This window comes from Lissotriton vulgaris, chromosome 11 (assembly GCF_964263255.1).
Source record: "Lissotriton vulgaris chromosome 11, aLisVul1.2, whole genome shotgun sequence".
Classification (NCBI taxonomy): Eukaryota; Metazoa; Chordata; class Amphibia; order Caudata; family Salamandridae; genus Lissotriton; species Lissotriton vulgaris.
The window spans coordinates 12,630,553-12,774,731 of record NC_141699.1 but is presented as its reverse complement, the minus strand read 5'-3'; the positions used below and the strand labels follow the sequence as shown (position 1 = coordinate 12,774,731).

At 48.6% G+C, this 144,179-nt stretch overlaps 1 non-coding gene across 1 annotated transcript; it reads right to left on the bottom strand.

Moving 5' to 3' along the window:
- Positions 1-81,832: 81,832 nt before the first annotated feature.
- Positions 81,833-81,939, bottom strand: LOC147678895 (U6 spliceosomal RNA). Its single transcript, XR_015302161.1, has one exon. It is a non-coding gene; the product is annotated as a U6 spliceosomal RNA (small nuclear RNA).
- Positions 81,940-144,179: the final 62,240 nt, after the last annotated feature.

Here is a 144,179-nt window from a genome sequence, read left to right as displayed (position 1 = left end):
ATTCCTCTTGAAGCAAGGTTCATTCAAAGTGTTGTAATGTCAGATAATGCAGAAGGAGCAGTCAGTCAGAAGGCATGGCCTGATGGTGCAAACAAGTTTCATGCTTGGCAGTCTTTCTTCTCCCAGTTTCAAGCAGCAGAGATGAGAGGCTCTGCCCCTCTCAGATACTTATCCAGTGTTCCCTGAGGTATAATAGAAGGGCACTCCTGTCCAATGAGGTGCAGGACGATATCCCAGAGCATGACCATTTCCTCCAATGTGTGGCACAATGGTCTACCAGAAAGCAATATTTCTCCAAAATTCAATATGGCTGAAGTCTCAGTAGAGAGGCAAGAGCTGGCGAAACCCACCTCCAGTATTGCTCATCTCCATAGACCCCCCTCCCCTGGTAGCTGCACTTCATTCCTTAAGCCATCTGGATGGGTTCAGAGGGGGTGGCCTTAGATGGACCTGACTTTCTCTTCCTGTCCTCCTGGCCCTTTGAAGCTCATGGTTTACAACCCCTCCTCCTTGCTCTGGCATTCCTATGCAGCAGAACCCTCTCCTCCCAGAATGGCTCTTCACCCCAGGTGCCACTTATCACTGCATCAAGTTAGCATGGCTTCTCCACTTAACTCTGACCAATCAGAACAGATCACTGGAAGGGTGAGAAAGTCTTATAAATTCTTGTCTGTACCTTTTAGGATATGTTCAACAATAGCATATTGTTGGATTTATCAATACCATTCTACTAAGTCCTTGAATTATATTTTGTCTATATTCCGTAGCGGGAGTCATTAATAAACACCTTCTTGCCATGTTAACCTATGTGGGGGTCTACAATGGGGGAAATGAACTGGGCAATTTCTCCAACACCAGGACTTATAAAACCTATTTTATGAGGGCCCTACCTATATCTACAGGATCCACCACCATCCCTGGAACACTTAGGGGAGACTTTAGGGGTTCTGAATATGTAAACACGTTCCAGATCCTCACTCCACAGTGCTCCTAGCACACAAGCCTATTTTGGTAAGCACTTTACTACAATTTGGGCAGTGAAATGTGCAATTTCACTATCACAAGGGCATATACCTATTTTATAAGAGTCCTACCTATAAGTACCTGCTCCCCCACCCCCACCCCCACCCCTGGGACACCTCGAGGAGACCCTGGGGGTGCCTAATATGCCAAAATATTGTAGTTTATTATTTTTTAAGTGTTCCACTCACCAAAGACAAGTTTGGGCATGTTAGGAATGGGATTTCTGGTTGGCTAGGGCGTGTACCTAAGCCAGGCAGAAACCACCACTCTAGTCAGGGCAAGGGAGTTACACGCCAAAGACAACCCCTGCTCACCCCATTGGTAGCTTGGCACAAGCAGTCAGGCTTATCCCGGAGACAATGTGTAAAGCGTTTGCGCAACACACACACTCAGCAGCGACACACTAGGCACACCACAAAAGAAACTCCAAACAAGGTTATATAAAAAATAGCCTGTGTATTACTCATAAACACATTCAAACACAATCACATATATACACTTAGCCACCTGGCACTAGGTGGTACTTTACAGAGGATTATATACAGGACAGGGCCAATCAGGCCACTGTCAGAACCATAAGAACAGGCAGGTAATAAAACAACCAGTGACTACTGGTAAAATACTGTACTTAGCGGAAACCTATTATGCATAAACACATTAGGCATAAATCACATTTAGAAGCGTACCTTAGTAACGCTCCCTAGGTGCATACATCACCACAGGCATAAACCACATTATGAATGTCTGACATAATATCGACAGACAGAATATCTACATACAAAAATATCGACACAAAAATATCGAAATCAAAAATATCGGAGTCATATCTTCATAAAGGTAAGTACAAAAATATTGAACAATTAATATCGTAGTACAAAAATATAGAAATTAAAAATATCGTTTTTTAAATGTATTAATAATAATGTAAAAATAATTTTAAAATACATATAATTTTACAAATATTAAATAAAAATATTAAAACATAATTAAAAAATTAAAACTAATACATATACATTTAAAATAAATTAAAAACTTAATAATTTAATGTAACTTTATTTTTTTTTATTTCATTTAATTGATTTAATTTACATTTATTTTATTTTTACCCTGTACGACTGTACCCCAAAAACCCAAAACTGACCCTGAACCCTAAAAATACCCCTTTACCCAAAAACCCAAAACTGACCCTGAACCCTAAAAATACCCCTTTACCCAAAAACTGAAAACTGACCCTGAACCCTAAAAATTCCCCTTTACCCAAAAACCCAAAACTGACCCTGGACCCTAAAAATACCCCTTTACCCAAAAACTGAAAACTGACCCTGAACCCTAAAAATACCCCTTTACCCAAAAACTGAAAACTGACCCTGAACCCAAAAAATACCCCTTTACCCAAAAACTGAAAACTGACCCTGAACCCTAAAAATACCCCTTTACCCAAAAACTGAAAACTGACCCTGAACCCTAAAAATACCCCTTTACCCAAAAACTGAAAACTGACCCTGAACCCTAAAAATACTCCTTTACCCAAAATTAATTAATATTATTTAATTACCAATTAATTATTAATTAACAATAACAATAAAGTTAATATATTAGCACATTAGCTGTAATTAATTAAATTTAATAATTAATATTATTTTTCCCAATTAATTAATTAACAATAACAAAAAATTATATATATATAAAAAATCACTCTAATTAATATAATTAACTAATTAATATTAATTAATTACCAATTAATTATTAATTAAAAATATGTACAAAATTATATTAATTAATTAACTAATTAATAATAATTAATTACCAATTAATTATTAATTAAAAATATTTACAAACATATATTAATTAATTAATTATTATTAAATTACTTCCCACCCTATTCCCCTATAAACCCACAACCCGCTCTGATACTAAAACGCAAAATGTAAACAAATTTACAAATTTTCAAACATACATTACAAAACATGTTTAACAAACATATAAACAACATAATAAAATACATAACACTAAATTTTTTTTCGATATTAGTAAAATTCGATATTAGTAACATACATACCTTAAAAAAACGATATTCTGTCTGTCGATATTTTGGACATCGATATTCTGTACTGTCGAAATTAAAACATCGATATTATTGTATATCGATATTTTAATTTCGATATTTTGTCTGCCTACCCCACATTATGTATCATCTTAGGGCCTTACGCCCTAGCAGCACCTCAGGTGCCCACAGGCCAACAGGCCTTCCTTGGGGGCCCGTCTGGGACTTACCCGTCATTCCCTATGGCCAAACAGTCAGGGCTCTAAGCTACCACTCCAGCAGGGTGCAGGCCCAACAGGCCGGCACCAGAAATGGGAGGCGAGGATGTACACCACCCTTGTCTTTCCTGAGAGGCCAAATAATGCCCCCTCAGTGTTGCAGCTGCCCGCGATTTGGCGGTGCAGCTGTACTCCCCAAAAATCAGCCCCAACAGTGCCTGGGGAACACCCCTCACTGGGGCACCTCTCATGACGAGGCCTCCACCGGCCTGTACTCCAATGGGGCGAGGATGCAAAAGAGGTGCCCCTGTCATTGCAGCTACCCTGGAACTGGCGGGGTAGCTTTAAGAATGCAAGAGAAATTGGCACGAACAGTGCCCAGCTTCCTTCTCACTCACTGGCTCCAAGTCCTTCTGGCACCCGGGATGCGGCAGGACTGCAGCAGGGAGCCTACTTGACTCCGTACCTCATTAGGCACTTACCCAAGCGGGCTAGGCTCCCGTCTGGATCTCTGGCTCGGCGGCGTCCCACCGTCAGGTGTGGGCCACGCCCACAACCAGGCTTTCTCCTGCCTGCCCTCCGGCCGCGTTGTGCACGATTGGCTTCTCCCGCCTACCCCGTCTACTATTAGGCACTTGCCAGACTTCTGCCCACGTCGTTGCTCGGGCAACCGCCGACCGGGATTCCCTGCCGCTTGGCTCTTCCTTGGGAAGCACGAAGCGAGCCTCCTCCCAGGCACTACACACGGGGCTCTCTTCTCCACACAGGAGTCCCGCCCTTGCCCGTCGCACTTAGGAATGTTGAGCCCACTTATAGGGCTCAACGGTAAAGAAGTGAAAGTGCTTTAGCACGCGCTCTTTGCCAATCACTCCCCTCAAGTCTGGGCAGTGCCCTCCTCGCGCCCAGTGCGCTCTTTAGGGCACTTAGACCAAAGTCATTGGGGTAGAGCTGGGCACAGACAGGCCAGCACGTAGGGACCCCAGGAAGCAGCAGCTGGGTCCCACAGCGGTTCCTCCTGTCACCCAGCAGTCCTTCGCCCCACAGCAGGTACAAGTAAGCACCCCTTCATGAGATCACAGCCCCAGTACGTATACCCCATATGTCTTTGTTCTCTCCACCTGGCACAGGCCTAGGTCCAGTCCGAACTAGTTGTGGGGGGCACGCCAACCTTTGTTTACAGGGCACAAACACCCTCATTGTCAGAGTAGGTCCTGGCCCTAGACACACCACAGGGGGGCAGAGCCAGCATTGTGCAAGGTAGGCACATACCGATTTAGGGTCAGGGGTTACTCCTCCCACTACTCCAAATGCTGATCTGCCTATTCAGCCTAGCCCTGACTCACCCAGCCCCTCTGGAGCCACACACCTCACCTACCCCTGTCACTCCAGAGCCAGACATGCAATACGCATCAGGCAAGCACAAAGACACATAGCACACAGAAAGGCCAACTTCTAAAAGTGGCATTTCTAAAATAGCGATAAGAAATCTGCGTACACCATTTATTATTACTATTCCAAACATACCAAACTTGACCACGCTGCTCCTCTCATATCAGACATTACCTCTGAAACACTTATCAAGGAATCCCCAATGCATTTCTATGAGAGGGCAGCCTCACAATAGTGAGAAACCAGCATGGCTGTTTGTCACTACCAGGACATGTCACACAGTTAAGGTACATGCCCTACCTTTTACCTACAATGCATCCTGCCCATATGGATAGCTAGGGCCTATCTTAGGGGTGACTAATATGTAGTAAAAGTAGAGTCACAGATGTGGCAACTACTTTATGTGCCACGTCACAGCGGCAGTAACACTGCGCGCACAGGCCCTGCAAGGTAGAGGCCTGAGAGAGGTTTTAAAGGCTACTTTGGTGGGTGGCGCAATCAGCGCTGCAAGCCCCCAGTAGCATTTAATGTACTGGCCCTGGGTATCTGAGATACCACGTTACAAGGGACTGACAGGTAAATTAAATATGCCAAACAGGTGTAGACCAATCGTACCATGTTTACCACAGAGAGTACACACACTTTTCTCTGGACAGCAGTGCTAAAGTGCCCAGAGTCTTAAAACCACCAACACCAGGTCAGAAAAAAGACTAGGAGGAAGGCAAAAAGTTCAGGGATGACCCTGCAAAAAGGGCCAAGTCCAACAGGGCACAATTTACATGCGAAAAAGAGTCCTGCAACACAGGGCTGCTTTTAAACGGACCTCGGGCCTCAGCAGTGCACCCATGCACGTGCAGAAAGGGCTGCTGGCCTCTAAACTGCTGTGTCCTTTTATATACTAGGGACTTAAAGGTAGTTTTGATCCCTCTGCCCTATTATTTTCTAGAGCCCTATGGTGTAGGTGAGAGGGCACGTGCCGCTGTTGTGATGACGTGGGCAAAAGTTTTAAATCCCAACAAGTCCACTTTCTGAACTCTACTTGTAGAACATTTCTACTTTCACCCACGCTGTGTTCTGAGTGCTCGGCGCCGGCGGTGCTTGAAAGCTAAAATAAGGCCCTTTTAGGACCCTGTGTAATTTGGTGACAATCAACAAGGAGGCGCCGTCGCATTTGTTGACAGGCCGTCAAGTCAACGCCACATCCATAATTCACAACCTGGGAATTTAATTTCTGCAGCGGCTTCGGATCCGGTCCTTAAATATTCAGCTGAAAGTGTTTTGCTGTCGCCAGCAAGAGAGTAAAGTGGCATGTGTCTGTCCACCCCCACCCCCCCCCCCCCTACCCTCGCCACCTCCCCCCCGGCTTCTGCTCGGACGGCAGGACACCCACGCGCCCCGGGGGCCCCGGCCCCTCAGATGCCCCAGCCACATGGAGATGGGAAAGGCCAGGCCTGTCAATCAACCCAGATTATGTGCCGTGGATTTTTGCTCGCCCCTCGCTCCACCCACCCACCCAGGAGCATCGGTGGAGATGTTATGAGCCACACTAAATTATTTATTTTCATTTTCACACCAAAAGCGAAAAGGCAAACAAGCTCCTTTAACAAGCCAGTCACAGGAGACATGTTCAAAAACAAGAGTTTTATTTATTTATTTATTTAATGCGATTTTCTATTACCCGAAGGTGTCAGAGCGCTTTACAAAAGAAATAGTTGCGATACATAAAGACTCAGGATTACACGAGTTAGGAGAGCTGGTTTACAGGCTGCCCATGCTGTGTGCCCTGTACGGATGGGCTACTTTACTGGCTGCTCCTCGCTGTGTGTGCTGTAAAGGGCTGGCGTACAGGCAACTCCTGGCTGTGAACCTGTACAGAAGGGCTGGTGTACAGGCTGCTGGCTGTGTGAACCTGTACAGAAGGGTTGGTGTACAGGCTGCTGGCTGTGTGAACCTGTACCTAAGGGCTGGTGTACAGGCAACTCCTGGCTGTGTGCCCTGTATAGAAGGGCTGGTTCATAGCCCTTGGCTATAGGCGCTGTACGGAAGAGCTGGTTTACAGGCTGCTCCTGGCTGTGTGCCCTGTACAGAAAGGCTGGTTCATAGCCCTTGGCTGTGGGCGCTGTACGGAAGAGCTGGTTTACAGGCTGCTCCTGGCTGTGTGCCCTGTATAGAAGGGCTGGTTCATAGCCCTTGGCTATAGGCGCTGTACGGAAGGGCTGGTGTACAGGCAACTCCTGGCTGTGTGCCCTGTATAGAAGGGCTGGTTCATAGCCCTTGGCTGTGGGCGCTGTACGGAAGAGCTGGTTTACAGGCTGCTCCTGGCTGTGTGCCCTGTACAGAAAGGCTGGTTTTCAGGCTACCCCTGGCTGTGTGCCCTGTATAGAAGGGCTGGTTCATAGCCCTTGGCTATAGGCGCTGTACGGAAGAGCTGGTTTACAGGCTGCACCTGGCTGTGTGCCATGTAACGAAGGGCTTCTGTGCATGTTGCTCCTGGCTGTGTGCCCTATACGGAAGGGCTTGTGTACAGGCTGCTCCTGGCTGTGTAGGTTGTACAGAAGAGCTGTGTAAAGGCTACCCCTGGGTTTGTGCGCTATACAGAAGGGCTGGTGTACAGGCTGCTCCTGGCTGTGTGCACTGTACAGAAGGGCTGGTGTACAGGCTGCTCCTGGCCGTGTGCGCTGTACAGATGGGCTGGTGTACAGGCTGCCCCTGGGTCTGTGCGCTATACAGAAGGGCTGGTGTACAGGCTGCTCCTGGCTATGTGCGCTGTAAAGATGGGCTGCTCTACAGGCTGCTCCTGGCTGTGTGCGCTGTACAGATGGGCTGGTGTACAGGCTGCTCCTGGCTGTGTGCGCTGTACAGAAGGGCTGCTCTACAGGCTGCACCTGGCTGCGTGCCCTGTACAGAAGGGCTGCTCTACAGGCTGCACCTGGCTGTGTGCCCTGTACAGAAGGGCTGGTGTACAGGCTGCTCCTGGCTGTGTGCGCTGTACAGAAGGGCTGGTGTACAGGCTGCTCCTGGCTGTGTGCGCTGTACAGATGGGCTGGTGTACAGGCTGCTCCTGGCTGTGTGCGCTGTACAGAAGGGCTGCTCTACAGGCTGCACCTGGCTGTGTGCCCTGTACAGAAGGGCTGCTCTACAGGCTGCACCTGGCTGTGTGCCCTGTACAGAAGGGCTGGTGTACAGGCTGCTCCTGGCTGTGTGCGCTGTACAGAAGGGCTGCTCTACAGGCTGCACCTGGCTGCGTGCCCTGTACAGAAGGGCTGCTCTACAGGCTGCACCTGGCTGTGTGCCCTGTACAGAAGGGCTGGTGTACAGGCTGCTCCTGGCTGTGTGCGCTGTACAGAAGGGCTGGTGTACAGGCTGCTCCTGGCTGTGTGCGCTGTACAGATGGGCTGGTGTACAGGCTGCTCCTGGCTGTGTGCGCTGTACAGAAGGGCTGCTCTACAGGCTGCACCTGGCTGTGTGCCCTGTACAGAAGGGCTGCTCTACAGGCTGCACCTGGCTGTGTGCCCTGTACAGAAGGGCTGGTGTACAGGCTGCTCCTGGCTGTGTGCGCTGTACAGATGGGCTGGTGTACAGGCTGCTCCTGGCTGTGTGCGCTGTACAGAAGGGCTGCTCTACAGGCTGCACCTGGCTGTGTGCCCTGTACAGAAGGGTTGGTGTACAGGCTGCTCCTGGCTGTGTGCGCTGTACAGAAGGGCTGCTCTACAGGCTGCTCCTGGCTGTGTGCCCTGAAAGGGCTGGTGTACAGGCTGGTCCTGGCTGTGTGCACTGTACAGAAGGGCTGCTCTACAGGCTGCTCCTGGCTGTGTGCGCTGTACAGATGGGCTGGTGTACAGGCTGCTCCTGGCTGTGTGCGCTGTACAGATGGGCTGCTCTACAGGCTGCTCCTGGCCGTGTGCGCTGTACAGATGGGCTGGTGTACAGGCTGCTCCTGGCTGTGTGCGCTGTACAGAAGGGCTGCTCTTTAGGCTGCTCCTGGCTGTGTGCGCTGTACAGATGGGCTGGTGTACAGGCTGCTCCTGGTTGTGTGCTCTGTACAGAAGGGCTGGTGTACAGGCTGCTCCTGGCTGTGTGCGCTGAACAGAAGGGTTGGTGTACAGGCTGCTGGATGTGTGAACCTGTACAGAAGGGCTGGTGTACAGGCTGCTGGATGTGTGCCCTGTACAGAAGGGCTAGTGTACAGGCTGCTCCTGGCTGTGTGCCCTGTACAGAAGGGCTGGTGTACAGGCTGCTCCTGGCTGTGTGCGCTGTACAGATGGGCTGGTGTACAGGCTGCTCCTGGCTGTGTGCGCTGTACAGAAGGGCTGCTCTACAGGCTGCTCCTGGCTGTGTGCCCTGTACAGAAGGGCTGGTGTACAGGCTGGTCCTGGCTGTGTGTGCTGTACAGAAGGGCTGCTCTACAGGCTGCTCCTGGCTGTGTGCGCTGTACAGATGGGCTGGTGTACAGGCTGCTCCTGGCTGTGTGCGCTGTACAGATGGGCTGCTCTACAGGCTGCTCCTGGCCGTGTGCGCTGTACAGATGGGCTGGTGTACAGGCTGCTCCTGGCTGTGTGCGCTGTACAGAAGGGCTGCTCTTTAGGCTTCTCCTGGCTGTGTGCGCTGTACAGATGGGCTGGTGTACAGGCTGCTCCTGGTTGTGTGCTCTGTACAGAAGGGCTGGTGTACAGGCTGCTCCTGGCTGTGTGCGCTGAACAGAAGGGTTGGTGTACAGGCTGCTGGATGTGTGAACCTGTACAGAAGGGCTGGTGTACAGGCTGCTGGATGTGAGCCCTGTACAGAAGGGCTAGTGTACAGGCTGCTCCTGGCTGTGTGCCCTGTACAGAAGGGCTGGTGTACAGGCTGCTCCTGGCTGTGTGCGCTGTACAGATGGGCTGGTGTACAGGCTGCTCCTGGCTGTGTGCGCTGTACAGAAGGGCTGCTCTACAGGCTGCTCCTGGCTGTGTGCCCTGTACAGAAGGGCTGGTGTACAGGCTGGTCCTGGCTGTGTGCGCTGTACAGAAGGGCTGCTTTACAGGCTGCTCCTGGTTGTGTGCTCTGTACAGAAGGGCTGGTGTACAGGCTGCTCCTGGCTGTGTGCGCTGTACAGAAGGGCTGCTCTTTAGGCTGCTCCTGGCTGTGTGCGCTGTACAGATGGGCTGGTGTACAGGCTGCTCCTGGTTGTGTGCTCTGTACAGAAGGGCTGGTGTACAGGCTGCTCCTGGCTGTGTGCGCTGAACAGAAGGGTTGGTGTACAGGCTGCTGGATGTGTGAACCTGTACAGAAGGGCTGGTGTACAGGCAACTCCTGGCTGTGTGCCCTGTATAGAAGGGCTGGTTCATAGCCCTTGGCTGTGGGCGCTGTACGGAAGTGGTTTACAGGCTGCTCCTGGCTGTGTGTCCTGTACAGAAAGGCTGGTTTTCAGGCTACCCCTGGCTGTGTGCCATGTAACGAAGGGCTTCTGTGCATGTTGCTCCTGGCTGTGTGCGCTGTACGGAAGGGCTTGCTTACACGCTGCTCCTGGCTGTGTACGTTGTACAGAAGAGCTGTGTAAAGGCTGCCCCTGGGTTTGTGCGCTATACAGATGGGCTGGTGTACAGGCTGCTCCTGGCTGTGTGCGCTGTACAGAAGGGCTGCTCTACAGGCTGCTCCTGGCTGTGTGCGCTGTACAGATGGGCTGGTGTACAGGCTGCTCCTGGCTGTGTGTGCTGTACAGAAGGGCTGCTCTACAGGCTGCTCCTGGCCGTGTGCGCTGTACAGATGGGCTGGTGTACAGGCTGCTCCTGGCTGTGTGCGCTGTACAGAAGGGCTGCTCCTGGCTGTGTGCGCTGTACAGATGGGCTGGTGTACAGGCTGCTCCTGGCTGTGTGCGCTGTACAGAAGGGCTGCTCCTTAGGCTGCTCCTGGCTGTGTGCGCTGTACAGATGGGCTGGTGTACAGGCTGCTCCTGGTTGTGTGCTCTGTACAGAAGGGCTGGTGTACAGGCTGCTCCTGGCTGTGTGCGCTGAACAGAAGGGCTGGTGTACAGGCTGCTCCTGGCTGCGTGCCCTGTACAGAAGGGCTGGTGTACAGGCTGCTCCTGGCTGTGTGCGCTGTACAGAAGGGATGGTGTACAGGCTGCTCCTGCCTGTGTGCTCTGTACAGAAGGGCTGCTTTACAGGCTGCTCCTGGTTGTGTGCTCTGTACAGAAGGGCTGGTGTACAGGCTGCTCCTGGCTGTGTGCGCTGTACAGAAGGGCTGGTGTACAAGCTGCTCCTGGTTGTGTGCGCTGTACAGAAGGGCTGGTGTACAGGCTGCTCCTGGCTGTGTGCGCTGTACAGAAGGGCTGCTTTACAGGCTGCCCCTGGTTCTGTGAGCTGAACAGACAGGTTTGACTTCATTGGTGAACCTTCCCATGGGCTCTCTGCAGTGAGTTCCTTCGCCTGCACCCTACTGGTAACTTCAAAAGGCCCAGTTGTGTCCTCTGTAGTCTGTGTTCCAGCTCAGCATCCATCTTGTAACAATCTTCCAGAAAGGGCCTGTCTGTACTTCCGGTTCCATCCAGGCCTTTTAATGTCTCCTGCGTTTTGCATCTTCGTAAAGATGCTCCTGCAGCTGCCAGTTCTGGCCCATTAAACATCTGGCCCTAAAGGCCAATATAAATGCAAATACTGCTGTTCACGCCTCCTCAACGCCTCTCGCTTATTGGAAAACACTCACATATTTATTACCCATGATTGTCACCCGCAGACGCTAAATCCTGCAGCCTTCTAAAGTAATCCACTCCAGGCTCCAGGCTCCACTCCAGGCTCCAGGCTCCACTCCAGGCTCCAGGCTCCACTCCAGGCTCCAGGCTCCACTCCAGGCTCCAGGCTCCACTCCAGGCTCCAGGCTCCACTCCAGGGCTTTCATTTGTTTTTTTCTCTCCAGAAATCACTCTTTTTTTGTTAAAACTCGTGGGCCTGTTGGTGACGGTATTACTGTATATGGCGCATCCCAAGACCCCCCTTTAAACACCCTTATGATATTTACGTTGAAATGATGAGCCTTTTATGGTGAACATTGCGATTATATTTTGAAACTGATATTCTCATAAATAAGGGCCAGATGTAGGTGGCCAAATATTGAGCGGTAACGCAGAAATTCGCAGAATTTCTGCGTTATCGACCGGTATTTGGCTGAGAGCAATGTAGGTGAGTTGAAACCTACTTGCAAAATAAGGAATCGCAAAATTGCGATTCCTTAAATTCAATTTAAGTAGCACTAAAAAAGGTGCACTTCAGCCTTAAGGAATCGCAAATTACCACCAACTTCAAGTTGGTGGTAAGTAGCGATTTCCTTTAAAAAAGCACTTTTTTACTGTATGTGCGCCATATGTGCATACATGCACATTTGAGGGGTGCAACAGGGTGTCTTGGACACCCTGGCACCCTTGAAATAGCTGCCGCTATTTGCGATTCTTTAATCCCGAATAGGCCGTTGGCCGCCACGGACCTGCCCTCTGCGCTAAACCGCCGCACCACGGCGGAACTGCCGCCATGGTTAAGTGGTTAAGGAATATTAAGGAATCGCTAATATTTTAGTGATTCCTACCTACATTCAATTTAGCGAGTCTTTAATAGCAATTCTGTAGAAATCGCTATTAAGGACACGCTAAATTGAGTTTACCTACATCTTGCCCTCAAAACGCAAACTACTCACCCTTACGGGTCTCAAGGCACGCGGGGGCCGTCGTGGAAATTAAGTGAGCGATTGCCCAGAGTCACATGATGCTGAGCTGATCTGACACTGGAGCCGGGGATCGAACCGTGAGCCCTGTGCTCCGAAGTCAGCTGCCCTGGCCGCTGCGCCACACCTCTCCACACCACTCCATATTCTCTAGTTTTAATTATCCGCTCAGAGAGTGGGGCACAATGGTTTCAAACTACTCAAAAAAGCCTCCTTGCTCATTTCAGATGACACAGACCACCCACTTCTGAGGAAATGTCCAAATAATACTACTTTTGGAGCCCCTCTATTAAATGTGTCAAGTCAAGTCAAGTCAGAAATTTATATAGCGCGCTACATACCCAGAGGGTCTCAAGGCGCTTGAGGAGGGGAAGGGAGTTACTTGTCAAATATCCAGGTTTTAAGTTGCTTTCTGAATGCTAGGTGGTTCTGTGTGAGACGTACGTGTGTGGGGAGAGAGTTCCAGGTTTTAGCTGCGAGGTAGGAGAAGGATCTGCCTCGCATGGTGGATTTATTGATGCGAGGAATGGTAGCAAGGGCTTGGTTGGAAGATCGAAGCTGGCGAGGGGGGGTGTAGAAGGAAAGTCGTGTGTTGAGGCATTCGGGTCAAAGTTCGTAGAGTGCTTTGTGTGCGTGGGTTAGGAGTCGGAAAGTAATCCTCTTATTGACGGGGAGCCAGTGGAGGTTTTTCAGGTGGCTAGAGATATGGTCTTTGCGTGGGATGTCTAGTATGAGTCTGGCTGATGCGTTCTGGATGCGTTGGAGCTTTTTCTGGAGTTTTGCGGTGATACCGGCGTATAGGGTGTTTCCGTAGTCCAGGCGACTTGTAACCAGTGCATGGGTGACTGTCATTCTGGTTTCGGTGGGGATCCAGCGAAATGTTTTTTTGAGCATGCGGAGGATGTTGAAGCATGAAGATGAGACTGCGTTGACTTGTCTGTTCATCGAGAGAGAGGAGTCCAGGATGACGCCCAGGTTTCGTGCGTGGTCCGTCGGGATGGGTGCTTTTCCAAGGGCCTCCGGCCACCAAGAGTCGTCCCAAGCGGAGGGGGAGGTGCCTAAGATAAGGACTTCTGTTTTGTCTGAGTTCAGTTTTAGACGGCTGTGCTTCATCCACTCTGCTACTTCTTTCATGCCTTCATGTAGGTTGGTTTTGGCGGTGTTGGGGTCTTTGGTGAGTGATAGGATCAGTTGGGTGTCGTCTGCATAGGAAATGATGTTGAGGTTGTGTTGGCGAGCAATTGTTGCGAGGGGGCTCATGTATACGTTGAAGAGGGTGGGGCTGAGTGAGGAACCTTGGGGTACGCCGCAGATGACTTCAGTGGCCTCGGACTTGAATGGTGGGAGGCGGACTCTCTGGGTTCTTCCGGTGAGGAATGAGGTGATCCATTCCAGTGCTTTTCCTTGGATCCCGATGTTGTTGAGGCGCTGTAGGAGAGTGACTGTGTCGAAGGCTGCGGAGAGGTCGAGGAGGATGAGGGCGACTGTGTCTCCGTTGTCTAGTAGAGTTCGAATGTCGTCTGTTGCTGCGATGAGAGCGGTCTCCGTGCTGTGTTTGGCTCGGAAGCCGGATTGTGAGGAGTCGAGGGATTTGTTGGTTTCGAGGAATGCGGCTAGCTGGTTGTTGACCGCTTTTTCGATGACTTTGGCAGGGAATGGAAGGAGTGAGATAGGGCGGTAGTTTTTGAGTTCGGTGGGGTCAGCTGTGGGTTTCTTCAGGAGGGCACTGAGTTCGGCATGTTTCCAGCTTTCCGGGAAGGTTGCGGAGTTGAGGGAGCAGTTGATGACGTCTCGGAGGTGTGGTGCTATGATGGAGTCTGCTTTGTTGAAAATGTGGTGAGGACATGGGTCTGTGGGGGATCCTGAGTGGGTGGAGTTCATCAGGCGGATGGTGTCCTCGGTGGAGATTGGGTTCCAGTTGTTAAGGATGTTCGAGGAGGGTGCAGGTACGGCAGAAGATTGGGTGGGATAGTTTCCGGGTTGGATGTCGAAGCTGTTGTGGATGTCTGCAATTTTGTTGTGGAAGAATGAGGCTAGGGAGTCGCAGAGGGCTTGCGAGGGGGTGATGTCGTTGGAGTTGGCTGAGGGGTTGGTGAATTCTTTGACGATGTTGAATAGTTCCTTGCTGTTGTGGGCGTTGTTGTCTAGTCGGTCTTTGAATGCGGCTTTCTTGGCAGTCCGGATCAGTTGGTGGTGTATGCGGGTGGCGTTTTTGAAGGCGTCCCTGGTGCTGGTGTTTGGGTCTTTTTTCCAGGCCTTCTCCAGGGAGCGGCACAGTTTCTTCGATTTCTTAAGATCATCATTGAACCAGGAGGCGTTTTTGCTGCCAAGTTTGATTTGACGTTTTTTCGGCGGTGCTAGGATGTCGGCGCTGTTGGATAGCCATTGGGTGAGGTTAAATGCTGCTTGGTCGGGGTTTGAGGAGTGGGTAGGTGGGTTTTGAAGAAGCGAAGAGGAGATCTGGTTGATGGTGATTTTGTTCCAGTTTCTTCGTAGAGTAGGTTGAGGTCGGTTGTGAGTGGTGGTTTTATTGTAGAAAAAGTGTACGCAGCTGTGATCCGTCCACTGGAGGGTAGTGGTGTGACTGAAGGAGACATGTTTGCTGGAGGTGAAGATGGGGTCGAGTGTGTGACCTGCGATGTGGGTGGGCGTAGAGGCAAGTTGTTTGAGTCCCAGGTTCGCGAGGTTGTCCCGAAGGGAGGTGGTGTTGCTGTCGTTGCTCTTTTCCAGGTGAAAGTTGAGGTCTCCCAGTAGGATGTATTCCTCGGAGGGGAGGGCGTGTGGGGTGATGAAGTCGGTGATAACGTCGCAGAATTTAGCACGGGGTCCTGGAGGCCTGTAGAGGAGAGTGCCTCTGAGTATGGTCTTGGGGTCGGTGTGGATCTGGAAGTGAAGGTGTTCGGCGCTAGCTAGGTTTACGTCTGAGCTGGTTGAGATGCGGATGGAGTTCTTGTGGACGATAGCGATGCCTCCTCCTGTTTGGTCGATGCGATCCTTACGGATGATCTTGTATCCTTCCGGGATGGCAATGGTGATGTCAGGGGCTGATGAGGCGTTCATCCATGTTTCTGTCAGGAAGGCGACGTCGGGAGAGATGGTGTCTAGTAGATTCCAAAGTTCGATGGCGTGTCTGTGGACTGAGCGGGTGTTGAGCAGGATGCATTTTAGGTGGTTGGTGTCGGGTCTCTGCTTGGTGTCGGTGGATGAGGAGTTGGTTTTGGTGCCGTCGAATTTGCAGGAGTAGCATGAGAAGGGTCCATGGGTGTGTCCAGGAGCGGCTTGGACGCAGTTGGGGGAGCGGCCGGGGTTAAGGGCTAGGAGGGTAGAGGCATTGTAAGTAATGCGGGAGGGCTGGGCATTGCGAGGACCAGGGGCGCTGGCGCTGGGCGCGGTCCAGGCGCGGACGGGCGTAGACGGGCTTACCTTTGGCGCACCTTCGGCGTGGCCGTAGCGCGTGGACGCTGCGCGTGGGGGCATTGGCCATAAATGGATGGTGGAGGGGGCGGAGCGTGGGAGGGGCAGCAGCTGGGAGGCGGTAGCAGGGAGGAGGGGCGGGCCAGGGAACAAGCCTGGTCGCTAGCCGGAGCTATATTCAACAGCAACAAAAAATGGAGTCTAAAGTCTTGCACCACGCGGTCAGCTTTGCCTCCGGCCCCTTCGTGGGTCTTTTGACCGACCCTGGGGGACAGATTTACTCAGATTATGCATCATGGTTGTACCTCTGTTGTGACCCAGCGCCAACGCAAAACCCATGTTTGGATTTACCAAGCCACGAAAATGAAGATTTGCGTAGCATTGTAAGGGATTTCATCCCAAAATTCAGCACGTTAGCGTGCATCAGGCGAAACGTGTCCAGAGCATGTGCATTCCCATGCATTCACCCATGTCTTTTGATGCAAACCCGTATCTACTAACATCTCTAACCATGGGTGGGTGCGCCTACCCGAGGCTGGTGTAACAAGGAGAAGGGTCTTTATTTCTCCTGGTTACCTCCTCTTTGCGTGTGCGCTGCGTGTCCATCTCAGAGCACAAGGATGCAGATGCAGGGCACCCTGCAGATGTTTCCCATGAGGTTGGAACCTAGCTTCGGACCTGAGGAGAAGGCTGACGCTGCGGCCCACACTTGGAAGAGAAGCTGTGCTGCCAGCGTGGGGAGTAGTTGCCCCCACAGAGAGAGTCAGAGGTAAGGCCCTGCTGACTGAGGCATGTAAGGAGGACCCCAAGCAGACAGTCTGCTAGGAAGCCACAGAGACCTGCAGGTTATCAACTTGGACTGAACCAGAGAAGCAGAAACACCTCTTGCATTGCACAAGAGTCGAGGACGTGCTGGAAACGCTCAAGGAAAGTGTGTGCTGGTGAGCATGCCCTGTGCCCCCAACACACCATTACACCTCTGCACTCTACGCCAATGCACTCCATCCCACTCTACACCTCTGCACTCTACGACCCTCTACAACGCAACTCTGCACTCTACGATCCTCTACTCTGCAAAACTGCACTCTACACCTCTGCACTCTATGCCACTACACTCTACACCTCTGCACTCTATGCCACTACACTCTACACCTCTGCTTTCTATGCCACTGCACTCTACACCTCTGCACTCTATGCCACTGTACTCCACACCTCTGCACTCTATGCCACTACACTCTACACCTCTGCTTTCTATGCCACTGCACTCTACACCTCTGCACTCTGTGACCCTCTACAACGCAACTCTGCACTCTACACCTCTGCACTCTATGACCCTCTACAATGCAACACTGCACTCTACAACCCTCTACAACGCAACACTGCACTCAACACTTCTGCACTCTACGATCCTCTACAACGCAACTCTGCACTCTACGACCCTCTACAACGCAACACTGCACTCAACACCTCTGCACTCTACAACCATCTACAACGCAACTCTGCACTCTACGACCCTCTACAACGCAACACTGGTATCTACACCTCTGCACTCTACGACCCTCTACTATGCAACACTGCACTCTACACCTCTGCACTCTACGACCCTCTACAACGCAACTCTGCACTCTACGACCCTCTACAACGCAACACTGCACTCTACACCTCTGCACTCGACGACCCTCTACTCTGCAACACTGCACTCTACACCTCTGCACTCTACGACCCTCTACTCTGCAACACTGCACTCTACACCTCTGCACTCTACGACCCTCTACTCTGCAACACTGCACTCTACACCTCTGCACTCTACGACCCTCTACTCTGCAACACTGCACTCTACACCTCTGCACTCTACGACCTTCTACTCTGCAACACTGCACTCTACACCTCTGCACTCTACGACCCTCTTCTCTGCAACACTGCACTCTACACCTCTGCACTCTACGACCCTCTACTCTGCAACACTGCACTCTACGACCATCTACTCTGCAACACTGCACTCTACACCTCTGCACTCTATGACCCTCTACTCTGCAACACTGCACTCTACACCTCTGCACTCTACGACCCTCTACTCTGCAACACTGCACTCTACACCTCTGCACTCTACGACCCTCTACTCTGCAACACTGCACTCTACACCTCTGCACTCTACGACCCTCTACTCTGCAACACTGCACTCTACACCTCTGCACTCTACGACCCTCTACTCTGCAACAGTGCACTCTACACCTCTGCACTCTACGACCTTCTACTCTGCAACACTGCACTCTACACCTCTGCACTCTACGACCCTCTACTCTGCAACACTGCACTCTACGACCATCTACTCTGCAACACTGCACTCTACACCTCTGCACTCTATGACCCTCTACTCTGCAACACTGCACTCTACACCTCTGCACTCTACGACCCTCTACTCTGCAACACTGCACTCTACACCTCTGCACTCTACGACCCTCTACTCTGCAACACTGCACTCTACACCTCTGCACTCTACGACCCTCTACTCTGCAACACTGCACTCTACACCTCTGCACTCTACGACCCTCTACTCTGCAACAGTGCACTCTACACCTCTGCACTCTACGACCTTCTACTCTGCAACACTGCACTCTACACCTCTGCACTCTACGACCCTCTACTCTGCAACACTGCACTCTACACCTCTGCACTCTACGACCCTCTACTCAGCAAAACACTGCACTATACACCTCTGCACTCTACGACCCTCTACTCTGCAATAGTGCACTCTACACCTCTGCACTCTACGACCTTCTACTCTGCAACACTGCACTCTACACCTCTGCACTCTACGACCCTCTACTCTGCAACACTGCACTCTACACCTCTGCACTCTACGACCCTCTACTCCGCAACACTGCACTCTACACCTCTGCACTCTACGACCCTCTACTCTGCAACACTGAACTCTACACCTCTGCACTCTATGCCACTGCACTCTACACCTCTGCACTCTATGCCACTGCACTCTATGCCACTGCGCTCTACACCTCTGCACTCTATGCCACTGCACTCTACACCTCTGTACTCTACGACCCTCTACAACGCAACTCTGCACTCTACAACCCTCTACTCTGCAACACTGCACTCTACACCTCTGCACTCTACTCATTCCTGACTTACACCCTCAAGGTGACCACCTAAGCTCATGACTCAATGGTGGACAGGGCGTGTGAACTGAAGGAGGGCACTACAATGCCCTTTGACCTAGTGACATGATTATAGACATGTCCTTCCAGGGCTACGTGGAGCGCGAGGGTTTCTCCCCCCTCGTCTAGGGCTGTCAGGAGGCCCGTCATTGTGGTGGGGTGATTGTGCTGAACCTCAAAGCGTAGGAACCATCCTGCGGCGATGACAGTTCTGGAGTTATCTCCCAACGCGAAACAAGGGCAGCAGCCAACATGGTGGGGGTCACGTGTCGGCTGGATCATCCTGGTCCCGGGATCCTGGACCGAAGGTGACCAGAGCGAGTCAGATGACAGATGCAGGCCCCTTAGAGTTGGAAAACAATTGCGTGCTCCGGACTCAGGTCCCTGGCCCAATGAACTAACCGTGGATCCGGTTGGAGCCGGCAATGGTCCTTGAGCTGGGTCTGGTCACGGCCTTCACCGTCACCGCATTCTGGCCATTCTGGCACTGTCCAGCTTCCTTTTGGCCAACCAGTGACTCCTTCCAGTCCAGTTTGAGTTAAGTTCCAAGTTCACTTTTAAGACTTCGCCGGAAAGTCGGCATTTGAGGGGTGTTGCTGGTGGGTTGATGTGTTTCACTTGAAACTCTTTATTCCTAAAACGGGAGCCTCCCAGAAGTCACTGTGGAACTTCTGGTACTTTTGCATATTTGATGCATTGCAGTCCTCTAAGTTTGTGCTTGAATATCTTGAGCCTGGTATTATTTTTGAATATGTTATGCATTACGGCACCTGGAGCATCTGCGTGTGTGGGCTTCACTTTTGGGGAGTGGCACTTGGCACTGGCTCCACATTCGTACTTCAGACCCACTGAGCTACCTTCTTTGGACCCAGAACTGTGGAGAAACTAGAGCAAAGGCACGACAAAGGGAACTGTGCGCCCATGCCCCTACCTGCAGCCATGTGGGCTCACTCAGTGTTTCACCCATGGATGCCGCAATCTGTAGGACCCCTGGTGCGCGCCACAGATCTGTGATGTTCATCAGCTGAGCACAATGTTATGTGGGCCCAGGGAGTGCACTGAAAGTGCTCCCCCCAACAATAGCCAAGAGGGGCTACTGCCCCCGTGCCAGGCTGTGGGTGAATGCTGGTTGGTTTCGACAGGCCTTGGTTCATTGGCACAGACCTGTTTCCTGATCCGCTGGAAGGGAGGGACCCTGCCAGCTTCTCACCTGTAATCCCGCACAACTGCAGCCCTTATTTCCTCTCGTGGTGTGTGGAGTATTGGATGACACAAGAGCATGTTACGCGTGCGGTTTATGAAGTGGAGGCTGCGTGTAAGGTGAATCGTGTCCTATGCACTATCCAGTCCATCAAGCCTGCACAGCACGGTGGCTCTTCCCCAGGTCATCTCTGCCCTTCCTCTGCTTCTCATCGTCTTGAGAAACCTGTCCCTAAACTCTGTAAGAGTCTATTTAGCTGAGGCAATGTATATTTCTGCTCCCTGCCAGACAGATTCTTCCTGTCATAGAACTCGATTTTCATCTCACCACTTCCTGTTTTGTGCTGAGAGTCGCCTAGCAACCTATGACCTTGGCTGACAGCATCTGGTTTCAGTTGTTGAATGGTGTAGAGTGCAGCGGCATAGAGTGTAGTGGCGTAGAGTGCAGTGGCGTAGAATGCAGTGGCGTTGACTGTTGTAGAGGATACTGTCAGAGTGCAGTGTTGCAGAGTAGAGTGTCGTAGGGTGCAATGGTGTAGATTAGACTGGCGTAGTGTGCAGTGCTGTACACTGCAGTGGCATAGAGTGATGTAGAGTAAAGTAGAGTTGCTTAGAGAGCAGTGGCATAGTGTACAGTGATGCAGAGTAGAATAGAGTGGCGTAGAGTGCAGTGAAATAAGATACAATGGTGTAGAGTGCAGTGGCATAGAGTGCAGTAGTGCAGAATGCAATGGCATAGAGTAGTATACTATAGGGTATAATGGCATATAGTGCAGTGGAGCAGAGTAGTTGGTGTAGAGTGCATTGGTTTTGGGTAAAGTTGTGTGGAGTGCATGGGCGTAGAGTGCAGTGGTTCAGAGTAGAGTGGCATAGAGTGCAGTGGCATAAAGTAGAGGGGTGCAGAACAGAGTAGAGTGGAGTTGCACGGCGCAGCATGGAGTTCAGTGGGGTAGAGTGCAGTGGCGTAGAGTAGATTGTTTCAGAGTTGAGTGAATTGGCGTAGAGTGGGACAGGGGTGAGTGCAGTAGTGCAGAGTAGAGTGGCATAGAGTGTAGTGGTGCAGAGTAAATGAGTGGCATAGAGTGGATTGACTAAGAGTGCAGTCGCATAGAGAGCGGTGGTGTAGAGTGGAGTGATGCAGAGTACAGTGTAGTGGTGAAGAGTGTATTGGCATGGAGTGCAGTATAGTGACATAGAGTTCAGTGGTTCAGAGAAGAGTGACACAGAATAGAGTGGCACGGAGTTCATTGGTGTAGAGTAACGAATATTTGACGTTACAATACAATTACAAAGCATGCCTTTACAGCACGGTTTTTACATTGCAACTACCATTACAACGCATGCCATTACAACACATTTTTAGTAACTACCATTACAACACATTCCATTACAATGCATTCCATTACAACGCATACTATTACAACGCATACCATTACAACGCTGATACTTTTGGGCAACAGTAGGGTAAGTGTTGAATAATGTTGGGGTAACAATTACTAAGTGGTGAATAGCATAGGGGTAAAAATTATTATTCCCACTCCAGTGAGTGCAACAGTAGGGAAAGTGTTGGATAGTGTAGGGGTAAAAAATTACTATTCCCATCTACCCCAAAACCCATTCCCCCCCTAATACTAAAAAAATCTCCATTACATTATAATGCGTTGTAATGGCATCCGTTGTAATGGTATGCGCTGTAATGGCATGTGTTGTAGTGACATGCGCTGTAATGGCATGCATTGTGATGGCATGCGATGTAAAGGCAGTTTGTTGTAACAGTTGGGTTGTAAAGGTAGGTCGTTGCAATGACTGCATTGTAATGGATGTTTCCCAGAGTAGCTAGAGTGCATTGGTGTAGAGTGCAGTGGCATCGAGTAGAGCAGTGTGGAGTAGAGTGGAGTAGAGAGCAATGGCACAGAGTGCAGTGGTTCAGAGTAGAATAGAGTAGCATAGAGTAGTGTGTTGCAGAGTAGAGTATAGTGGCTTAGAGTGCAGTGGCTTAGAGTGCAGTGGCATATAATGTATTGGTTTTGAGTAAAGTGGCATAGAGTGCATTAGCGTAGAGTGCATTGGTGTAGAGTGCAGTGGTGCAGAGTAGATTGGTGCAGAGTAGAGTAGCGCAGAGTAGAGTGGCGCAGAGTAGATTGGTGCAGAGTAGAGCGGTGCAGAGTATAGTTGAGTGGAGCAGCGAAGGGAAGAGTGAAATGGCATAGCATAGAGTGGACTGGTATAGAGTGGAGTAGAGCGGGTTAGACTACAGTGGCACATAGTAGATTGTTTCAGAGTAGAGGGAAAAGGCGTAGAGTGGAGTGGTGCAGGTTAGAGTGGAGATGCCGAGCAATGCAGAGTGCAGTGGCATAGAGTAGAGTGGCATAGAACGCAGTTGCGTGCAGTAGAGTGTCGTAGAGTGCAGTCGCATAGAGTGCATTGACGATGTGTGGAGTAGAGTAGAGTGGTATAGAGAGCAGTTGCATAGAGTACAGCGGTGTAGAGTAGAATAGAGTGGCGTAAAGTGCAGTGGTGCAGAGTAGATCGGCATAGAGAGCAGTGGCGTAGAGTTCATTGGTTTTGAGTAAAGTGGTGTTCAGTGCAATGGCGTATAGTGCTGTAGTGTGGTATAAAGTGGTGCAAAGTAGAGCAGAGTGGTATAAAGTGAAGTGGTGCAGAATAGATTGCAGTGGTGTGGAGTGCAGTGTCATACAGTAGAGTAGCATAGAGTAGAGTGCCACAGGGTGGAGTAGAGTGTTGTAGAGTGCAGTGGTGCAGTGTAGAGTGGTGCAGAGTGGTGGAGTGGAGTGGAGTGTTGTGGAGTGGAGTAGCATAGATTGCAGAGGTGTAGACTGCAGCAGTATAGTGTAGAGTGGCATAGCGTGGCATGGAGTAGAGTGGCATACAGAGTGCATGGTGCAGAGTGCAGTGGCGTAGAGTAGATTGTTTTGGAGTAGAGTGAAATGGCATTGAGTGGAGTGGTGCTGGGTAGAGTGCAGTGGCATAGGCTAGAGTGGTGTAGAGTGCAGTGGTGCAGAATAGATTAGAGTGATGTAGAGTGGATTGGAATAGAGTGCACTGCCTAGAGTAGAATGGTACAGAGTATAGTGCATTGGCATACAGTGCAGTGCTGCAGGGTGGAGTGGCACAGAGTGAAGTGGTGCAGAGTTTATTGGAGTGGCTTGCTCTTGAGTGTTGTAGAGTGCAGTGGCAAAGAGCACAGTGGTACAGAGCAGAGTAGAGTAGCATAAAGTGAAGTGGGGTAGAGTGGGGTAGCGTAGAGTGCCATGGTGCAGGGTAGACTGCAGTGGCATGGAGTGGTGCAGAGTACAGTGGAATGGCATAAAGTTGAATATGCATAGTTTGATAGCCCACTGCCATTACAGACAACACATCTTCAATTTAAATGACCATTACATTTGCCCATACAGTTTTACTGATAAAAGTATACAGCACACAAAAGATACTGTCTGGAAATGTCATCACTTAGAGTATTGATTTGTTTGATTGTGAATTATTTGTTTCCATCACACTACAGAATTACCAAAAATGTGCTTCATTTATGCGTTCTTAATTCTGTTATATTCCTAAATATCTGCACAGTTCATTTACAGACATTAAAAAATGTGTGCTAGAAAGAAAAACATCCCACAGCCTTCCTCCAGTACACCCCTAATAGCCATCATGATTGTCACATAAATCCTCTCACTTTTAAATCAGAGAAAGAAAGGTAAACACCAAGCTCTCTTGGAAGGCAGAGCCAGACAGTTTACCTCTGTGTTTGAATGCACAGCAAATGTGACAAGATAAGAACAAGATTGAAAGGCCTGTTTACAGCAATGGAACACTGGTGGAAGGATACAGTAAACTGTGGATGCTCTATGGCTATATAAAACGCATTGTCATTTACAATGCCAATAGCTTAAACTCATGTAAATGCGAGACCTATTGCATTGCAAATGCTTGTTTACTTCTGTACCTGTGTCTGATTCAAGACATTAGGGACCACGGGTAGTAAATACAGATACACTATATGGGCAACCAGCTGCTAGCCCTGGCTAACCCTTGTGGACGTCCATAGTCTGTTCACTACCACGGTGGCTGTCTATGCTACAAAACTCCTACATTCAGTGATTTTCAGAGCCAATATCGATCAGTGTTTTCTCCACCAGCCACCATCCTTGTCCAAGTCTCAGTATTTACTTTATTAAGTGCGTGGTCACTTTATTAAGTGCGTGGTCTCACATGTGTGAAAGTGCTCCTTCCCATACTCTTTTTTTTTTTTGTCTCACCTTTTACTTCAATGTTTACCTGTGGTTAAGGCTTTGTGTCCCTCTCGGGCTCTCATGCAGCTGCATGCACGCCCCCAGCAGCGCAGCATGACTCAGCACAGAATTACCAGCAATGCTGATCTTTTCATCAATTTTTCCCACTTCAATGTTCTCGCTCAGTCACAAGGTGGATACGGGCGGCACTTCCCCAAAAGTGGGTGCGCGCGGATAGGCGGGAGGGGAGCGGCTCTGCTAATCTCGCGCACTCCCGAGATGTTCAACGGAGCACAGTTCACAATAACACAAGCCCGGGCCCCGTTTCTGGTAACTAACCCATTCCTGGTGATTACTCACAAGTTCTGCTGACCAGTGCTAAAGTGCATGTACTCACTCCTTAAAACATGACAACATTGACCTATCCCCAATTACCATATTTAATTTCCTTATAAGTCCCTTGTAAAGTTGTACTACATGTACCCAGGGCCTGTAAATGTAATGCTACTAGTGGGCCTGCAGCACTTATTGTGTCACCCACTTAAGTAGTGCTTGAAACATTTCTCAGGCCGGTATTACAGCCTGTGTGTGCAGTTTCTTTTTAAAATTCTTTTTATTAAGCCAAAACAAGCTTCAGATACAAGAATCGCACATGATATAAAGACCATGCATATACAAGACATGACACCCTAAGACCATATATGATACAAACATCATAGCTGTGTGTGCAGTTTTAAACTGCCAATTTGACTTGGCAAAACTAAAGCTTTTGCCAGGACTAAACCTTACTTTTTAACACATATAAGTTACTCCTAGGGTAGGCCCAAACAGCCCACATGGCATGGGGTAATGTAGTTAGAAAGTAGGATAGGTACTTTCAGGTTTTGCATATCATGATAGTGAAAAACTCCTAAATATGTTTTTCACTATTGCAAGGCTTACCTCTCCCATAGGGTAACATTTGAGCTACCTTATTACATTTAATAAGGTGATCTTCCAAATGGAAATAGGTAAACAGATTATGTTTGGTGCCCTTGGAATTGTAATGAAAAATCCTCTTTTTGTGGTAAAGTCGGATTTTCAATTACAATTTTGAAAATGCCACTTTTAGAAAATTTTAATTTTCCTGCCTTAGCCATTTAGTGCCTGCAGCTGGTCCCTGGGTCACAACACTAGGTAGGTGGTAGTCAGTCTTTGTTTATTTCTACTAGACAGTCACACACAATAGAGAGCTTAGGTGTGCCAGGATGGGCCATTATTGTAAGGATGGGATGGCGGATTTAGGAACAGCCATCCTTACACCTGAATAGGCTGTGTCCTGTTCTCACACTAAGGACTGCATACCCCCTGTAGTTAGTCTGGAAACAGGGGAAGGGAGGTAGGAAACCTGAGCACTTCAAAGGGAATCTTCTAGAAGTTTCTCCCACTTCAGTGAAGGCACCAGGTATAAATATTGGACCTCAGACACCAACTCTTCAAGTACACTTCTGGACCTCTGGAAGACTCTGCCAGGAAGGACTGCCACTCTGCTGGACTGCTGCCCGCTGTGCTGACCAGCTGCCCTCTTGCCTGGGTAAGAAGAACTGGATATGCAAGCTGCACCCAGGACCACCTGAGTGATTATAAGGGCTAGTCTCTTGTAATCAGCACCTAAACTCTGCAACTGTAAGTTCTACCCTGCCAAGTGGTGCCACCCCAGTCCCGGACCCTTGGAAGTGGGCCTGACGGTGTTCAATGCAACATCACATAATAAAATGATGAACAGAGTGTTGAACATTTTCAAACACTCACCCCCATTCACAGATCTGGCTTTAATCCATTGTTGTTTTGTGCTCCCCGTCACCTCAGTTTGGACCCAGCCATATGCAAATCAGTCTTGACCCTGCTCCCAATGGAAGCAGTCCAGCCGGAACTGCCAAGCCTGGTCCTAACTGGATGGTAAACAAGCATCCTGGGACTGGTTTTGGGGTATCGCACCTCATCAGCCAGGCTAGCTTGAATCCAGTTGTGCAGCGAGCAGGGGACCCACGTCTGGGCATACCCTTACCCACTTAGGGCCACATAACAACATCACAGAATAATGGTCTTCTGCCTGTCCATCTGTGGAACCAACATCTCCTCTGCTGCACTGCACAGCCTTGGGCAGAACTGACACATTGCCTCTGCTATTTGGACTTTCTCGGCACCAGGGCTTTGCATCAGGGCCCGCAGCCTCATTGGAACCGCTGCTGCGTGGCACATCTTCGACATAGGCTCTCGCATCACAAACCCCTAATCAACGGCAGCCTCAACGATGAGGGAGGACTTCGCATCGCACTGCAAGCCCCACAGCCTCTTCTAAACTAGTCGGTGCGTGACGCATCCTCCACCCAGGACATCACATCGCAAGCCCCCTCGTCAATGACCTCCTAGACAAAGATGCAGAACCACTCATAGCAGCCTTGCGGCACTCGGGAACTGATGCTGCTTGACAATTCTCCAACCCGGACCACGCATTGCCTCTGCTGCACTACACATCCTTGACACGAGACTCTGCATCTTTTTTCGCAACCAGGATTATACTAATGTGTTCAGCGGCCCAAAGTGGGTTCCTGTAGCCGGACCATGCTCTATCGCGGTTGGCCTGAACTTGTGTCTTTGTCCCGGTCCAGCGTACAGGGATGACCCCAGTTGAAGCTTTGTGCGTTTTGGCGCTATTTTTTCTTTAAAACTGCATATTTCTGGTTCTACTGATTGGACTTTTGTGGTTTCGGTCATGTTTTAATTAATAACATCTACATTAATGTTCTAATCTGATATTGGATTTTTCTTTTTTCATGCTTTCACTACATTACTATTTGAATTGTTCCACAAATACTCAACACATTTCTTATAAATTAATCCTGACTGCTCTGTGCCAAGCTACCAGATACTTTAGCACAGGTTAATTTAGGGTTTGCTTGTGACTGCACAGTGGCAAGAACTGGGGTTCCTGCTTAAGTAGGGTTTCACCTCCACTCCCCCCTCAACAAGTCACACAATTTCTTACACTGAAGGACAGCTCATTCTGGGGGATTTTAGCCTCAATTCACCCTAACACACAAGGTCAAGACCCTTGCCAAAAACAGTCTTTTGTTTTCCCTCTGAAGCCAGGAGCCGATGTCCACCTCAATACACACCATGGTCTGATCAACCTCAAGTAGGAGTGAAACACTTACTTCTCGCGAAGTCAAGCCCCCCCCAAAGCTAGTATGTGCTGCTCCCTTGTGGCCTCTAGATGAGTCAACATAGTACAACATAGATTTACAACATAGTACTTAGGACTGTTTCTGCCATACACACCGGTAAGTGTTATGAATGGCTCATTATTGGTAGCCATTAGGACTCATCACGAGTTTCCTTTCCTCCTGCTTGGGCTTCTCTTTGTACAGAACATCCTATGTGTGGCAGCAAGGGAATATTAATAAACCTCCAGGCCATATCTTGTCCTTCGTGAATGCCATCCGGTCACTAATTGGAAGACGAGACCAAAGCCACAGTTGTGTTGCTATTCTTTGTTCTGAAATCAAAGTTATTACCCATTTTAAGGTCTGGCACACTTATTGCTACCAATTCTTTAAAACATAATTAGAGTGGGCTTTTGCTGAACCCCAGATAAGTATTGCAAGTCCTTCTCTCTCACCTTATGCTATTGGGAGTGTGGTGTATGATGTTGCCTCCTATGGAGTACCTCCATTGCAATGCATGAAGAACTATTTTACATCTCAAAAGTACACCGGATCGTCACATATTAACTTATGTATCTCAGACGTGAATTTTAAGCACAAAGAATTATGTTCTCTTTTTTTCGCGTAGCTGCTTTTTTCTTTTTTTAATGAGGATATGTGGGTTGCCCCTTTCCAGGTGGGAATAGTCTGAGCCCAAAATGACTGCGCCAAAGTCTTGCGAGATGGTCACTAAAGCCTCGCTGTTGTGAGACCTTAGAGGCATCTATCTTGAGGTCAGAGCATCCTTAACAGGCAATCCCAGTTCAACCATTGCCTTGATGCAGCTCTCAGCTGCTGCCAGGGCTGTCCCTGGTTCCATCCACTGCAGCCAACAGCTGCTCATAACATGAGCATGTCAGGGCACCTCCTCTCCACTGCAGCCTGGGGTCAGCACCAAGTGAGCGCACCTGGCTGCTCCTCTCTCCAACCTTCTGGGCACTGTTCACACAGTGAACACCCCCAGCGCCTCCTTTTCCACTGCTGCTGGAGCTCTGCTCATAAAATGAAAACATCTGGGTGCTCCTTCCACGCAGCTGCTGGAATACTGCTCATACAATTTATTTTATTTTGTTTTATTTAATGCGATTTTCTATAGCGCGAACATTACCCAAAGGTGTCAGAGCGCTTTACAAAAGAACGAGTTGCGATACATAAGGAATTAGGATGACATGAGTTACATAAAAGATACAAAAAGAAAAAAATTGCAAATGTACAAGTTGTAGAGTCACACAGGTAAGAGATACAAATAGAAAAAATTGCAAATGTACAAGTTGTAAAGTCACTCAAGGAAGAGATACAAATGGATAAACTCTAAGAATCACATAGGGATGGTAGTGAGTACAAAGGTCTACTACATATACTAGTGGTTAGAGTTATCTCTATATACATATATATACAAATTGTAGATTTTCTCAGTATTCCATTTTACCAGGGTTAAGGGGGTACAAGGCGCTGTCCAGGGTCACGCGTTGTTCAGTAAGTCCATTTGCGCCAGAAAGACCGTCAAGATGGAGGATCTAGGTTAAAGACCACTACGACAACACTACAAAATGGTGGTGTTGCTGTTTGGTGAGAAACCAATCGGAAAAGCTGTATGAGTCCACGTGGGGATGTGAGGGGAAGGCAGAAGTGCGGCCCCCTTCTCTCTCCAGGGCCCCCTTAATGATTCCAGGGGTCCCTCTCACCTCAGTCTGTCGTCTCCCGGTGTCCGTGCTGTCTGCTGGCCTCTGCGCCCCCGCAACGCCCTCGGAAGAGGCTCCAGCGATTACTCGGGAAGGAGGCAAGCCACCGCTCCCAGACCCCGACTGTGGCACTCTGATCTCCGTGTCTGCTGCCAGGCACCAACGCAGCCAGGCTCTCACCAGCTGCCGCTGGTCCCAGCGCCGGAGGCGTCGCCTGCCCCTCGGCCAGCGGAGCCACACTTCTTGGCAACCCGAGTCGCTCGCAGCCCTCAGCACCCAGGTGCGCCTTCCTCAGGTTCTTCACCGCTCCCATGGTTTCAATGATGGCGCTCTGCTTAGGGGTGGCCGAACCACAGTCTGTGGTGCTCGCTGGGCCCTGTTTCATCTCCTCCGGCCACTGGGGTCGCCTTCGGGCACCGCTGCAGTCTGGTCTCTGCGCCCCATCCGTAGCCACTAGGCCCAGCGCCGGGCGCTCTGGCTCACTTCTCGGCCGGCATGCTCCTGAGGTACTGGGTTTTTCAGAACCGGTACTAATCCGGTAACCCAGCGGTGTCAGGGCAACACCCAAAGACCCCGGATTCCCCTGTCTTGGCAAACAGAGACACGGGATACTTCTTGATGACGTCAAAGACCAAAGTTTATTGGTTGCAACCAGGGACAGAGATCTACGAAGTACACACGGGTAGTTCGTCAGAGACTGCACACTTAGATAAACGGAGCTTGGTCTTTTATGCCGAAAATCATGCCTCAGGCAGCATTACAATTTACATTTGGTACATACAAACTGACCAATAGCAACGTAGCATTTCAAAAGTAGCAAATGACGACAGTCAAAGACAATCCCATTTTCCGTTGTCCAGCCCACCAAAAAACGATCGCCCACATGCTTGGTTTCCTGTTCGATCAGGCCGGACAAACCCATCATAAACCCTTCAACCCAGATCGATGATCAAGTCGTAAAGGAAAAGGCAGAAACAGATGGAAAGGAGATAGAGGAGTGAGAACGGTGTACCATAAACTCGGACACGTCCTGCCCTTTGATCTTTACCAGGCCAGCTGCTGAACAAGGAACTGGCTCAGCGGGATTCGCCCCAGGCGAGGAGTCAGTTCGGCCAGGTCAACCAGAAGTCAGCTAAGGCGTACGTGTCTCAAGAACTTTCTCGGCTGCAGTCATCGGGCCTATGTTAGGGCAACCACACAAAATGGCTGCCACATACAAAATGAAACCCGGAGGTTCAGACTAAATCCTCGAATACAGAGTGTTCTCCTATATCGGTTCATACGAAAACACTCAGACACTTTACACTCGCCATTTGCGGTCTGTTGAGACCAAAATCGTCCATTTCCGACGATCTTTATAAATCGGGTTCGGAACTATCGAACCCAATTCGGGACCACGGAACCAAAGACCCTCCTTTTGCCCTATCATAGGCAATAAACCCAGACCCATTTTAATCTGAATCCGGATCTATATTCATCAGGTCATCGATATGCTGCTGTAGCATCATCCTATTACTATGTATCTCTCTCCGGACAGGTTTCCGTACACACAAAGTAGCACAAAGGCCACAAATAGCCGGAGCACACTGTACACAGAGACAGAACATAAACAGGATTGCTAAGACCATCCCAATGACCATCATAATCTTCCAACCCCAAGTGGATATCAATCCCCATAACCATCCCATCAAAGACCAATCTCCTTTGTCCAGATGGACAGAATCGGAGATTTTGTGCAATTTGGAAATGGCCTGGAAGACCGATGGAGCGTTGTCTGGAATGAAAACACAGCAGCTTGATTGAATCAATCTACATACTCCACCTCGATCTGCTAGAATAACGTCTAGGGCAACTCTATTCTGAAGTGTCATAAGTCTACCGACTGGAGCTCAGCAGTCAAGTTACCAAGGGCACCGGCAGTCTCAACTATGGTGGATTCAACCACTCTCGTAAGCTGACGAATATTCCTACTGTTAGCCATAGGTCCCCAAAACGGCAGAAAATCCTTAACGAAATCTCCCAATTCTTGTCCTGCAGTGTCTTCTTGGCTAAAGACACCTCTAGCAACTCTCGTCTTGTGGTAATCTGCCGCAGCTGTAAAAGTGGGGGGTAACAGAAAGGAAACAAAACATGTGCCCGAGAAGTCGGGGGGCAACCATGTATACGCTTTGTCATAGCAAACAAAGTAGGTACCCTTAGCAGCTAAGAACGTTGGGGAAGACTGAGACGGAAACACATAGGTCTCAGCGCAAACACTCTTCCCTAACTGAGCCTTCGGATTCTTACCGTTGCCCTGCAGACAATAGTAGCCTTTATGGGGCACTATCCAGATCGCTAGAGGACTTTTCGCTCGCTGGTTAATAATCAGACTAACTCCATATCCAGTGACGTTCCAACCACTATATGGTTGCCTCTCATCTTTCGGAATAGTCTCGACTGCATTAGTCCCTTTAATCATGTCGACTATGCCTCTAGCTAGAGGACTATTCTTTGGATTGTCTTTAGGTGAACGTAGGGGGTGGACACTGTGGGCATAGATGAACATGGTTCTGTAAGCTCGAATCGAACCATTTAGACTGAAGGGCAAAACTAAATATGGAATACCTTTATCGGTTGTATGAGGCATCAAACCACAAATTCAGCAGTTCGGGGTATTAATCACTGATGCTGGTGCAAAAGCTGTATGAAAGAATTATTAGAAAATTCCAAACGTCTGGCTACCTCATATTCGGGCAAAGGATGAAAAGAATGAGAAGAAATAGTAGGTGAAGGTGTAGGTTGCACAGTGGAATTAGACGTCATTTTAAAAACAAATGCTACATAACCAGCTATGAATATTACGAAACTCAACAGCAAAAACAAACATGGTATCAAAAAGCATTTCTTCGACATTATCTTGCATATACGTTTTCTAAAAGTCAGTGTCTGTACAGGTCTCTCCAACTCAAAGAAATCCATCCTAAACTAAATGTGCTGCCCGCGGTGGTTGGTTGATTCTGCTTGAGAGTGCCTCTGCTGCACCCAGGAAGGCTGCCTCGGGCCAACAGAACCCTCGACCTAGTGTCTCAGGCTTACACTCCCAAGACTGGTAGCAACCGCGACCCTAGCAGCAAGAACCGGATGGCAGTTCAAGAAAAACAAAAACGAGTAGATCCTTGGTGGAGAGTTAACCTGCAAACAGTAAAAAAATCAACTTTATTAATATTTTTATTTGTCCTTAATTCTCGATCTCAGATTGTATTTGTTCTTTCCAGGTAGTTCTTGATCAGCGAACAAAAGATGAGGCTCGGTAGTGTCCAATCGCTCTGCAGGAGATATTGATGCTTGTAAAATTTCATCGCTCTCCTTTTCTGAACTAGTTCCAATCAAACGGGCATCGCTGAACGGCAAGAATTGCGGCACTGCTTCTGTCTCAGAATCCGCAAGACCTTCCTGGACCCACTTGTCATAGGGCAAAGGCAAAGGTGCCTTTTTGGTGTGCGAGCCATGGATCCAGTTGCGTTTTCCACGCACTCGCACCGCAGATCTTGTAGACAACAGGACCTGATAGGACCCAGTCCAGCGGGGCTGCTCGTTCTTCGTACGCTGGAAGTTCCTGACAAACACCCATGCACTGGGCTCAATAGCATGCCCTGGATCCTCTGTAGCTTGAGGAAGACTATCGTGTACCTTTTGGCGTAAAACACTCATTTTAGTTGTCAATTTACGCAAATAGTCAAGCAAAACAGGGTATTCGAGGTCACTAAACCTCGTTGGACTTGGTACGCCCCAAATATTCGCCGGGCGACCAAACGCAACCTCGTATGGACTCAAACCCATTCTTGAATGTACAGTCATTCGGGTGGACAAAAGTGCTAATGGCAAGGCATCTGGCCATTGCAAACCAGTGCTTTCTTGACTTTTGGCCAACTTCAACTTAAGGGTGCCATTATAGCACTCGACTAAACCAGCTGATTGGGGATGATTTGCAGCGTGGAATTTCTGCCTAATCCCGAGACCCTCACACACTCTCTTCATAACCTGACCCACAAATTCACTTCCGTTATCACTCCAGATGATTCTCTGCATTTCAAATCTCGGGAAAAACTCTTTTATCAAAACCTTCGCTGTGGACAAAGCAGTATTGTCCTTGAGGGGGTAAGCTTCTACCCATCTAGAAAAAGAGCAAACAACCACTAACACATACTTCAAGTTGTTGCATCTTTCCATATGGATAAAATCTAGCTGCAAAGCCTCGAACGGATACACGTAGGAGGAGCAAAATGACCAGCTGGTGTTGGAGTTCCCTTACCAGGATTATGCATCAAACACACCATACAGTTCTTGACCAAATTCTCTGCACATCTGGGGATCCCTACATTCTGCCAAACCGGAGCCAACAACTTGCAAATCCCTTTCACACTAATGTGTGCCATTCCATGTGCCATTGTAACAACTGGAAGCACATACGCGTTAGGCAACAACCATCTGTGATGTTCGGACAAATCAGTCCAACAACCATTCGAATCCAATCTACCCTTACTCTCTCTCCATTCATCCAACTCTTTCTCTGTAGCCTCACTCTGAATAACTTTCACGCTCTCAATGGTGCCTTCACACATACTCTTCTCTGGAACCCATCTCGCCGAACCCGCAACATACATTCGACTCATCACGTTCCTAGCAGTTTCTTTCGCAACTTCATCCGCAAACGCATTACCACGGCCAACGTCATCCGTAACCTTTTTATGGGCACTGCATTTCACGATCGCAATTTGCAAAGGTAACGTAAGAGATTCAAGGAGTTCATTCACCAGTTGTCCATGCTGGATCTTCGTCCCATGCGATGTCAAAAACCCACGTTCATGCCACAATCGTCCAAAGCTATGAGCCACACCAAACGCATACTGACTATCCGTGTACACATTTACTCGTTTCCCTTTCGCCAACACACATGCTCTCGTAAGTGCAATCAATTCAGCCGCTTGTGAGGAATTATGTGGGATACGTGCAGCTTCAACGACCGTGTGCAAAGTCGTCACAGCGTATGCTGCAGTTGTATCGCCATTCGGTAATTTGAAACACAAACCATCAACCCACAAAGCATCATCACAGTCAGAAAGAGGAGTATCCCTCAAATCTATTCTCCCTTTGGTCTCTTCTTCGGTTCTTAGAAAACAATTGTGTTGCTCTTTGCTATCATCGTCTGTCTCAAGCGAAATCGGCAACAATGTAGCCGGGTTTAAAGTATTGCACCTCTTGATGTGCACATGGCTCGCTAACAACGTAAGTTCATACCCTGACAACCGAGCACTAGTTAAGTGCTGTGTCTTCGTACGATTCAACAAGGTATCCACTGCATGTGGAACCATGACCACTAACGTATTGTCCATAACCAAACCCGCAGATTGTCGAATCGAAACAGCCGCTGCCACTGTAGCTCTCAAGCAACTCCGCAACGCTCTAGCTACAGGATCTAAAGTCGACGAAAAGTACGCACATGGGCGTTGCTTCCCGCCAAACTGCTGAGTCAAAACCGATAATGCACATCCCTCTCTCTCATGGACATACAATGTGAAAGGCTTACTGTAGTCGGGAGTACCCAACACAGGAGCCGAACACAACGCATTGCGTAACTCAGAGAAACTCTTTTGACATTCATCAGTCCAAGGAATCGGATTTGGAGTATCCTTAACCGTAAGAGCTAGCAAAGGCTTCGCTAGAAGAGAAAAATTTGGGATCCACTGTCTACAGTACGACGTAATGCCCAAAAACGCACGTACTTCTCTCTGTGTCGTAGGGACACTCATTCTCGCGATAGTCTGAATTCTTTCCGGGGTCAGTTTCCTTCCCTCCTTCGATATGAGGTGACCTAGGTAGATAACTTCTTGGCGACAGAATTGTAATTTCGAGAGAGAAACTTTATGATGGCAATCAGATAAATGAGACAACAAGGACACAGTGGCATCCTTACATATGTCTTCGGTATCAGCAGCGACCAACAAATCGTCAACATACTGAATAAGGGCTGCACCTTCAGGAAAAGCTAACAAGTCAAGTTGCGTCTTCAAAGCTTGACTGTAAATCGATGGACTCTCGCAATAGCCTTGAGGAGCGCGTTTAAAGCGGAAGCTTCGTCCTCCTAAAGAGAATCCGAAGATATCTCTACTCTCTATGGCAATCGGAATGCTGAAGAAAGCATTCTTCAAGTCGATCACCGAAAACCAAGTGGCAGAAGCTGGAATCAATGTCAATAATGCAGTAATATCGGGTACAACAGGGAATTGCAGAACAACAATTTTGTTCACTTCACGAAGGTCGATAACAAACCTATATACAGGAGGCTGTGAAGAATCAGTTCTTTTCAGGACAGGCAAAACAGGACTATTACACACATTACCTCGTGTCTCTTCAATAACGCCCTTGTCAATCAGATCATAAATGATCGCCAAAAGCGCTCGTTCACCATCACTTGAAATACGATATTGTGGAATGCGCGGTAACTGAGCATTCGCCTTCAATGTCACAACATATGGGGGAATGTCTAACAGGCCCACATCATTTGGACCCGTAGCCCACAATGAATCTGGTAGCGAAGACAATTCAGGTGGGAGACAATCTTTTGAGATATATATTGGAGAGATCACATTCTCACCCAAAGTAAGATGTACTCCTGACGGAGAACAGTACAGAGTCGCATACAATCTCTTCAACAAGTCTAAACCTAGCAAGTTCTCATTACAACCTGTAGTCAAAAGAAGGGGTGCTTCAAACCTACGAGGACCAACAGAAAGAGGCAATGGAACGGAAATCGGATTCATAAGGGGGGCGCCAGAAAAACCTATAGAAACATTATTAAAGCCAGACAAAGGTGCGCCAGGGAGTTTAGAATGCATAATAGAACTCTTCGTAGCACCAGTGTCTAGCAGAAAAGGCTCTGACACACCCGATGCAATCACTTCCACGTAGGGTCCACTCTGATCTACCAGAACTGAAACAACTCCCTATCTTTGTCTATGGCTGTCCTAACAGTCATTACCTTGCTCTTCATCGCCTTCAACATAGTAATCATCCACGTAGTACTGTGTAGACCTACCAGACGAATTCTGCTGTTGGTCAAAACTGTTCATTGAATTCTGCGGAGGCAAAGGGCGCGCGTTCTGTCCGCGACCTCTACCTCTAGGCGCTTGTTGAGCACCTCTACCCCTAACACCAGGAGCACTATTTGCACGTTGCAACAGAACCGGACAACTGTTTTTGTAATGGCCCTCTTCTCTACAATACGCACACTGATTAGGCCCATACTGAATACGCTGTTGAGGAGTCTCGTCTCTTTGCGAGTTCCTCGAATACTGTTGAGGCTGCTGATAATCGCGCTGATTATTAACACGGGGTGGATAAGCTTGTTGTAGAAGAACTTTAGTCTTCAATTCCTTAGTCTGCTTATCCGCTTTCTCTAACTCATCCTTGCACCTATTCTCGTAGTACTGAGCCGTAGCAAGAACCTGCGCCGAAGTAGAAACGGGCCAAGCACTCTCGGAATCCTTCAACTTGGTACACAACTCAGGAAGAAGATTGTGCACAAATTTATCAACGAATAAACTCTGGCCACCCTCGGTAGCCATATCCTGACCACTATGATCAACAAATGTTTCTTCAAAACGCGAGAAAAAGTCCGAAACAGACTCATCTTTCTTCTGCTTACACGCAGACAATTTGTCCCAATTAACACGGACTTCAGGCATCAAAGTCTTCATGAAAGTAATAATTCTACCAGGAAGTTCAGTAATAACATTTTCAGGCTTAGCACCTCCAACTTGTCTATCATTTGCCGCAACAAGATTCACCTACGAATCACCCAATTCATTATCATGATCTGTATGTCGAATGACATTCCAGATGGACTGTGGAACAACGTTCCCAAACAGCATGTCTATATCCGCCAAATTCATAACGCACAAACTCACAGTTTGCGTAAGTTCCTTATAATATCCCGCCGGATTCTTCCGCGGATCTGGTAAAGTCTGCTTAAGCGCTAGAACTTCTGCACGCTTCCATGGAACATGAACCCACACTCGCTGAAAGTGCGCTAAAACAGGTGGATGAGCATTTGCATCAGCAGGTCTCCATACTGGAGGAACCTCTCGCATTGGATATTGACGCGCATGTCTCCTAACTGACGAATCTGGCTCAAATAGCCGTTCAGTAGGAACATCACTTCGAAGCGACAGTAACGTCGACACCGCTTTCTCAATGTCATGTAAACTCACAATTGTCCCTTTAGCAAACTCGGAACGTAATCGAAACAATTCTTCAGGAGCTTTACGCACTTCGTCCGTCCATTGTTCATGGAGGAACGCACACATAAGTTCAAAAACATAACGCTGCTTTGGTGCTTCCCATTGCCGGAAAACATCCATAATACCCTCTAGATCATACTGGGACTTATACGTCACCCATCTACGTGCCATATGATCCAAAACCACTCGCTCATCTGTATCGGGCAATTGGCTACGCAGCTGTCTACGCTCGCTCACAGGAGACATACCCAATTGTCCCAACCAAGGAGTTAGAAAATTAGAAAAGGCAGCAGTCATCCGCTGTCTAGGAGAAGGAGTAGTCGGAAGGACAAGAGGAGACGAAGCAGTAGCAGAAGAATCCATAGTCGGAACAGGCATAGAAACAGTAGTAGCAGGAAAAGGCAAAGTTGGCAACCCCTGAGGAGGCAGCGCATAAAGAACAATAGCCAACGAAGGAGCTGGCTGTGGAGGAATTACAGGAGGCAATGCAACCAGCACTTGCACGGCCACGACCGGTGGCGGTGGTGCCGTAGCATTCTGCACATAAGGTGGTGGTGAATTTAACAAATGCAACATTAAAGGGTCTTTCACAAGATCCTTCTCGTCTTTCTGTTCTTTAGACGGCAAGACTGGGTAGCATCTGTCTACCGCTAACTTCCTCACTCTAAGCATCTGCTCACTTTCCTGCTCTTCTTCATTATCTCTGTATGCAATGGCAGCTTGCACCATAGACATACCCTTCTTATTTTTCTTAGCTAACTTTATTTCTTTCTGTTTGGCTTCTTTGCGCCATATGCGGAAAGAGTCAAACATCGCCGGCAGTGGCTTTCTTCTTGAACAACTTCACTTCAAGGTTATCCAAGACTTCTGTCTCAAAACTACCATAACGGGGCCACTGTAGGACACTGTCATTCTTCGTGTATCTAACCCAAATCTCATTATAGCTAATAGGACCCACGCCATGCTTCACATATAGGTTGTAGGTAGGAGTTCCAATCGGAGGAACCGGACACGAATCCTCTAACCAGGAATCCTTCAAAGTACCACAACTAAACAAATTCCTAAGACTGCTAAAACCAGGCATCTTGCTCACTAGTCTAGCTTCAAACAACAAGAGGAATCTAAATCGATAATCTCGTGAATACACGAATCCCTTGGCTTTGGGGCCTGCAGGTACCAAATCAAAGCTATCCACTAAAGGATACAAAACAAACTAAGGACTAGGAGACGCTCGGTTTATACTTAACTGAGTTGTCGATGGCGTCACAAGAAGACCCGTCAATCGTCTTGCTCTACAAACGTATAAGGCTCCAAAACTGGGCGACAGTCAGGGCAGCAGTCCTTCGTAGCCGTCGGAAAGCGGGAAACCTTGCAGCAAAGACTTTCGGACCACGACGACATACAGGGGTCGATGAAGTGGCTGGCCTTCCTCCAGAATTTTCTCACGAAGCTTCTCACGAACCTCTGGCTTGGACCGGTACCGCTGAAGTCACCCAACGTTGGGCGCCAATTGAGGTACTGGGTTTTTCAGAACCGGTACTAATCTGGTAACCCAGCGGTGTCAGGGCAACACCCAAAGACCCCGGATTCCCCTGTCTTGGCAAACAGAGACATGGGATACTTCTTGATGACGTCAAAGACCAAAGTTTATTGGTTGCAACCAGGGACAGAGATCTACGAAGTACACACGGGTAGTTCGTCAGAGACTGCACACTTAGATAAACGGAGCTCGGTCTTTTATGCCGAAAATCATGCCTCAGGCAGCATTACAATTTACATTTGGTACATACAAACTGACCAATAGCAACATAGCATTTCAAAAGTAGCAAATGACGACAGTCAAAGACAATCCCATTTTCCGTTGTCCAGCCCACCAAAAAACGATCGCCCACATGCTTGGTTTCCTGTTCGATCAGGCCGGACAAACCCATCATAAACCCTTCAACCCAGATCGATGATCAAGTCGTAAAGGAAAAGGCAGAAACAGATGGAAAGGAGATAGAGGAGTGGGAACGGTGTACCATAAACTCGGACACGTCCTGCCCTTTGATCTTTATCAGGCCAGCTGCTGAACAAGGAACTGGCTCAGCGGGATTCGCCCCAGCCGAGGAGTCAGTTCGGCCAGGTCAACCAGAAGTCAGCTAAGGCGTACGTGTCTCAAGAACTTTCTCGGCTGCAGTCATCGGGCCTATGTTAGGGCAACCACACAAAATGGCTGCCACATACAAAATGGAACCCGGAGGTTCAGACTAAATCCTCGAATACAGAGTGTTCTCCTATATCGGTTCATACGAAAACACTCAGACACGTTACACTCGCCATTTGCGGTCTGTCGAGTCCAAAATCATCCATTTCCGACGATCTTTATAAATCGGGTTCGGAACTATCGAAACCAATTCGGGACCACGGAACCACACTCTGTCGTCTTGGACTGCAGCCCGGTCCCTCCCACCACCGTCAGTCGGCAGTCCGGCATCACCCTGCCTGCTACTGCTTCGCTAACGTCGGGAGAAGGGCCTCCGCAACCACACTCAGCACGTCCCTGTGGCCGAACAGCCCCGGCTGACTTTTTGCCGCCAGTCACTCCCTTAGAGCACCTCCATTTGGGTCAGCCCGGGCCAAAGCTTGAACCAGGGCGACCCCGAAGTGTCCACAGCTCCAAATGAGGGCACCCAGTATCCTGATGGCTAGGATAATTTAGGATATTTGGGTGGCCGCTGCGGAGCTCTCTTAGAGCTCTGCGGTGTTGCTATGCTCGCTGTGCTCAGCTGCTCCTTCCCCACTGCCGCTAGTGTGCTGCTCATACAGTGAGCCCCCACCAGCTGCCCCTCCTCACTGCTGCTAATGTGCTGCTCATACAGTATATATTCCCAACGCTCCTTACCCACTGCCTCTAGTGCGCTGCTCATACAGTGAATACACCTAACTGCTCCTTCCACACTGCTGCCGAGGTGCTGTTCATACAGTGAATACACCCAACTGCTCCTTCCCCACTGCTGCTGGAGCGCTGCTCATACAGTGAATATACCCAACTGCTCCTTCCCCACTGCTGCTGGATTGCTGCTCATACAGTGATCGTGCCGACTGCTCCTTCCCCACTGCTGCTGGATTGCTGCTCATACAGTGAATACACCCAACTGCTCCTTCCCCACTGCTGCTGGATTGCTGCTCATACAGTGATCGTACCCAACTGCTCCTTCCCCACTGCTGCTGGAGCACTGCTCATACAGTGATCGTGCCGACTGCTCCTTCCCCACTGCTCCTGGAGTGCTGCTCATACAGTGAATATACCCAACTGCTCCTTCCCCACTGCTGCTGGAGCACTGCTCATACAGTGATCGTGCCGACTGCTCCTTCCCCACTGCTCCTGGAGTGCTGCTCATACAGTGATCGTGCCGACTGCTCCTTCCCCACTGCTGCTGGGGTGCTGCTCATACAGTGAATATACTCAACTGCTCCTTCCCCACTGCTGCTGTGGTGCTGCTCATACAGTGATCGTGCCGACTGCTCCTTCCCTACTGCTCCTGGAGTGCTGCTCATACAGTGATCGTACCCAACTGCTCCTTCCCCACTGCTCCTGGAGTGCTGCTCATACAGTGAATATACCCAACTGCTCCTTCCCCACTGCTGCTGGATTGCTGCTCATACAGTGATCGTGCCCAACTGCTCCTTCCCCACTGCTGCTGGATTGCTGCTCACACAGTGAATATGCGGAACTGCTCCTTCCCCACTGCTGCTGGGGTGCTGCTCATACAGTGAATATGGCCATCTGCTCCTTAACTTCATACTAATTTACTAAGATTGAATAATCTTTTTCCTCAGTAAATATTCCTCTATTGGGTTTGACTGAGCTCCTGCATCTAGTGACTCATATCGATCATTTCACACATCCTTGCCTATATTCCATGGCACATTAATGGACACACCTCCTGGTCATTTCCATTTAAACAACTGTATGGTGCCACCGGTTTCATACATGAGAGGCATAACATTACAAGTTCGATTTTTTAGACACTGAGCCCAGCTGGAGCCTTCGCTTGGCGGTAGTGCTCATTGGCGCGCATGCTCAGGGAACAGTGTTCTGCCCCTTGATCATGCGTGCGCCGCCACTGTGTGTCTCCCATTCGAGAATTACACACTGGCTGCTATGTGCGCTCCTTCGCGCAGTATTAATTGCATTCTGGCAGTAATCTCCATTTTTCACCCACACCATCTTGGGGGGTTAGCCGTGTAATGTTCCTTTGGCGGCAACAGAGACGACACGGGTTCGGACATGATGCCTAGACCCGTAGGGTAACTGTGCATGCGCGTAGGAACAGTGTGTTCTAGCGCTACTAATTACACGGAGTTGACGCCTTTCACAACCAATTAAATGAACTTGTTTATTAAGGCAATGGACGGTACTAGGAGTCCCTCCCCTTCCGCTCGGTGTCAAATGGAGGTACCGACGGACAGGTGAGTTGCCTATCAGGCTCTCTGCAACCATCGTTCTTTGACATTGCAAAGATTGGCTAAGAAGGAGTTTAGAGTGCCCTTTAACCATCCACATTATGTAGCCCTCTCTGGACTGTGTTAAAGTTAAGATATTTAGGGGCCCATAAAAATCTTGTAGCTTCCTAAGGTTCTATGAGAACTTTGTAGTGGGTAGTTCTGAGGCATGGCGGATGGGTTCTCTATTACACGTTTGTTGGGTTCAGTGTGTAAAATAATTGGTTTGGACACAGTGGATCTCAGTACTTACTGTGCCCTCTTTTTACACCACAGAGCGGGGCCTCATACTCCCGAGCGGTTGCCGGGTGAGGTGAGGTCTTCATCCACATAATGCTGGGTGAGTATCACCGCGAAGAAATGCTTCCTGGTGATTAAGCTAATATGCTTTCCTTATAATGCATAATGTAAAATATTTATGCAGGTGTTTGTCCATGTGCTTTTTCTGTGTATTTAAGCGAATGTGTGTGTGTAATCCAATGTTGTTGACAAAGAAAAACATTCACATGTTTTCTGTTGTTTTGTCAGGAAGAAGACATGTCTCTTTCCTTCCAGTGGACTCACATTCTTTCAAGTTCCTGGTAGCTATGTAACTTTCTTGTAGTACATATTGGTATTTTCCACTTGACACAAAAAAACTTTTTCATAGTTGCAGTAGCCATTCTTATTTAAAGGTCCTGAAGAAAGCCAGGGTAATTCCCTACTTGGCTGAAACATGTCGACCGATCTGCATAATCGCCATAGGGTAGTCCCACTGCTCGGCGAGTTTTTAATCTTGACACATAGACTTCTATTTTGAACCTATGTCTGAGTCTGAGTAGTCAATTTTAGTATCACTATCACTGAAGCACTGCACTGCATTTCTGCATTGAGTCTCATGGCTTAAGTACTGACATTTACTCCTACACCGTCATAACTTAGTCGGATGTGGTGCTTGAATGCTTTACTAAACCCCCACATGACGTATTCTCCAGCAAATGGCTGGTCTGATGGGGTTTTGTTTTAAGCCTGTGTACCTCAATGACATTTGTGCATACATACATTCTACTTTTTCACAGTCCTCCACATAGCTCAACACCATTCCCTTGACTTGGTCTGCTCTTATGTGTTTTTGAGAAATATATTCCCAACGCTCCTTACCCACTGCCTCTAGTGCGCTACTCATACAGTGAATACACCCAACTGCTCCTTCCACACTGCTGCCGAGGTGCTGTTCATACAGTGAATACACCCAACTGCTCCTTCCCCACTGCTGCTGGAGCGCTGCTCATACAGTGAATATACCCAACTGCCCCTTCCCCACTGCTGCTGGAGCACTGCTCATACAGTGAATATACCCAACTGCTCCTTCCCCACTGCTGCTGGATTGCTGCTCATACAGTGATCGTGCCGACTGCTCCTTCCCCACTGCTGCTGGATTGCTGCTCATACAGTGATCGTACCCAACTGCTCCTTCCCCACTGCTGCTGGAGCACTGCTCATACAGTGATCGTGCCGACTGCTCCTTCCCCACTGCTCCTGGAGTGCTGCTCATACAGTGAATATACCCAACTGCTCCTTCCCCACTGCTGCTGGAGCACTGCTCATACAGTGATCGTGCCGACTGCTCCTTCCCCACTGCTCCTGGAGTGCTGCTCATACAGTGATCGTGCCGACTGCTCCTTCCCCACTGCTGCTGGGGTGCTGCTCATACAGTGATCGTGCCGACTGCTCCTTCCCCACTGCTCCTGGAGTGCTGCTCATACAGTGATCGTACCCAACTGCTCCTTCCCCACTGCTCCTGGAGTGCTGCTCATACAGTGAATATACCCAACTGCTCCTTCCCCACTGCTGCTGGATTGCTGCTCATACAGTGATCGTGCCCAACTGCTCCTTCCCCACTGCTTCTGGATTGCTGCTCATACAGTGAATATGCCCAACTGCTCCTTCCCCACTGCTGCTGGATTGCTGCTCATACAGTGAATATGCCCAACTGCTCCTTCCCCACTGCTGCTGGGGTGCTGCTCATACAGTGAATATGGCCATCTGCTCCTTCCCCACTGCTGCTGGATTGCTGCTCATACAGTGATCGTACCCGACTGCTCCTTCTCCACTGCTGCTGGAGCGCTGCTCATACAGTGATCATGCCCAACTGCTCCTTCCCCACTGCTGCTGGATTGCTGCTCATACAGTGAATATGTGCAACTGCTCCTTCCCCACTGCTGCTAGGGTGCTGCTCATACAGTGATCGTGCCCAACTGCCCCTTCCCCACTGCTGCTGGAGCGCTGCTCATACAGTGAATATACCCAACTGCTCCTTCCCCACTGCTGCTGGATTGCTGCTCATACAGTGAATGCACCCAACTGCTCCTTCCCCACTGCTGCTGGATTGCTGCTCATACAGTGATCGTACCCAACTGCTCCTTCCCCAGTGCTGCTGGAGCACTGCTCATACAGTGATCGTGCCGACTGCTCCTTCCCCACTGCTCCTGGAGTGCTGCTCATACAGTGAATATACCCAACTGCTCCTTCTCCACTGCTGCTGGAGCACTGCTCATACAGTGATCGTGCCGACTGCTCCTGGAGTGCTGCTCATACAGTGATCGTGCCGACTGCTCCTTCCCCACTGCTCCTGGAGTGCTGCTCATACAGTGATCGTACCCAACTGCTCCTTCCCCAATGCTCCTGGAGTGCTGCTCATACAGTGAATATACCCAACTGCTCCTTCCCCACTGTTGCTGGATTGCTGCTCATACAGTGATCGTGCCCAACTGCTCCTTCCCCACTGCCTCTGGATTGCTGCTCATACAGTGAATATGCCCAATTGCTCCTTCCCCACTGCTGCTGGATTGCTGCTCATACAGTGAATATGCGCAACTGCTCCTTCCCCACTGCTGCTGGGGTGCTGCTCATACAGTGAATATGGCCATCTGCTCCTTCCCCACTGCTGCTGGATTGCTGCTCATACAGTGATCGTACCCGACTGCTCCTTCTCCACTGCTGCTGGAGCGCTGCTCATACAGTGACCGTGCCCAACTGCTCCTTCCCCACTGCTGCTGGATTGCTGCTCATACAGTGAATATGCACAACTGCTCCTTCCCCACTGCTGCTGGGGTGCTGCTCATACAGTGATCGTGCCCAACTGCTCCTTCCCCACTGCTTCTGGAGTGCTGCTCATACAGTGAATATGGCCAACTGCTCCTTCCCCACTGCTGCTGGAGCGCGGCTCATACAGTGATCGTGCCCAACTGCCCCTTCCCCACTGCTGCTGGAGCGCTGCTCATACAGTGAATATGCCCAACGGCTCCTTCCCCACTGCTGCTGGGGTGCTGCTCATACAGTGAATATGCGCAACTGCTCCATCCCCACTGCTGCTAGAGCGCTGCTCATACAGTGATCGTGCCCAACTGCTCCTTCCCCACTGCTGCTGGGGTGCTGCTCATACAGTGAATATGGCCAACTGCTACATCCCCACTGCTTCTGGATTGCTGCTCATACAGTGAATATGCACAACTGCTCCTTCCCCACTGCTGCTGGGGTGCTGCTCATACAGTGATCGTGCCCAACTGCTCCTTCCCCACTGCTTCTGGAGCGCTGCTCATACAGTGAATATGGCCAACTGCTCCTTCCCCACTGCTGCTGGAGCGCGGCTCATACAGTGATCGTGCCCAACTGCCCCTTCCCCACTGCTGCTGGAGCGCTGCTCATACAGTGAATATGCCCAACTGCTCCTTCCCCACTGCTGCTGGGGTGCTGCTCATACAGTGAATATGCCCAACGGCTCCTTCCCCACTGCTGCTGGGGTGCTGCTCATACAGTGAATATGCGCAACTGCTCCATCCCCACTGCTGCTAGAGCGCTGCTCATACAGTGATCGTGCCCAACTGCTCCTTCCCCACTGCTGCTGGATTGCTGCTCATACAGTGATCGTGCCCAACTGCCCCTTCCCCACTGCTGCTGGATTGCTGCTCATACAGTGAATATGAGCAACTGCTCCTTCCCCACTGCTGCTGGGGTGCTGCTCATACAGTGAATATGCCCAACTGCTCCTTCCCCACTGCTGCTGGGGTGCTGCTCATACAGTAAATATGCGCAACTGCTCCATCCCCACTGCTGCTGGAGCGCTGCTCATACAGTGAATATGGCCAACTGCTCCTTCCCCACTGCTCCTGGAGTGCTGCTCATACAGTGAATATGCACAACTGCTCCTTCCCCACTGCTGCTGGGGTGCTGCTCATACAGTGATCGTGCCCAACTGCTCCTTCCCCACTGCTTCTGGAGCGCTGCTCATACAGTGATCGTGCCCAACTGCTCCTTCCCCACTGCTGCTGGATTGCTGCTCATACAGTGAATATGCACAACTGCTCCTTCCCCACTGCTGCTGGGGTGCTGCTCATACAGTGATCGTGCCCAACTGCTCCTTCCCCACTGCTTCTGGAGCGCTGCTCATACAGTGAATATGGCCAACTGCTCCTTCCCCACTGCTGCTGGAGCGCGGCTCATACAGTGATCGTGCCCAACTGCCCCTTCCCCACTGCTGCTGGAGCGCTGCTTATACAGTGAATATGCCCAACTGCTCCCTCCCCACTGCTGCTGGGGTGCTGCTCATACAGTGAATATGCCCAACGGCTCCTTCCCCACTGCTGCTGGGGTGCTGCTCATACAGTGAATATGCGCAACTGCTCCATCCCCACTGCTGCTAGAGCGCTGCTCATACAGTGATCGTGCCCAACTGCTCCTTCCCCACTGCTGCTGGGGTGCTGCTCATACAGTGAATATGGCCAACTGCTACATCCCCACTGCTTCTGGATTGCTGCTCATACAGTGAATATGCACAACTGCTCCTTCCCCACTGCTGCTGGGGTGCTGCTCATACAGTGATCGTGCCCAACTGCTCCTTCCCCACTGCTTCTGGAGCGCTGCTCATACAGTGAATATGGCCAACTGCTCCTTCCCCACTGCTGCTGGAGCGCGGCTCATACAGTGATCGTGCCCAACTGCCCCTTCCCCACTGCTGCTGGAGCGCTGCTCATACAGTGAATATGCCCAACTGCTCCTTCCCCACTGCTGCTGGGGTGCTGCTCATACAGTGAATATGCCCAACGGCTCCTTCCCCACTGCTGCTGGGGTGCTGCTCATACAGTGAATATGCGCAACTGCTCCATCCCCACTGCTGCTAGAGCGCTGCTCATACAGTGATCGTGCCCAACTGCTCCTTCCCCACTGCTGCTGGATTGCTGCTCATACAGTGATCGTGCCCAACTGCCCCTTCCCCACTGCTGCTGGATTGCTGCTCATACAGTGAATATGAGCAACTGCTCCTTCCCCACTGCTGCTGGGGTGCTGCTCATACAGTGAATATGCCCAACTGCTCCTTCCCCACTGCTGCTGGGGTGCTGCTCATACAGTAAATATGCGCAACTGCTCCATCCCCACTGCTGCTGGAGCGCTGCTCATACAGTGAATATGGCCAACTGCTCCTTCCCCACTGCTCCTGGAGTGCTGCTCATACAGTGAAAGTTCCCAGATGCTTTTTCCTACTGCCGCTGTTAGCTGCTCATACAGTGAAAGCGCCGGCTGCTCCTTCCCTACTGCCGCTGTGAGCTGCTCATACAGTGAAAGCACCGGCTGCTCCTCCCCTACTGCCGCTGTGATCTGCTCATACAGTGAAAGCGCTGGCTGCTCCTTCCCTACTGCCGCTGAGAGCAGCTCATAGAGTGAAAGCGCCGGCTGCTCCTTCCCTACTGCCGCTGAGAGCTGCTCATACAGTGAAAGCGCCGGCTGCTCCTTCCCTTCTGCCGCTGGGAGCTGCTCATACAGTGAAAGCGCCGGCTGCTCCTTCCCTACTGCCTCTGAGAGCAGCTCATACAGTGAAAGCGCCGGCTGCTCCTTCCCTACTGCCGCTGTGAGCAGCTCATACAGTGAAAGCGCTGGCTGATCCTTCTCTACTGCCGCTGTGAGCAGCTCATACAGTGAAAGCACCGGCTGCTTCTTTCCTACTGCCGCTGTGAGCAGCTCATACAGTGAAAGCGCCGGCTGCTCCTTCCCTTCTGCCGCTGGGAGCTGCTCATACAGTGAAAGCGCCGGCTGCTCCTTCCCTACTGCCGCTGAGAGCAGCTCATAGAGTGAAAGCGCCGGCTGCTCCTTCCCTACTGCCGCTGAGAGCTGCTCATACAGTGAAAGCGCCGGCTGCTCCTTCCCTTCTGCCGCTGGGAGCTGCTCATACAGTGAAAGCGCCGGCTGCTCCTTCTCTACTACCGCTGTGAGCTGCTGATACAGTGAAAGCGCCGGCTGCTCCTTCCCTACTGCCGCTGAGAGCAGCTCATACAGTGAAAGCGCCGGCTGCTCCTTCCCTACTGCCGCTGTGAGCTGCTCATACAGTGAAAGCGCCGGCTGCTCCTTCCCTACTGCCGCTGTGAGCTGCTCATACAGTGAAAGTGCCGGCTGCTCCTTCCCTGCTGCCGCTGAGAGCAGCTCATACAGTGAAAGCGCCGGCTGCTCCTTCCCTACTGCCGCTGTGAGCTGCTCATACAGTGAAAGCGCCGGCTGCTCCTTCCCTACTGCCACTGTGAGCTGCTCATACAGTGAAAGCGGTGGCTTCTCCTTCCCTACTGCCTCTGAGAGCAGCTCATACAGTGAAAGCGCCGGCTGCTCCTTCCCTGCTGCCGCTGAGAGCAGCTCATACAGTGAAAGCGCCGGCTGCTCCTTCCCTGCTGCCGCTGAGAGCTGCTCATACAGTGAAAGTGCCGGCTGCTCCTTCCCTACTGCCGCTGTGAGCTGCTCATACAGTGAAAGCGCCGGCTGCTCCTTTCCTACTGCCGCTGTGAGCTGCTCATACAGTGAAAGCGCCGGCTGCTCCTTCCCTACTGCCGCTGTGAGCAGCTCATACAGTGAAAGCGCCGGCTGCTCCTCCCCTACTGCCGCTGAGAGCAGGTCATAGAGTGAAAGCGCCGGCTGCTCCTTCCCTACTGCCGCTGAGAGCTGCTCATACAGTGAAAGCGCCGGCTGCTCCTTCCCTTCTGCCGCTGGGAGCTGCTCATACAGTGAAAGCGCCGGCTGCTCCTTCTCTACTACCGCTGTGAGCTGCTCATACAGTGAAAGCGCCGGCTGCTCCTTCCCTACTGCCGCTGAGAGCAGCTCATACAGTGAAAGCGCCGGCTGCTCCTTCCCTACTGCCGCTGTGAGCTGCTCATACAGTGAAAGCGCCGGCTGCTCCTTCCCTACTGCCGCTGTGAGCTGCTCATACAGTGAAAGTGCCGGCTGCTCCTTCCCTGCTGCCGCTGAGAGCAGCTCATACAGTGAAAGCGCCGGCTGCTCCTTCCCTACTGCCGCTGTGAGCTGCTCATACAGTGAAAGCGCCGGCTGCTCCTTCTCTACTGCCGCTGTGAGCTGCTCATACAGTGAAAGCGCCGGCTGCTCCTTCCCTACTGCCGCTGTGAGCTGCTCATACAGTGAAAGCGGTGGCTTCTCATTCCCTACTGCCTCTGAGAGCAGCTCATACAGTGAAAGCGCCGGCTGCTCCTTCCCTGCTGCCGCTGAGAGCAGCTCATACAGTGAAAGCGCCGGCTGCTCCTTCCCTACTGCCGCTGAGAGCAGCTCATACAGTGAAAGCGCCGGCTGCTCCTTCCCTGCTGCCGCTGAGAGCTGCTCATACAGTGAAAGCGCCGGCTGCTCCTTCCCTGCTGCCGCTGGGAGCAGCTCATACAGTGAAAGCGCCGGCTGCTCCTTCCCTACTGCCGCTGAGAGCAGCTCATACAGTGAAAGCACCGGCTGCTCCTTCCCTGCTGCCGCTGAGAGCTGCTCATACAGTGAAAGTGCCGGCTGCTCCTTCCCTACTGCCGCTGTGAGCTGCTCATACAGTGAAAGCGCCGGCTGCTCCTTCCCTACTGCCGCTGAGAGCAGCTCATACAGTGAAAGCGCCGGCTGCTCCTTCCCTGCTGCCGCTGAGAGCAGCTCATAGAGTGAAGGCGCCGGCTGCTTCTTCCCTACTGCCGCTGTGAGCTGCTCATACAGTGAAAGCGCCGGCTGCTCCTTCCCTACTGCCGCTGAGAGCAGCTCATAGAGTGAAGGCGCCGGCTGCTTCTTCCCTACTGCCGCTGAGAGCAGCTCATACAGTGAAAGCGCCAGCTGCTCCTTCCCTACTGCCGCTGTGAGCTGCTCATACAGTGAAAGCGGTGGCTGCTCCTTCCCTACTGCCGCTGAGCTGCTTTTACAGAGTCATCCCGCCAGGTGGCTTCTCTTGACTGACTCCGCTCTACCTTTCTAAGGCACACAGACAGGAATGAAAGCTGGAAGCTGTGCTTTTAATTGTAGCAGGTAAAGAATACTGGATTGCTCATTATAAGAAGCCTGTTTCTATAAGTTTACACACTCTTGTCACACCTAAATTACATTTTTTGCTCCTTGCCAGGAGATTAACTAAATAAAGGAGAGCAGCTGTATTTACATTGCTTGCATTTCAGAACTGAGTCTGTTGCAAGCGGTAAAACAAGATGTGTCTGATTAAGAAAGAGAGACTGGGTAGCCCTCTTGAAATGTAATCCTTTATCACTTCTCTTCAGTCTGGAAGCCTAGACCAAAATTTGCATATATTTCACATCTGGTTTGCATTACTTTTTTAACGCAGATCTACACAAAATACAACTTGGTATAAACAAGCTAGTGGAAATGGTGATTTACATTGGTTTGTAACCAAAAGTAACGCAAACCTGTGCAATGCGCCGCTTGCGTTAGTTGTGTCAAGGGTGCATTCCGTGGATGGTGCATGGGTGTTCCTGTGTATCCTCCTATGGATATTGATGCAAATCCATGTCTACAAAGAATTGAAGACTTGGATTTGGGTCAAAATCCTGCTCCTCCCTGAAGCTGGTGTAGTGAGGAGAAATATTTTTATTTACCCTCGCTTGTATCTCTTTGCATGCAAAGAGAAAATTTCCTTGGATAATAATTTTTCTGCAGGAAGATGCCCCTTCCTGCACAAAAACTATGAAGCCCACAATGCAAACACTGATGCACCAAGGCACAAGGGTACCTGCATTAGTACACAGATGCTGAAAGTGTGCCAGCATAAAGAGAGAGAGAGAGAAAGAGAGAGAGTGAGTGAGAGAGAGAGAGAGAGTGATAGAGAGAGGGAGAGAGAGGAGAAAGAGAGATAGAGAGACATAGAGAGCGAGAGAGACAGAGTAATAGAGAGATAGAGAGAAGGAGAAAGAGAGAGAGAGAGAGAGAGAGAGAAGAACTGTACCATATCTTTTTAGTTATGGCACCGTTTTCCTCTCTCCAGTTCATGCAATGAGCGCAATAACTTTATTTGCTGCCCTGTGCTATGTCAACGCTTTGTAAATATGAGTCTCAGTGAGTAAGATGGTGTTTGGAGAAAATATCGGATTAAAAAATATTGTGCTACAAAAATATTGTATCAAGAATATCGACACCTCTAATATACCATCCACAGCAATGTCATAGGTAAGAATATTGTTTTAAGTGTTGTTTTTAATATTGTTGTAAAAAATATGAATTTAGAAAGTATTATATGTAATTTCATTTGTAAGTGTTATCATGTATGTAACTTATTGTTGTGTGTTTGATATGTTTTTTATTTGTGTTTCTAGGAAAATAATTTATTAATTCTGAAATTGTTACATTTTTTATTTTTAGTTGTTTTAGGTCTACAAATTATGAATGTATCTTTTGTTTAGCAGTGCGATTTGTTGGGTTGCTAGGGGATAAAGGTCAGGGGATTATTCAACAGTGGACAATTGAATTTAAATTTAATGTTCATTATTTTTATTGATATGCAAATTAGTATATACATTTGTAAAAATGTCTTGTTACATTAATCCTTTTTATAATAATAGTGTATGCACATTTTGAACATATGTTAATAATATCAAATAAAAAATATTCAATTTTAAATTTGAAAATAAATAATACATTTAGAACACATTTATAAAAATAAATAAAATAACAAAATAATGTGAAATAAATTAATTAAAAAATATCTTTTTTACATTTAAAAAAACGTACATTTTATTGAAATTAAAATTTTTAAATTTTTTTATGTTGAAAATTATAATGTAATTAAAAACATTTTGATACAAATGTAGTTTTTTATCTTTAAATTTCTTTGAAACATTTTTGAATTGCAGTTTAAATTGCATATGAAGAGGAGGAGCTACGCGAGCACCGAAGATGGCCGCATAGGCCAGTAGCTCCGTGGTGCTCACGCCTCACCCCCAACTATCCTGTAACTATCCTGAGGGGCAGAGAGGAGCACCGGCTAGCGGAAGGGAAGAGGTGCGGGTCCGTTCCGCTCCGGTCCCACTGCAAGGTCCGGGGACGTGACGGCGCGTCTTAGAAGTCTAGGCCTCCGTGAGAGCAGAAGCCGGGGGCTCGCGTGATCTGCAAGGCCGGCCCGAGTTCAACAACACCCGGGGTGGAGGCCAGCAATTGCCAGTCGCGTCCGGATCATTGAGATGCCACACGCGACCCCGGTGACATCGTGGGGGTACATCGCGGACGGTGCGGTGGAGCAACCTTCCCCCGACCCGTAATAGACTTTGCAGCGGATTTTGGAGCCCGGGTGGCGCCCGGTCCGAGTTGCCGATTGGGGGCCATATTGAGGGCCTGAGTGGGGCTCTGGAGGAGTGGCGCAGTGTAGCGCACGCCCGACTGACGGCAGCGGCTGTCCTTTTTCGGTGTGGCGGTGCGGTGAGGGCCTAACTGCATATTGGAGCGGCCGGCCAAGAGTGATGGATCTGGCCCCGGGGCGGAGGTGACCTGCGGAGCCGAGGGAGTGTGGCATCTGAAGGGAGGACCCAGAGGCAAGGGCTCGTGACTGGAGCCGGCCCTGAAGCCCGAGGCCCTGGTCAAAATTGCCAGGGCCCCATTTCTGAGGTGTGAGCGGGGGGGCCCCTGAGTGAACTCTGCCCCAACTTCTGGTGAACGGACAGTCTGATTCAGCTCTTGTGGGGAGACACCTTGGAAGGGCCCCCGGTCATGTGGGCCTGAGCCGTGCACGGTGGGTCTCGAGGATACACAGGGCCCAATTCATACAGACCAGATCGGTTGGGGCCTAGGCGTACCCTGTTTGCTACAGTTGTGACTACGGTGGTGGTCGGCGCAGATTGGTCCATCTGCAGAATTACGATGGCGACTAAGCCAGAGGGGGAGAAGCCGCCGTCCAGAATAACCAAAGGATCTTGCTACGTCCAGTCTAATAAGCTGCACCGGTATACACAGCCCAAAGGCTCGCCTACCGGGTCGGGGAGAACGCAGGAAGGAGCTGGAGAATCCACAGGCCTTGCTTCGGAGCCCACTTTGCAAGATGTGATGGCCGCCATTGAAGGGGTTAAGACTTCCCTCGGGCAGAAGATGGAGTCGCTGGACCACAAGTTGGACACTATGGCCATTGAGGTTAACCTAATTCGAGCGGACCTCACCAAAACAAGTGAGAAAGTGAAGTTGTTGGATATCAAAACGGCAAGCCTGACGGATGACGTGGCACAGCTGCAGCAGGAGGTTCGGAATTTAAAAGCCACCGGAGACCTGATGAGTCGCAAGCTGGATGAGTATGAAGGAAGAGTCCGGAGGAATAATGTGCGCATCATTGGTGTCCATGAGAAAGTGGAAGGGGCTGCACCGGATCTCTTTGTGGAAGATATTATCCTCAACCACCTAAAACCAAAAGGATTGGGGAACCTCTTCACAATAGAACGGACACACAGGATCACGGGCGGGAGACCAAAGCCGGGGGCCCCACCTCGTCCGATGATCACGAGGGTGCTCAACTTTAGGGATAGAGACGCTATCCTGCAGGCCTCCAGATCAGGCGGCCCCCTGCAGTACGAGAATTCCACCCTCTCCTTCTTTCCTGACTTCACCCAAACTGTTCAGAGGCAACTGCAGAGTTTCTTTGGTGTTAAGAAGAGACTCAGAGACGGGGGCTTGAAATATGCCATGTTATTTCCGGCTAAGCTGCGAGTGGAAGTGGAGGGCAAGGTCTGTTTTTTTGACAATCCCAAAATAGCATCTGACTGGCTGGATCGGCTTCCCCCTCGGGGGGAGCCCAGGAGGCAGAGTGGCGAGGATGGCGATGGTTCTCAGGACCAGTAGTGATGAGTACTGCTGTTGCTGGTGCTTGTGGGTTGTGGGGGGGGGGGAGGGCGCACTGTGAGATATTTCTTGGGGGGGCTCCTCGAGACTGTGGGTCATAATTGGCGCAGAATCTGTTTTTCTTGGGGCAGGGGCGGGGATGCGCGGCACTGACATCCTCCTCGAATCTACCTTTAGATTGTTCGTTTAGTTAGAGCATAGGGCGACAGGCACACTGCAAATTGGGCATTGGTGATTGCCGCGCGCATGGGTGCAGGGTGGAGGGAGGAGGGATGGGAAAGTTGTTGTATATTTGTTGTTTGCTTTTTCATTTTTTTGCGTCAGGTGATAATAATGTAGCCCAATGCCTTTCGCGTGGGACAGATGGTACAGGTTAGTCGAGGATCGGGGATGAAAGTGCTGAGTTGGAATGTGAATGGTTTGGGCGACAAGATCAAGAGAGGGATGGTTAGCCAGCTTATTAGGAGACACTCCCCAGATGTGGTATTGCTGCAGGAGATGCACCTGGTCGGTAATAGATGCATGGCCCTCCATAAAGAGGGGTATAAATTGGTGGCGCATGCTGGGTTCACCACCGGTTCCAGGGGGGTTGGGATTTTGGTTAAGAATTCCTTTCCAATGTCCGTGCAGGCTACGTGGCTGGATCAGAGGGGCAGGTATGTGGGAGTGTCGGGCCGTTGGGGGGTAAGACAGTCACCTTTCTATCTATATATGTATTGTATTGTATTGTAAAGGCTCTTCTATAGCGCATGGTGGAGAAGTGTGGCTCAGGGGTTAGAGGCGGCAGACCCGGAAGCTGAGATCAGCCCTGGACCAGGGTTCAATTCCCCGCCTCGGCGGGTCTTGGGCTAAAAAATTCCACGGACTCGATAATTCTCGCTCCGGTGCTTTCTCGACTCACGGGTTCACACTCTGCGACTCTCGGCAATAGCTTGCTTAATCTCCACAACGGCCCCTCGCGGCGGGATGCCTGGCTTTCACCTTGTGGATACCCTGCCGGGGTTATCTCACAGGGGAATACCAGGACGGGTTCCCTAAGCAAGCTCCGGGAAACCCACTGCGGGTAGCTGTGCGCTATATAAGCTCAAATACATACATACATACATACATGGCTACTCTGGAGCATCCCAGCGCTTAGGACTGACCAAAGGGAAGTGGATTGCAGAGAATGCGGAGGCCCAGACTCTAGATCCTTGGAAACAGAACAGTTTTCAGCTTCTTTCGAAATGCAAGTAAGTTAGGCTCTTGTCAGAGGGATGGAGGAAGGGCATTCCATGACTTAGCCGCATTATACGAAAAAAGACGGCCCCCTCAGCGGGCCCTATTAATCCTGGGAGTTGCTAAAAGATTTTGCTGATTGGATCGAAGGTTCCTAGATGGTTTATAAGGCCTAATCATGTCATCCAGGATGGGGGGACCTCTCCCATAGAGTGTTTTGTGGACCGTACAGAGGGTCTTGAAGTGAACCCGCTCCCTTATCGGAAGCCAATGCAGAGCACTCAACACAGGTCTAGCTGAGGAGCGATAGCAGAGCACCCGTAAGTAGCCTCGCTGCAGAGTTCTGGGTAACCTGAAGTTGCCGAATAACCGAGGCAGGGGCTCCTAGATAAAGCGTGTTCCCATAGTCCAGCCTAGATAGAATGAGGGACTGGACTATGGTTTTCTTGGCTTTTTCAGGTAGCTGAGGAAGGATTTTGCGGATTGTCTTCAACAACCCAAAGCAAGTAGCTACTGTCTTCCTTGCCTGGGTTTTGAATGACAACTCCGCATCCAGCCAAAATCCGAGGCTCTTAATCTCGGTCTTTGGAGTGGGCCCATGCCCCATGCAGGAAGGCCAGAGTGTCAGGTTGTTAAATGTGGCTCGTTTACCCAATAGCATCAGCTCAGTTTTTCCCCCATTCAACTTAAGGTGGGATAGGTCCATCCATTTTGCAACTGCTTCCAGGCAGTTGCAAAGGTTGGTCGGAAGGGGCTCTACCTGATTCAAAGAGACAACTTGCTGGGTGTCATCAGCGTAGCTTACTAATTGGATTCCAAAGGGGGCCACTACTTCCGCCAAAGGCGCCATGTACACATTGAACAGTGTGGGGCTGAGGGAGGAGCCCTGTGGCACCCCACACTGTAGTGGTACTGGAAGGGAACAACTGTTCTCCGAAAAAACCTTAAAAAATCTGTCTCTAAGAAAAGACTCGAGCCACATAAGGGCCTTGCCCGTGACCCCGATCTTTCCAAGGCGGGATAGGAGGACACGGTGGTCAAAGGTGGCACTGAGGTCCAGAAGGATAATGGCCGCGCTGCCACCAGCGTCGAGAATCCTCCTGGAGTCCTCGACCACCCTCAACAGTGCTGTCTCGGTTCCCTGCCCTCTCCGGAACCCTGTTTGAGTTGGGTGGAGCAAGTTGTGGGTATATAAAAAAGACACCAGCTGTTTGTTCACCCAATTTTCGGTCAGCTTACTGATGCCAGGGAGAAGGGAAATGGGGCGATAGTTAGAAAAATCGTCAGGGTCAAGGTTTTTTTTTTAACAAAGCCCTGACCATAGCCAACTTCCAATCTCGTGGCACAGTGCCTTACTCAATAGAAGTGTTGACTAAGTTGATGATGGGCGTACTAATGTGGGGCAAAGCCGAGGTCAAGATGGTCATTGGGGCAGGATCGAGCGGAGAACCACTCTTTATGGAATTGATGAGAGGCGGTAGAAGTTCTACACTGAGGGGATAGAAGATAGAAAGCTAAGGCAAGATAGAGTCAGTGCCACCTACCAGAGGGAAAGTTAGTTCAACCATAGGTAGGGGGGGAGGGAGAGAAGGATAATTTGAATTTTGGTGGCAAAAAAATTTGCTAAATCGTCACAGCGAACACCAGATTCATCAGAAGATGATGGCGGGTCCGGGGCTTTCAGCAGAGATTAGACTATCTTAAACATCTCTCTCGGGGCGTTTGCGGAAGCCTCAATTTTTCCTGCATAAAAAGTGGATTTGGCCATGTTAAGGGCAGATTTCTATTTTTTATGGTGGATCTGTATTTATTTTTCTTCTCCTCATCAAAATGTTTCCGCCACTGCCTCTCCTCCCGTTTACATTCCTGTTTAAGGGACCTTAGGTCCGAATTAAACCAGGGTTGTTTAGTAGGGCCTTTCTTGTTTGTAATAAGTTTTTTTGGGAGCACAGTATCCAACAACTGTTCAATCCATTGATTGAAGTCTTTGTTTGCCCTGTCTATGTCCTGATTACCCAGAGGCTCGCTCTTCTTCAATATTTCTAGCCATTCATTTAGCTCTAGTTTCGTCCAGCGCCTGCCTAAGGCTTTGTGAGAAGGTATAGTTGGACTGGGTCTGTGTGCCTTCCATATGAAAGGAATAACCATATGGTCCCGCCAAGGAATCGAATATGGCTCAGCTGAAGTTAACTACGCAATGTTTGAAAATATGGGATCTAGAAGGTTCCCTTTGGAGTGAGTGGGATGTGAGACTATTAAACTCAATTCACAGGAGGCTAAATCCTTAGTCAGTTCCATTGCGGTGAGATCTGAGAAATTATTAAAATGGAGATTCAGGTCTCCCAGCACTATAAAATTAGAAACCGTACAAGCTGAATCTAGAATAGTTTCAATTAGTCCTTCCTGAAATTGTCCTATCGGGCCAGGAGGATGATAGATCAAAAGACCTGAAAATGACAGTTCTGGAGATAATGTGATAGAAAACTGCGCACTCTCACAATCTGGAATAGAGCTACCAGTCATACGGCAAATTAAATGATAAAGAATGGCGATCCCTCCTCCAATGGCGATCCCTCCTCCAACCTTGGACACTCTGTCCCTATGTTGGATCAGGTATCCAGGCGGGAGAGCCTGGACGATATCTGGGCCAGAATTGGATCCAAGCTACGTTCCTGTTATAAAAAGAATGGCAAGGTCCAGGTCTTGAATTAAAAGGGAGATTTCTATGGCATGTTTCGGTAATGAACGGCAGTTCATCAATGCCATTTTCATATCTACCTCTATTTTCCTTTTGTTTTCGACCACCTCCGTCACCCTAAAAGGACAATGCTGACATGAAAAGCGGTGGAGTGCAAGGTCCACAGAATAGCTGCATGAGGATAGGGTTACCCCCTTTAGGGCAAGGAGTGTCGAGCGGGAGTATGTTTGTCGGGGGGCAATTGGTGGGACAGAGGTCCTGGTCCCTGGGCCCAACTGTGCGTGAACGGGCGCAAACGGGCTTACCTCTGGCGCACCTCCGGCGAGCCATCGGTGCGCCCACTGCGCGCCGTCGCTGCGCGCCAGCATGGCCAATTAAATATATAGGAGGTGGAAACCCGGCCCAAAGACTAGAGTGCCTCCCAGCCTATGGCGACCATTGTTGTAAGGCCTGCCTCACCAGCCAAGATGGAGCTGCTGTGTGGGGGGAGTGAGTGTTCCAGCTCAAGCGGCGGGTGCCCAGATCAAATTTTAAAGTGCAGGTAAGTGGAGGATGTGAGCCTAGTAAAAAACGGCGATTTCAAAATATGCAGCGATTTTTTTTTTTTTAAATGATCAAAGTCACAGATTAATGCTGCCTGCGTCCTTGTAATGAATTCCAGCAGGATAAGCAAAGGCTCCCGCTCAGCGCGTTACACAGAGGTCGTAATCACCTCTGGAGTCCTTGTACCACCGGACCTTCAGTCCGATACCTTTCGAGACTTGAGCTCTATTTTTCTTACATTGCCCTTTGTCAGTTTAGTCTTGGGGGGCGACTTTAATCCTGTACTGGATGGAGAGGTCGACCGTAGCCCGCCACGAGTGCTTAGGCAATCACAGAGGTGGCTCTCAGAATTCCTGGAGATGCTGGGGTTGGTCGATAGCTGGCGAGTGCGTAACCCAGCGCAGACACATTTCACTCACATATCTGCAGCGCACAGTAGCTTGTCCAGGTTGGATTACATATTGCTGCCGGCGGTGATGGCTACCATGATCCAGGTTGTGAGATATCTTGGTAGGGGTATTTCTGATCATTCTCCACTGTGGCTACAGCTTACGCTCAGACGATCGGCGGTCGGTAGGATAGCTCCTATTAGCGCCTGCTAGTTAAAGGACACGGCCATTAAAAAAGAGGTACTCCGGATGTCGGAACGTTACTTCCTGGAAAATGTGGGGACGGATGATTCTGCGCAGTCCCTCTGGGAAGCTTACAAAACGGTAGCAAGAGGTGAGGTCCTGTCTCTGGTAGCGGGGAAGAAGAAGAAAAGACAGGCAAAGATACACCAGAAAGAGGCAGAGGTCATACGTTTGGAAGAGAGAGTTGCTAGGTCACACACACCGGCTGACCTCCACCTACTGAGACTCCGGCAGGAGGAATGCAAAGGCCTAGCGAGAGATAAAGCGATCACCCAAAACAATGCTGTGCAGAGCCGCATATATGAACATGGTGATAAAGCCGGTAAATTGATCACGTGGCTCGAGCATGGGGAATGGGCATCTAGGCTGGTCCCTGAATTAGAAGTATCTGAGTCACACAGAATTACAGATCCACAGGCTGTGGCCGACACATTTTTGGAGTACTACCAAAAGGTTTATACCGCCGGTTGTGGGTTTACCGAGGCTGAAAATGGCAAAATGATCAGAGACATTATTCTGCCGGGATTGTTGGAGGAAGATAGGCGCTACCTGGACTCTCCTTTCTCCGATGATGAAGTTGCGCAGGCTATAAGGCAGATAAAATCCGGTAAGGCGACTGGCCCTAATGGGAAACCGATTGAATTGTACAAATTAAATGCCAACAGGCTCGCCCCGCATGTCCGAGCCATGTTCTTGGAGAGTAATGAGGAGGGTCAGCTTCCATATGACCAGCGAGTGGCTAATATAGTGGTCATACATAAAGTGGGTAAGCCCAAGGCACAATGTTCCTCATATAGGCCTATTTCTCTTCTTAATGCAGAGCCCAAAATTCTGGCGAAACTGCTCCCCACTCGACTTTGGTCCATCCGGATCAATCCAGCTTCATGCCGCATCGCAACACGGCACTGAACTTGCGTACGTTGCATAGTGTCCTTGGGTGCTCTTTGAGGATACATGAACCAACAGTCTTGGTGTCCCTAGAAGCCACTATGGTGTTTGATAGGGTTGAATGGAAATATCTGTTTGCTGTGTTGGCGAAGCTGGGTTTCGGAAGTGAGTTTATGGGATGGGTGCGACTACTGTACGCAAACCCCCTGGCCAGAGTGGTCGTCAATAACTGTAAGTCAAAGGATTTTCCGTTAGAGAGGGGCACGAGACAGGGATGCCCGCTCTCCCCACTGCTCTTTGCGCTCGCTATGGAGCCATTGGCGGCTTGGGTTAGATGGGATAGATCGATAGGGGACTTGAGATGGGCACCTGACTGGGAAGATAAGATCTCCCTATATGCAGATGATGTTTTGCTTTACCTCAATGACCCCAGAGCTTCCTTGAGTAATTTTCTGGATGTGCTAGCCATTTTTGGTAGGTACTATGGTTTGGCGATAAACTGGTATAAGTCGGTGCTCTTTGTCCTTGTGGGTGACCCGCCGGAGGTCCCGCAATCGTGCCCAATTCAGATTGAGACAGTAGGATTTAAGTATTTAGGTATATACATAACGCTTGATTCACAGTTACGATATGCTAATAATTTGGCTTCCCCATTGAATAGATGTAAGAAAGATGTGGAGCGCTGGAAAGCTCTTCCACTGTCCTTGCTGGGAAGGGCCACTCTCTTCAAGATGATGGCCTTGCCCCGGTTCTTATATGCCCTACAGAATTCGATGGACCCGGTGCCGGCCTCCTATTTCAGGGAAGTTGAGACTCTCCAGAGGCAGCTTTTGTGGGATGGTAAACCCCGAATAGCGTTTATTAAATTAACTCTCCTTTGGTATGATGGCGGATCGGACTCCCAGATTTAAGGAAGTACTATTGGGCTTCACAATTGGCTGCGGTGAATCACATCGTCTATGGACCCCCGGGTGATCCGGGTTATGCCATGGACCGGGGGCTGGCTCCGGGTGGAATGATGGCTAGAGCTCGGTATGCCAAACCGGGGAAGTTTGCACTGTTTGGCCCAACCACGCATGCGATACAGGTGGATATCTAGGTTAGGAAGGCAAACTGACATTGGCCACTCCCCTCTTGAATTCGGAGAAGCTGGGGAGCCTGTGGAAAACTAAAGGGTTTGATAACTGGGATCTTATTGGAATCACCCAGATAAAGGATGTCTGGGGAAGGGACACAGTGCATACATTTGAGTCGCTCAAACAACTGTATAGTCTACACGATAATGAACACTATCGATATCGGCAGGTGAGACATGCCCTCACCACCCACGTACCCACTCCGGTGTTCCCGGAGGCGTCGCCTCTTGAAGACCGGGTGCTGGATGGGCACATCCCCGAGAAAACTATTTCTTTGATATATAGGAAGCTGGTTAACACTATGGAGTGCCCGCTGGGGCGAATTAGAGCCCAGTGGAGTGCAGATGGTTTGGAATTGGACGATGAAGACTGGGTTGAGGCAGCTTCCTCCCCGAAGGTAGTGGCGATTCAGATGAGGCCCCGACTTGTGCAACTGAAGATACTACATAGGTCCTATATAACTGGGCCGCGATTGGTACGAATGGGACAAGGGGGGAGTGGAGAGTGTAGAAGAGAGTGTGGAGAACCTGGCACCTTAATGCATATTCTTTGGGAATGTGTGGTAATACAGACATTTTGGGCGAAGATCCATAATGAACTAAAAGAAGTTTTGGGGGAGGAGATATGACCAGAAGCCCGAAGGTGTCTGTTGAACGTGTGGGAACCTACAGATCTGAATGTGTATCGGAAGCAATGGGTGATGCTGGCGTATATGGTGGCTAAACAAAATATTGCTCAGCTCTGGGGTGCAAGTCAGCCGCCCGAGTCTCTAGGTGGGCTGAGGATCTAGACTGGTGCATGTTCAGAGAGAAATCAGTGTATGTAGCCAGGAGTTGCCCGGAGAAATGGGGGATGTGGACTAGTCATTGAGGAAAGATTTGTGAACCACCGGCGCCACAACCAGATTTGGAAGCACAGGAATCCCTATGATCCAAGTATGAAACATTGTCACATGTGATCCTGTACCTGTCCATAATGACCCACGTGCTGAAAATGTATGATATCACCTGATGCTTTGCTCACGTTTATTTTCCTTTTTTTAATGTAATTGTCTTTGCTTTTTCGCGAATAAAAAGAGTTTTGAATTTTAAAAAAAATGCATAAGAAAATATACATAACTATTAACTATGATGTATAAATGTATATTTTGTTGTATATTTCTATTTATTGGCTTAATGGAAAAAAAATTAAAAAATCAATATTCAGATTTTTATTTTATTGAATATTTGAGTAAATTCTGTTCTTGGGAATATATTTTCTAACATTTACTAAATGTAATTCTTTTTAATGTGTTATATAAAAAAGTATATTTTTTAACTTTTGAGTTGCGCTCCTCGTGAGACTGGGATCCTGTGCTTGCTGTTTCCAACCTGGCAACGCAGCTTGGGTTGGAGACAGCTTCAGAGTACATGTTGGTTTGGCTGTCCCGAGACGGCCGACCAGACGCACATGCACCCTGATACCAGTGCTCTGTCCACCACCACCCCCTCCGCGATGGCCCCCAATCAGGCCCCACCCCCAAGAGTCGGCCATTGAAAGAAAAATAAAACGATAATAAACACTTTTATTATCATTTTATTTTTGAAGATTTGAGGCTCGTGGGGTGGGGGAGGGATGACGCTCCTCATCCATAGCGTAGGATCCACCGTTGTACTCAGGGGTAGTATTGCAAGAATGGTTGTGTGTGTTTTAATGTAGACAAGTGCTTGAGTGGATATTGGGGGGCTGCGCACAAAAAAGATCATTGAACTTGATGGTATGTGTATAACCTCCACCAACTCATACAGATAGGAATAGCATGATCCCAGACCATCCTGTGGAGTTTCTCAGGGCTCCATCCTCTCCCCATCAGCTGCAACAATCTATCTGTAACCCTTAGGAGCCATACTCACCAACAACATCAAGCTCCACCAATATGCCACTGAAACCCAACTTTATAATCCTGCAGTGTGCGGTGTCCTTGTGCCTCTATTCTTGCATGACTGGGTTGCTTTATCAGTATGGCATCGCAGTTCGTGGGACGGTTCCTGTTTTCTTGTTCCATCCGTTATGATGGGGTCCATTTAAAGTAGGTCCCGAGACTGAGTAAGATACATCTGGTCCCTGGAGGGGCTTCTGCCTGTAACCCGATACATGGACTAACATATAGAAACCTACATCTGCGTCCTGTGCAGATGGTGACTTGGATTCCAACACTGGAATATTCACTACGCAATTATAGATAGGTAAGTGGCTCCGGGCCAATAATGGCTTACATAGATCTTCTGCTCCAACAACCAATTTTTGCCCCTCTGTTTCTCATTTCTTACTTTTGAATGCTCTTCCCTCAGTTGGTGAAATGTTCTACTAGATGATAGCCCTCCTGCCTAGGACATGCCAGTTGGTAAATACCCTTTCAGTCATTATTGGCCTGCAGCTCAGGCCTACAACTCAAGTTTGCGGCCTTGAACAACTGAAAAAGCCCTGGTGGCAGGCTTCAAAGCTATTTAATTGTATTGGTGACTCTAATTGTGCCTAAAACTAATCTAGACATGGATGTCAACTACCTACCAAAAGCCAACTTTTCAAAGAGTTCCTCTGGTTCATCAACAATCCTGGAAATGCGCAAGTTACGCTCCAACCCTATATGTCACTGTTTTTACTGAGATTTCACTCTTATGAACTCATGTGTTCATCTATTAATGTTTTGTAATATATATCGTGAAGAAAGTAAAGGAGGCCCCCTTATCTGTCAATTCTGGGACAGGGGAGGAAAGTTGAAAAACAGGGAAGTCCCACTGGTAACCCTCAAAGGTGGTTAGAGTTGTATGGTAGGTGCCCAGAATCTTGCTTTTTTACCAATACCAATCGCACAATAATGTACGTCCTGCGCAACTTATTCAATTTAACATTAGCCAACTATTTTGTTGAAGAACTATCAGATATCATTAATACCTATAAGGCTCACACATTACCAATCTTTAGTCAGAATTAGAAAAAACAGGAAAATTGTTTTTAGAAAAATATAACATTTGTATGTTTATTTCAGAATCACAAGTAAATCATAACGATCACAATTAATTAAAAAAATCGTACAGTAACATGATTAAAAACATTCAGAATCATTGGTGTAGGCAATAAACAAACAATTTATACATTATCAAGTTAAAATGTTCACAAGAACAGGGGTCGACGCGGCGTTTCGGTTTTGGAGAAACAATTAAAACCTTCTTCAGGACCAAGTTCTAAAAGGAAACACACAATTACTTTTTTGTGTTTACAGATCGTTTTTTTTAAACAAACACATAACCCTAAAATAATTCCTGTTGTCTAAAGATACAAAACATACTACGGCTGTTTAGCAGTTGGCACTAGTCAAAATCCAGTTGTTGGTAATGTTATTGGTATTGTCAAAACATGCTACTTTCTGTAGTGGTCACCATTGGTAAATACCAGTATCTAATTTACAAAAAGATGATGATACACTCTTATCACCTAGTAGATGGTTAATAATGGCATTAATTACCTTAGTTGTAAAACTCCAGTTGTTGGTAATGTTATTGGTATTGTCAAAACATGCTAGTTTCTGTAATGGTCACCATTGGTAAATACCAGTATCTGATTTACAAAGAGATGATGATACACTATTCTCACCTAGTAGGTGGTTAGAAATGGCGTTAATTACCTTAGTTGTAAAACTGTCATCCAGATAAATCATGGAGGACTAGCCGCCCGAATGTAATTTCCGGGTCTTAGCTGTGCTGCATATTTCCAGGGATATAGATATATCTTGGGCAGTTATAGTGCCTGTGGGTGAATAACAATAGGGCCCACGTCAATGTCTTATCTTACTTGATTTACAGAACGTTTAACAAGTGGTGGAACAATGAATTTGTGTATAATGCAAATACCTTATGCTTTCATTAGACGGATTCACGCTCTGGTAGTAGGAGCCACCGTTATGGGACTTCTGTTAAGCTGTAGATAAGTGGAGATAAATTACTATATTGTTTTTCAAGGGGTGATTCCCAAAGATCCTAGGGGACTCTTCCATACGCACTTACCCAGATTTTTGATCACTGGCCACTCAATATAACACGACCTTTTTCAATTGGCTTGTGTTGAAGGCTGCTTTCATATATTGGCAGGATACTCCTGGCACTGTAGATAGAGAGGGGGGGAATTTGTGGTAAGGATGCTCCCATTACCTAAATTGTTCTATTTTGCCCTCGTCTGTCATACAGTTATAGTACTAATGCTGTGTATGCATTATGACAGTGCGTTGTTAACGGATATTGGTACGAATGGGACAAGGGGGGAGTGGAGAGTGTAGAAGAGAGTGTGGAGAACCTGGCACCTTAATGCATATTCTTTGGGAATGTGTGGTAATACAGACATTTTGGGCGAAGATCCATAATGAACTAAAAGAAGTTTTGGGGGAGGAGATATGACCAGAAGCCCGAAGGTGTCTGTTGAACGTGTGGGAACCTACAGATCTGAATGTGTATCGGAAGCAATGGGTGATGCTGGCGTATATGGTTGCTAAACAAAATATTGCTCAGCTCTGGGGTGCAAGTCAGCCGCCCGAGTCTCTTGGTGGGCTGAGGATCTAGACTGGTGCATGTTCAGAGAGAAATCAGTGTATGTAGCCAGGAGTTGCCCGGAGAAATGGGGGATGTGGACTAGTCATTGAGGAAAGATTTGTGAACCACCGCCGCCACAACCAGATTTGGAAGCACAGGAATCCCTATGATCCAAGTACGAAACATTATCACATGTGATTCTGTACCTGTCCACAATGACCCACGTGATGAAAATGTATGATATCACCTGATGCTTTTCTCACGTTTATTTTCCTTTTTTTAATGTAATTGTCTTTGCTTTTTCGTTAATAAAAAGAGTTTTGAATAAAAAAAAAATGCATATGAAAATATACATAACTATTAACTATGATGTATAAATGTATATTTTGTTGTATATTTCTATTTATTGGCTCAATGAAAAAAAAAATCAATATTCAGATTTTTATTTTATTGAATATTTGAGTAAATTCTGTTCTTGGGAATATATTTTCTAACATTTACTAAATGTAATTCTTTTTAATGTGTTATATAAAAAAGTATATTTTTTAACTTTTGAGTTGCGCTCCTCGTGAGACTGGGAGCCTGTGCTTGCTGTTTCCAACCTGGCAACGCAGCTCGGGTTGGAGACAGCTTCAGAGTACATGTTGGTTTGGCTGTCCCGAGACGGCCGACCAGACGCACATGCACCCTGATACCAGTGCTCTGTCCACCACCACCCCCTCCGCGATGGCCAGCGATCAGGCCCCACCCCCAAGAGTCGGCCATTGAAAGAAAAACAAAACAATAATAAACACTTTTATTATCGTTTTATTTTTGAAGATTTGAGGCTCGTGGGGTGGGGGAGGGATGACGCTCCTCATCCATAGCGTAGGATCCACCGTTGTACTCAGGGGTGGTATTGCAAGAAGAATGGTTGTGTGTGCTTTAATGTAGACACATGCTTGAGTGGATGCTGGGGGGCTGCACACAAAAGAGATCATTGAACCTGATGGTATGTGTATAACCTCCACCAACTCATACAGATAGGCATCGCATGATCCCAGAGCGTTCTGTGGTGTTCCTCAGGGCACTATCCTCTCCCCATCAGCTGCAACAATCTATCTGTAACCCTTAGGAGCCATACTCACCAACAACATCAAGCTCCACCAATATGCCACCAAAACCCAACTTTATAATCCTGCAGTGTGCGGTGTCCTTGTGCCTCTATTCTTGCATGACTGGGTTGCTTTATCAGTGTGGCATCGCAGTGCGTGGGACGGTTCCTGTTTTCTTGTTCCATCCGTTATGATTGGGTCCATTTAAAGTAGGCCCGAGACTGAGTAAGATACAACTGGTCCCTGGAGGGGTTTCTGCCTGTAACCCAATACATGGACTAACATATAGAAACCTACATCTGCGTCCTGTGCAGATGGTGACTTGGATTACAACACTGGAATATTCAGAAAGCAATTATAGATAGGTAAGTGGCTCCGGGCCAATAATGGCTTGCATATATCTTCTGCTCCAACAACCAATTTTTGCCCCTCTGTTTCTCATTTCTTACTTTTGAATGCTCTTCCCTCAGTTGGTGAAATGTTCTACTAGATGATAGCCCTCCTGCCTAGGACATGCCAGTTGGTAAATACCCTTTCAGTCATTATTGGCCTGCAGCTCAGGCCTACAACTCAAGTTTGCGGCCTTGAACAACTGAAAAAGCCCTGGTGGCAGGCTTCAAAGCTATTTAATTGCATTGTTCACTCTAATTGTGCCTAAAACTAATCTAGACATGGATGTCAACTACCTACAAGAAGCCAACTTAGCAAAGATTTCCTCTGGTTCATCAACCATCCTGGAAATGCGCAAGTTAAGCTCCACCCCTATATTTCACTGTTTTTACTGAGATTTCACTCTTATGAACTCATGTGTTCATCTATTAATGTTCTGCAATATATCTACTGTGTGTCTTAACCGTATTATTGTACAGTGAAGTACTAAACATTCTGCTGGAGTATATTCACAGTAGAAAGTAGTCATTCATATAGGTGTGCTCTGATATCTTCATTATAATGTTATAAATTGTAGTTCTTGTTCACATTTACATTTGTGCATTTAGTTATACTGGGCCTGATTCACAAAGGCAATCTGAGACAAAAGTCTAACTTTAAGACTTTTGGTATTCACAGAGGTCATTCACAAATCATATCTGTATGTCCGCAGTCGGGAAAGTATGCTCCATTGCATCATTGTACATGCAGTCCACAATTTGCGCTCCTCTTAGTGTTGACTGTAGTGTTACACCAAAGTTTGGTGTTTGAGTGTGGTGTAACACTACAGTCAACAAATTGTGTACTGCATATGTTATGTTATGTTATGTTATATGTTGATTTATAACGCGCTCTGTTAGTCAGGACTGTCCTGGCGCGGTGAGGAAACTGAGTCAGAGTGATCAGGGAGACAGCTATTCAGAATGTGTAAAAAGGTGAGTTTTTAACAATTTTTTAAAATTGATCAGGTTGGGGGAATATCTTAGAGCATCAGGAAGGGCGTTACACATCTGAGCTCCCCTTACCGTCAGAGATTGCCCCCCCAGGCGAACTCTCTTAAATCTGGGGACGACCACCTGCCTTTGGGAGGCAGATCGCAGCTGACGGGTCGGTAGGTAAAAGGCAAATCTTTTTGCAAGGTAGGGTGGACAAGGTCCATGCAGGGCTTTATAAACGAGTACCAAAGCCTTAAAATGCACTCTTTTATTTATTTATTTATTTGCGGGTTTATAACGCGCTAGGATCACCTCCCGAAGGAGTATCTCCGCGCCTTTGGCATCCTTCCTACACACGTACAGTGGGTGAAATCCTATCTAATAATTTTGGAATAGAAAGGTTTTTAATTGTTTCCTAAAAGGAAGAAATTCCTTACAGAGTCTTAAAGAAACTGGGAGGCTGTTCCACAGCGTTGGGCCCGCAATTGAGAGGGCTCTGCCGCCCTGTCTGGTCTTTTTTGCTCTTGGGACCTGCAACAGAGCTTGTTCACTGGATCTTAAAGAACATAAAGGTTTATAGGGGAGAAATGTATTCCTCAAATACCCAGGGCCTTTCTCCTGAAGACACTTGTGTATTATGCAGCAAGTCTTATACTTCACCCTTTGCTTGACAGGAAGCCAATGCAGGGTATTCAAGAGGGGTTTGGAGGGAGTACGGGGGGGGGCCGGTTTAGCACAAGGCGGGCCGCAGTATTTTGGACTACCTGTAACCTGGCAATTACTCCCTCATTAGTTGATAGAAGCAGCCCATTACAGTAGTCCAAACGACTCAATACCAAGGCCTGCACTAACGTCCTTCTGGTAGAGTCAGGGAGTAAGGGGAATACTTTCCTTAACATTCCGATGACATGGAAACAGGAGCTCACCACTTGATTACTGTGTTGCTTCAGGGACAGCTCCTGATCCATACGCACACCAAGATTTTTTACCACCTGTTTAGGCTCCGGGACTGGTCCCAAATCCTGTGGCCACCAATCAGGGGACCACAGGAGTTTGGCCTCACCGAACAGCATCACTTCCGTTTTGGCAACATTACATTGCAGGAAGTTAGATGCCATCCAGTGGGCCACTGCCTTCATCCACTGGGAGAAGGAGTTCCTGACCTCATCGGTAAAGTGTGTAAAAGGGAAGAGGAGTTGGGTGTCATCTGCATAAGACACAGGGATGAACCCATGGGACCTCATGATGTTCGCTAGGGGGGCCACGTAGATATTAAACAAGGTAGGGCTCAAACAAGAGCCCTGTGGCACCCCCTTCGAGATCTCCAACTCCTCTGACCGATAGGCACCCAGGGTGACAGTTTGGGTGCGGTCTGTCAGGAAACTCCTCAGCCACACTAGGGCCTCACCTTCCAGGCCGGTGTTAATAAGCCTGGTGGTCAAGATGTCGTGTGACACGGTGTCAAACGCCGCGGACAGATCCAACAGAACCAGGATAACAGAGTGACCTTTATCCTGGAACATGTGCAGATCGTCCGCGACTGACAACAAGGTGGTCTCGGTGCTGTGTCTCGGCCTGAAGCCTGACTGGGATGGATCCAGTCCATCTGTCTCCTCAACATAATTGGACAGGTGTCTATTAACAAATTTCTCAATCACTTTACCCATAAAGGGAAGGAGAGAAATGGGTCTCAGGTTAGTGAGTTCCGTCCAAGGAATGGTGGTATTTTTCCTCAGCGGTCTCACAAGTGCCCTTTTCCAGTCCCTCGGGACCTCTCCCGTACTTAATGACAAGTTAATTAACTGTTGTATTTCTGGGCCCAGAACTTCCGCCAACATGGGCATGATGCATGCAGGGATGAGGTCCTCAGGGCTGCCACTTTTAATCTCAGTTATTAGAGCAGTGACTTCCTCTATGGAGATAGGGGGAAAATTCTTTAAATACCTAGCCTGTGGCTTGTGTTGTGTATTATTATGGAAAAGACTATTGGGACTTTAGGCCACTGGAATCCAATGAAGCTCCCTCAGTTGTTTACGAACGCTGAGCCTCCTCGGCATGTTATAGAGGAGTCGCACCGTCGCATTCTGGACTACCTGTAGCTTTCTAATCAGAAAGTCAGGTGCCCCGATGTAAAGGGCATTCGAGTAGTCCAGGGGGGATAGCACAAGTGCTCTGGCTACCGTTTCTTTGGCCGCTTGGGGGAGAAGGGGAAAGAATCTTCGAAGGGTGGTCAGAGTGCCAAAACAAGTCCCAGCCAGTCTAGAAATCTGGTCACGGAAGCATAGATCGGCACCAAACCAGACTCCTAGGTTCTTAGCTATCCCACCCTCTCCCTTGGGGCAAGGTAATCCACTGGGGTAAATGGACTCCCTAGAGTCAGTTGGAGTTTGGCCGTAGAGCAAAATTTCTGATTTGTCCTCATTGCATTTGAGGCAGGCTCTTGCTAGCCAAGCAAATACAGAGGATAGGCATTGACAGACTCCTGATGTGCAGATATTATCCTTGTTCCAGGTAAAAAGAAGTTGGGTGTCGTCGGCGTATGCCATTATCTTTGCACCCAAGTTCTCTGCCAACAGAATCAGAGGTGTTAAATAGACATTAAATAAAAAGGGACTCAAGGTCGACCCTTGTGGTACTTTAGTCCCTACCCTGCGGTTAGAAGAGTGAAAGGGGGGTAACCAGATTTGTTGGGACCTGTCTGACAGGAAAGACCTGATCCACCCAAGGACCGCGCCCAAGATGCCAATATCCTCCAGCCTAGACAAAAGCTGGAGGTGAGGCACCGTATCGAACGCAGCAGAGAGGTCCAATAAAATTAGAGCCGCTCTGCCGCCTCCATCCAGGCACTCCCTGATGGCCTCTGCCACCTCCACAAGCGCAGTCTCAGTGCTAAAGGAGGTACGGAACCCCGACTGGGCCGTGATGCAAAGGAGCAAACGTTTCTGGGATGCGATGCAGTGTCTGGCCACACCCTGTCTCCTGCCCAAACTGATTTCCTTGACCTCCTCTACCATTTATCTCACGTTCCTTATGTTCCTTCTTGTAAAAATTGTGTTCTGGCCCATTGATTACACTTCATCCAGCCTGAGCCAGAGATTTCGTCCCGAGCCGGAGAGTACGGCTTAAGTTGGATAGTACGGCTTGAGCTGCAGAGTACGGCCTGACTGCGAACGTAAAGATACGACTCGTAAATGACCTGTGTGAATATCAAAAGTTGTAAAGTTAGACTTTTGTCTCAGATTGCCTTTGTGAATTTGCCCACTGTTTTTCCTGAGATTTCACTCTTATGAACTCATATGTTCATCTATTAATGTTCTGCAATATATCTACTGTGTGTCTTAACCGAATTCATGAATGCCCTGTAGGTTTAATTGGTGTTCACCCTTTAGAGCAGAAACCCTTTGGACTCTGGGCGGTACAGGCCTCTCTGCTCATATTTCATTGTGTGACTTTATGCTAGACATTGTCCTGATTTGAAGAACTTTTTCTGAAGTCTTCACTTTGCTGATACCTTCCTGTGTAATCTGATTTCACTAGGTTTCCCAACTTTAGTTTAGAATTTGTTTATGCAACTTTAGATTTATCCATCTATATACAGGAGGATCGAAACCTGTACACTGATCATCAAATTCTATTTCTTATCCTCTGTATTGATGCCACCAGATTTCTTTGTATGCCTACTAAGGCTTAATTTGATTCAACATTTCGGTTTACCTGTGGTGATTCTGTGTCTTTACAATATGTTCTTGAGATTCATGTATATCAGATTGGCTTTGGACTTGTAATAAACCCATATACATCTACTTACTGATTTCTGGTCCTTAATGTGTGGCCAAATGGGTAACAGTGTAAAATTAATTGTTTGATCAATGTTATCTCCCCTTTTCCTCTCGGACAACTAAAAAAGATTAATCACAGGATAAATGGTAAGATCGGCGCAGTGCTCTAGAAATGCAAAGCAGATTCAAGCTTGGCTCTCCATCATGAACCTAGAAGGCTTCATCTCCAGGTAAAAGGCAAAGCAAAATCTCTTACGCTCAACCTTAGCATTGACCACATGTTCAAAAACCACACATTACCAGGACGACTGACAGGGTTGTTTTGGCTTTAGTGGGCTGTCCGCCAGCCTGCCAGATCAGCGAAGGATCTGCTCCCCTGTAAGAAGACAGCCCACCATAACGGACATCTTTCTGGCTAGGCTCTCCATGACTTTTATGCACCCAGCAGTTTTCTGAGCCGGTGCCATATTTTCTGGCCCTGCTTAGCAAACATTTCCATTTTACAGGTGTTTGTTATGCTTCAATAAATATATTGTCCCCTGATAATGACACAGCCATTTTCAACATCTTCTATGCCATGAAGGTAGACCTGTGCAAAAACCACAGTTGATGGACAAAATGCAGAACAATGTCATACATTCACCCCAGTACAGAGATCTGGGCCTAAATCCATCGTTTTTTTGCACTCCACACCACCCCAGTGCAGACATGGCCATATGCAAATCAGTCTGACCCTGTGCCTCATGGGAACAGTCCAGCCCGAACTGCCAAGCCATGCCTTCCCTGGACCGGAAACAAGCTTCTGAGGACCGGTTTCTGGCATTCCAGCCGTCTTCAGCCCGGCTTGCTTGAATCCAGTGGTGTGGAGAGCATGGGACTCACGTCTGAGCATACCCATCTCACTCTGGGTGACACATGCAAAAAAGCCGGGCTGAAGACAGCTGGAATGCCAGAAACCGGTCCTCGGAAGCTTGTTTCCGGTCCAGGGAAGGCATGACTTGGCAGTTCGGGCTGGACTGTTCCCACGAGGCACAGGGTCAGACTGATTTGCATATGGCCATGTCTGAACTGGGGTGGTGTGGAGTGCAAAAAAACGATGGATTTAGGCCCAGATCTCTGTACTGGGGTGAATGTATGACATTGTTCTGCATTCTGTCTATCACCTGTGGTTTTTGCATGAAGGTAGACCTGGGCAGAGAATGTCAGTGATAGTTGTACCACCCTAAAAAGACAATGTCATTGTGACATGGAGGCCCAGCGGCAGCTGGGCTGCCAAGCCAACAAGGGTATCTGCTGGCAGAGCCAGCTGAAGCTCAGTCTGTGGAAACCATACAGCTTGTAAATGAGATGGGGATAATGGGATTGGTGGACAAGAAACATAGCATTTGTTTGGCAGATGCCCCACACATGCCCACCTCTAAATGACTCCCTCAGACAGCCTGATATCAACTTGTTCCCTGAAGAAAGTGAAACTTTTTTTCCTAGAAGATTAGTTAAGAAGAACAGTGCAAGCCCTGGTTCTCTCCCACTTGGATGGCTGATTCACTCTGTTCAGTGATCTGCCAGTCATCACTATCATCCTTGAAACCCATCCTACACGCAGCTGCATGCTTCATAAAGGTTCTCAAGAAATTTAACTAGATCACCGTAAAACAGAAGAAACTACACTGACCCCTTACCCAGGCCCGTACCATGTTCAAGACCAGCTGCATCGCCTGTAAGCCCATCAGAGGTGGTACTAAGACATACCGGGCCAACAAACACTAATCTTGTCTGAAGTACAACTTCACACCACGAGCCAACACATTGTCAGACTGAAGACCAACAGATGCAATAGAGAAAAACACAGAGTACGACTCTGTCGTATCCATGCACTCTGGATATGAAACAACATCTACATTAACATTAGAAGTGCCCATACCCTCCTGCAATTCAGGAAGAAGCAGAATCCACATCGCTTTAGGGAGCATTATCCCAAACACAGTGGTTTCATCCTGGTGACTACTTTCCATATAGCACTGTATCACTCCTTCGCTCTTGACTGTGTTCAACATTCAGCTGCTTCCCAGCTGGGATCACGGTCTACAAGTACCAGTACATATATAACACCAATGAGGACTATTCTCAAAGTGCAATTTGTAGTACATTAGTAGTACTATAATAGTACTACTAAAGTACTACAAAATGCTATTCAGAGAGTGACATGCACCCACCCACAAAAGAGTAAGCCCACTGCTATTCACAAACTGCACTTCTAGAGTTACTACAGCCATAAAGGGATCCAAAACAGTAGTAAATTACTCAGCTCAGAACCAGTATAAGTCCAGTACCCCATATGGTCAACCACTGGTACTGCAATATCCTCCCATAGGCATTAATTGCAGTAGGAGCTTAAAATAAAACCCCATAGAAAAAAATGTTACATTAAATGTGATCGTTTAAATATAGTTACAAATATAAATAAATGTAATTTAATGTTTTAAAAAAATCTAAGAATGAAACATTTCTACTATTGAATTATAAAATATTTAAACCACATTCTTTACATGTATACATTAGTGTAATATTAACTTTTATTAAATATAAGGAAATAACTTTTTATTATTTCTGTACATCACATTTCATAGTTATTAATGCATTATATATATACATGTGTATATATGTGTATGTATATATATATTCATATGACCAAGGCCGCTGGGACGGCCAAACGCGTCATGGCAATCTGTCTGTTGGCTAAATAAAGTATGCTGAAGATAAGTTGGTCCTTGCCTCGTATTTCGCTGATGGAAAGCGTAGCTGCTGCGAGGTATTGCAGATATATATATATATATGTGTGTATATTTCAACACAAGTTGCCTGTTGTGAAAGAGCCAGCACAGGTAGGTTAACTTCAGCCAAATTTATTGAAAAGCAGCAAAGACCAATGCAGCAAGATAATTTCAACAGCATAAAGTCCAGTTCAAGCCCAACGCGTTTCCTGCATGATTGCACTTCCTCAAGGGCTCTGGGCAATAAGGACTAACAACGTTGCAATTTTTCGAAGCACTTAAGTAGAACAGTCCATCCCACTTTGATAGGCGTGGCCACTACCAGCGGCTTTCTGGGACATGCAGTGCTTCGAGTTTTTCTCAAGTGAGTTGCCGCGTTGTTGACCCACATAATAAAAGTTATAAAACCCCAGTGGGTTGTGAAACCTTCATGTTGCTTGGTTCTGCTTGTGATGCTTTACCAACGGCACCACCTGTCCCTGATGACGCAGCGTCGGTTGGCGCCGCAGCGGGACTGCACACGGCAGCGAGGCACCTTTCGCGACTCAGGCAGACCCGCATCCAAATTTCAACACAAGTTGCCTGTTGTGAAAGAGCCAGCACAGGTAGGTTAACTTCAGCCAAATTTATTGAAAAGCAGCAAAGACCAATGCAGCAAGATAATTTCAACAGCATAAAGTCCAGTTCAAGCCCAACGCGTTTCCTGCATGATTGCACTTCCTCAAGGGCTCTGGGCAATAAGGACTAACAACGTTGCAATTTTTCGAAGCACTTAAGTAGAACAGTCCATCCCACTTTGATAGGCGTGGCCACTACCAGCGGCTTTCTGGGACATGCAGTGCTTCGAGTTTTTCTCAAGTGAGTTGCCGCGTTGTTGACCCACATAATAAAAGTTATAAAACCCCAGTGGGTTGTGAAACCTTCATGTTGCTTGGTTCTGCTTGTGATGCTTTACCAACGGCACCACCTGTCCCTGATGACGCAGCGTCGGTTGGCGCCGCAGCGGGACTGCACACGGCAGCGAGGCACCTTTCGCGACTCAGGAGGAGCCGCATCCAAATTTCAGCACAAGTTGCCTTTTGGGAAAGAGCCAGCACAGGTAGGTTAACTTCAGCCAAATGTATTGAAAAGCAGCAAAGACCAATGCAGCAAGATAATTTCAACAGCATAAAGTCCAGTTCAAGCCCAACGCATTTCCTGCATGATTGCACTTCCTCAAGGGCTCTGGGCAGTAAGGACTAACAACGTTGCAATTTTTCGAAGCACTTAAGTAGAACAGTCCATCCCACTTTGATAGGCGTGGCCACTACCAGCGGCTTTCTGGGACATGCAGTGCTTCGAGTTTTTCTCAAGTGAGTTGCCGCGTTGTTGACCCACATAATAAAAGTTATAAAACCCCAGTGGGTTGTGAAACCTTCATGTTGCTTGGTTCTGCTTGTGATGCTTTACCAACGGCACCACCTGTCCCTGATGACGCAGCGTCGGTTGGCGCCGCAGCGGGACTGCACACGGCAGCGAGGCACCTTTCGCGACTCAGGCGGACCCGCATCCAAATTTCAACACAAGTTGCCTGTTGTGAAAGAGCCAGCACAGGTAGGTTAACTTCAGCCAAATTTATTGAAAAGCAGCAAAGACCAATGCAGCAAGATAATTTCAACAGCATAAAGTCCAGTTCAAGCCCAACGCGTTTCCTGCATGATTGCACTTCCTCAAGGGCTCTGGGCAATAAGGACTAACAACGTTGCAATTTTTCGAAGCACTTAAGTAGAACAGTCCATCCCACTTTGATAGGCGTGGCCACTACCAGCGGCTTTCTGGGACATGCAGTGCTTCGAGTTTTTCTCAAGTGAGTTGCCGCGTTGTTGACCCACATAATAAAAGTTATAAAACCCCAGTGGATTGTGAAACCTTCATGTTGCTTGGTTCTGCTTGTGATGCTTTACCAACGGCACCACCTGTCCCTGATGACGCAGCGTCGGTTGGCGCCGCAGCGGGACTGCACACGGCAGCGAGGCACCTTTCGCGACTCAGGAGGAGCCACATCCAAATTTCAACACAAGTTGCCTGTTGTGAAAGAGCCAGCACAGGTAAGTTAACTTCAGCCAAATTTATTGAAAAGCAGCAAAGACCAATGCAGCAAGATAATTTCAACAGCATAAAGTCCAGTTCAAGCCCAACGCGTTTCCTGCATGATTGCACTTCCTCAAGGGCTCTGGGCAATAAGGACTAACAACGTTGCAATTTTTCGAAGCACTTAAGTAGAACAGTCCATCCCACTTTGATAGGCGTGGCCACTACCAGCGGCTTTCTGGGACATGCAGTGCTTCGAGTTTTTCTCAAGTGAGTTGCCGCGTTGTTGACCCACATAATAAAAGTTATAAAACCCCAGTGGGTTGTGAAACCTTCATGTTGCTTGGTTCTGTTTGTCATGCTTTACCAACGGCACCCCCTGTCCCACTACGAGTACCATCAGGCTGTGTTTACGGCCACGCCCACATGGGCGGGGACACCTGTTGTTCATTAGTGCTTTAAATAACTGCTGCGCTTTTTGTGTGTCTCCGTGATGCCCGCAGCCCTTGACAAAGTGCTTCAGCGCACGAAACGCGTTGGGCAGGACATTGATGTACGGCAAGACATTCTGCTGCTTGACACCGCTGTGTTCTCTAATAAATTGTGGCTGATTATCATTCAACCGTGTGGAACTTCTTACAGCAGGCAACCCTGTGTGATCATATTCAAGCGGCCCAGCCTGAGCCGCAAGGAGTGTCCCGCTGCAGGTCGCAGCCCTTCTGCAACGCTACCTAGCGCTGTGGAGTACAGGACGGTTGAAGCCTGTTGGAGAATCACTTACCTGCAAGACAAACGGCGTGAGTGTTCTGTGCAAACCACTTGGGGAATTTAAAGACTGTTTAATGGAGCGCAAAAGCTGGCGACTCACTGGAGTAAAAACTACAAGGCACTACGAGTACCATCAGGCTGTGTTTACGGCCACGCCCACATGGGCGGGGACACCTGTTGTTTATTAGTGCTTTAAATAACTGCCGCGCTTTTTGTGTGTCTCCGTGATGCCCACAGCCCTTGACAAAGTGCTTCAGCGCACGAAACGCGTTGGGCAGGACATTGATGTACGGCAAGACATTCTGCTGCTTGACACCGCTGTGTTCTCTAATAAATTGTGGCTGATTATCATTCAACCGTGTGGAACTTCTTACAGCAGGCAACCCTGTGTGATCATATGTGTGTATATATATATATATATATATATATATATATATATATATATAGAGAGAGAGAGGGGAGAGAGAAGAGAGAGAGATAATATATATGTGTATGTACATATATTTTGTTTTTACCATCTACCCGCAACTTTTATTTACATGATGAATAGGGTGTGCCTTATGTATCTGATTTAAGTAAGGCTGCGCCTCTAATGCTTCGGGTCTCAGTTTGAGCTAACAAGCGTATCTCCCTTAACCAGGAGATTATTCTAGATTGTCCGAAAAACGAGAAGGGTTATATGATTCCTTGGTAAAGCTATGTTCATTCTGCAGCTAAAATGATTGGAAGGATCAAATTATTTAAATCTCCCCAGTTGTTAAACAAAATGGAACTTTGTTTGAGTCAAAAAGCTATTTATGAATCACTGTATGGCATCTTGTGAGAAGGAGGAGATAAGGAACCCCTTATTGCAGGATTATCTCATTTTTCAATCTACATCCTTACTTGGCTTGGGTTAGGAGCCCCTGGGTAAGGCGCTCATAGCTACATTTCAACTAGGTACTATAAGATCACAGCTTTGGTTTCCCTTGGGCCAATATGATGATGCTTTTGTTTTAATTTGCCCTTGTGATGAGAGCTCTTTGCAAAGTCTGGAACACTTTATTTTTTTTTGTAAATATTATGAAATTCAGACAAAGACGTTTTTAGAACTAGTTATTCAATTTGATGGCTTCTGTCAGAGAAAACCTGCTTTGCATTTCTACATATGCTTCTGAATGAATTGGTTAGTTTTTATGCCTGCAATTTTCTGCCATCGGCCTTCCGAAAACGAAATTAATTCATTGTCTGACATCTTGTCCTCTTTTTATTCTGTAACCCATTACGTATTTGTATGCTTTTATATTGTCATTTTGTATGCGTTGCTTTTAAGATTATTTTTATGCAATTGACTAAAGCATAGATTGAGATTGATACATATATTTATTTACTTGGGAACGTGTTTTCCAATTGAAACTTATGCTTAAATTAATTCAAAATTGAATTCAAAATTAAGTTATTTTGCTTATAATCTAAAATAAATATATACAATCATTTACATTCATTAACATAAACATATGTTTATGATTTGTTTTTGTAGCTAAATAAACGTTTTCCTATATCAATAAGTTTATTAAATGTTATAATAAATTAGGAAAAACATCTTATATGGTAAATAGAAATGTAAATTAACCTTACATTTTTATTTTAAATGCAGAACAAAATAAAAAAGTGCAACAGCACTATTAACTTAATTTTTAAGTTAAATATTTAATTAATTTAAGTATACTAAATTAACAAAAAAAGTTTAGTTCAATATAAAATAAAAAGAAATTCCCATTTAAAGTAAAAAGAAAGGTTTTTATTATGCATTAATATTAATTAAAAGTAATTAACAGAATTAAGTATACGTTATTTAATAATGTTTTAATAATAACAAATTAATGTTACATTCATTTATCAATTAAAAAATGGTTGTTAAAATGTTTTATAATTAAATAATGAACATGTTTTATTTTTAGGTTTTTGAACATTAAATTGCATTTATTTATTTTTTAACTATAATAATAATGTAATTTAATTCAGCATTATTTCCTTTGGGGGTTAATTTTTTAATTCCCTGTCTCCATTATTTTGTATGGGAGCGTATTGCGGTATCAGTGGTTGGTCATGTTTGTACTACAATTTCTTTTTGGCAGTAGTAACTTACACTTCCAATTCAAAGCGTTATTCAGCACAAGGTCATAAAAGAATAAATATCATACATACACATTTTTTAAATAGATAAAACTATTGCAGTTTAATCTCAAGCCATTCACGATGCCAATTTCAAATCACATCCACAATACAAGGTGAATAACATAGTATTAATCTTACACTTGGAATTTTGCCTCCATCCTCTTTTTCAGTGGTGGAGATGTGTAAGTCTAGACTTTTGAGTAACTTTGCACTCGGATGTTGAAAATAGCCTAAAGTAGTAAAGTTACTGAAAAGAATAAGAAAAAAGGAAATGTGTAAATTAATCAAATGTGTAAGTTACCTTTGTGAATAGTCCCAAGTGAGTCTTATCGTAAACCAGATTGTGATTAAGAATAAAGATGGAGTATACGTATAGGACTGTTAACCCCACATAACTGCACTGGCGGCCATGTACAAGAAGAGACAAGCTTTAAGAAGTGGCATGCCTTGTGAGTTCCAAGTTACATCATGCAGCCCTGGTGTTACAGGTTACAACACCTGTGCTCTGGGTGTAAGGAGGGAGGTAATGCCCCGGTTACTTACCGGTAATCTTCATTACTCCGAGTCCTAGTCTTCCTCGCCACAGTAATTACTAATTAGCATCCTGCTCCCACAGAAACTCCAAGCAAAAGTTAACATACTAGTCTCCCTATCCCTCCAACATGGCCCCCAGTGGCAACCACCAATCACATAAAAGGATACAAGATCCACACCACGACCTGTAAACCAAAGCTGTATACATGAAGCCACAACAAAGGGCCAGAAGGGAAGGGAAACTATACTGTGGCGAGGAAGACTAGGACTCGGAGTAATGAAGATTACCGGTAAGTAACCGGGGCATTACCTCCTCATCCGTCTTCCTCGCCACAGTAGTAACTAATGAGCAGATACCAAAGCAAAATCAGTTTCATGGATAGGAAACACAGCCCACACAGGGAAGGCAGTACAACAAAAAATGTCAGTGACAATAACGGAGAGAGACACACCCTAAGAAACCACTGAGTACAGAACCAAAGAGGCAAAGGGAACAGAAGCACCAACCTCAAGACGGTAATGGGAAAAGAAGGCATGAGGGGAAGACCAAGTGGCCGTCCAGCAAAACACCCATGGAAACAACCTGAATGCCGGTTCAAGAAACCACAACAAAACGAGCAGAACACCCCCGAATCGGATGAGAGGTACCACCGAGTGAAACAGACACCAAAAGGATAGCTGCCCAAAGCCACCGACAGAGAGCGGAGAGACGGCAGCAGTCTCAACGGAGCAGCCAGAACGACAAGCAACAGGCCACCACAGAAAAAGCAGCCGTGCGAGACAATAACACACCAAGGCATGCAACACAACCAAAAACGTGCAAAGGAGTCAACAGGCAGTATCACCAACGCCGACCGACTAAACAAGAGCACAAGCAGGCACAAACGAAGGAAGAGCACGCAAGAGCACCCAAACCCTCACAACAGCAAAACCAGCAAGGCCCCCAACCCCAAATGATCAAAGGGAACCCTGCGCAACGCACCCAACACCAACGGGAGGATTCACAGGGAGGAGAGAACCCAGGACAAGGGCGGAGAAGTGCCAGAGACCCGAAAAGACGAGTCATCAAAAGCCCCACAGACACATGAGGTAGACCAAGAAAAAGCTCCAAAGGAAGCCTCTCTTGAACAAGGAGGGAAGAAAGGGTCAAGCCCAAAGAAAACCGACCCCCAAAAACCAACCAGGACCCGATCAGGAGCCAACCCCCGAATAGCAGATGAGACCCAATGCGTAGTGAAAGACAGTACCAGCAGAGGGGCGCCTGCACAGCGGGAAAAGACCCGCAACTCCAAACGAACAATCATGCAGGAACAGGGCACACTGCAGAAAAGCCAACCCAGAAGGAACAATGACCGGAACACCGGAAGAGGAACCAGAGGGCCCAACAAATGTAAATGAAAGGAACACCAACGTCCAACCCGGACGGAATGCCTCCATATGGAACGCTTCACGAAATTGCGTGTCATCCTTGCGCAGGGGCCATGCTAACCTTCTCTGTATCGTTCCAACTTTAGTATATGTGCCGCTGAAGTGAGCACTACCAACAACAGAGGAAACCACTGGGGCCGAAGCCAACCCGGGACCACCAGAGGCACCAATGCCCCAACACACCCAAACCACAGCACAATCGCCGGAATCAGGGGAACAAGAGGCACGCATATAACAGGCCCCTTGGCTACCAGAAGGACATCGCAACCATCCTGCCAAGCCCATGGTCGGACAACCAAAACACCACTTCAATGGCTGGAATACCATCCAGAACAGAGAAAAAGACCTCAAGGAGGGAAAGATCCCGTACAGACAGACCGCCATCACAATCCCCCGGCGCGGGAGAGAAATCGCAGACAGGTAGTCCAACAACAACCCAGTCCAGGACCAACAGAGCCGACCGAGGAAACTGAGGGAAGGAACCTTGCAACCCCCCCAAACAGAGAAGCAGAACAGGACAACATCAGAGTTCGTCCGGATACCAACACGATGAACCACCAACAAGGAAGTAAACCTCAAGCGACTCAACCGAACAGCCTTCAGCCTCCTGCAAACAGAGAAACAAGAAAGCAGAGCCACTGACCACCAGCCTCGCATCCAAGAGTCGTCCAAAGTAGCCCCCCCGCCCGGAAACAGACAGGCACTCGCAGTGACCATCCGAGAGGGAACAAACAGAAACAGAAGACACCCGAATAGATGACCGACATCCAGCCATCAACCAAGAACCACCCTCTCTATAAGAGACAAAGGGAGAGGAGCCCAAGGCACCACCAAGAAGTAGGCGGACAGTATACCCGGACCCCCAAGCAAAGGCACATTGGAGGGCAAGACCCTAACACCAGGGTCCAAAAACAGACATCAGAGGCAATGACAGCGTAAGACGCCAAAACACCAAACCCAACAGTGCCCTAAGGGAGCCCCAACGTACATCCGATCCATAGAAGGAACAAGGAAGCAAGAGAACCCGTGACCCACGAGGACCAGGAAACTCACATGGACATGGAGCATAGCCCTACAGAAGCAGGGTCTGAAAACGTGCCACTGTAGGAAACAATGACAGCAGTAGCAGGAATTGAATCCTTGACCCGTGAGAAACGAAACCACCACAGGTACAAGACTTACCATCGAGGTACAGCACACTGGTAAGAGAAAAAAAAGAAGCAGACCCAACCAAACAACCAGGGAAGGAATAGTACAAACCCCCTCCCACGATCAAAAAGACAGGGGCACGGAGAGAAGCATCCCGCCAATCGAAGGAACCCAGAAACCCAATGAATGAGCAGAGGCACCTGCAAGGACACCAACCGGAACTAGATCAAAACACCAAACCCACCAAGGCAGATCCACCACTGGACATAGGCCTCCGCGATACCTCCCCACAAGGGGAGATAGCAGGAAAACAAGGAGAAACCCTGCGAACACCACCAGGAAAACCCAGTGGACCGACACAGCCCGAATCCAGTCTACCACAAAGAGAGACATCCGACCTCCCACAGGATCCACACCTGGAGCAACCCGCGGAAGCAGAAGAGGAGGAAGAGGTGGCAGGCAATGGGGACCAACCATAGGAAGAAGTACCCCGGTCTCGCCCAAGACCATGAAAGGCAGAGGAGTCCGCCCATGATGAGCAGGGGCAAGTGCAGAATCACAGATTAGAACCACCAAGTGAGCACCAAAAGGCGAACACCAGAAAGAGAAAGGTACATAACCAAAAACTCTCAGCGTAGCAACGGTCCACCAAGACCAGAATCTGAACAGGCATCAGCTCCCAGCACCCGGCATCACCAGGTGGATGCCCAACCAGGCACCAACCCGGCGCAACTGGCAACCACCAAGAACACTGAGAACAGGTGTGGAACATGTCAGAATGGTCACAGTCCCAAGGAGGCAAAGGAAATGAAAGAAAGAAACAGCCCCATCAACCCATCAGGCCGAGAGCGGGAAAATGACCCCGGCCATGCAACATAAGCAGGAAAGCCAACGGGAAAGACCTACAAGGGAGAAGGTTCCACAGAACCGGGGGAAAACATGTCGAACAACACCAATCCATGTAGCCTCCAACACCTTCAAAACCTATGAGGAGAGATGCAACGACACAGGCTCCTTACGACAAAATGTTTAAATCACTGTCAGAAATTTTTACCACCTGGGGATACTTTAACAGCATTGGCAGGAATCGAACCCCGGCCTGCGAGGTCGTGCACCACCAAAGGTACAAGACTTACTTTTGAGCTATAGCTCCTTTTGCCACCCAAACAAAGCCCATCACATAAAATGGCAGGCAAAACACCCACGGCAAGCAAGAGCGCTGAAAAGGCACATCATATCCTGCAAAATGCGAAACAGGACCACACTACCAATGTATGCCCATCTGCCAGTGGTATGGGCATGCCGATGGCCGGCCTCTGGCATTTAGTAGGAGCAGAGAATGCAAAAAGAACACAATTGCACAAACCCAGCAGCCTGAACAGGGACCCGATCCCCGGGAACCCGGTAAGGTGAGTCCGCTAAAGCAGGACATACCAAAAGGCAGCTCCAAAGGCAACCCATATGCGTGTAGCGCGAATAGGTGCCGGGTCAAAGCAGGGGGCCAAAACAATAAACATGCCTGAGCCGCTGAGCAGGGCTGAGCACGAAGATAGCAACCAGTAGAAAAATACGCCGAGTCCGCAAGAACAGGACTCGGCACACGCACCATTTGAAACAAAGGAGAAGACGCCGAGTCCGCCACAGCAGGACTCGGCACACGCCTCCGCTGAAAAGGAAAAGACGCCGAGTCCGCTAGAGCAGGACACGTCACACTCCACAGCTGAAAAAGGAAAAGACCCCGAGTCCGCTGGAGCAGGACACGGCACACGCCACAGCTGAAAAGGAAGACGCCGAGTCCGCTAGAGCAGGACATGGCACACGCCACAGCTGAAAAGGAAAAGACGCCGAGTCCGCTAGAGCAGGACTCGGCACACACACCAGTCGCAAAACAAAAGGAAAAGACACTGAGTCTGACAGAGCAGGACGCGAAGGCAAAACCAAAATGGCACAAACAACCCCAAGACCCCACAAGGCAGCTAGAGGATGACAGGGGATAAAGGAAAAAGTGCCAACCAAGGGGGGAACAAACAGCACAACAATGAAACCGTACCCCGAGAACGAGGTCCAAGAGTCGGCTATAGAAGGACCGCCGCCCCCAACTTAGCTGATCAATAGGAACATGAACAGCACTCGGAGCAGTGCAGAAACAAAAAAACAGGTTGTGATGTGGATCTTGTATCCTTTTATGGGATTGGTGGTTGCCACTGGGGGCCATGTTGGAGGGATATGGAGACTAGTATGCTAACTTTTACTTGGAGTTTCTGTGGGAGCAGGATGCTCTTTAGTAATTACTGTGGCAAGGAAGACGGACGAGGAGGTAATGTTGTGTACCTGGCACTCGGGTACTCTCAGGGTGAAGTAGACATGACGTAGGTCTCCTGCGGTGTGACAGCTTATGTTACATTTATGGATTGCTGCTTGTCGTTTGTAAATATAGAACTAGTTTTTCCATATGATTAAGGCTCCCAGTTTTCCATGTTTACAGATGGTTACAGATAAATACAGGCAGAAGCCAATGTGTTCCTTGTCGGTATTTATTTTTCAATGCTGAAAAATACTGAAAATTGTGTTTCTCGTGAGTGACAGTCCATGCTGTGTTTCGTGAATTCCAGACGACAGTCAAGCAGTTACACAGCATAGGGAGTTAAAACACCGGTTGATATTTCCTTAAATAGAGCTATGTGTTAGCATATATTTGTAGTATAATGTTAATATTTACCTGAGGATATAACATTTTGCCATAGTTGGCAGCCTAATTCATGAAAATGTGACAGGGATCAGAGTAGAAATGCATGTTTATCAGTTAAATAAATGTGAAAAATAATATTTTAGGACTCCATTTATCCCCAAAACACAATATAAACATGGATAAATACCAAAATAATGGCCCAAAAATAAATATGGATGATACTGATGGAAATTATAAAAAGAAAAATACCATAAAACCAGAAGCCTTACTTATGATTTACATTTTGACTAAAGTAAATGCAGATTAATTAGACAGAAGAGCCTGGAAGTAATGCTGTTGCTGACTGGCACCTGTGGGCACAGGCTGAGCCCCTCTTGGTTGGGCACTGGTACAGCCTTCAGATCTCTCTTGGACTTTGGTCAGTGGCCACACATGCACACAATCTTCTGCACATATTGTCTCATGACTCATTTCAGAGTCTGTGAATAGACTTTCAGTGGGTGGGCTCATCTGCTGTGCCAGGGTCCCTCTGCTGAGCCAGGACCCCTCCGCTGTGCCAAGGGCCATCTGCTCTGCTAGGGCATGGATGGTGAGGGAGGCTGTTTGAATGCATGTCACACTTCAGAGACAGAAGGCTGTGGGCTTTGGCCACACGTAGGATGGGATTGTACCCAGAAGCGACGCGTCAGTGACTTGAGTAGGACGCGCTGTACCATCCGGAGGCCGGACTTATAAAGTTGAAAGCTATTTGTGTAACCGTGTTGTAAACTCACTTCTGTCTGACTGCAGCTGATTCTAAGCTCTTTTTTGATGAATTCATCATTTTGTTGGAAAAAAAGTCAGAGGCCAAATATGGTCTTGGTGCTGAAACAGGTACTAAAATTGGGGCATATTATCAACGGCCAGCGATCATTATCGCTTGCTGTGCTTAGCGATAAGCTTCTCGCAGGCTATCTCTGGAATTTATCGCCCTGGTAGCGCTTTATGAACAACGCGTTTCCCCAGAGCGACAAAAATTACAGCGATAGGGAGGTTATCGCCGTTTTGCTGGGAACATTGCTGGTTTTCCAGCGATGTTCCCTACAAAACGGCAAAAACCTTGCTGATAGGACCCTGTGGTCGTATCAGCATAATCCACCCCCTATGTCAAACATAGGTCAGTCAGTATTTTAGCAGACGTTAGATTGTGCCGAAAACTGAAGTTTTCGACAAACTCTGCCGTCTGCTAAAATCCTGTGGGCTGCATTGTAAATATTGCGATATGAACATCAGTGATATTTGCAAGGTAGTCCATCCGGGGTACGCCCAGTGACGCCCACTTTGCATCTCATTAGAGATGCAAAGGGAGGCGTTGGGAAAAGGGTGCTAGCATGCAATTAAGCATGTTTGCACCCTCTTGTAAATAGGGCGTTAGTTTTATCTCCAATTTTTTGGCTTTTTAAGCCAAAAAAAGCAGAGATAAAGCCCTTGTAAATATACCCCATTGTCTTTTTGTCTTTATCCTCTTTGAATCTACGCAAATCTGAGGATTTCTGAGTCCCTGACCACAGCCAAGGCCTCTGCACCACTAGATCAGGCTGGCTTTTCCATCGAGCTTTACCCCATCTGTGCCCTCGCAGAGTAAAGCTAACCTTGTGCCCTAACTCTGACATAGAACCAACAGCCCAACGTAGCATGAAACCTTAATAAGATGCGTTCTAATATTGCAGCAGCCTCATAGGGGCCTTCCCAGCGGTCTTCGTCAGTGGACCGCGGTGCAGCTGCAGGTCAGGGACCAGGAAGAAAGGCACCACAGCGGAAAGGTGAGGGTGATGCGCTCCTGGATCCGCGCAGGCTCCACGAGGTGGTCAGGCAACAAGCTTCCTTCTTGTTGCCAGGCGGCCCACTGGCGCCACTAGAGCTTCTGGCAACCTGTCACTCAGGTGCATACAACCTAATAAAAAATGTGGGCATTGGAGGTGAATAACAGAGACATGAAGCAATTGAAAAGTGTTTACCTCCAGGCATGGCAAGTGAACACGAGCCCCATCCCTTTGCAATTAGAAATCTGTATGCTGAAACTGCTGATCACATTTGAAACAAACCTCTTTTATTAAATAAAGTCATTAAAACAAAGGAGATTCAATTTTCCTAATTACTTGACAAATTGTTGTGCGTGAGGGCAGTGTTGGGAGAACACAGCATTTAAAAGTGATTAGCAGAGAAGAAGCACGTCTTGCAGCAAAAAAGTAACTAGGGAAATTAAATCAATAAGGAGAACAATTACTGAAGGCTGCTTCATGAGAAGGCCAAGTGTCCAGCGCCTGCAGCTTCATGAGAAGGCCGAGTGTCCAGCGCCTGCTGCTTCATGAGAAGGCCAAGTGTCCAGCGCCTGCTGCTTCATGAGAAGGCCGAGTGTTCAACTCCTGCTGCTTCATGAGAAGGCCGAGTGTCCAGCGCCTGCTGCTTCATGAGAAGGCTGAGTGTCCAGCGCCTGCTGCTTCGTGAGAAGGCCAAGTGTCCAGCGCCTGCTGCTTCATGAGAAGGCCGAGTGTCCAACTCCTGCTGCTTCATGAGAAGGCCGAGTGCCCAGCGTCTGCTGCTTCGTGAGAAGGCCAAGTGTCCAGCACCTGCTGCTTCGTGAGAAGGCTGAGTGTCCAGCGCCTGCTGCTTCGTGAGAAGGCCGAGTGTCCAGCGCCTGCTTCTTCATGAGAAGGCCGAGTGTCCAGCGCCTGCTGCTTCGTGAGAAGGCCGAGTGTCCAACCCCTGCTGCTTCATGAGAAGGCCGAGTGTCCAGCACCTGCTGCTTCATGAGAAGGCCGAGTGTCCAGCGCGTTGCTGCTTCATGAGAAGGCAGAGTGTCCAACTCCTGCTGCTTCATGAGAAGGCCGAGTGTCCAGCGCCTGCTGCTTCGTGAGAAGGCCTAGTGTCCAACTCCTGCTGCTTCATGAAAAGGCCAAGTGTCCAGCGCCTGCTGCTTCATGAGAAGGCTGTGTCATGCGCCTGCTGCTTCATGAGAAGGCCGAGTGTCCAGCGCCTGCTGCTTCATGAGAAGGCCGAATGTCCAGCGCCTGCTGCTTCATGAGAAGGCCAAGTGTCCAGCGCCAGCTGCTTCATGAGAAGGCCGAGTGTCCAGCGCCTGCTGCTTCATGAGAAGGCCGAGTGTCCAGCGCCTGCTGCTTCATGAGAAGGCCGAGTGTCCAGCGCCTGCTGCTTCATGAGAAGGCCGAGTGTCCAACTCCTGCTGCTTCATGAGAAGGCCGAGTGTCCAACTCCTGCTGCTTCATGAGAAGGCCGAGTGTCCAGCGCCTGCTGCTTCATGAGAAGGCCGAGTGTCCAGTGCCTGCTGCTTCATGAGAAGGCCGAGTGTCCAGCGCCTGCTGCTTCATGAGAAGGCCGAGTGTCCAACTCCTGCTGCTTCAAGAGAAGGCTGAGTGTCCAGCGCCTGCTGCTTCGTGAGAAGGCCGAGTGTCCAACCCCTGCTGCTTCATGAGAAGGCCGAGTGTCCAACTCCTGCTGCTTCATGAGAAGGCCGAGTGTCCAGCGCCTGCTGCTTCGTGAGAAGGCCAAGTGTCCAGCGCCTGCTGCTTCATGAGAAGGCTGTGTCATGCGCCTGCTGCTTCATGAGAAGGCTGAGTGTCCAGCACCTTCTGCTTCATGAGAAGGCCGAGTGTCCAACTCCTGCTGCTTCATGAGAAGGCCGAGTGTCCAGCACCTGCTGCTTCATGAGAAGGCCGAGTGTCCATGTCCTGCTGCTTCATGAGAAGGCTGAGTGCCCAACTCCTACTGCTTCATGAGAAGGCTGAGTGTCCAGCGCCTGCTGCTTCATGAGAAGGCTGAATGTCCAGCGCCTGCTGCTTCATGAGAAGGCCAAGTGTCCAGCGCCAGCTGCTTCGTGAGAAGGCCGAGTGTCCAGCGCCTGCTGCTTCATGAGAAGGCTGAGTGTCCAACTTCTGCTGCTTCATGAGAAGGCAGAGTGTCCAGCGCCTGCTGCTTCATGAGAAGGCCGAGAGTCCAGCGCCTGCTGCTTCATGAGAATGCCGAGTGTCTAGCGCCTGCTGCTTCATGAGCAGGCAGAGTGTCCAACTCCTGCTGCTTCATGAGAAGGCCGAGTGTCTAGCGCCTGCTGCTTCATGAGAAGGCCGAGTGACCATGTCCTGCTGCTTCATGAGAAGGCCGAGTGTCCAGCGCCTGCTGCTTCATGAGAAGGCCGAGTGTCCAGTGCATGCTGCTTCTTGAGAATTCCAAGTGTCCAGCGCCTGCTGCTTCATAAGAAGGCCGAGTGTCCAGCGCCTGCTGCTTCATGAGATGGCTAAGTGTCCAGCACCTGCTGCTTCATGAGAAGGCAGTGTCATGCGCCTGCTGCTTCATGAGAAGGCTGAGTGTCCTGCACCTTCTGCTTCATGAGAAGGCTGAGTGTCCACCGCCTGCTGCTTCATAAGAAGGCTGAGTGTCCAGCGCCTTCTGCTTCATGAGAAGGCCGAGTGTCCAGCGCCTGCTGCTTCATGAGAAGGCCGAGTGTCCAGCGCCTGCTGCTTCTTGAGAAGGCCGAGTGTCCAGCGCCTGCTGCTTCATGAGAAGACCGAGTGTCCAGCGCCTGCTGCTTCGTGAGAAGGCAGAGTGTCCAGCGCCTGCTGCTTCATAAGAAGGCCGAGTGTCCAGCGCCTGCTGCTTCATGAGAAGGCCGAGTGTCCAGCCCCTGCTGCTTCCTGAGAAGGCCAAGTGTCCAGCGCCAGCTGCTTCATGAGAAGGCTGTGTCATGCGCCTGCTGCTTCATGAGAAGGCCGAGTGTCCAGCGCCTGCTCCTTCATGAGAAGGCCGAGTGTCCAGCGCCTGCTGCTTCGTGAGAAGGCTGAGTGCCCAACTCCTGCTGCTTCATGAGAAGGCTGAGTGTCCAGCGCCTGCTGCTTCATGAGAAGACCGAGTGTCCAGCGCCTGCTGCTTCATGAGAAGGCCAATTGTCCAGCGCCTGCTGCTTCATGAGAAGGCTGTGTCATGCGCCTGCTGCTTCGTGAAAAGGCCGAGTGTCCAGCGCCTGCTGCTTCATGAGAAGGCCAAGTGTCCAGCGCATGCTGCTTCATGAGAAGGCTGAGTGTCCAGCGCCTGCTGCTTCGTGAGAAGGCCGAGTGTCCAGCGCCTTCTGCTTCATGAGAAGGCTGAGTGTCCAGCGCCTGCTGCTTCATGAGAAGGCCGAGTGTCCATTGCCTGCTGCTTCATGAGAAGGCCGAGTGTCCAGCGCCTGCTGCTTCGTGAGAAGGCCGAGTGTCCAGCGCCTGCTTCTTCATGAGAAGGCCGAGTGTCCAGCGCCTGCTTCTTCATGAGAAGGCCGAGTGTCCAGCGCCTGCTGCTTCGTGAGAAGGTCGAGTGTCCAACCCCTGCTGCTTCATGAGAAGGCCGAGTGTCCAGCGCCTGCTGCTTCATGAGAAGGCCGAGTGTCCAACTCCTGCTGCTTCATGAGAAGGCCGAGTGTCCAGCGCCTGCTGCTTCGTGAGAAGGCCGAGTGTCCAACTCCTGCTGCTTCATGAAAAGGCCAAGTGTCCAGCGCCTGCTGCTTCATGAGAAGGCTGTGTCATGCGCCTGCTGCTTCATGAGACGGCTGAGTGTCCAGCGCCTTCTGCTTCATGAGAAGGCTGAGTGTCCAGCACCTGCTGCTTCAAGAGAAGGCCGAGTGCCCATGTCCTGCTGCTTCATGAGAAGGCTGAGTGTCCAACTCCTGCTGCTTCATGAGAAGGCTGAGTGTCCAGCGCCTGCTGCTTCATGAGAAGGCCGAATGTCCAGCGCCTGCTGCTTCATGAGAAGGCCAAGTGTCCAGCGCCAGCTGCTTCATGAGAAGGCCCAGTGTCCAGCGCCTGCTGCTTCATGAGAAGGCCGAGTGTCCAGCGCCTGCTGCTTCATGAGAAGGCCGAGTGTCCAGCGCCTGCTGCTTCATGAGAAGGCCGAGTGTCCAACTCCTGCTGCTTCATTAGAAGGCCGAGTGTCCAGCGCCTGCTGCTTCATGAGAAGGCCGAGTGTCCAGCGCCTGCTGCTTCATGAGAAGGCCGAGTGTCCAGTGCCTGCTGCTTCATGAGAAGGCCGAGTGTCCAGCGCCTGCTGCTTCATGAGAAGGCCGAGTGTCCAACTCCTGCTGCTTCATGAGAAGGCTGAGTGTCCAGCGCCTGCTGCTTCATGAGAAGGCCGAGTGTCCAACTCCTGCTGCTTCATGAGAAGGCTGAGTGTCGAGCGCCTGCTGCTTCGTGAGAAGGCCGAGTGTCCAACCCCTGCTGCTTCATGAGAAGGCCGAGTGTCCAGCGCCTGCTGCTTCATGAGAAGGTCGAGTGTCCAACTCCTGCTGCTTCATGAGAAGGCCGAGTGTCCAGCGCCTGCTGCTTCGTGAGAAGGCCAAGTGTTCAGCGCCTGCTGCTTCAAGAGAAGGCCGAGTGCCCATGTCCTGCTGCTTCATGAGAAGGCTGAGTGTCCAACTCCTGCTGCTTCATGAGAAGGCTGAGTGTCCAGCGCCTGCTGCTTCATGAGAAGGCCGAATGCCCAGCGCCTGCTGCTTCATGAGAAGGCCAAGTGTCCAGCGCCAGCTGCTTCATGAGAAGGCCCACTGTCCAGCGCCTGCTGCTTCATGAGAAGGCCGAGTGTCCAGCGCCTGCTGCTTCATGAGAAGGCCGAGTGTCCAGCGCCTGGTGCTTCATGAGAAGGCCGAGTGTCCAACTCCTGCTGCTTCATTAGAAGGCCGAGTGTCCAGCGCCTGCTGCTTCATGAGAAGGCCGAGTGTCCAGCGCCTGCTGCTTCATGAGAAGGCCGAGTGTCCAGTGCCTGCTGCTTCATGAGAAGGCCGAGTGTCCAGCGCCTGCTGCTTCATGAGAAGGCCGAGTGTCCAACTCCTGCTGCTTCATGAGAAGGCTGAGTGTCCAGCGCCTGCTGCTTCATGAGAAGGCCGAGTGTCCAACTCCTGCTGCTTCATGAGAAGGCTGAGTGTCCAGCGCCTGCTGCTTAGTGAGAAGGCCGAGTGTCCAACCCCTGCTGCTTCATGAGAAGGCCGAGTGTCCAGCGCCTGCTGCTTCATGAGAAGGTCGAGTGTCCAACTCCTGCTGCTTCATGAGAAGGCCGAGTGTCCAGCGCCTGCTGCTTCGTGAGAAGGCCAAGTGTCCAGCGCCTGCTGCTTCATGAGAAGGCTGTGTCATGCGCCTGCTGCTTCATGAGAAGGCTGAGTGTCCAGCACCTTCTGCTTCATGAGAAGGCCGAGTGTCCAACTCCTGCTGCTTCATGAGAAGGCCGAGTGTCCAGCGCCTGCTGCTTCATGAGAAGGCCGAGTGTCCATGTCCTGCTGCTTCATGAGAAGGCTGAGTGCCCAACTCCTGCTGCTTCATGAGAAGGCTGAGTGTCCAGCGCCTGCTGCTTCATGAGAAGGCTGAATGTCCAGCGCCTGCTGCTTCATGAGAAGGCCAAGTGTCCAGCGCCAGCTGCTTCGTGAGAAGGCCGAGTGTCCAGCGCCTGCTGCTTCATGAGAAGGCCGAGTGTCCAGCGCCTGCTGCTTCATGAGAAGGCTGAGTGTCCAACTCCTGCTGCTTCATGAGAAGGCCGAGTGTCCAGCGCCTGCTGCTTCATGAGAAGGCCGAGAGTCCAGCGCCTGCTGCTTCATGAGAATGCCGAGTGTCTAGCGCCTGCTGCTTCATGAGCAGGCAGAGTGTCCAACTCCTGCTGCTTCATGAGAAGGCCGAGTGTCTAGCGCCTGCTGCTTCATGAGAAGGCCGAGTGTCCAGTGCATGCTGCTTCTTGAGAATTCCAAGTGTCCAGCGCCTGCTGCTTCATAAGAAGGCCGAGTGTCCAGCGCCTGCTGCTTCATGAGATGGCTAAGTGTCCAGCACCTGCTGCTTCATGAGAAGGCAGTGTCATGCACCTGCTGCTTCATGAGAAGGCTGAGTGTCCTGCACCTTCTGCTTCATGAGAAGGCTGAGTGTCCACCGCCTGCTGCTTCATAAGAAGGCTGAGTGTCCAGCGCCTTCTGCTTCATGAGAAGGCCGAGTGTCCAGCGCCTGCTGCTTCATGAGAAGGCCGAGTGTCCAGCGCCTGCTGCTTCTTGAGAAGGCCGAGTGTCCAGCGCCTGCTGCTTCATGAGAAGGCCGAGTGTCCAGTGCCTGCTGCTTCATGAGAAGGCCGAGTGTCCAGCGCCTGCTGCTTCATAAGAAGGCCGAGTGTCCAGAGCCTGCTGCTTCTTGAGAAGGCCGAGTGTCCAGCGCCTGCTGCTTCATGAGAAGGCCAAGTGTCCAGCGCCAGCTGCTTCATGAGAAGGCTGTGTCCAGCGCCTGCTGCTTCGTGAGAAGGCCGAGTGTCCAACTCCTGCTGCTTCATGAAAAGGCCAAGTGTCCAGCGCCTGCTGCTTCATGAGAAGGCTGTGTCATGCGCCTGCTGCTTCATGAGAAGGCTGAGTGTCCAACTTCTGCTGCTTCATGAGAAGGCCGAGTGTCCAGCGCCTGCTGCTTCATGAGAAGGCCGAGAGTCCAGCGCCTGCTGCTTCATGAGAATGCCGAGTGTCTAGCGCCTGCTGCTTCATGAGCAGGCAGAGTGTCCAACTCCTGCTGCTTCATGAGAAGGCCGAGTGTCTAGCGCCTGCTGCTTCATGAGAAGGCCGAGTGACCATGTCCTGCTGCTTCATGAGAAGGCCGAGTGTCCAGCGCCTGCTGCTTCATGAGAAGGCCGAGTGTCCAGTGCATGCTGCTTCTTGAGAATTCCAAGTGTCCAGCGCCTGCTGCTTCATAAGAAGGCCGAGTGTCCAGCGCCTGCTGCTTCATGAGATGGCTAAGTGTCCAGCACCTGCTGCTTCATGAGAAGGCAGTGTCATGCGCCTGCTGCTTCATGAGAAGGCTGAGTGTCCTGCACCTTCTGCTTCATGAGAAGGCTGAGTGTCCACCGCCTGCTGCTTCATAAGAAGGCTGAGTGTCCAGCGCCTTCTGCTTCATGAGAAGGCCGAGTGTCCAGCGCCTGCTGCTTCATGAGAAGGCCGAGTGTCCAGCGCCTGCTGCTTCTTGAGAAGGCCGAGTGTCCAGCGCCTGCTGCTTCATGAGAAGGCCGAGTGTCCAGCGCCTGCTGCTTCGTGAGAAGGCAGAGTGTCCAGCGCCTGCTGCTTCATAAGAAGGCCGAGTGTCCAGCGCCTGCTGCTTCATGAGAAGGCCGAGTGTCCAGCGCCTGCTGCTTCCTGAGAACGCCAAGTGTCCAGCGCCAACTGCTTCATGAGAAGGCTGTGTCATGCGCCTGCTGCTTCATGAGAAGGCCGAGTGTCCAGCGCCTGCTGCTTCATGAGAAGGCCGAGTGTCCAGCGCCTGCTGCTTCGTGAGAAGGCTGAGTGCCCAACTCCTGCTGCTTCATGAGAAGGCTGAGTGTCCAGCGCCTGCTGCTTCATGAGAAGACCGAGTGTCCAGCGCCTGCTGCTTCATGAGAAGGCCAATTGTCCAGCGCCTGCTGCTTCATGAGAAGGCTGTGTCATGCGCCTGCTGCTTCGTGAAAAGGCCGAGTGTCCAGCGCCTGCTGCTTCATGAGAAGGCCAAGTGTCCAGCGCATGCTGCTTCATGAGAAGGCTGAGTGTCCAGCGCCTGCTGCTTCGTGAGAAGGCCGAGTGTCCAGCGCCTTCTGCTTCATGAGAAGGCTGAGTGTCCAGCGCCTGCTGCTTCATGAGAAGGCCGAGTGTCCATTGCCTGCTGCTTCATGAGAAGGCCGAGTGTCCAGCGCCTGCTGCTTCGTGAGAAGGCCGAGTGTCCAGCGCCTGCTTCTTCATGAGAAGGCCGAGTGTCCAGCGCCTGCTTCTTCATGAGAAGGCCGAGTGTCCAGCGCCTGCTGCTTCGTGAGAAGGTCGAGTGTCCAACCCCTGCTGCTTCATGAGAGGGCCGAGTGTCCAGCACTTGCTGCTTCATGAGAAGGCCGAGTGTCCAGCGCCTGCTGCTTCATGAGAAGGCCGAGTGTCCAACTCCTGCTGCTTCATGAGAAGGCCGAGTGTCCAGCGCCTGCTGCTTCGTGAGAAGGCCGAGTGTCCAACTCCTGCTGCTTCATGAAAAGGCCAAGTGTCCAGCGCCTGCTGCTTCATGAGAAGGCTGTGTCATGCGCCTGCTGCTTCATGAGACGGCTGAGTGTCCAGCGCCTTCTGCTTCATGAGAAGGCTGAGTGTCCAGCACCTGCTGCTTCAAGAGAAGGCCGAGTGCCCATGTCCTGCTGCTTCATGAGAAGGCTGAGTGTCCAACTCCTGCTGCTTCATGAGAAGGCTGAGTGTCCAGCGCCTGCTGCTTCATGAGAAGGCCGAATGTCCAGCGCCTGCTGCTTCATGAGAAGGCCAAGTGTCCAGCGCCAGCTGCTTCATGAGAAGGCCCAGTGTCCAGCGCCTGCTGCTTCATGAGAAGGCCGAGTGTCCAGCGCCTGCTGCTTCATGAGAAGGCCGAGTGTCCAGCGCCTGCTGCTTCATGAGAAGGCCGAGTGTCCAACTCCTGCTGCTTCATTAGAAGGCCGAGTGTCCAGCGCCTGCTGCTTCATGAGACGGCCGAGTGTCCAGCGCCTGCTGCTTCATGAGAAGGCCGAGTGTCCAACTCCTGCTGCTTCATGAGAAGGCTGAGTGTCCAGCGCCTGCTGCTTCATGAGAAGGCCGAGTGTCCAACTCCTGCTGCTTCATGAGAAGGCTGAGTGTCCAGCGCCTGCTGCTTCGTGAGAAGGCCGAGTGTCCAACCCCTGCTGCTTCATGAGAAGGCCGAGTGTCCAGCGCCTGCTGCTTCATGAGAAGGTCGAGTGTCCAACTCCTGCTGCTTCATGAGAAGGCCGAGTGTCCAGCGCCTGCTGCTTCGTGAGAAGGCCAAGTGTCCAGCGCCTGCTGCTTCAAGAGAAGGCCGAGTGCCCATGTCCTGCTGCTTCATGAGAAGGCTGAGTGTCCAACTCCTGCTGCTTCATGAGAAGGCTGAGTGTCCAGCGCCTGCTGCTTCATGAGAAGGCCGAATGCCCAGCGCCTGCTGCTTCATGAGAAGGCCAAGTGTCCAGCGCCAGCTGCTTCATGAGAAGGCCCAGTGTCCAGCGCCTGCTGCTTCATGAGAAGGCCGAGTGTCCAGCGCCTGCTGCTTCATGAGAAGGCCGAGTGTCCAGCGCCTGCTGCTTCATGAGAAGGCCGAGTGTCCAACTCCTGCTGCTTCATTAGAAGGCCGAGTGTCCAGCGCCTGCTGCTTCATGAGAAGGCCGAGTGTCCAGCGCCTGCTGCTTCATGAGAAGGCCGAGTGTCCAGTGCCTGCTGCTTCATGAGAAGGCCGAGTGTCCAGCGCCTGCTGCTTCATGAGAAGGCCGAGAGTCCAGCGCCTGCTGCTTCATGAGAAGGCCGAGTGTCCAGCGCCTGCTGCTTCATGAGAAGGTCGAGTGTCCAACTCCTGCTGCTTCATGAGAAGGCCGAGTGTCCAGCGCCTGCTGCTTCGTGAGAAGGCCAAGTGTCCAGCGCCTGCTGCTTCATGAGAAGGCTGTGTCATGCGCCTGCTGCTTCATGAGAAGGCTGAGTGTCCAGCACCTTCTGCTTCATGAGAAGGCCGAGTGTCCAACTCCTGCTGCTTCATGAGAAGGCCGAGTGTCCTGCGCCTGCTGCTTCATGAGAAGGCCGAGTGTCCATGTCCTGCTGCTTCATGAGAAGGCTGAGTGCCCAACTCCTGCTGCTTCATGAGAAGGCTGAGTGTCCAGCGCCTGCTGCTTCATGAGAAGGCTGAATGTCCAGCGCCTGCTGCTTCATGAGAAGGCCAAGTGTCCAGCGCCAGCTGCTTCGTGAGAAGGCCGAGTGTCCAGCGCCTGCTGCTTCATGAGAAGGCCGAGTGTCCAGCGCCTGCTGCTTCATGAGAAGGCTGAGTGTCCAACTCCTGCTGCTTCATGAGAAGGCCGAGTGTCCAGCGCCTGCTGCTTCATGAGAAGGCCGAGAGTCCAGCGCCTGCTGCTTCATGAGAATGCCGAGTGTCTAGCGCCTGCTGCTTCATGAGCAGGCAGAGTGTCCAACTCCTGCTGCTTCATGAGAAGGCCGAGTGTCTAGCGCCTGCTGCTTCATGAGAAGGCCGAGTGTCCAGTGCATGCTGCTTCTTGAGAATTCCAAGTGTCCAGCGCCTGCTGCTTCATAAGAAGGCCGAGTGTCCAGCGCCTGCTGCTTCATGAGATGGCTAAGTGTCCAGCACCTGCTGCTTCATGAGAAGGCAGTGTCATGCACCTGCTGCTTCATGAGAAGGCTGAGTGTCCTGCACCTTCTGCTTCATGAGAAGGCTGAGTGTCCACCGCCTGCTGCTTCATAAGAAGGCTGAGTGTCCAGCGCCTTCTGCTTCATGAGAAGGCCGAGTGTCCAGCGCCTGCTGCTTCATGAGAAGGCCGAGTGTCCAGCGCCTGCTGCTTCTTGAGAAGGCCGAGTGTCCAGCGCCTGCTGCTTCATGAGAAGGCCGAGTGTCCAGTGCCTGCTGCTTCATGAGAAGGCCGAGTGTCCAGCGCCTGCTGCTTCATAAGAAGGCCGAGTGTCCAGAGCCTGCTGCTTCTTGAGAAGGCCGAGTGTCCAGCGCCTGCTGCTTCATGAGAAGGCCAAGTGTCCAGCGCCAGCTGCTTCATGAGAAGGCGGTGTCCAGCGCCTGCTGCTTCGTGAGAAGGCCGAGTGTCCAACTCCTGCTGCTTCATGAAAAGGCCAAGTGTCCAGCGCCTGCTGCTTCATGAGAAGGCTGTGTCATGCGCCTGCTGCTTCATGAGAAGGCTGAGTGTCCAACTTCTGCTGCTTCATGAGAAGGCCGAGTGTCCAGCGCCTGCTGCTTCATGAGAAGGCCGAGAGTCCAGCGCCTGCTGCTTCATGAGAATGCCGAGTGTCTAGCGCCTGCTGCTTCATGAGCAGGCAGAGTGTCCAACTCCTGCTGCTTCATGAGAAGGCCGAGTGTCTAGCGCCTGCTGCTTCATGAGAAGGCCGAGTGACCATGTCCTGCTGCTTCATGAGAAGGCCGAGTGTCCAGCGCCTGCTGCTTCATGAGAAGGCCGAGTGTCCAGTGCATGCTGCTTCTTGAGAATTCCAAGTGTCCAGCGCCTGCTGCTTCATAAGAAGGCAGAGTGTCCAGCGCCTGCTGCTTCATGAGATGGCTAAGTGTCCAGCACCTGCTGCTTCATGAGAAGGCAGTGTCATGCGCCTGCTGCTTCATGAGAAGGCTGAGTGTCCTGCACCTTCTGCTTCATGAGAAGGCTGAGTGTCCACCACCTGCTGCTTCATAAGAAGGCTGAGTGTCCAGCGCCTGCTGCTTCATGAGAAGGCCGAGAGTCCAGCGCCTGCTGCTTCATGAGAATGCCGAGTGTCTAGCGCCTGCTGCTTCATGAGCAGGCAGAGTGTCCAACTCCTGCTGCTTCATGAGAAGGCCGAGTGTCTAGCGCCTGCTGCTTCATGAGAAGGCCGAGTGACCATGTCCTGCTGCTTCATGAGAAGGCCGAGTGTCCAGCGCCTGCTGCTTCATGAGAAGGCCGAGTGTCCAGTGCATGCTGCTTCTTGAGAATTCCAAGTGTCCAGCGCCTGCTGCTTCATAAGAAGGCAGAGTGTCCAGCGCCTGCTGCTTCATGAGATGGCTAAGTGTCCAGCACCTGCTGCTTCATGAGAAGGCAGTGTCATGCGCCTGCTGCTTCATGAGAAGGCTGAGTGTCCTGCACCTTCTGCTTCATGAGAAGGCTGAGTGTCCACCACCTGCTGCTTCATAAGAAGGCTGAGTGTCCAGCGCCTTCTGCTTCATGAGAAGGCCGAGTGTCCAGCGCCTGCTGCTTCATGAGAAGGCCGAGTGTCCAGCGCCTGCTGCTTCTTGAGAAGGCCAAGTGTCCAGCGCCTGCTGCTTCATGAGAAGGCCGAGTGTCCAGCGCCTGCTGCTTCGTGAGAAGGCAGAGTGTCCAGCGCCTGCTGCTTCATAAGAAGGCCGAGTGTCCAGCGCCTGCTGCTTCATGAGAAGGCCGAGTGTCCAGCGCCTGCTGCTTCCTGAGAAGGCCAAGTGTCCAGCGCCAGCTGCTTCATGAGAAGGCTGTGTCATGCGCCTGCTGCTTCATGAGAAGGCCGAGAGTCCAGCGCCTGCTGCTTCATGAGAATGCCGAGTGTCTAGCGCCTGCTGCTTCATGAGCAGGCAGAGTGTCCAACTCCTGCTGCTTCATGAGAAGGCCGAGTGTCTAGCGCCTGCTGCTTCATGAGAAGGCCGAGTGACCATGTCCTGCTGCTTCATGAGAAGGCCGAGTGTCCAGCGCCTGCTGCTTCATGAGAAGGCCGAGTGTCCAGTGCATGCTGCTTCTTGAGAATTCCAAGTGTCCAGCGCCTGCTGCTTCATAAGAAGGCCGAGTGTCCAGCGCCTGCTGCTTCATGAGATGGCTAAGTGTCCAGCACCTGCTGCTTCATGAGAAGGCAGTGTCATGCGCCTGCTGCTTCATGAGAAGGCTGAGTGTCCTGCACCTTCTGCTTCATGAGAAGGCTGAGTGTCCACCACCTGCTGCTTCATAAGAAGGCTGAGTGTCCAGCGCCTTCTGCTTCATGAGAAGGCCGAGTGTCCAGCGCCTGCTGCTTCATGAGAAGGCCGAGTGTCCAGCGCCTGCTGCTTCTTGAGAAGGCCGAGTGTCCAGCGCCTGCTGCTTCATGAGAAGGCCGAGTGTCCAGCGCCTGCTGCTTCGTGAGAAGGCAGAGTGTCCAGCGCCTGCTGCTTCATAAGAAGGCCGAGTGTCCAGCGCCTGCTGCTTCATGAGAAGGCCGAGTGTCCAGCGCCTGCTGCTTCCTGAGAAGGCCAAGTGTCCAGCGCCAGCTGCTTCATGAGAAGGCTGTGTCATGCGCCTGCTGCTTCATGAGAAGGCCGAGTGTCCAGCGCCTGCTGCTTCATGAGAAGGCCGAGTGTCCAGCGCCTGCTGCTTCGTGAGAAGGCTGAGTGCCCAACTCCTGCTGCTTCATGAGAAGGCTGAGTGTCCAGCGCCTGCTGCTTCATGAGAAGACCGAGTGTCCAGCGCCTGCTGCTTCATGAGAAGGCCAATTGTCCAGCGCCTGCTGCTTCATGAGAAGGCTGTGTCATGCGCCTGCTGCTTCGTGAAAAGGCCGAGTGTCCAGCGCCTGCTTCTTCATGAGAAGGCCAAGTGTCCAGCGCATGCTGCTTCATGAGAAGGCTGAGTGTCCAGCGCCTGCTGCTTCGTGAGAAGGCCGAGTGTCCAGCGCCTTCTGCTTCATGAGAAGGCTGAGTGTCCAGCGCCTGCTGCTTCATGAGAAGGCCGAGTGTCCATTGCCTGCTGCTTCATGAGAAGGCCGAGTGTCCAGCGCCTGCTGCTTAGTGAGAAGGCCGAGTGTCCAGCGCCTGCTTCTTCATGAGAAGGCCGAGTGTCCAGCGCCTGCTTCTTCATGAGAAGGCCGAGTGTCCAGCGCCTGCTGCTTCGTGAGAAGGTCGAGTGTCCAACCCCTGCTGCTTCATGAGAAGGCGGAGTGTCCAGCACTTGCTGCTTCATGAGAAGGCCGAGTGTCCAGCGCCTGCTGCTTCATGAGAAGGCCGAGTGTCCAACTCCTGCTGCTTCATGAGAAGGCCGAGTGTCCAGCGCCTGCTGCTTCGTGAGAAGGCCGAGTGTCCAACTCCTGCTGCTTCATGAAAAGGCCAAGTGTCCAGCGCCTGCTGCTTCATGAGAAGGCTGTGTCATGCGCCTGCTGCTTCATGAGACGGCTGAGTGTCCAGCGCCTTCTGCTTCATGAGAAGGCTGAGTGTCCAGCACCTGCTGCTTCAAGAGAAGGCCGAGTGCCCATGTCCTGCTGCTTCATGAGAAGGCTGAGTGTCCAACTCCTGCTGCTTCATGAGAAGGCTGAGTGTCCAGCGCCTGCTGCTTCATGAGAAGGCCGAATGTCCAGCGCCTGCTGCTTCATGAGAAGGCCAAGTGTCCAGCGCCAGCTGCTTCATGAGAAGGCCCAGTGTCCGGCGCCTGCTGCTTCATGAGAAGGCCGAGTGTCCAGCGCCTGCTGCTTCATGAGAAGGCCGAGTGTCCAGCGCCTGCTGCTTCATGAGAAGGCCGAGTGTCCAGTGCCTGCTGCTTCATGAGAAGGCCGAGTGTCCAGCGCCTGCTGCTTCATGAGAAGGCCGAGTGTCCAACTCCTGCTGCTTCATGAGAAGGCTGAGTGTCCAGCGCCTGCTGCTTCATGAGAAGGCCGAGTGTCCAACTCCTGCTGCTTCATGAGAAGGCTGAGTGTCCAGCGCCTGCTGCTTCGTGAGAAGGCCGAGTGTCCAACCCCTGCTGCTTCATGAGAAGGCCGAGTGTCCAGCGCCTGCTGCTTCATGAGAAGGTCGAGTGTCCAACTCCTGCTGCTTCATGAGAAGGCCGAGTGTCCAGCGCCTGCTGCTTCGTGAGAAGGCTAAGTGTCCAGCGCCTGCTGCTTCAAGAGAAGGCAGAGTGCCCATGTCCTGCTGCTTCATGAGAAGGCTGAGTGTCCAACTCCTGCTGCTTCATGAGAAGGCTGAGTGTCCAGCGCCTGCTGCTTCATGAGAAGGCCGAATGTCCAGCGCCTGCTGCTTCATGAGAAGGCCAAGTGTCCAGCGCCAGCTGCTTCATGAGAAGGCCCAGTGTCCAGCGCCTGCTGCTTCATGAGAAGGCCGAGTGTCCAGCGCCTGCTGCTTCATGAGAAGGCTGAGTGTCCAGCGCCTGCTGCTTCATGAGAAGGCCGAGTGTCCAACTCCTGCTGCTTCATTAGAAGGCCGAGTGTCCAGCACCTGCTGCTTCATGAGAAGGCCGAGTGTCCAGCGCCTGCTGCTTCATGAGAAGGCCGAGTGTCCAGTGCCTGCTGCTTCATGAGAAGGCCGAGTGTCCAGCGCCTGCTGCTTCATGAGAAGGCCGAGTGTCCAACTCCTGCTGCTTCATGAGAAGGTTGAGTGTCCAGCGCCTGCTGCTTCATGAGAAGGCCGAGTGTCCAACTCCTGCTGCTTCATGAGAAGGCTGAGTGTCCAGCGCCTGCTGCTTCGTGAGAAGGCCGAGTGTCCAACCCCTGCTGCTTCATGAGAAGGCCGAGTGTCCAGCGCCTGCTGCTTCATGAGAAGGTCGAGTGTCCAACTCCTGCTGCTTCATGAGAAGGCCGAGTGTCCAGCGCCTGCTGCTTCGTGAGAAGGCCAAGTGTCCAGCGCCTGCTGCTTCATGAGAAGGCTGTGTCATGCGCCTGCTGCTTCATGAGAAGGCTGAGTGTCCAGCACCTTCTGCTTCATGAGAAGGCCGAGTGTCCAACTCCTGCTGCTTCATGAGAAGGCCGAGTGTCCAGCGCCTGCTGCTTCATGAGAAGGCCGAGTGTCCATGTCCTGCTGCTTCATGAGAAGGCTGAGTGCCCAACTCCTGCTGCTTCATGAGAAGGCTGAGTGTCCAGCGCCTGCTGCTTCATGAGAAGGCTGAATGTCCAGCGCCTGCTGCTTCATGAGAAGGCCAAGTGTCCAGCGCCAGCTGCTTCGTGAGAAGGCCGAGTGTCCAGCGCCTGCTGCTTCATGAGAAGGCCGAGTGTCCAGCGCCTGCTGCTTCATGAGAAGGCCGAGTGTCCATGTCCTGCTGCTTCATGAGAAGGCTGAGTGCCCAACTCCTGCTGCTTCATGAGAAGGCTGAGTGTCCAGCGCCTGCTGCTTCATGAGAAGGCTGAATGTCCAGCGCCTGCTGCTTCATGAGAAGGCCAAGTGTCCAGCGCCAGCTGCTTCGTGAGAAGGCCGAGTGTCCAGCGCCTGCTGCTTCATGAGAAGGCCGAGTGTCCAGCGCCTGCTGCTTCATGAAAAGGCTGAGTGTCCAACTCCTGCTGCTTCATGAGAAGGCCGAGTGTCCAGCGCCTGCTGCTTCATGAGAAGGCCGAGAGTCCAGCGCCTGCTGCTTCATGAGAATGCCGAGTGTCTAGCGCCTGCTGCTTCATGAGCAGGCAGAGTGTCCAACTCCTGCTGCTTCATGAGAAGGCCGAGTGTCTAGCGCCTGCTGCTTCATGAGAAGGCCGAGTGTCCAGTGCATGCTGCTTCTTGAGAATTCCAAGTGTCCAGCGCCTGCTGCTTCATAAGAAGGCCGAGTGTCCAGCGCCTGCTGCTTCATGAGATGGCTAAGTGTCCAGCACCTGCTGCTTCATGAGAAGGCAGTGTCATGCACCTGCTGCTTCATGAGAAGGCTGAGTGTCCTGCACCTTCTGCTTCATGAGAAGGCTGAGTGTCCACCGCCTGCTGCTTCATAAGAAGGCTGAGTGTCCAGCGCCTTCTGCTTCATGAGAAGGCCGAGTGTCCAGCGCCTGCTGCTTCATGAGAAGGCCGAGTGTCCAGCGCCTGCTGCTTCTTGAGAAGGCCGAGTGTCCAGCGCCTGCTGCTTCATGAGAAGGCCGAGTGTCCAGCGCCTGCTGCTTCGTGAGAAGGCCGAGTGTCCAACTCCTGCTGCTTCATGAAAAGGCCAAGTGTCCAGCGCCTGCTGCTTCATGAGAAGGCTGTGTCATGCGCCTGCTGCTTCATGAGAAGGCTGAGTGTCCAGCGCCTTCTGCTTCATGAGAAGGCTGAGTGTCCAGCACCTGCTGCTTCAAGAGAAGGCCGAGTGCCCATGTCCTGCTGCTTCATGAGAAGGCTGAGTGTCCAACTCCTGCTGCTTCATGAGAAGGCTGAGTGTCCAGCGCCTGCTGCTTCATGAGAAGGCCGAATGTCCAGCGCCTGCTGCTTCATGAGAAGGCCAAGTGTCCAGCGCCAGCTGCTTCATGAGAAGGCCCAGTGTCCAGCGCCTGCTGCTTCATGAGAAGGCCAAGTGTCCAGCGCCTGCTGCTTCATGAGAAGGCCGAGTGTCCAGCGCCTGCTGCTTCATGAGAAGGCCGAGTGTCCAACTCCTGCTGCTTCATGAGAAGGCAGAGTGTCCAGCGCCTGCTGCTTCATGAGAAGGCCGAGTGTCCAGCGCCTGCTGCTTCATGAGAAGGCCGAGTGTCCAGTGCCTGCTGCTTCATGAGAAGGCCGAGTGTCCAGCGCCTGCTGCTTCATGAGAAGGCCGAGTGTCCAACTCCTGCTGCTTCATGAGAAGGCTGAGTGTCCAGCGCCTGCTGCTTCGTGAGAAGGCCGAGTGTCCAACCCCTGCTGCTTCATGAGAAGGCCGAGTGTCCAGCGCCTGCTGCTTCATGAGAAGGTCGAGTGTCCAACTCCTGCTGCTTCATGAGAAGGCCGAGTGTCCAGCGCCTGCTGCTTCGTGAGAAGGCCAAGTGTCCAGCGCCTGCTGCTTCATGAGAAGGCTGTGTCATGCGCCTGCTGCTTCATGAGAAGGCTGAGTGTCCAGCACCTTCTGCTTCATGAGAAGGCCGAGTGTCCAACTCCTGCTGCTTCATGAGAAGGCCGAGTGTCCAGCGCCTGCTGCTTCATGAGAAGGCCGAGTGTCCATGTCCTGCTGCTTTATGAGAAGGCTGAGTGCCCAACTCCTGCTGCTTCATGAGAAGGCTGAGTGTCCAGCGCCTGCTGCTTCATGAGAAGGCTGAATGTCCAGCGCCTGCTGCTTCATGAGCAGGCCAAGTGTCCAGCGCCAGCTGCTTCGTGAGAAGGCCGAGTGTCCAGCGCCTGCTGCTTCATGAGAAGGCCGAGTGTCCAGCGCCTGCTGCTTCATGAGAAGGCTGAGTGTCCAACTCCTGCTGCTTCATGAGAAGGCCGAGTGTCCAGCGCCTGCTGCTTCATGAGAAGGCCGAGAGTCCAGCGCCTGCTGCTTCATGAGAATGCCGAGTGTCTAGCGCCTGCTGCTTCATGAGCAGGCAGAGTGTCCAACTCCTGCTGCTTCATGAGAAGGCCGAGTGTCTAGCGCCTGCTGCCTCATGAGAAGGCCGAGTGTCCATGTCCTGCTGCTTCATGAGAAGGCCGAGTGTCCAGCGCCTGCTGCTTCATGAGAAGGCCGAGTGTCCAGTGCATGCTGCTTCTTGAGAATTCCATGTGTCCAGCGCCTGCTGCTTCATAAGAAGGCCGAGTGTCCAGCGCCTGCTGCTTCATGAGATGGCTAAGTGTCCAGCACCTGCTGCTTCATGAGAAGGCAGTGTCATGCACCTGCTGCTTCATGAGAAGGCTGAGTGTCCTGCACCTTCTGCTTCATGAGAATGCTGAGTGTCCAGCGCCTGCTGCTTCGTGAGAAGGCTGAGTGTCCAGCGCCTTCTGCTTCATGAGAAGGCCGAGTGTCCAGCGCCTGCTGCTTCATGAGAAGGCCGAGTGTCCAGCGCCTGCTGCTTCTTGAGAAGGCCGAGTGTCCAGCGCCTGCTGCTTCATGAGAAGGCCGAGTGTCCAGCGCCTGCTCCTTCGTGAGAAGGCCGACTGTCCAACGCCTGCTGCTTCATAAGAAGGCCGAGTGTCCAGCGCCTGCTGCTTCTTGAGAAGGCCGAGTGTCCAGCGCCTGCTGCTTCATGAGAAGGCCAAGTGTCCAGCGCCACCTGCTTCATGAGAAGGCTGTGTCATGCGCCTGCTGCTTCATGAGAAGGCCGAGTGTCCAGCGCCTGCTGCTTCATGAGAAGGCTGAGTGTCCAGCGCCTGCTGCTTCGTGAGAAGGCTGAGTGCCCAACTCCTGCTGCTTCATGAGAAGGCTGAGTGTCCAGCGCCTGCTGCTTCATGAGAAGACCGAGTGTCCAGCGCCTGCTGCTGCATGAGAAGGCCAATTGTCCAGCGCCTGCTGCTTCATGAGAAGGCTGTGTCATGCGTCTGCTGCTTCGTGAGAAGGCCAAGTGTCCAGCGCCTGCTGCTTCATGAGAAGGCCAAGTGTCCAGCGCATGCTGCTTCATGAGAAGGCCGAGTGTCCATTGCCTGCTGCTTCATGAGAAGGCCGAGTGTCCAGTGCCTGCTGCTTCGTGAGAAGGCCGAGTGTCCAGCGCCTGCTGCTTCATGAGAACGCCGAGTGTCCAGTGCCTGCTGCTTCATGAGAAGGCCGAGTGTCCAACTCCTGCTGCTTCATGAGAAGGCCGAGTGGTCAGCTCCTGCTGCTTCGTGAGAAGGCCGAGTGTCCAGCGCCTGCTGCTTCATGAGAAGGCCGAGTGTCCACAGCCTGCTTTATAAGAAGGCCAAGTGTCCAGTGCCTGCTGCTTCATGAGAAGGCCGAGTGTCCACCGCCTGCTGCTTCATAAGAAGGCTGAGTGTCCAGCACCTTCTGCTTCATGAGAAGGCCGAGTGTCCAGCGCCTGCTGCTTCATGAGAAGGCTGAGTGTCCAGTGCCTGCTGCTTCTTTAGAAGGCTGAGTGTCCAGCGCCTTCTGCTTCATGAGAAGGCCGAGTGTCCAGCGCCTGCTGCTTCATGAGAAGGCCGAGTGTCCAGCGCCTGCTGCTTCATGAGAAGGCCGAGTGTCCAACTCCTGCTGCTTCATGAGAAGGCCGAGTGTCCAGCGCCGGCTGCTTCGTGGGAAGGCCGAGTGTCCAGCGCCTGCTGCTTCATGAGAACGCCGAGTGTCCAGCGCCTGCTGCTTCATGAGAAGGCCGAGTGTCCAACTCCTGCTGCTTCATGAGAAGGCCGAGTGTCCAGCACCTTCTGCTTCATGAGAAGGCCGAGTGTCCAGCGCCTGCTGCTTCATGAGAAGGCTGAGTGTCCAGTGCCTGCTGCTTCTTTAGAAGGCTGAGTGTCCAGCGCCTTCTGCTTCATGAGAAGGCCGAGTGTCCAGCGCCTGCTGCTTCATGAGAAGGCCGAGTGTCCAGCGCCTGCTGCTTCATGAGAAGGCCGAGTGTCCAGCGCCTGCTGCTTCATGAGAAGGCCAATTGTCCAGGGCCTGCTGTTCATGAGAAGGCCGAGTGTCCAACGCCTGGTGCTTCCTTAGAAGGCCGAGTGTCCAGCACCTGCTGCTTCATGAGAAGGCTGAGTGTCCAGCGCCTGCTGCTTCGTGAGAAGGCCGAGTGTCCAGCGCCTGCTGCTTCATGAGAACGCCGAGTGTCCAGTGCTTGCTGCTTCATGCGAAGGCCGAGTGTCCAACTCCTGCTGCTTCATGAGAAGGCCGAGTGTCCAGCGCCTGCTGCTTCATGAGAAGGCCGAGTGTCCAACTCCTGCTGCTTCATGAGAAGGCCGAGTGTCCAGCGCCTGCTGCTTCTTGAGAAGGCCGAGTGTCCAGCGCCTGCTGCTTCGTGAGAAAGCCGAGTGTCCAGCGCCTGCTGCTTCATGAGAACGCCGAGTTTCCAGTGCCTGCTGCTTCATGAGAGGCCGAGTGTCCAGCGTCTGCTGCTTCATGTGAAGGCCGAGTGTCCAGCGCCTGCTGCTTCATGAGAGGCCGAGTGTCCAGCGCCTGCTGCTTCATGAGAAGGCCGAGTTTCCAGCGCCTGCTGCTTCATGAGAAGGCCGAGTGTCCAGCGCCTGCTGCTTCTTGTAGAATGTTGACAGGATGTTTTGGCCTTGGCTGTGAGGTTAGAAAGGTCTGCTTGGGGAGTATAATTTTACAATGTTGATCTGTTTCTTGAGAATATTGCAATTGCATCCAGGACAGAAAGGCTTGCATGTATTCAAGATGGAGGGTGCTTGCAGGATGCAACCCATTTTACTTCTTTACACGTGGGTCCTTTCAATGTTGCTATCTACGGATTGCTTTTAAGGCATTGACTTTGGCCTATAAAGCCCTCCATGCGGTGGGAGCGAAGTACCTCCAAAAGAGACTTGCCTTTTACCATCCGGCTCGTTCTCTGAGGTCAGAATCTCTGTTCCTGGCGGCTGTCCCGCGAGTGAAGAGAGCCCGCCTGGGAGGCCGCTCCTTTGGATTGCTGGCGCCACAGTTGTGGAACTCACTGCCGCTCACACTCCGGGGAGCCACCAGCCTACTCGCATTTAGGAAAGGCCTCAAAACCTGGCTGTTTACCCAGTAGGCCGTCCCGTTTTTCTCTCTTCCTGTTTCCCTTCTTCTTTTTTTACTGTGTTATGTTATTGTGCTGTAGTTCTCCTTTCTCAAAGCGCCGGGACACTCTTTTTGAGTAGCCGTGCGCTATACAAAAATAAATATAACATAACATAACATAACATAACATCTTTAGCATCGCCAAAGCACCTGTGCAGGATTTCAGTAAATGTGGCCAGAATGTCTTGTGCATGAACTCAGGGGGATTGAGAACCTCTTGGGGCTTTGTAGATTGCTTATTTTTTTAGTGAACAAACACAGGCATGGACTGAGATGCCATTTATTTATTTTATTTATTTGTTTATGCGTTTTTATATAGTGCAGACTTTACTCGAAGGTGTCAGAGCGCTTCACAAAAGGAACAGAACTGATACAAGAGAATATTACAAGTGAACAAATTTCAAAAGCAAAAGTTACATTACATGAGGCAAAAGTGACAATCGTGAGTGACCAAAATACAAGAGGTAGCAAACGGTGCATTACAGGAGGAAAAAGTATGTGCAACACGACCTGGTGCATACAAAAGGCATGTTTTTTCCCATTGGACACATGGATGCCTAGTGGAGGGGGTGTGACAGTGTAAGCCATGCACAGCTCCAGTTTGCCACTGCGTCTATTGTTACCCAAGTGAATCAAGCATTTGTGTGCTGCGTTGCCTCAATGGAAGGAGCCCCCGACTCCGTGGTGGAATCAAGTGGTGCTAAAAACATGTTGGGTCAGCAGGGGACCGGTCGTGGAGGCTTGGAAGCAGTTCACCAACCAGGTGTTTGCCCTAGTAGGATAAAGATCCCTTAACTCCCACTAGAAACACAACCAACACGGATCTACCATCAGTGAAGCTTCTGTGATAGAAGTTACACACAGGTATACAACACTTGGGGACACGCAAGGAAGTCTCAGTAGAACTCTGTCGCCCTTCCTGTAAATAAACAATCTGTAAAAAAATGCCATTTTGTAACTTTCATGTTTGCTGCACTAAGCAGCACACGTAGAAGTGACACAATGGCATTTCAGGGTTGTTTAGGTGCAGGAAGGGGCACCTTCCTGCACATAAACAATGCTTCCCCTGCACGCAGACATCCCTGCACTATGGTGCAAGGGTGCCTGCATTGGCGCTACACTGCTAAGTGTAGCGCCGGCGCAGGGGCAAACGCAAGGCTGCACCATATCCTCGTAAATATGTTGCAGCCTTGGGTTTCTGAGGTGGCGGAGTGACTGACGCCTCACTCCGCCACTCCTTTGTACAGATGCCCCTCAATGTCTACAGTGAGGAAAAATCCAAACTAATCTAAAGGCTGTCTTACCAGTTCTGTTCCGAGGCAGGAGAGAAACTAGAGGGTTGTGAACTGACTTCCCCATTTGATGGTTTGGAAATGCTCAACAGCCCACATTCAATGTAATGTTTCCCTGTTAGTTGTGGAATATTTTTGTTCAGCTTCAGATAATGCATGGATGCAAATCCATAGGATAGGATAGTGGTCAGCACTCTCAGCTTGTTACCCTGTATAGCGCCAAGACGCCTCGGCATTAGTGCGCTTTATAAATACCTTCACTCACTCAAATGCAACTGTGTTATCAGGTTGGATTTTCCCTTTAATTTTTTGGGCGATGTTTGCACCAAAAGACCCACTCCCCCGTTGTACACGGTGGAGTGGTGTGGCTCACTGGTTAGAGGCAACATACCCGGAAGCAGAGGTCGGCCCGGGACCAGGGTTCGATTCCCGACGCGGCAGGGTCTTGCGCCATGGTCAGCAGACTCAATAATTCTCGCCTCGGTGCCTACTCTAACCATGGGTCCCACTCAGCAACTCTGGGCAATAGCTTGCTTAACCTCTACTAACGGCCCCGTCAGTGCTGGGGATGCTTGTCTTCACCTTGGAGATGCCCAGGAGGGACCATCTCACAGGGAAAGCCAGGATGGGTTCCCCAGCGGTATACAGCGCCGGGACGCCCCTTTGCTGGGGCAGCTGTGCGCTTTACAAGTATACGACATTTAACATTTAACATTTAACAATGAATTCAGCATCCTCCCCAGATGGTGTGTGAGAAGATTTACAATCTTATCCTTCAGCTTATAAAAATCATTTGACTTTTGTTGAGCTCATTTGAATTCGGAATTGTTCTTCATGAGTGATCTAATGGATATGATAAGCAGAGAGAAACCTTTAACACATGAATAATATTCACATCATCCCAGGACTGAAGCCAACTGATCCTCATTTTTAGGAATCTGTATGTCCCTAATTGCATCAAGCAGTGATTCGTTTGGCTTGATTCCTCTATAAGAAACACAGTGCCCTTAATATTCAGGGGCTGATTCCGATGTCGGATGGACTCAGGTCGGCACGAAAAGGCAGTTAAAAACTGCCATCGTACTCCCTCGGTCGTAAAGAGGTGGGAAGTAAAGGGGGAGTACTGGAGTATTTCCGGAAGGCAGACAGGCTCTCCGAGCCCGTCGTAAGCCATCAAGAAATCCGAGTCGGCCGGCACATTCCGATGCGGTCGGAATCGGCCCCTCAATGTCCTTCCATAAGAATTCAAAGAGTCATGCATCTATTCTAAAATACTTTTAAGAACATTCCACAGCAATCTGTAATGTTACTCAGATTATGATGCAAACACAATAATGTCATCTTGAACAATCTCAGATCTTACTTAGGAACAGTCACAATGCAACATCGGTGTGTGACCTATCTGTTGAGGCAGCAGCATGGGCGGACTCTACCTCGCTTCCACACCACCACCACCACCCGAATGCGATTATACACGGTGGCAATGGGATGAACCCAAGGGGAAGAAATCTGGAACAAACAACAATCTAAAACAGGGAACTAAAAAAACTAACTAAAATAACAAGCTAAAACAATAATGTAGACAAGTCAGTCCTAAGTTTCTCCAATGAAGTTTAGAAGCTGTCTCTGACCTTCTGAGCTAATAAATCTAGTTGCCTCTAAAAAGAAAGGGAGTGTTAGCTAATATTCCAAAGTCAAAACAGGGATTTTTAAGAACAATGTTCTAGCCCAAGTCGACCCTGAAGGTTGCCCTGTCCTTTGGAATGAAAACCCAATTGGCTTCTCTGAACATAGAGTGCACCAGGTTTGCAGTATCTTGAACAAACAACATTTGTGTGTTATTGTACCTTATTTATTATTGTTACATATAACTCTGATATCATATAATTCAACCTTGTGTCACCACATTACAATTAGGTCTCCCTGTTTCATGGCATTTATTTTTTTAACATTTCCGTTTGTATTCATCCATATTTATTTTTTGGCCATTTTATTAGTATTTATCCATGTTTCTTTTATGTTTTGAGAATCAACCGAGTCATAAAATGGTATATTTCCACATTTATTTAACTGATAAACATGCACTCATACTTTGAAGCATGTCACATTTTAGCAAACTAAGCAGGCAAATATAACAAAACACTACTCCGACAGGTAAATATTTGCATTATATACAAATATATGTTAATATATCCCTGTATTTAAGGGAATCTTATCCTGTTTTTAAATCCCCATGGTGTCTATCTACTTAGTATTTGGTCTGGAATTCAGGAAGGACAACAAGGAGAGTCATTCACAAGAAGCCCAATTTTCTGCACTGTTCTGCTTTTAAAAATAAGTACAGACAGGAAATAGATTGTTTTCTGTCTGTATTTATCTGTAAAAGTCAGTAGAAACTGGAAGCCTTAATTACAATTATGCATTGGTTATGACAGCGCAAATCCCCCTGCTTGCTTTTATATATTACCCACATATATGTCATATTGGTTTGGTGTCATAGTTATTTTGGAGTTTATGACATATTGGTTTCTGTTGATGATGTCAAATTATATAAATGTTGTATGTTGTCAAATAATGTCAATGTCATTTGTGATAAATGTTGTATAAATTGTGTATAGTATATGTGTATTCTAGAAGGATATGAGTTTCCTCATAAAAATATGAAATATAAGTACTGAAAAAATAGGGTGAATAAATAACCCCACCACAAAAAGTATATAGTGTGGTTGCTGTTTTCAAATAAATCAACATATCACACGTGTTTTCCTGATGACTTTACCAAGAAATAAAATGATAATCAGATGTACATCAGCTAAGCACTTATGAGTCACACTACACCAGGACATTAAACCTCTGTAGCCTGGATACAAATATCTGAGGGTGTAAAGAGATCCATACTATTTGTCATTAAGTTCGTACTAATTAAGCTAGGCCTTCCTAAAGATATTTAAATTAACTTAGGTGAGAACTAATCGAATGTAAGTCTCAGTTGAATGTTCTACAATGCGCCGTTCCAACTCCTGAAGAGGCTTCTGCAGTCCGGTCCTTCCTGTTTGAATTCCTTGATGTGAAGCATTGAGAATTCGAGACTCGAGGCGGGAACAAAATGGTCACTGAGATTTCATAGTCTTGCAAGAGCTGGGAAATCTCGCGTGAGGTCGGGGGATGCGGTCCAAGTGCAATTCAAATGTGGTCAGATGTTCTCTATCACAGGTTGCTGCCCAGGAATCAAGTTACCATGGTTATGTGAGGTTTTTCACTATGTTTAGGCAAAAAGCATTAACCACCACAAGCAGGTAGGCTTCTGATAGCATGGCACCCACCTGTGGGCAACTTTAACTGGGCAAAGAGGTGTGTAAGGCACAGCAGAAAGGGCCTGGCTGTCATCCAATCACAGCACCGAAACTACCCTCATCGCAGCCACCGTTGACATCAGAACTCAGCTAGACATGGCCCTCATCCTCCTGGACCTGTCAGCCGCCTTCGACACAGTCTGCCACCGCACACTACGAACACACCTCCACGACGACGGGGTCCAAGAGAAGGTCCTGGACTGGACTACCTCCTTCCTCTCCGGCAGAACACAGAGCATCCGCCTCCCCACCTTGTACATCGAAACCACCGAGATCATCTGCGGCGTTCCCCAGAGCTCACCCCTCAGGCCAACGCTGTTCAACATCTACATGGCACCACTCGCCCACGTTGCCCGACTGCAAGACTTCAACATCATCTCTTACGCCGATGACACACAGCTGAACCTCTCCCTCACCAAGTACCCCCACACCTCCAAAACCAACCTCCATGAAGGAATGAAGGCTGTCGCCGAATGGATGAGGAACAGCCGACTGAAGCTGAACTCGGACAAGACGGAGGTCCTCATCCTCGGATCCACCTCCTCGGCCTGGGATGTCTTCAGGTGGCCAACCACACTGGGACCAGCCCCAACATCCACAGACCATGCACCATGCACGCAACCTCGGGGTCATCCTCAACTCCACCCTCTCGATGACCTTTTGCTTCAACACCCTCTGCATGCTTCGCAAGATCTACAAGTGGATCCCCACCGAAACAAGAAGAACCGTCACCCAGGCCCCCGTCAGCAGCAGGTTGGACTAAAGAAATGCCCTCTACGCAGCAGCCTCGGCCAAACTCCTGAAACAACTTCAACGCATCAAGAACGCCTCTGCACGCCTGATCCTCGACATACCCGCCGCAGCCACCTCACACCCCACCTGAAAGACCAGCACTGGCTCCCCATCAACAAGAGGATAACCTTCAAGTTCCTCACCCACGCACACAAGGCACTCCACAACACCGGATCAACTTACCTTAACAGACGACTCAGTTTCCACAGCCCCTCCCACCAGCTCCGCTCTGCCAACCTCGCCCTCCCCACAGTCCCCCGCATCCGAAGAACAACCTCCGGCGGCAGATCGGTCTCCCACCTCGCCGCCAAGACATGGAACACCCTCCCCATCTACCTATGGCAGACCCAAGACCTGCTGACCTTTAGAAGACTCCTCATGACCTGGCTCTTCGAGCAGTAGCAGCACCCCCCACCCCCCAGCGCCTTGAGACCCTCACGGGTATGTAGTGCGCTTTACAAATGATTGATTGATTGATTGATTGATTGGTGGATTGATTGATTGATTGACCCAAGCAACCATATGTTGTAAGGATTACAGAGAAATCTCCATGAGAAGTAGTGACCAGTCATTAGAGATAAAAGGGCGGTACAAAGGCAGTAGAAATTGAGCCACTTGTTGGTTCCTGGCATCAGCACAGAATGTCATCTTCAAAACCAGCAACCCTCTTCCAATTGCCAAAAAAGAACATCCATATGTCTTTGAAATCCAGAAGGAGATGATTTGAGACCAAAAGGCATGCACTAATAACAGTAAGCAAAATCAGGAATGAGAAGAGTTGTCAAATCCGTACAATTTGGAGTTAGTTTAATTTAGTGATGGGTCAACCACTGAAAAGTATTTTGTTCCACCAATTGCCGCAACCAAATCATTCATTCTGGGTAGAAGATCTAGAAGTTTGTTAAGGGGTCTAATATCGGTACAAAGTCTTAGTATGTCAGACATTTTTCCCATAAGGACATCGGGAGACAACCATTCTGATAATTCCCTGGCTTCAAGAACTGCTTCTTTTCACTTCTTTCAGCATGAACAATAATTCCTGACAAACACTTAAAGGCACAGTTCTTGACCATGTTCTCTAAGTATGATGTCATGATGTAAACCATGTTCTCTTTAAGTTTGATCTCATGAGATAAAAGTTTCACACTTCCTATTCCTTTTTTAAAGCTGCTTTACATTTTTTCAGAATTTGAATAATACGTCTGTTCTGTTTTGATATGCAAGAGATGGGGCCAGAAGTGCCAGGTCTCAGATTCACCTAAATTTCCTTGATGTCTTCAACACAAAAGATGCTATCGTTTCTAATCAACCTATGCATTGTCCATACTTTTTCCTATCTTTAAACTAAATTTCTGAAATGAAAAATACTAACATATAATAGGTGTTTTCACGATATAAGAATGTTCTTACATCTGGTTATTTCAGGAGTTTATTATGCCACCATTTCTCAAAAAAAGTGTCTGGTGTGACCGTGTAAGGTGAACCTAAGACCACTAAAACCTGAAAGGCACTTTCTTAATATGAATTTCACATATTTGGTTCTTCATCAAAACTACTCTTTTACTCATCCGCACTAAACCTTTGCATGTTTCCTAACTCAAAAAGAATTGAGTTAATCCATAAGACCTAAGATCATGCTGATTTTGGGTCTAAGTTGTTTCTGTCCACATCTTTCGATGATCAGCAAGTTCTAAAAATTCATTATAGTGTACATCAGTGGTGCCAGTAGGAGGTGATCACATAGGTGAATATTCTGAAACCTTTTGTGCTTATCTACTGGGACAGGTGAACTTTTTTGCTTTCATTATTTAAAAAAATGTCATGAATAGCAATCATGTAGCAAGAGAAAGGTTTTAACCATATTTCCCAATTCATCGATGGTTCTTCATGGGAAGGAGAACTGTTGGACTTGGCCCTTTTTGCATGGACATCTCTGAACTTTTTGCCTTCCTCCTATATTTTTTCTGACATGTTGTTGGCTATTTTATGACTCTGGGCACTTTTTCACTGCTGATCAGTGCTAAAGTGCATATGCTCTCCCTATTGTAAATTGATGTATGAATTGGTGATTCCATAATTGACTGATTTGATTTACTTGTCATATCCTAGTACAGTGCACTGAGTGTGCCCAGGGCATGTAAATCCAAATACTGCTAGTGGGATTTCAGCACTGGCTGTGCCACCCACAGAAGCAGCCTTGAAAAATGTGTCTAAGGTCTGCCATTGCAGAGCCTGTGTGCAGTATCGTACTGTCATGCTGATTGGGCAATTGCACTGTTAGACCTGGAACCATTGGCGTGGGTCTCCCTTCCATTTTTGCTGTTGCCTCATGTATTTTTGCTGGTGTTAGATGCTTTGAGCACTGTGCCACTGCTTTCCAGTGCCACAGTGCGAGGGCTCCCTATTGTAAACTGATGTATTAATCAGTGGGTCCATGTTTGGCTATTTTGATTTACTTGTCAGACCCTAGTACAGTGCACGGAGTGTGCCCAGGGTGTGTAATCCAAATGCTGCTGGTGGGCCTGCAGCACTAGTTGTGCCACCCACAGAAGCAGCCTGGTAAAAGGTGTCTAAGGTCTGCCATTGCAGTTGCTGCGTGCAGTCTGGTACTGTCATGCTGACTTGGCAAGTGCACCCACTTCCTGGTCCCTAAACCTTCCCTTTTCTTCATATCAGTCACCCCTATAGTAGGCCCAATGGCAGGGTGCATTGTAAGTATAAGGTAGGACACACCCTGATGTGTGTGGCATGTCCTAATAGTGAATTACAGCCATTTTAGTTTTTCACTATTGCAAAGCTACCCGTTCTCCATAGGCCAGAATGGGCAGTTAGATTATTACATTTTATAATCCTAACTGACTCAGAGAACATGGTGGAACTTCGAGTTTAGTATGCATGGACTCAGAATGATAAAATGCATCTTCTAGTGAAGTTGCTTTTAAAATTCTGTGTTTAAAAATACCACTTTTAGAAAGTATGTATGTTCTTGTCTAATTATCCAAGCCTGCCTCTGCTAGTTTGTGTATTCTTTGTCTGGAGTTTGAGTGACAGGGCTGGGGGATTCCCTGAGACAGGATGAGTCAGCCCGGTGGTGAATAGAGAGATCTGCATCTAGAGGGGAGGGAGGAGTTGTACCTGGGACCTGAATAGGGCAGTGCCTGCCTGTAGGAGGGTGGATACCTGACTATGGTTACCCCCAACTTTTTACCTGGTGTTTTGCTGGTTTTCTGACTTAGTTGACCTGGGACCCTGCTATTCAGGGCCCCAGGCCTACTGCTCTCTCTGTAAAATGGATTCCATGTACCTTAGGTACATACCAATTGGTACTGGGCCACCTTATCAGACCCTGTAACTCAGGGCATAGATGTACCCAGGGCCTACCAGGGGCTGCAGCATGTATTATGCCACCCCTGGCTGGCCATCTAAATCTGACACAACTGGCTGCACGACAGCTGGGGCAAGGTGGTGTACTCACCCTTTGCTTTAGATATAGTATACCTATATCTAACCCTAAAATGGACACATAGATTCCTATCAGTCACTCCTATGGCAGGCCTTGACAATCCTGAAGGCAGAGTGCTTGGAATTATGTGAGATGGTGCTCTGGCATGAGCTGAGCCTGTTTGCAGCTTACGGAACCAAGTCCTAATAGCTGTTCCATGATAACGCGTACCATATACTCTTAAGTGCATTATAATCCTCGCGGTTATATGCTAACTCTGGTATCGCTTTATCAAAACATGTCGAGTAAGGTGTCATACGAATTGGAATACTAACCCCTCGCCAATTCTGGCGACGGGGTTAGCATTCCACCCTTCTACAGGGACACGACATGTGTGTAACTGTGAACCCCGGTTAAAGTTAACTCGAGCCTCAGCATCAGAAAATGGATGCTGCCACCACAGACACAAGTCTGACCTCCTGCTGCTGGGAGTCCTTCCAGCGAGGGAGGCTTGGACAAAGGGTTTCCTGTCAGGGGCGGTGCTAGCACCATCCCAGACAGGGTTTTGTGTATCCTGGGTAGGCAGGGTTTTAGAGGAAGGTGACTGCAAGTGGCACCCCGGTGCTCACTATGCATAGGCCAGCTAGAACCAGTTCCAGGGGCACACCAGCCCCTGACCTGGGGAAAGTCCGGCATGGGAGAGGGGTGTAACCACCCCCTTCCTGGTCCCACCCATGGGCAGGACCTAGTCGCGTGCCAGCCCCTTTTCCTAGTATAAAGATAGGAGCGGGCCCCCTTCCAAATTTAGATCATCTTTGAATCCTGAAACTACTTTCTGCGAAAGAAACTCGAAACTTCTTCTCAAGATTTCTCCCTTGTGACTAAGGAGTAGTCACCCTGCATCCGCAGGCACCATCTAAGAACACTGCGGTTTGCTGCACGTCCTTCCTCCGGAATCCGACTGACCAGCACAACAAGACCCGGCTTCCCTGGCACCTCTGACCTCTACCTACATTGTCAGCTCAGCTGAGATCCGTGGGTGTGACAAGACCTCGAGGGACCAGCCATCTTCAGAACTGCACAACGCTTATCCAGCACGACCGCCGAGGGATCCTCGAGTGAGTGCTTTGGGGTTCGAGAAGCCCTAACCCTGAGCAGCTCCAGCACCGAAGACCAGCCCCCCAGCATCCACCAGATCTGCGTGGGGCCCTTCTGCCTTCTGCTCTTTGCTGCTCACCGCGTTGTCCGGCTACTTGCCTGCTGACTTGTGGCCCTCTTGACGACGCCCAATGACGACAACACCGCTGGTCTGGTTGCTCCAGACTGGCCCTTGCTCCCCTCCAACAGAGGAGCACCCCGGACCCTCCTGGTCCACTCCAGACGCCATTTTAAGTCCACCGCGTGGGTTTGCATTTGCCAAGACTTGTTGCCCCAATCCTGGGTCCAGCGACGTCGACAGCAGATACCATCGTGGGACAGCTCGCACCTCCATCCTGGTCTCCGACAACGCCTCCTGGTCCGTGAGACAGCAGAGCCCAGCGTCGCCCACTCACCTGGTCGAGGTGACTCCATCCGGTGCCATCCTGGTGCCCATCTAATCACTGGCTAGTGATTCAGAACTTGGTCCCCTCTGCTTACAGGTGTCTTCCATCTTCGATCCAGGCTTGGATCACTTCGAACTTCAACACTGGTCGCCTGCCAGCAACTTCTTCTTTCAGGCTCCATAGACTGCAACGAGGATTCCCGACGTCTTTCCAGACCTATGCATCCGCAGCCCCTGGGCTAGGTAACCTCAGCATTTCGGTGCTCCAGCATAGCCTCACTATCCAAGGGTCCATTTTCGTTTCAGCTCTACCTAGTCGGATTCATACGATAACACTAGCTTTGTAATTTCTAGCAACCATAGACTTTGTCCCGCGTCCCGCGTGAGAGTGCACACTCTGCACCCGATCCCCCTAGGCCTCCTGCTAGTAATCTGAAGGTTCAGTAGTCAAGTCCTAGCAATCCTAAAGTCTATTAGAGTAGTACTTACCTGCTAGTAATTTCGCATTCCACTTTTGTAGTATATGGTTTTTCGTGCCCCTCGGGCATTTGTGGAAACTGTGCAACTTTGCGTGTTTTCTTAAGAGCTTTGTATTGTGCTTAACACCCTGTCCTCATAAAGAGTCCAGGGTTGTTGTGTTCTAAATAAATAGCCTTTTATTTTCATAACAACTTGTGTGGTGTCCTTTCACTTGGTGTTCAAGGGGTATATGTGATGGTATAACAGCTGGCTTAACACGCCCTCTAGAGCCTAAAGACTGCTCTTGTCCATGCTACTAGGATAGCTGGTCTACGGTTGACTTACAACCAATCATCAATAAGGGTTGTTTGGACTGATACAAAGTGCTCACTAGAATAGTGAACATTATATATCAGGCCAACTTCTCACACTGCCCCCCCCCCCCAGTGCTGGCTCCACCCCCTGTGGTGTGTCTGATGTCTCTGCCTTGCACTGTGAAAGGAGAGAAGGAATCATGTCAACAAAGTGCTCTAGGGCGGTGCTTTCCCTCCACAATGCTGGCTCCACCTCCTGTGGGGCGTCTGATGTGTCTGCCCTGCTGTCAGGTCTTTCGTTGTTGATCCTCGGGATTGGATTGATGCTATAAAGGGGGCCCTCCTCTTGATCATCCCAAGTCTGGCTATCAGTTTCGCAGACTATTAAGGAGATCAAGCGGGGGAAAAAAGATAGGTCCGGAGGGTAACAGCTGGGCGGCTGGAACTGGAAACCTGTAAATATATAAAGCATGGGATAAGTGGAATTGTAACCCTAGGCCAATAACCTATCTACCCAATATGCTAAGCTTTTCCTCACCTGAAATATATTACAGGTATGCTGAAGCAAAGAGTAATAGAATGGGCGTCTTCTCAATCCCCAGGTTTTCCTACTTAAATAAACAAAGAAGAACATAAATATGCCACTTCCTTCCCACCTCTGGTGATAGTGTTCAAGAGAATAGGATATATAAGTACACCTACCCAAATGGGAATGATGAAGACCAGAAAGCCCCAGGATAAATAATGATCACCTATCACTCTTTTCCAGGTAACTAATACAGTTCTCGGAAATATTTTCCCCTCCGAGGTGGATAAATGAACAGCACAGTCAGGGGTCAGAACAGTAGGCTCATAAGTGACTAACACCCTTCACGTTTCATACACCACCTATACTTGGAGTCAGTAATGTACGTTCCTGTAAATAACTAATTAAAGAAAAGCTGCCCAGCACAAAGCAAATGGAGAAGAACTCAGCTTCAATGCAGATACGTCTCTGCAAGAGAAAGCAGGGACAAAACTTCCTCACAAGTCAAGAGGCACCTAAACCTAGGTGTCCGGCAGGGATAGAACCCAACCCCAAATCTGGTTTCAGAACAGAGGAAAAGTAGTTTCGCAAGAATGTACACAACACAAGCACCCCCCAATCCGAGGAAACCTGATACGAAGCTCTCAACACGCGATGCGGGCGCTTCCTAAGCCCCTCCAAAGTAATCCAAGGTACGGTGTCACACCGGTGGAGGCGACACGAATCTCCAAGAAGCAGGCTCACAGATACCAACAACACGGGCGCTTCCTAAGCCCCTCCAAAGTAATCCACAAGGTTCTATGAACAAACGGCGTGAGCTTACCTCAGCCCACAGCAACAAGCACCAACAAGAACTGGTACCTCGAGCAATCACTCTTGCTCGCCGGGAGGAATAATCGGCAGCGCGTCTCTCCGCGAGTGCCGTGATATCCCATTTCCGGTCGCATAGCGTCATTCCGACGCACCGCGCTAGGAATCATGGGTATTGTAGTTTTCAAGCCCATTACAGACTCGGACTGCAGGCAGTGATTTACCAGCGGCCGGGGAATCCTGACAGGACACCCCCCCCTTGCAAAATTCACTGACTGCCACCAGGTTTGCCAGGATGAGACAGGTGGAACTTCCGCACCAGTCTAAGGGCATGTACAGCACCTACAGGCTCCCAGGAGTCTTCCTCCGGTCCATATCCTTTCCATGACACCAAGTACTGGAGCTTGCCCCGCACTCTACGTGCATCCAAGATGCACCTTACTTCGTACTCCACATCCTGTTGTACTCTCACAGGCGCAGGGATTTTAGAACGGGGACACTTCGCCGGTTTGAGCAGCGATACATGGAACACTGGATGTATTCTGAAATGTGCTGGAAGACTCAGTTTCACAGCCACAGGGTTGATGTGGCGAATCACTTGGTATGGGCCAATAAACCTAGGGTTGAAGACACTATACTTGCGGAAACGGATGTTTCGAGTGGACAACCATACCCAATCCCCTTTACTATATTCAGGACAAGACCTGCGATGTTTATCAGCCTGTGCCTTATATTTCTGTTTTGCTTTCTCAAGGTTCTTTCTTGCTAGCAGTACGGTTTTCCGTAACTGCACCAATCGAGACTGCAACTGAGGAATCTGAACTTCTGTGGATGGGACACTCAAAGGGGCAAATCTAGGGTGAAACCCGTAGGTGCAGAAAAACGGGGTGTACGAAGTAGAGGAATGTGTAGCATCGTTATATGCTACCTCAGCAGTCTATAACCAGTCAACCCATGCCTCAGTAGTGGTATCTACAAAACATCTCAGGTATTGTTTGAGGGTTTGATTTAACCTTTCGGTTTGACCGTCCGTTTGGGGATGAAAGCTGGTGGATAAGGAAGAAGCAATGCCTAACCTGTCACACCAGACCTTCCAAAACTTAGCGGTGAACTCGGCTCCCCTGTCTGAAACAATGACCCTTGGAAGTCCATGCAACCTGACTATATGAAGGAGCAATAAATGGGCAAGCTGGCAGCTGTTGGAACCCCTTTACAAGCAATGAAGTGTCCCATTTTAGTTAAGTAGTCCACTACTACCACAATAGCTGTCATGCCTTGATCTTTAGGGAGACCCATTACGAAGTCCACAGAAAAGCTCTCCCAAGGAGCTGGAAGCGCGACTCAAGATCAAGAAACGTGTCGCCGAACTGCTGCTGCCGCTTCACATCACAAAGCGCCACGCATCGTCGGAGAAGAGGATCGACGTTGCAGCAGATGCCGCCGCATCACCGGGAAGCGTGTCGCAGGAGTAGAGGATCGACGTCGCATCAGACGCTGCCACACCTCCGAGAAGTGTGTCGCAGGGCCTGTCGCAGCTCATTGCCGGAGAAGAGGATCGACGTCGCAGCAGACGCTGCCGTATCACCGGGAACAGTGTTGCAGGGCCTGTCGCGGCTTGCATCATTGTGGTAGAAACTCACATCACCAGGAGAGAGGATTGACATCGCAGCAGACGCCGCCGCATCACTGGGAAGCTTGATGCTGGGCCTGTCGTGGCTCGCATCTTGTAAAGTATCTCCCATTGCCGGAGAAGAGGATCGACGTCGCAGCAGACGCCGCTGCATCACCGGGAAGCGTGTCGCAGGAGTAGAGGATCGACGTTGCATCAGACGCCGCCGCACCTCCGAGAAGAGTGTCGCAGGGCCTGTCGCGGCTCATTGCCGGAGAAGAGGTTCGACGTCACAGCAGACGCTGCCGCATCACCGGGAAGCTTGTTGCAGGGCCTGTCGCGGCTCGCATCTTGTAAAGTATCTCCCATCGCCGGAGAAGAGGATCGACGTCGCAGCAGGCGCCGCCGCATCACCGGGAAGCCTGTCGCATCAAGGAGAGAGCATCATCTTTATTTCTTTGCACCGGAACTTTGTAGCATTTCCATCGCTGCAACATTGCTTGTTGTGGAAGCGCAACGCATCGAAAGGTACATTGACGCCTAGTGTTGCATCTTAAGAACTGAACTTAACTAAGCTAAAACTACCATCTAAAAGTACAGTATTGTGGATTTTTGTCATTTAATGGTCTTGTGGTAAATCTATATAAAGTATACTTATTTTTTATATAATACCTGAGTGGTGTCCATTTGTAGTGTTGTCACTTGGTTACTGTATGTGGTCACAAATGCTTTACACACTGCCTCTGAGATAAGCCTGTCTGCTCCTGCCAAGCTACCAAGGAGGTGAGCAGGGGTTATTTTAGGAGTGTACCCCCTTACACTGACTAGAGGCAAGGGTCCCTATTTGTCACAAGTACCTACCTGTGCAAACGAGAGACCCCCAAATCTAACAAGAACTAAAGAGTAGGGTGCATTGATTGCAACAGCGCCTAATGGTACAAGGGTGGTCAATGAACGTCATGAGTGCTGTGCTAAGAGAACTCTAGAGAGATGGAGGTGGGCGTTTGCGTGCATAGAGCTTGGGTACAGAAAATAAGGGTGCACACACATTGTCAAATCTGACAATCATGAACTCCAAGAACGGGGGGTAGTAGCCAATCCACGCCATTCTATGTGTAAAGCAGATCTGAATAACATACAGTATTTACACTTGTGAAAATGCCCTCAAACTGGCCCACCCATTTAGGCTCACAAACTCTCTGTGTACCCTAGACCAGGGGCAGAGTGGCAGCGGTGAGGTTCCACGCCAGCATCCTTAAGTCTGTTGAAAGTTTGCACATGTAACGCTGTTGGGATGTGAGAGCCTTCTTTTACTGGAGGCCAGAGTGGGAGCATGCGACACCTGTCCCTGGGGCAGCGGTGAGGGAAAGCAGCAGCCGGGAACTGAAGGGTCTGCAGAGATGCTCCTGACCAAGGAAGCAAAAGGGATGAATGTATTGCTGATTGGCAGGGCCACTGTAATTATGATATTGTGCACCAACTGCTATTTCGCATAGTTATAGATTAGCCGTGTTCACCACATAATCCATCATCCGCTGCAGATTTGAACCAAAAAAATGGCTTCTAGCACGAACAGTTCAAAAGTCTCTAAAAAAGCAGCAACACCGTGTTGCTGCCCAGGGGAAGGTTGTTTGTAAAGGTTCACTGGTTGATCATTGGTATATGTGGGTGTCAAAATGAGCGGCAACCAATGGCCAGACAGTGTTAACAAGTGTAAAAATGACAAAATATTGAAGTAATACTATCACAGAATGTGCTGCATTATGCCATATATTTAGGGGCAGATTTATGATAACTGGCGCATCCCCAGGGATGCGCCAGTTATTTTGCGCCGCTGCTCCCCCACCCATGGTGCGCTGCATTTACAATGCGGCGCACCATGGAGCAAAAACGGCACAGATGCGTGACGCATCTGTGCTGTAAAGGTGGCGCATTGCTGGAGTTGCGTCGCAAGCGCGACGCAGCTCCAGCAAGGCTCGGGGGTGCCCCATCTTTACAATGCTGCGTCAAGACCTATGCCAGCTTCAAGCAGGCGCAGGGTTTTGACGCAGCATTGGCCTGAAAGTGACTGAGTGAAATCTTATAGATTTCTTACAGCCACTTTTGGGAGGCGCACCTGCCCCGGAACGCCCACCCTGCGCCGGAACGCCCACAAGTGGCGCAGGGCTTTACAACGTGACGCATCTGCCTAGATGTGTCACGTTGTAAATGGGTCGTAGGGATGCGCCACGTTTACGCCGCAGTTGCGTGACGCAAACGTGGCACATTCCGAACATAAATCTGCCCCTTAGCCTTTTCTTGCCTCATATTTTACTCAAATGGACCACTTAATTTGCCCCTCCCATGCCGCATAATTCCAGTGGCCCTGCTTATTGTAAATCTTCATTACTCTGATTCAAGAGCTCCTGTCCCAGTCATGTAGAGTGAGGCTCTGCCAATCCACGCCAGTTCAGTGGCTTTAAAATAGTCATATTTCTGCTTTGGACTACACTGCAAGGCCCCTCCCACTGCTGAGAGCTTCCGGATTCAGCAGGAGGGAGGACAGGGAAGTGGGCTGGGATGAGGAGCTCTTGAATCAGAGTAACAGAGATTATTGTAATACCTTCGTTACCTTTTCATCTTCGCGCCTGGTCCCAGTTCCCTTTCACTTTTTCTCGTTTAATATACAAGCATACACTTGCATCACTGCAGCTTTCGGTGCTCCTGGTGCAGGGTTTAATGAGTCCACTTTATTTTACTCCAACCCGGAGTGTGATACAACAGTGTTAGGAGTGGACCAAGTGCTGCGCTACATATGGCGAGTAGGGAATAAACCCCGACTGATTGGGCCCGGGAGGTGCCCCCTCCCCTCCCCCCGCCCTGGCAGAGCAAACCTGTACACTCTCTGGGACAGCGCAGCCTGCAGAAACACCCACCTGCATGGGTTGCTTTACAGGTCTACTCAGGGTCGTGTGTTCAATCAATCAATCAATCAATCAAAGCATTTGTATAGCGCGCTACTCACCAGGAGGGTTTCAAGGCGCTTGTGGAGGGGGGGTCCGCTACTGCTCGAACAGCCAGGTCTTGAGCTGCTTCCTGAAGGCGAGGTGGCCCTGGGTCAGGCGGAGGTGGGTCGGGAGGGAGTTCCAGGTCTTGGCGGCCAGGTAGGAGAAGGACCTTCCTCCTGTGGTGGCTCTTCGGATGCGGGGGACGGCGGCGTCCTCTCTTTATTCGCAGCTCAGTATGTCACAAATGAACCATTTAGAAGATCGAAGCTCCTCACTTCTCCTTCAATAAATCAATAATGCTCTCTTAACGTCTAGTGATTCAGGAATAAGTGTTTCAAAATCACCTTCGATGAATGTTAAGACAATTCGTGTGAAATTTTGGACTTAAGCCCTAAATTTCAGGATGGGCTCTCAAAACCGTTCTATCTGGCAGAAACTTCTGATAAAGATAATTGATTACCTAAGAACCTGAATCACCGAATCTTGTAGCCGCAGTTATGGCAATCAGAAAAGACACTTTACTGACCCCCACGACATGGCTTCTGTATGTAAACCCTGAAGCATTAGAGACAACTCTACTGTAGTGGCTGGAGTATGAAGAACCGGCATTACTGGCGTTCCCCATATGAATACCTTAGAAGTATCGCCAAATGGTTCCCTGGAACCTCTTACAGCTGCCATTGCGCCTGGATTGTGAAGGGGGGTTATCCGTCTAAGACGTCATCTCTTATGAGTGATCACTGACAGAACATCGACAGTCAAAATATCGAGAGGACAGAATATCGAGTTAAAAATATCAACTGCAAGAATATCGACTTCCTATCTTCAAACAGATAAGTACAAAAAATATCGACTCCAAAATATCGAGTATAAAAAATATAGGGGCATATTACCAAGCAATAGCGATAATTATCGCTATTGCTTGGTTAGAGACAAAAATTTACCGCTGCGCTGAGGCGATTTTTACCGCAAATAAACCTTGGTATTACCAAGGTTTATCGCAAATGCGATAAAAATCGCCGCAATGCATGAATATCACTGAAAAGTCCGCGATATTCATGCATTACCGAGCTAATGCTCTTAGCCATGTTATTCACCTCCCATTGGATAACATGGCTAAGAACTGCTCAGGGCAGGTGTTAGCTTTTGGAGATATTCGCGCTTAGCGCGAATATCTCCAAAAGTTGGTAATAGGAGATAGCGATGTTAGCGACTGTTTTCAGTCTCTAAATTCTTGGCACGCCCACTTTGCATGTCATTAGTGATAAATATCACTGACATGCAAAGTGGGGCCCAAGATGGTCGCTATCTCCTATTAGCTGTCGCTAACTGGTGTTAGCGACAGCTAGGTAATAGGGAGATAATTTTATCTCCGCTTTCTTGGCTTTTAAATCCAAAAAAGAGGAGATAAACCCCCTTGTTAATATGCCGCATAGACTGTCAAAATATCGAATTTTTTAAATGTCTTAAAAGTAAATTAAAAGTAATATAATAATAAATTAAATTAATGTAAACATATTTAAAATACTTAAATAAACGAAAAATTGAGAAATAGTTAATGTAGCTAAAAAATATTATATATTTTATATATATATATATATATATATATATATATATATATATATATATATATATAGATATATAGATATATATATATATATATATATATAAAGCGCAATCTTCACAACCTCCAACTTCTCGGCGAAATGAAGACACGGACCCCAGGCTGTAGTATGGTAGATTTATTTAACCTCTCAGGCGACGCGTTTCAAGCAACTAGTGCTCTTGATCACACACCATACACCTGGTCAGCTGACCATTAAATACTTTTTTTGATAGTGATGCTCCACCTCTCTAGTGAGTCATGTGTTACATAAACACAAACAAAATACTAGTTTATACAACGCATGAATGCGAAGTGAGAACAATGAGGGCACAAAAGCAATATTGCTGCATGAATGCATAATCTCCTTAAATCATATACAATGCGAGATAAAATACCCTGGAAATGAAATTTCATAACTGTTGCAAATCTGTAAATCAGATCGAATGAAACAATGTATATACAAATAAATATAGACCTATTTACACTAATTACATATAAATTACCTATATACAAAAATGCCGTAAATTTAATATTTTGGCCTCAATATGCATGGAACTAAACCAGGTCTAAGATTAAAACATATATAAACAGTTTCAATCCATGTATACGATAAATGCAATCTTATTGTTGTCAATCATGAAGTGCTTGATGTGCCCTGGTTGCCCGCGTACTACTAATTACCCTAACCAATTGGTGCTCAAAATTTCCTAATAAAATAAGAAATGTGAATATACCTTGACTTAATCAGAAAAAAGAAAAGAAAGAATTTTAGAAAAAATTATTGTTGAACAATATTTACAAAGTTACGTCTGGTTGTATAACAATAACGGGTAAATTGTATCAGCTGGAAATTTCATAATAGTTGAATTCTCAAATCAACTTGTTCACCCATGATGCAACAGGGGCCAATCAGATTTCAAAATTCTTATTGAGATTCAGTTCTGGAAGTCCCTAAACAATAAAAACATAAATTTATGCTTAATCAACCAATAACAAAATACTGAAGCACACATACATGAATATACAGATGAAATAACTACAAAAAGTGATGTAAATCTTCTGTGGTGTTAAGTCCAGTCGGGTATTTGCTATCAAGCTCAACTATATATTCAGTCTCCTTTTCCTCAGTAGTTTTTCTCTATCTCCCCCTCGCTTGAGAGGGGCCACTGCATCAATGACAAAATATGTCAAGTTGCTTAGATCATTGTTGTGAGTTGATCTAAAGTGTCGAGCTACGGGGTATGCACTGTCATTATTGACTATTGCACGCAAATGCTGTAAAATCCTGACGTGCACCTGCAGTTTGGTACTGCCTATGTACCGTAGGCCACAGGTGCACGTCAGAACATACACTGCAAAGTCACTGTGGCAATTGTAATTCCCTCGAATAGCTTTACTGATTTGACTGAAAGGCGTATTGTAGTGAGTGGTATTGATGCTAAATTTGCACGCCCTACTCGAAGAGCATTTGTAAAAACCATCTTTCTGTTTGAGCCAGGTGCTGCCACCACCTAGCTCAGGACTTGATTTCACCAAACTATATATATATATAGATACATATTATTTACAAAACATATACAATATTTTTTACATAGGATAGCAAAAGGGTTAAATTTACTGTAACGACTCCAGTGAGTGCAACAGCAGAGAAAGCGTTGGATATCGTAGGGGTAAAAATTACTATTCCCACTCCAGCGAGTGCAACAGTAGGGAAAGCTTTGGATAGCGTAGGGGTAAAAATTACTATTCCTACTCCAAAGAGTGCAACAGTAGGGAAAAGATTGGATAGCGTAGGGATAAAAATTACTATTCCCACTCGAGTGAGTGCAACAGTAGGGAAAGCGTTGGATAGCGTAGGGGTTTAAATTACTATTCCAACTCCAGTGAGTGTAACAGTAGGGTAAGCGTTGGATACCGTAGAGGTAAAAATTACTATTCCAACTCCAGAGAGTGCAACAGTAGGGAATACATTGGATAGCGTAGGGGTTTAAATAACTATTCCAACTCCAGTGAGTGTAACAGTAGGGTAAGCGTTGGCTACCGTAGGGGTAAAAATTACTATTCCCACTCCAGAGAGTGCAACAGTAGGGAAAGCGTTGGATAGCGTAGGGTTTTAATTTACTATTCCAACTCCAGTGAGTGCAACAGTAGGGTAAGCATTGGATAGCGTAGGGTTAAAATTATTATTCCCACTTCAGAGAGTGCATGTCATGATTCCACTTACCCCTAGCACACATATCCTAAGACATGTGCTGATTTCCCCCTTATAAAAACCCACCCCTGTCCCGTGCTCCACGCACGCTTCTAGTCAGTGTGATTGGGTGCTTACATTTACTTTTGCCGTATTACATGTTGTCACCTTCTTAAGGTTTGCTATTCATGACTTTGCATGTGCCCCTTTTGCTAAGTACACTGTAGTATTGCCTTGTATGCTTGTTGAAGTTTTGGAGCGCAATTTATATGCTTTATAGTCTCCGCTTGTGGCTCCGTGAGAGACAACGCCCTGGCGAAGGTCTTTCAGATCTCTCCCCGCATCCCTACACGCTACCTTTTGGTGCATGCTAGAACTGGGACTGCATGCAGCGTCCCCGCGCACGTTAACAGAGCGTGACTGGGAGCGGCTGGGTGCGGTCAGGTATTTAAACCGCACCCAGCCTTCTGGAAGGCGCTTTGCCTTCAGGTTTCCCTCGGAGAAGGTCGCGTCTGTTGGAGGAACTCACCTGAAGGAGAATTCTATCCTGGCTGGACTCCACGGCGGTGCTTCTTATTTCCTGGAAATTGAAGTCTCAAGAACTAACTCTGAAAGCTAAGTACTTTTGCTTGATTTAAGGCGCCCTTCGCAAGAAAGGTTAATTTTTGGAACAATTACTTTGTGAAAGCCTTCACAAAGACAGAGACTTCGGACATTCAAGGCCTATCAGTATTTTGAGGACTATTTGTCAATTCTTAATGTTTGTTGAATTGTGAAGAGAATTACAAGGAACTTTATGTTTGTAAAATTGTGAAGATAATTACAAGGAACTTTAGATTTTATTTAAGAAATGTGTGATATGAGAAAGATACCTAGGATTTGGTGTGTCTTTGTTTAATGCTTCTTTTATAGCACTATTAACAAAAACCAGAAACCCCGAGACCAAGAACCAAAGAATAATACCAAGTAAGTTTTGGAATGAGACAGAAAGAATGTAAAGGGCTTCTTAAAAATAGTAATTAATCCTTCCTTTCTTTTATGTACATTTCCAGACGAACAAGCTGACATCACACCAGACAACCAACTATCCTAGAGGACATCTGACAACTTTATCACAACAACCCTACATCCCTACAAAGACATACTGGGCGAAGGCCTACAACTTGCTGATTGCAGGTAGGGGGATCTCAGAATAGCTTAACTAGGTTATAGAAGCTCTGATTAGATAGAGATTGTAGCGAAGGGGGCTAGGGAGGTTAGGAAGGTTGACCCCTAAATCGGAATACTAAAATCTTGGTGCTTGTTGCTTCGCAGGTCGACAGCAAGAACCAAAGTCTTCTCTTCAACGCCCAGTACCGGCCCTCCTCCCTAATTTCTAGTTTAAAATCTTGATGTTAATATTTAATTCAGTAAGTTTTAGTTAGTGATTTGGGAAGTTGGTCCCTTGCGTCCCTGCGAAATCATCCACGTCTTCCAAGAGAACTTCAGTCAAGACAAGGTAAGGGACGACGTGGTTAGCTTTGACAGAAGGCAAAGCCCACATAGATAATTTCGCCCGGACGCAATGGATCAAGTAAATATGCAGGATTTGGCTGCAGTTTTAGAAGCTATTAGGCAGGATAATGCAGCCTTACGTAGAGATTTATCCTCTCTTCAGGACTCTATTCAGCAAAAACCAACCACTTTTCAGATTCCCTCATCCAGTACAGATACCAAGACTCAGATCCAAGTGGTAACTCCGTTCCCCACTCCTTTAGCCCCACCAGAAAGATTTTATGGGGATTGTAATAAGTTTTCTGTATTTTTACAGCAATGTCACCTACATTTTATAGCCAAGACTACAGCCTTCCCAGACGATTTTTCTAGAGTAGCATTTATGTTATCCTATATGGGTGGAGATGCTGCTCTTTGGTCAGTTCCTTTAGTAGAAAAAGACGACCGAATTTTGTATAATTTTAAGGATTTCGAGAGGGCTTTAAAGAAGATGTTTGCAAAACATCTTTTCGTTCAGTCAGCAGACAATGAGCTTCTAAGTTTAAAGCAGGGATCTTCGGATCTGATACATTACATATCCACCTTTAACCGTCTGGTTTTGGAGGCTGACTGGCCATACGACAAAAGAGTTTCGATCTTTTACAGAGGTCTAAGAGAGGAATTAAAGGACATGATAACTCAGATTCTTGAACCCCCAGAAGACATAAGTGAGTTCATTGAGTTAGTGGTAAAACTTAATCATCGTATTTCCGAAAGAAAGGGAGAAAGAGGGAAAACTGAGCATAAAGTAGTTTTCTTTAAGGAAAGGTCAGCCCCGAATCGAGAATCAGGTCCAAAATCTGACTCCGTCGAACCCATGCAAATTGGTTCGATCCGTGGACCTTTAACTAAGGAGGAGAAAGATAAAAGGCGACGTTTAAACCAGTGTTTATATTGCGGAAAGACAGGACACTTCGTAAAAGAATGCCCTACTCGACCTAACAAGTTTAAAACCAAGACTTCTGATTTGGCCATCACACTGGAAAAGTCGGAAAACTAGTACACTCGGTAAAGGGAGAGGTCAGTTTATCGGGTGGTCTTTCTAGTTTGGCCTCAACTCTTCCTCCTGCAGGTTTCAGACACTTTTCAATCCTAGTAGAACTCCGAGATTTGCTTCCTAAATCTCACACAAGAAAGGTGGAAGCCATTATAGATTCTGGGGCTACAGGTAATTTTATTGATTCCAAATTTTTCTTACAGTTAGGCTTTCAGTCTGTGTTTAAAGATCACCCAGAAACTGTCAGAGCAGTTGATGGTAAAGAATTGACTTCAGGGCTGGTAAACAGACAAACCGAACTTTTAGAGATGGATTGTTCTCCCATACATCGAGAAAGAATACAATTTGACATAATTGATGCCCCTCAATTCAAAATGATTTTAGGGATACCTTGGTTAATAAAACATAACCCAATCATAGATTGGGTAACCAGGTTAATTACCTTTAAGTCAACCTTTTGTACTGAGCAGTGCTTCCTAATCAATAGGTCTAAGGACGTAGTTCAAGGTTTTGATTTCGGAATTGAATCACCCAATGTCCTGCTTTTGGAAGGGGTTCCATCGGTTTATAGCGACTTATCTGACGTGTTTGACAAAAAAAAGGCCAATACTCTACCTCCACATAGAGATTTCGACTGTAGAATTGATCTCATGCCTGGAGCAACCTTACCCTGCAGTCGTATTTATGCTCTTACTGAGGCAGAAAACACTCATCTGAGAGCATACCTTGATGAGTATCTTGCAAACGGTTTCATTAGGCACTCTAAATCTCCAGTATCTTCAGCTCTTTTTTTCATTCCAAAGAAGGGAGGGGAATTGCGCACGTGCATAGATTATAGGGCATTAAACAACGTCACCATTAAGAACAGGTACCCCTTACCCTTGATTCCAACACTTTTGGACCAAATTAAGAAAGCTAAGATTTATACAAAACTGGACTTGCGAGGAGCTTACCATTTAGTCAGGGTAAGAAAGGGAGACGAATGGAAAACGGCCTTCCGCACTAAGTTCGGTCTCTTTGAATATCAAGTCATGCCTTTCGGACTGTGTAACGCTCCTGCCGCCTTCCAGTTTTTTATAAACGAAGTGTTGCATGAATTTATTGACATCTGTTGCGTAGTGTATATAGATGACATTCTCATCTACTCAGACACCGAGGAAGAACATGTACAACAGGTCCGCGCCATTCTTCAAAAACTACTCTCCAATTCTCTTTATGTTAAATTGGAAAAAAGTCTGTTTCATGCCTCCAAGGTGGACTTTCTGGGTTATATAATTAGTCCCGAAGGTATTGAAATGGATCCTAAAAAAGTTGAAGCTGTAACAACCTGGCCCAGTCCAACTTCTGTGAAGCAGATTCAAAGCTTCCTAGGCTTTGCAAACTTTTACCGTAGATTCATTCAGAACTTTTCTCAAATAATTACACCCATAACCAAGTTACTGAGAAAAGGAGTGAAATTTATGTGGAATTCTGATGCTGAAGAAGCATTTCAAACTTTAAAGAAGAGATTTACCATGGCCCCAATCTTGTGTCATCCCGACCCCAATCAACCGTTCATTGTAGAAGCAGATGCATCTCAATATGCATTGGGAGGAATTCTTTCACAACGAAATTCCGATACAGGCCAAATGCACCCTATAGCTTACTTTTCCAGGAAATTGTCTGAGGCAGAACAGAATTATGCCATTGCCGATAAGGAATTGTTAGCAATAAAGGCGGTTTTTGAAGAATGGCGCCACTACCTGTTAGGGGCCCGTCATCCCGTAACAATTTATACAGATCACCGAAATCTTCAAGCTCTAAGATCTGTGAAAGCTCTGACTGCTAGACAGTTACGTTGGTCTATGTTCTTCAATGACTATACTTTTGTGATAACTTATCGCCCTGGGAAAGAGAACTTGAAAGCGGACGCTTTGTCTAGAATAGGTGATAAAGACCCGGAAAGACCTGAAATTGTCCATCCTGTAATCCCGACTTCTTGTTTTCAGGGAAGTTTATCCACTAGTAATATTATTGATGATATCAAAGAGGCCTTGAAAGATACGGATGTTGAGATGTTGAAAAGAGATCATCCTTACCTTCTGGAGAAAAATGATTTGATGATGGTACATGGTTTGATTTACGTTCCCACTGAAAAGATTCAAAAATCCATAATTCAGCTTCACCACGATACAATGTTATCTGCCCATCCTAGCATTTTGAAAACCATGGAACTTATAAAACGAACCTTTTGGTGGCCTTTGATGTTCAAAGACATTCAGTTGTTTGTAGAAACTTGCAGTATTTGCATTCAACATAAGACTTCTCATCAAGCTCCTAGTGGTTTGCTAATGCCTCTGCCTATCCCACCTCAACCCTGGCATACAATATCGCTAGACTTCATAGTTGAACTACCTGAAACCAAGAAGGGATTTAATACAATTTTAACTGTAGTGGATCAGTTCACAAGAATGGCCCATTTCGTTCCTTTAAAGAAACTTCCCACTGCTTTAGAGCTGGCTCATCTAATTATGTCACACGTGATTAGATTACACGGAATCCCGTCAGTGGTCATTTCGGACAGAGGCTCCCAGTTTGTTTCTAAGGTTTGGCAAAAATTGGGTACATTGTTACAAATGGACGTTCGTTTGTCTTCTAGTTACCATCCCCAAACTGATGGTTTAACTGAACGAACTAATCAAACAATCGAACAATATCTCCGATGTATGTTACCCAATGTTCCTGAAGAATGGTCTGATCTTTTAAGCCCCCTAGAGTTCGCTTATAATAACTCTGAACATTCTTCTATCAAAATGTCTCCGTTCTTTTGCAATTTCGGATTCCATCCCAAAAGCATTCCTGAAAGTTCCTTAAACTGTGATTCTGTACCTGCAATTTCTGACTATGTATCCAAAGTATTTTTTATCCAAGAAGAGGCTAAATTCAACTTGGCAAAGGCGAAAGAATCTCAGAAAGAGACCAAGGACAGACATCGATCTGAACAACCACAATACCAAGTAGGTGATAAAGTATGGTTGAGTACAAAAAATTTGAAACTTAGAGGAAATCGGAAATTCAATCCAAAGTTTATTGGTCCCTTTCCTATTGAGAAGGTAATTAACCCGGTTTGTGTAAGACTGAGTCTCCCTCATAAGTACTTGATACACCCGGTTTTCCATGTCTCTCTGGTTAAGCCATTTCATCCCCAGACCCGCATCTCCAAATCCCCGTCCCCCATCATGATTGATGATCACCCTGAATTTGAGGTTAAAACTATCTTAGATTCCAAAAGAGTTCGAGGAAAACTGTTTTACCTCATAGATTGGAAAGGTTATGGCCCAGAGGAAAGGTCATGGGAACCTTTGGACCATCTAAGAAACTCTCCTAGATTGATCCGACTCTTCCATCTAAGGCATCCTGAGAAACCAAAACCCATTTCAACCGTTCTGGGAGGGATCTTGAGGAGGGAGTACTGTCATGATTCCACTTACCCCTAGCACACATATCCTAAGACATGTGCTGATTTCCCCCTTATAAAAACCCACCCCTGTCCCGTGCTCCACGCACGCTTCTAGTCAGTGTGATTGGGTGCTTACATTTACTTTTGCCGTATTACATGTTGTCACCTTCTTAAGGTTTGCTATTCATGACTTTGCATGTGCCCCTTTTGCTAAGTACACTGTAGTATTGCCTTGTATGCTTGTTGAAGTTTTGGAGCGCAATTTATATGCTTTATAGTCTCCGCTTGTGGCTCCGTGAGAGACAACGCCCTGGCGAAGGTCTTTCAGATCTCTCCCCGCATCCCTACACGCTACCTTTTGGTGCGTGCTAGAACTGGGACTGCATGCAGCGTCCCCGCGCACGTTAACAGAGCGTGACTGGGAGCGGCTGGGTGCGGTCAGGTATTTAAACCGCACCCAGCCTTCTGGAAGGCGCTTTGCCTTCAGGTTTCCCTCGGAGAAGGTCGCGTCTGTTGGAGGAACTCACCTGAAGGAGAATTCTATCCTGGCTGGACTCCACGGCGGTGCTTCTTATTTCCTGGAAATTGAAGTCTCAAGAACTAACTCTGAAAGCTAAGTACTTTTGCTTGATTTAAGGCGCCCTTCGCAAGAAAGGTTAATTTTTGGAACAATTACTTTGTGAAAGCCTTCACAAAGACAGAGACTTCGGACATTCAAGGCCTATCAGTATTTTGAGGACTATTTGTCAATTCTTAATGTTTGTTGAATTGTGAAGAGAATTACAAGGAACTTTATGTTTGTAAAATTGTGAAGAGAATTACAAGGAACTTTAGATTTTATTTAAGAAATGTGTGATATGAGAAAGATACCTAGGATTTGGTGTGTCTTTGTTTAATGCTTCTTTTATAGCACTATTAACAAAAACCAGAAACCCCGAGACCAAGAACCAAAGAATAATACCAAGTAAGTTTTGGAATGAGACAGAAAGAATGTAAAGGGCTTCTTAAAAATAGTAATTAATCCTTCCTTTCTTTTATGTACATTTCCAGACGAACAAGCTGACATCACACCAGACAACCAACTATCCTAGAGGACATCTGACAACTTTATCACAACAACCCTACATCCCTACAAAGACATACTGGGCGAAGGCCTACAACTTGCTGATTGCAGGTAGGGGGATCTCAGAATAGCTTAACTAGGTTATAGAAGCTCTGATTAGATAGAGATTGTAGCGAAGGGGGCTAGGGAGGTTAGGAAGGTTGACCCCTAAATCGGAATACTAAAATCTTGGTGCTTGTTGCTTCGCAGGTCGACAGCAAGAACCAAAGTCTTCTCTTCAACGCCCAGTACCGGCCCTCCTCCCTAATTTCTAGTTTAAAATCTTGATGTTAATATTTAATTCAGTAAGTTTTAGTTAGTGATTTGGGAAGTTGGTCCCTTGCGTCCCTGCGAAATCATCCACGTCTTCCAAGAGAACTTCAGTCAGGTAAGGGACGACGTGGTTAGCTTTGACAGAAGGCAAAGCCCACGTAGATAATTTCGCCCGGACGCAATGGATCAAGTAAATATGCAGGATTTGGCTGCAGTTTTAGAAGCTATTAGGCAGGATAATGCAGCCTTACGTAGAGATTTATCCTCTCTTCAGGACTCTATTCAGCAAAAACCAACCACTTTTCAGATTCCCTCATCCAGTACAGATACCAAGACTCAGATCCAAGTGGTAACTCCGTTCCCCACTCCTTTAGCCCCACCAGAAAGATTTTATGGGGATTGTAATAAGTTTTCTGTATTTTTACAGCAATGTCACCTACATTTTATAGCCAAGACTACAGCCTTCCCAGACGATTCTTCTAGAGTAGCATTTATGTTATCCTATATGGGTGGAGATGCTGCTCTTTGGTCAGTTCCTTTAGTAGAAAAAGACAACCGAATTTTGTATAATTTTAAGGATTTCGAGAGGGCTTTAAAGAAGATGTTTGCAAAACATCTTTTCGTTCAGTCAGCAGACAATGAGCTTCTAAGTTTAAAGCAGGGATCTTCGGATCTGATACATTACATATCCACCTTTAACCGTCTGGTTTTGGAGGCTGACTGGCCATACGACAAAAGAGTTTCGATCTTTTACAGAGGTCTAAGAGAGGAATTAAAGGACATGATAACTCAGATTCTTGAACCCCCAGAAGACATAAGTGAGTTCATTGAGTTAGTGGTAAAACTTAATCATCGTATTTCCGAAAGAAAGGGAGAAAGAGGGAAAACTGAGCATAAAGTAGTTTTCTTTAAGGAAAGGTCAGCCCCGAATCGAGAATCAGGTCCAAAATCTGACTCCGTCGAACCCATGCAAATTGGTTCGATCCGTGGACCTTTAACTAAGGAGGAGAAAGATAAAAGGCGACGTTTAAACCAGTGTTTATATTGCGGAAAGACAGGACACTTCGTAAAAGAATGCCCTACTCGACCTAACAAGTTTAAAACCAAGACTTCTGATTTGGCCATCACACTGGAAAAGTCGGAAAACTAGTACACTCGGTAAAGGGAGAGGTCAGTTTATCGGGTGGTCTTTCTAGTTTGGCCTCAACTCTTCCTCCTGCAGGTTTCAGACACTTTTCAATCCTAGTAGAACTCCGAGATTTGCTTCCTAAATCTCACACAAGAAAGGTGGAAGCCATTATAGATTCTGGGGCTACAGGTAATTTTATTGATTCCAAATTTTTCTTACAGTTAGGCTTTCAGTCTGTGTTTAAAGATCACCCAGAAACTGTCAGAGCAGTTGATGGTAAAGAATTGACTTCAGGGCTGGTAAACAGACAAACCGAACTTTTAGAGATGGATTGTTCTCCCATACATCGAGAAAGAATACAATTTGACATAATTGATGCCCCTCAATTCAAAATGATTTTAGGGATACCTTGGTTAATAAAACATAACCCAATCATAGATTGGGTAACCAGGTTAATTACCTTTAAGTCAACCTTTTGTACTGAGCAGTGCTTCCTAATCAATAGGTCTAAGGACGTAGTTCAAGGTTTTGATTTCGGAATTGAATCACCCAATGTCCTGCTTTTGGAAGGGGTTCCATCGGTTTATAGCGACTTATCTGACGTGTTTGACAAAAAAAAGGCCAATACTCTACCTCCACATAGAGATTTCGACTGTAGAATTGATCTCATGCCTGGAGCAACCTTACCCTGCAGTCGTATGTATGCTCTTACTGAGGCAGAAAACACTCATCTGAGAGCATACCTTGATGAGTATCTTGCAAACGGTTTCATTAGGCACTCTAAATCTCCAGTATCTTCAGCTCTTTTTTTCATTCCAAAGAAGGGAGGGGAATTGCGCACGTGCATAGATTATAGGGCATTAAACAACGTCACCATTAAGAACAGGTACCCCTTACCCTTGATTCCAACACTTTTGGACCAAATTAAGAAAGCTAAGATTTATACAAAACTGGACTTGCGAGGAGCTTACCATTTAGTCAGGGTAAGAAAGGGAGACGAATGGAAAACGGCCTTCCGCACTAAGTTCGGTCTCTTTGAATATCAAGTCATGCCTTTCGGACTGTGTAACGCTCCTGCCGCCTTCCAGTTTTTTATAAACGAAGTGTTGCATGAATTTATTGACATCTGTTGCGTAGTGTATATAGATGACATTCTCATCTACTCAGACACCGAGGAAGAACATGTACAACAGGTCCGCGCCATTCTTCAAAAACTACTCTCCAATTCTCTTTATGTTAAATTGGAAAAAAGTCTGTTTCATGCCTCCAAGGTGGACTTTCTGGGTTATATAATTAGTCCCGAAGGTATTGAAATGGATCCTAAAAAAGTTGAAGCTGTAACAACCTGGCCCAGTCCAACTTCTGTGAAGCAGATTCAAAGCTTCCTAGGCTTTGCAAACTTTTACCGTAGATTCATTCAGAACTTTTCTCAAATAATTACACCCATAACCAAGTTACTGAGAAAAGGAGTGAAATTTATGTGGAATTCTGATGCTGAAGAAGCATTTCAAACTTTAAAGAAGAGATTTCCCATGGCCCCAATCTTGTGTCATCCCGACCCCAATCAACCGTTCATTGTAGAAGCAGATGCATCTCAATATGCATTGGGAGGAATTCTTTCACAACGAAATTCCGATACAGGCCAAATGCACCCTATAGCTTACTTTTCCAGGAAATTGTCTGAGGCAGAACAGAATTATGCCATTGCCGATAAGGAATTGTTAGCAATAAAGGCGGTTTTTGAAGAATGGCGCCACTACCTGTTAGGGGCCCGTCATCCCGTAACAATTTATACAGATCACCGAAATCTTCAAGCTCTAAGATCTGTGAAAGCTCTGACTGCTAGACAGTTACGTTGGTCTATGTTCTTCAATGACTATACTTTTGTGATAACTTATCGCCCTGGGAAAGAGAACTTGAAAGCGGACGCTTTGTCTAGAATAGGTGATAAAGACCCGGAAAGACCTGAAATTGTCCATCCTGTAATCCCGACTTCTTGTTTTCAGGGAAGTTTATCCACTAGTAATATTATTGATGATATCAAAGAGGCCTTGAAAGATACGGATGTTGAGATGTTGAAAAGAGATCATCCTTACCTTCTGGAGAAAAATGATTTGATGATGGTACATGGTTTGATTTACGTTCCCACTGAAAAGATTCAAAAATCCATAATTCAGCTTCACCACGATACAATGTTATCTGCCCATCCTAGCATTTTGAAAACCATGGAACTTATAAAACGAACCTTTTGGTGGCCTTTGATGTTCAAAGACATTCAGTTGTTTGTAGAAACTTGCAGTATTTGCATTCAACATAAGACTTCTCATCAAGCTCCTAGTGGTTTGCTAATGCCTCTGCCTATCCCACCTCAACCCTGGCATACAATATCGCTAGACTTCATAGTTGAACTACCTGAAACCAAGAAGGGATTTAATACAATTTTAACTGTAGTGGATCAGTTCACAAGAATGGCCCATTTCGTTCCTTTAAAGAAACTTCCCACTGCTTTAGAGCTGGCTCATCTAATTATGTCACACGTGATTAGATTACACGGAATCCCGTCAGTGGTCATTTCGGACAGAGGCTCCCAGTTTGTTTCTAAGGTTTGGCAAAAATTGGGTACATTGTTACAAATGGACGTTCGTTTGTCTTCTAGTTACCATCCCCAAACTGATGGTTTAACTGAACGAACTAATCAAACAATCGAACAATATCTCCGATGTATGTTACCCAATGTTCCTGAAGAATGGTCTGATCTTTTAAGCCCCCTAGAGTTCGCTTATAATAACTCTGAACATTCTTCTATCAAAATGTCTCCGTTCTTTTGCAATTTCGGATTCCATCCCAAAAGCATTCCTGAAAGTTCCTTAAACTGTGATTCTGTACCTGCAATTTCTGACTATGTATCCAAAGTATTTTTTATCCAAGAAGAGGCTAAATTCAACTTGGCAAAGGCGAAAGAATCTCAGAAAGAGACCAAGGACAGACATCGATCTGAACAACCACAATACCAAGTAGGTGATAAAGTATGGTTGAGTACAAAAAATTTGAAACTTAGAGGAAATCGGAAATTCAATCCAAAGTTTATTGGTCCCTTTCCTATTGAGAAGGTAATTAACCCGGTTTGTGTAAGACTGAGTCTCCCTCATAAGTACTTGATACACCCGGTTTTCCATGTCTCTCTGGTTAAGCCATTTCATCCCCAGACCCGCATCTCCAAATCCCCGTCCCCCATCATGATTGATGATCACCCTGAATTTGAGGTTAAAACTATCTTAGATTCCAAAAGAGTTCGAGGAAAACTGTTTTACCTCATAGATTGGAAAGGTTATGGCCCAGAGGAAAGGTCATGGGAACCTTTGGACCATCTAAGAAACTCTCCTAGATTGATCCGACTCTTCCATCTAAGGCATCCTGAGAAACCAAAACCCATTTCAACCGTTCTGGGAGGGATCTTGAGGAGGGAGTACTGTCATGATTCCACTTACCCCTAGCACACATATCCTAAGACATGTGCTGATTTCCCCCTTATAAAAACCCACCCCTGTCCCGTGCTCCACGCACGCTTCTAGTCAGTGTGATTGGGTGCTTACATTTACTTTTGCCGTATTACATGTTGTCACCTTCTTAAGGTTTGCTATTCATGACTTTGCATGTGCCCCTTTTGCTAAGTACACTGTAGTATTGCCTTGTATGCTTGTTGAAGTTTTGGAGCGCAATTTATATGCTTTATAGTCTCCGCTTGTGGCTCCGTGAGAGACAACGCCCTGGCGAAGGTCTTTCAGATCTCTCCCCGCATCCCTACACGCTACCTTTTGGTGCGTGCTAGAACTGGGACTGCATGCAGCGTCCCCGCGCACGTTAACAGAGCGTGACTGGGAGCGGCTGGGTGCGGTCAGGTATTTAAACCGCACCCAGCCTTCTGGAAGGCGCTTTGCCTTCAGGTTTCCCTCGGAGAAGGTCGCGTCTGTTGGAGGAACTCACCTGAAGGAGAATTCTATCCTGGCTGGACTCCACGGCGGTGCTTCTTATTTCCTGGAAATTGAAGTCTCAAGAACTAACTCTGAAAGCTAAGTACTTTTGCTTGATTTAAGGCGCCCTTCGCAAGAAAGGTTAATTTTTGGAACAATTACTTTGTGAAAGCCTTCACAAAGACAGAGACTTCGGACATTCAAGGCCTATCAGTATTTTGAGGACTATTTGTCAATTCTTAATGTTTGTTGAATTGTGAAGAGAATTACAAGGAACTTTATGTTTGTAAAATTGTGAAGAGAATTACAAGGAACTTTAGATTTTATTTAAGAAATGTGTGATATGAGAAAGATACCTAGGATTTGGTGTGTCTTTGTTTAATGCTTCTTTTATAGCACTATTAACAAAAACCAGAAACCCTGAGACCAAGAAGCAAAGAATAATACCAAGTAAGTTTTGGAATGAGACAGAAAGAATGTAAAGGGCTTCTTAAAAATAGTAATTAATCCTTCCTTTCTTTTATGTACATTTCCAGACGAACAAGCTGACATCACACCAGACAACCAACTATCCTAGAGGACATCTGACAACTTTATCACAACAACCCTACATCCCTACAAAGACATACTGGGCGAAGGCCTACAACTTGCTGATTGCAGGTAGGGGGATCTCAGAATAGCTTAACTAGGTTATAGAAGCTCTGATTAGATAGAGATTGTAGCGAAGGGGGCTAGGGAGGTTAGGAAGGTTGACCCCTAAATCGGAATACTAAAATCTTGGTGCTTGTTGCTTCGCAGGTCGACAGCAAGAACCAAAGTCTTCTCTTCAACGCCCAGTACCGGCCCTCCTCCCTAATTTCTAGTTTAAAATCTTGCTGTTAATATTTAATTCAGTAAGTTTTAGTTAGTGATTTGGGAAGTTGGTCCCTTGCGTCCCTGCGAAATCATCCACGTCTTCCAAGAGAACTTCAGTCAAGACAAGGTAAGGGACGACGTGGTTAGCTTTGACAGTGCAACAGTAGGGAAAGCGTTGGATAGCGTAGGGGTAAAAATTACTATTCCTATTCCAAAGAGTGCAACAGTAGGGAAAGCGTTGGATAGCGTAGGGGTTTAAATTACTATTCCAACTCCAGTGAGTGTAACAGTAGGGTAAGTGTTGGATAGCGTAGAGGTAAAAATTACTATTCCAACTCCAGAGAGTGCAACAGTAGGGAATACATTGGATAGCATAGGGGTTTAAATTACTATTCCAACTCCAGTGAGTGTAACAGTAGGGTAAGCGTTGGATAACGTAAGGGTAAAAATGACTATTCCCACTCCAGAGAGTGCAACAGTAGGGAAAGCGTTGGATAGCGTAGGGTTTTAATTTACTATTCCAACTCCAGTGAGTGCAACAGTAGGGTAAGCGTTGGATAGCGTAGGGTTAAAATTATTATTCCCACTCCAGAGAGTGCAACTGTAGGGAAAGCGTTGGATAGCGTAGGAGTAAAAATTACTATTCCCACTCCAGCAAGTGAAACAGTAGGGAAAGCGTTGGATAGCGTAGGGGTAATTACTATTCCTACTCCAAAGTGTGCAACAGTAGGGAAAGCGTTGGATATCGTAGGGATAAAAATTACTATTCCCACTCCAGTGACTGCAACAGTAGGAAAAGCGTTGGATAGCGTAGGGGTTAAAATTACTATTCCAACTCCAGTGAGTGCAACAGTAGGGAAAGCGTTGGATAGCGTAGGGGTAAAAATTACTCTTCCCACTCCAGCGAGTGTAACAGTAAGAAAAACATTGGATAGCGTAGGGGTAAAAATTACTATTACCACTCCAGAGAGTGCAACAGTATGACAAGCATTGGATAGCGTAGGGGTAAAAATTACTATTCCCCCTCCAGTGAGTGCAACAGTAAGGAAAGCGTTAATGTTAATGTTAAGCCGTACTTTTTGAGCGCACGGCTACCCCGAGAGGGTGTCCCAGCGCTTTAGCAAAGAGGCCTGAAAGAAACCATGAAACCAAAGGCAGACACGCTACAGTCACGATGATTACTTAGTGAAGAGCAAAGTCTTCAGCTCCTTCCTAAAAGCCAGAAGGTTATTCGCTTTCCGGAGAGAAAGTGGGAGCTCGTTCCACAAGCAAGCTGCCACATGTTGGAAGGATCGGCCGCCCATCCGGGCACGTTTGACCGCAGGCACCTCCATTTGGCCAAGTCAGCTGACCGCAGCATCCTCCGTGGCACATAGAAAGCAATACGCTTCCTAAGATAGTTGGGACCAACAGAATGAAGGGCTTTAAACGCCAATGTGAGGAGTTTAAATCTGATTCTGCCAGAAATCGGTAGCCAGTGCAGCCTAGCTAGTAGCGATGAGGCACTGGCTCTCCTAGGCAGGCCAAAGAT